Consider the following 121896-nt stretch of genomic DNA (forward strand, 5'->3'; position numbering starts at 1 on the left):
ATAGATATTTTATTATAGGTTAGGTTAGGTTTCATTTAATGAAGTTATAAATAAAAGCATAATCGTAAAATTATATTACATTTAGTGTAGTCTCAGTCGATATATTTTGTTAGGTAAGGTAGTAAATTTTGTAGGCATAGTGACAATGGTTAAAAACGCGTAATTAAGTATACTCTAGGAATTATAATTATTCCTTTTTATATCATTAATGATTATTGTCTAACAATTCGCACATGGCCATTGCTTTTTACTATGGCCTAAATCACTCTCACTCTGAGAGGAGATATTGACGATAGTACTGATATTGTTATTATCTATATTCGGCTGTTGGGTCACTCTTCACTATTTTCTACTAAATTAAACACATTTGATGTGAGAAGATACCTAATTACGTTTTGATTTGTCTATTACCAAATAATTGTATACTTTGAAAAATATATACTTAAATAGCAAAGAAAATGCAATAATTGCCTTTTATTCCATATCTACTGACGTTCATATACTTTACCAAATTCAAATTAAATTAATTAATCAAAAATGACGCGTTTAGGTCTTGCTATCTGCTTAGCATTAGGCTACCTAAATCATAAATTACTTACAGTTATAAGTTTCGTTGTGTGGAAAAAAAAATGATTTTATTCCTTATGTTTATGGCGCACTTGTTTACACTTCAAAAAATGCAGGCGATTATTATTATTAATAATAATTTACATTTTTAAGAGGGTGCAATTTCGTAAAAGCTCAATGGTGCAGCAAATATTTTCATTTCGACTTGATCTTTCCCTACTTGTATTGTAGCTCACGTGTCACTTTATTAAAATCAGGGTTATAGGCAAAAAGGGTACATCGAACACTTACCTACATCATTATTATAAGTAACATAAAATTGCGAATTAATAAACAACTTCTAGTTTAATAAAATTATAATTAAATTACGTACAGTAACGTTGGAATTAGTTTTTTATAAAACAAGTTGTTTACGTTAATTTCGTAAAAAAATGTTTGCCTAAAGACCTTATAGGTAAAAACAGTGTTGAGCGCTACTCTTATAGTTTGAAGAGTGTAAGGTTACACGAGGCGTTCTAGTTTAGTCCTTAGAAGTGCAACGAAACCGTGACAAGCGTTTAAAAGTAGTTTAATGCTATTCAACGTAGAAGTATACTATTCTTTAGTGTTACAAAGATGGAGAGGGAAGGTGATAAAATATATCCATGTATTAGTGGTACATCGGTTGATTTCATTCTCCTTCTTTAATTTACTAAATAATAAAATGAATTACAGATTTAAGATCACTGTTCCCTTTCGTTTGTCCATATTTTTTGTATGGTGTATGGAAGGTGGTAGAACCCTATGAGGTTCGACTCCGGCGGCACCACCGCCACACCTATTTCTACCTAATAACAGCAGTGTTAAGCGCTGCTGTGTTCCGTTTTGAAAGGTGTGGTAAGGGAGACATACTTTTCCGAGGCGTTCCAGCTTAGTCCACAGGGGTAGCGGTGCATCTGTGGCCGACCTCAGGTAGGAATATCTGATCCTATCTGGGGTTGATTACAGATGTCTATGGGCGGCAGTAGCCACTTACCATCAGGTGGACTGCATGCTCGTCTGCTACTCCTATATTATAAAAAAAAAAAATGTTCGAATTGCGACTGAACGAAAATGACTTTTAATTTTTGCATGTAAAGTATTATAATTTTAAAAGTAGAATACGCAGAATAGGGTCAAAGGGAATTCTTACAATCATCTAAGCCCTGGTTTAATATGAGAAACCAGATCAGATCCATAAGTATGTCGGCATAAGTACCAGAGCAGAGGTTAAGCTTGTCCGGCTTCCAATCCTACATAAGTATGTTAATATTTATATGTGTTCGATAATTATTGCTTTTACTTTGTGTCTAACTTGTATAACTGATAGCCTAGAGTCTAGAATTCTGTCTTATACGCTGAAGATCGGAATTTTAGTCCAATTTTCTTGAAGTAGGGACCATGCGTTAGAAGTTGTCACTTGGTTTAAGAAGGAGAATATTGGCTCCGTGGCACATTAAAAATTCCTTGCCCACCTCTGTGATGGAAAGTATTTGACGCATTTATATTTTTTAAGACACTAAAGTAGCAAATAAGAAAGCATTATTTTATTTGGTTGAAGTAAAAATCGATCATGTAGTCCACCCGATGCGAATAGACATCTTTAACAACCCTAGATAAGATAAGATTCCTACATGTGGTCGGCCATAGATTGCTAACCCGAGGACTAAGTTAGAACGCAAGGATAAGTACGAGTAACTATGTCTCCCTTACCACAGCCGTCAAAGTTGAACACAGCAGTGCTTAGCCCTAGCGGTATTAGGCAGAAATAAATGTCGCGGTGGTGAGTCGGGAGTCGAATATAAAGGATTCTACCACTTAACATCAGGTATAGATGTTAAGGTGATAGAATCCTATTAAGTAGGTATTGTAGAAACGGGAACACATGTTATTTTTGATTATACTGTATGGATGTTCGGAGTAATAGTATATACATTTTAACACTATTTGGTTCATAGAATCAAATATTCGTATCTTGTAAGAAAAACTAGTTTTAGACGCTTTCTACACTCACAGCCCCACACTAGGATTCCCTGTATCGTGGGTGCTATGGACACACACAGAGACAAATACACAAACACCCAGACCCAGAAACAGAAATCTAAATTCATCATTAGAAGTCTGGCCGGGGATCGAACCCGGGACCCTCTGCGCGTCAGACCAGCATGGTGACCGCTCCGCCGCGCGGGTCGTCAGTTTTAATTATTATAAGAAAAGAAAAGTGTTGTAGTTTCAGCGATGTAACACACGATAAGTTATAACGAGGGGCAGTGAAAGGCTTCTTTCCCATGTTTTCATTCATTTTTTATCTGTAAGGCTATCGAATGCAGTAATTACGTTACCACCTAATGAGTTGTTATTACGTTAGTTAGACACTTAGGTATGTTAGGCTATACGTTTAAAACCTAGGTTTTTTTTATAATATAAGAGTAGCAGACGAGCATGCAGTCCATCTGATGGTAAGTGGCTACTGCCGCCCATGGACATCTGTAATCAACCCCAGATAGGATTAAATATTCCTACCTGAGGTCGGCCACAGATGCGCCGCTACCCCTGAGGACTAAGCTGGAACGCCTCGGAAAAGTCTGTCTCCCTTACCACACCCTTCAAACCGGAACACAGCAGCGCCTAACACTGCTGTTATTAGGTAGAAATAGGTGTGGCGGTGGTGCCGCCGGAGTCGAACCACAAAGGGTTCTACCACCTTCAAAAATAATAGGTTTTAGTATAACAAGAGTCTAGACACTAAAACCTAGTCAAGAGACTAGTGGAAATTGTTTACGTATTATAATTTTTCGTTTTTTATCCGGGGTAGGATTATGTATTTCGTGCGTATGTTTATACCTGTATGGCATACGGCTTGATGGATTTTAACATGTGAGGTGTCGTTAGATTCGTCTAACTGTGGGAGTGAAAAAGGCTATACTTTTAAGCAGTCGGATATTTTGTTAGTAGGTACCTATAATAATTTTATTGTTTAAGTTTAAGTTACTTCTTCTCCATAACGAAACACCTTGTGAAGTGGTGGTAGTATGACATTCAAAAAGTGCTCTGTAAAGAACCTATTTTGAATAAAAAAAATTGATTTGATTTGATTAAGTGTGGATTTGAAGCATAAATCCACTGATTTTACCAATTTGAAGTAATACCCACTAGGTACGGTTTCAATGATGAAACGCTTGATGTTCTAGTTCTTTGTTGTTGCACTGTTTTGCATGTGTGCAAGCTTAAAAATAGAGCGTTTTATTTTTAAATAATTGCTTAGTTTCATGACTATGGTTCATCGCGGGAACCCTACAGGCTTGTCATAACAGCACTGTTAATCGCTGCTGTGTTCTAGTTTAGGTGTCGTAAGGGAGACATATTTATCCGAGGCTACCTAACCTAGTCCTCAGGGGTAGCAACGCATCTCCAACCTTAGATAGGAACCTAATCTTATCTTTTTTATATTTTTTCTTTTTTGAAAATTAGAGCGTAAAGTTTAATTTTTTTAACATAACACTAAGGGTTACTACGTTAACCCTTGAGTTCAAGGCGGGTCTTAAGGACCGCTGTTCGTAATAAGCCCGAACGATGTTATGTCATCCCAGGCACGCGATGGGTTATTGGGGTACTTTGATATGTAAGATAGTATCTATTTATAAAGTTTTATTTTAGAAACATAGAAAGTAAAGGGGCTTAGGTAGATAAAAGTTAAAAAAAATGTTAGTGTGTTATAGCCGCGTAAAGCTAGTCCGATCTGAATTAGAAATGTATCGCGTCGCCATAGCAAATTGTATGACTATACCTGCTCGGAACAACTTCAGAGCGGACTAGCAGTTTGGCGCGGACAAAACAATTTTTGAAAATAAAAAGTCTGTGCGCCTAAATTTTTATGTGAAGAAAATCTATAAAGAAACTTAGATACTTGTTGTAAAATAGCCATTTCATATTACAAGCTTCTACTGTTAAACAAATAAATATAACTACCTACCCATCTCAATTCGTCATAAATTAGAGAGTTACCCCAAGGTTCTTATTTAAAACTAGATGACCCGGTGAACTTCGTACCACCTAATTATGAGTGACTATCTGTACCTCGTGGTTTCACTCGTGTAATTTATGTATTATGTCCATAAACTACTGGTAAATATTAGGAAATGGCCACAGGAGAACAGGAAAATAAAAAATACAATTAAATAAAATTCACTCTACCTCTCTGCACTCTGTTATTTTTTTACCGACTTCAAAAAGGAGGTGGTTATCAATTCGGCCGGTATCTTTTTTTTATGTATGTACACGAATTACTCCGCCGTTAGTGAACCGATTTTAATAATTATTTTTTTATTGTGTTATTTTTTATTGTAGGTTCTAATGAAATTACAAAGTCAGTTCATCATTGACTATTTAAGGGTCTGATAATGTGGCTCGGAGACAAAATATGTAACTCCTCAACCGATGGGGATATTTGAGTTGTGTTTGAAGATATTTGGTGTAAGTTCTAACGAAATTGCAAAGTCAGTTCATCATTGACTATTTAAGGGTCTGATAATGTGGCTCGGAGACAAAATATGTAACTCCTCAACCGATGGGAATAATTGAGTCGTGTTTGAAGATATTTGGTGTAGGAGGTTCTAATGAAATTGCAAATCATTGACTATTTAGTTAGGTTAGGTTGGAACACATAAGACAATATAAAACTAAGCGGGCAGGGCGCGGTAGCGCCCTGCGAGCGGGCGGTTCCAATCAATGTAAATTCAGACCGTACCTTAATTCATGATCACGATTATACAATTTTATATTGTATTAATATAAATGTTATTATGTCATCACTAAAAAGGGTAAAAATTTTTTTAACAAAAAATACAACCGACTTCTATGTCACTACATAGTAAAAAATAATTCAAATAAATGTTGGTTTTGTACATATTTCTGAAGTCGGCGCTCAATATATTTCGTTCGAATTATTTTTTACTTTGTAGTGACATAGAAGTAGGTTGTATTTTTTGTTATTTTTTTTACAAACACGCGAAAAGAAGTACCTATAACTTCAATAACGGTTTTTTTTGAAGAAAGTTTATTTACTTATAGTACTCTAATCGGGTTGTTGAATAGCTAAAAATGCTGAAACAGGTGTGTAAATAGAAAGGCGATTTATAACAGTCTTAAGGGTTGATCTAAAAAAACAAACAGTGACTCAGATGCTTCATTATGTCTTATGATAATTTTCTTAGTGCTCCAAATTAACGGATATTAAATTAAAGTTCCATACCCGATTAAACGACCCTAAAGGTTGATTTTCCAAAAACGGTGAAAAATGTGTTCTATTATTTTGAATCAAAAAGCTAAATTCCAATTTTCATAGACTTTGCTTCAAAATCTGCCGATTTCTAAACGAAGTGTCTTCTAAAGCCAAATGCAAATTTTTACAGTTTTTGCTTCCAAATTAACGGATTTTAATATAAAATTCCAACCCCTACTTAACCAACTTAAGGGTTGATTTTGCAAATATCGTAAAATAGATATTTAATTACTTTCTATCGAAATCCTATCAAATACCAATTTTCATATAGATTTGCATCAAAACTGGGGGACTTTAATACAAACTTTCAACTCTTATTTATTCACGGAAACGCGGTCGAACAGGATAAAAAGTATCCTATGTCCGTCTCCTGGTTCTAAGCTACCTCTCCACCAATTTTCAGTCAAATTGGTTCAGCCGTTGTTGAGTTATAAAATGCTTCACGAAAACGCGGTCTAACGGGATAAAAAGTATCCTATGTCCTTTTCCTGCTTCTAAGCTACCTCTCGATTAATTTTCAGTCAAATTGGTTCAGCCGTTCTTGAGTTATAAAATGACTTCAAGGAAACGCGGTCGAACGGGATAAAAAGTATCCTATGTCCGTTTCCTGGTTCTAATCTACCTCTTTACCAATTTTCAGCTAAATCGGTTCAACCGTTCTTGAGTTATAAAATGACTTCAAGGAAACGCGGTCGAACGGGATAAAAAGTATCCTATGTCCGTCTCCTGGTTCTAAGCTACCTCTCCACCAATTTTCAGCCAAATCGGTTCAGCCGCTCTTGAGTTATAAGTGGAGTAACTAACACGACTTTCTTTTATATATATAGATTTACACGTGAATATTTAGCTAGTAAGATGTGTTTAATTATTTAGTGGATTGTTTAATTTGTGTAGAAGTTTGATTCTTCTTATTTAATTTATAGGGTTTTCCCCATCTACGAAAAGTGAACGTGACAAATTTATATATAACTTTTATATGTACAGATAAACCTCGGATAGCCCCGGACTATCTCTAGGATAAGTAGGATAATTTCGCTAAAGCCCGGATAGATGGCACCACTAGTCTTAAAGTTCATCACAAATATACATCTAAAGATTAAATTAAAACGCTTTGATCTGCCTACTAGGGAGACAAACTGTTATTCACAATTTAACTAGTAGTAGTTGTATCAACAATTCCGTCGGTCGGAGATTATTTGAAACGAGATTAATTATTGTATGAAAATCTTGACAATATTCGCTCTATACCTCTATAATTGTAAGCTCATTATTAATAATCAAATTATACAATTTTACCCTCCACAGATCGGCATTTGACACTTTCTTCATATTAGACATTGTCAAACTATGATCTTTGGTAGGCAAATCATTGGATAGATAATAATAATAATAAGCAGTCCTTTGTATTCTATTTCTATTATGTTTGCTATTATTACTTTACGGTGTACAAAAACTTATAAAGAAATAAATAGATTGATTCGATACTACAAATTTCCAAATTTTATTCTTTGGTCGTCATAATTTTAGATAGATTTTTTTTTTTATAATATAGGAGTAGCAGACGAGAATGCAGTCCACCTGATGGTAAGTGGCTACTGGACATCTGTAATCAACCTCAGATAGGATTAGATATTCCTACCTGAGGTCGGCCACAGATGCGCCGCTACCCCTGAGGACTAAGCTGGAACGCTTCGGAAAAGTATATCTCCCTTACCACATAGATTAAGTATTACTTTCCACACTTCAAACCAGAACACAGCAGCGTTTCACTGTTATTATCAGACAGAAATATTCACCATTCAGAGTTCTACCACCTTTGTACACTTGAATGTCAAAAACATACCTAGTCTCTTATCGGTCGTTCATTATTAGTTACAAATTAATTCTATAGAATTTATATTACGGTTTAATTAATGCGGCGACATCTTTGAGCCGTTAATCGATGGTCAAAATAATTATTTTAGAGCATTGAGTTTCCGTTATCGTGCTATAGGGATGGACATATAACAAGGTCTATAAAACAATCCTGATATATATTTTGAAATATTTCTTGATAGATAGTAAGGCAAGATACTGTAGCGCTTCGTTATTTATATGTAAATATAGCATTAAAAAAATTAAATAAGATTAATAATTATTATGAAAGGTTTGAAGGGTGTGGTAAGGGAGAAAGACTTCCGAGGCGTTCCAGCTTAGTTCTCAGAGATAGCGGCGCATCTGTGGCCGACCTCAGGTAGGAATATCTAATCCTATCTGGGGTTGATTACAGATGTCCATGGGCAGCAGTAGCCACTTACCATCAGGTGGACTGCATGCTCGTCTGCTACTCCTACATTATAAAAAAAAAATGAAAAAATTACACTGAGTTTCTTACCGGACCTTTTCAGTTGAGGTCGCGTTCCGATCCGCTAGTAGTTTGAAAAATATTGTAACTGATAATTTATAAGCCTACGGAGGAAGCCCCAGATAGGATTAGAGTTCTATTTGGTCTCGGCCACAGATACATACTGCAGCATAGGACTAATTTAGAATGCCTCGTACCTATAAGGACTATTATATTTTGTATCTATTTTTAAACAGATAAATATAATTTTACCTTTTTTTTCGTTTACGCTGAAAGACAAGAAGCCAGCGCCATAAAAGATTCTTATTCTATATATTAAATATATAGTTTGATTAGAAATTATGTTATAGTTATTTGCCTACTTAAATTTAGTCAGTGGCTTAAGAAATATGGTTGCAGATATCGATAAATATCAATATTTTGGTCCGAGTATAATGCGAGGTCGAATCGATACGGTATCGATACGTTTATCGATATTACCGCTTTGCGATACAAGTTAGGTTATCACGGATACCGTTGTGGCGCCAGTGGGGTCACGACCCCAGCGATCTCAGGCCGAATATCTCGGAAATTATTCGATAAACAAACATACATGGCTACTTCTTATTCATCTACATATATTATATAAATAGGCTAAGATTAAACAGTTCAGTACCCTTACCATGAGTTTTTACGTTTTGACAAATATGACTGTTTTGGTATTTGTTTACGTATTTGCCCATACAATTTCCAATCAGCGTCCCTAGCGGATTGTATCAGAACTGTAGTGTCAGTAACGTCACATTAAATGTCTAAATTGACAAAGTGGCTTTTATGTTTTATCTCTCTTTTTTTGCGAATTTGTGAGAAGAACAGAAAAACTTGAGCACTGACTTATTGTTACGTTTACTCAGTCTACTGAAGCAAACGGAACAGAATATTGGATCCTACCTATCTTTTTTTCTCTTACCTAATTTTTCAACATTATGTGTAGATTAGAAAGTATGTGTCACTGGACGGTTACCAGTAAAAGAAAACATCATGACGAAACCTTTACATGTGAGTTCTGTAAAAATCTTTTAAATTTGTGTAAGTCTACTAACTCTCACTTAGTCATTGTGGTACACTGTCGCTACTATATCTGAGAAGTATCTTGTGCCTAGCTTTTGTTATCAAATGAAAAAAATAAATGAGTTAGCCAATGAACAGGAAAATAACGTAAAGATATTGTGGTGATGATATTTCTGCGAATTACTGATAAACTATCAACGTATTGGAATTATATTTTGATAAAATACGTACACGCACTCACACACACACACACACACGCGCACACACACACACAAACACACACACACACACACACACATACACATACATACACATAAACCCAAATACATTCATTCTCTCATATTTAGTTAAGGCTTGAAATTTGTAATTTTTCATATTTAGTTAAGGCTTGAAATTTGTAATTTAAAAAAAAAAAAACAAAAAAAAATAATGTCATGTTTGTTGAATAACACACTGTATGAAGTTCCGGTGGATGAGCGGAGTACCTGTAACACAGGTCTAGAACCAAGTACAGGGCTCTTGCGACTTGTAAATGTGACTGTGTTAAGATCAATAAAATATTTTTATTTTATTTTATTTTTTTATTTATAAAATAGGTAAAAGTCGGTTTGTTATTTGGTTTTGATAAATATTATTAAAACATTAATTAAAGATGAATTAATTTATAGATAGGTACAACTCCGAATTCGAATTTTTAAAATAAAGACAGATATTGCATTTTTATTTGTATAGATACCATATACCTTCAAATATCACGTCGTTACGTTAAATATATTAAATATAATATTAATATATCAAGATTAGGGATATTTATGTACGTTAGACTCATTAGGAAAATCGACCAAATCTAATTCTAATCAAATTTGTAGATGCGACGTTATACCGATACATTTATATGTAAATTTTGTATGACAAACTTAGTGCCTAGTCACATGTACCACAACTACAACATAGCAACAAATGCCAGGAAACAGGTTACATGTGAATATCGTTGCTGCTAACTTCTTGTCGCTGCGACTATAATGGCCCCATTCTCCATTTTTAACTGCAGACATTGAGCGTGTCAGACACGGACCGTAGTAGACAAAATGTTATTTTTCCGTACATTTTGACAGGCACCGCCCGTCTCAGTACGGCTGTTACGGTACATATAAACATGTCATACACATTGTGTAGTAGAATATTTTTTGTCTGCAGTGACACGTATCTGCTACGCTCTATGTCTGTAAATGTAAATGAACCGCAAAATGTTTTTCGCAATATTGGGCTCTTGTAAGCCTCGACGCTTGTAAATGCGCCGTGGTTGCGATGTGGTCATTGGTCATACTGTTGATTTGAACAGCAAAATGTAGTTGTGTAAATAAAACTACGCATTTTCATACAAAATTGCACCCGCCTGCGTAGTTGTCGTTGCAGTGTAGTCGTGTGGTTGTAGTACATGTGAATGGGGTTTTACAGCCCAGATCATATGTTTACATATTATGGTGATATTAAGGGATTAGGGCACATTTGGGCCGTAATGACGCTTATTAGAGAAACCGCGAATTATAGTTTATTTATTCATTTATTAAATCTACAACATAAAATCTGTAATATTAAGATTTAAGATCATTTAATATTAAGATCAGACATTTTAAATTAGTCTTCAGTACCGATAACATGAAGCGTTGTAACTTAGTCCTCGTTAGACTGCACGTAAAAGGCGTATTTAAAAAAATTGGTGGTATGAAACACCTCCAGAAATTAAGCTGAGAAGCGTTCTATCTTAGTCAACTATAGATAGGACTCTGATCCTATCTGTGGTTGATTAAAAATTTCAGATGTAGCAACGCATTTCTATCAATATGACCCTTGTTTTATGAAAATTATTATAGATCTTGATGGTTTAGTGACCATCTTCTATAGTTCTTCTATTTTGTCTTATACAACGTTGTAACTTAGTCCTCTGAGCAAACTTTTCAAAGATACTCTATTATTGCTAAAGGAAATAACTAAATAATAATCTATACTAATATTGTAAAGAGGAAAACTTTGTTTGATTGTAATGAATAGGCTCAAAAACTACTGGACCGATTTTAAAAATTCTTTCACCATTCGAAAGCTACATTATCCACGAGTGACATAGGCTATATTTTATATGAAATAGATTTGATAAATAGATTTTGAGGCGGTACAAAGTTTGCCAGGTCAGCTAGTAATGAATATTTATATGAGTATAGTTTTACAAAGTATTTAAAAATCTGCGCTAACAAGTCTTAGTTGTTGTACTAAAGATAATTTCTTAGGTATGTAGGTACAGTGGGTTTTTATTCTTTACATTTTTACAATAACAAGCATATAATTACCAAATTATTTCCTGTAAGCATATCGCATGAATTGTTTTAGTTTAGTTTTTTAAACATGATCTTCCGTGTGGTACTGTTAAATACCTTTTTTACTATTAGCCGAGGACTCTTACATATTTTCTGATCCATATCGAAAAGGTTCTACTTGAAAGCACTCATGAGGACTAAAGTTGTCACTTTCCTTATTAAAGTCGATTAGATTCCTACCTGAAATCCGCCTCGTTCCTACCCCTGATGACTAAATTGGTACGCTTAGACAAAGTATGAACCCTTACCACACCCTTGCCTTACTACTCCCGCAACCAGAATACAGCAGCGCTTAATACTGCTGTAATTAGGCAGAAATAGGTGTGACGGTGGTGCCTCCGAAATCGAACCATACAAATTTAAATTTCCGTATAATAAAAATTTTATGCAACTCAGTCGGAATCCATACGGAATCGAACCTGGAACTAGACGCACACCGATACAGTCCCACTGCCTCATCACAAAGTGTTCCGATGTCGACAAATCCACTTTATTAACAGTTGGACCTCCCGCTGGGTGGTTGCAACCTTGTCGAAGTTAGCTGTAAAACCACGTTCATGTTAACTGCAGTAAAACTTTACTGCTTTTATAGTGACAAGGTTCTAACGCTTTTGACTTAAATGCGCGCGTCCGCGCCACATCGCTGATCGTATTTGACACCTGTTTAGTGTTGAGAAGATTTATATCGATATTATTGTTGTTATCGATACAGATAATAAACTTGATCCCTTTTAATTGAATTTTAGAAACTAGTCATATAATTATGTTTAAAAATTGCAAAAGGCATAAATAGTTCCATTACTTCTAAGTTTTAAAAGTTAATTAAATTCAAGTAGGAATATACTTTTATTTAAATTGAAAGATAAAAATTCTAATCGACGTTAAACTTACCTAATACTAAATAAATGGCTATATAATAAATTTATACATAACATTTTTTTGTCTTGATTATTTTCATTATATTTTTATCATATTGCACGAGATATCGAGTGTCGCCCGGGCAGGTCTATCGGCGGTATAACCGGTCAGTTTATGGTATGTTTTGTACCGCGATACCGTGGCAGTTAACCCTATCTTTACGAGCGCCTCTAAACATAAGTGTCTCTCCGAACTTATTTATTTTTATCTCATTCCACTTTTTAAATTGAATCCACCTTCGGCGCGTGTGTGGCGCTCTTTCCCGCTACTAAAACTGTCAATAAAACGATCGAATCCCATGAATCATGCGACCTTTTAATGAAAATTCGAGCCTCTTTAATACATAATTTATGTGATTCAAAGTACAACACTACTCAATAAGGCAAACACTAGGGCGCGGCGTTAGCTGTCATTTTTTAAATTTAGAACCGCCATATTGTAAGTCTAATGATTGTCACGTCGTAAACTTATTTACGGTTTTTTATCTGTGCACGAAAGCGTTTCTATTTTATATAACGCTCGTTTTGTTTGAAATTACAAAAGTTTATTGACTGCTGTTTTATTGGAAATTACAAAATGACGACATTTTAAACATTGTATCTTGTCAAAGATATTCTGCCAAGAAGAAACATTCCTTTCGTAATATCTTTATTTTTGCAATTACAAAAAAACTGTTTTCTTTCGTATGTCACCATAACACAAAATAAAAATACAGATAACAAAGGAAGTTACAGTAGACATGACAGTTTACAAATCCGAATAAAAAACAGATAAAAAATTGTACATGTCAAACGTGAGTAGGTATACAGATATATAAATGTTAATTTTACACCGGCTCGCACCTGACACGTGCACATTAATAATAGGCTTAATAAACTTTTACGACAAGTTTTAATCAGTTGATAGTTACTAATTAATAATTATTTGCGCGACGAGCATCTTTAAAGCTCATAATTTATGCATTAGGCTTGGTATATTTTTTACAAATTTAGCTGATAAACATATTACTGTGCTTTAATATTTTATTCATTACAAAAAATAACAAATTTAAATTCGTATACATCCCATTATACTCCTTTTAGCGCTAAATGCTTTTAACATTATTTAATATAACGTTTTAATGCTTAAATGAGGAAATTAAAAAATAAGACTAATTTTGAAAAAAATAAATCAGTTCAAAACCGATAAAATAAGCAGACAGCAGCAAGTTTATTCATTTGTCAGTATATATAAATTATGCGTAATATTAGTATATACAAGACTGGTCCTAGGTCATTAAGCAGGGTTCCGTCGGAGTCATTAGAGCGGGTAATATTTCACTAAAGTCCTTCTTTTGTGAGCGCCCTAATGAAATGATTAAGGAAAGTTATCCTTAAACTATAAATAACCTATTACTGTATTAACATAGATGTAAATTTGCTAAAACGTAGAATTATTACATTAATATTTATAATTATTAATAGTTTCCTCTACCTACATATTAGTCTTTATGAACGAATTAGGAAAAAAAAATATTTTTCTAATAATCTTTTACTAATAATCCAGTTGAAAATTAAATGGAAATAAATTAATATAATTATTATTAGATACTAAAATAGAAATAAATATTTCCTCTAAATGGTGATTTTTTTTTTTAATATTCATGAAATAATATTTAATAATAAACATTAAATAAAAGTGTTTGTAATTCAATTTTAAATGAAGTTTATTTAAACAATCGTTTAAATAAAGAAATTTTTCAGTATTGCGTAATAAATTGCGTTTATTTTTGTAATATGCTCGGTAAGTTCACTTTTATGCTTTAATTGGTACTCTGTTATGTAATTATAGGCTCAAAGCCTTGAATATCGAGCTATCAGATGCTAATGAATTTCAGTCTTTAGCTCCAATGATTGATGACCGCCGGAGTCATTAATACTCGGCCCGATTGATTCGATTCTAATTCAATTTCAAAACTCATTTCTAACGCCTTTTAATTCACGTACATTATCGAATTCATTACGACCGGTTAATTAGTGCGTTGACCTGAGTTTCATTTTTATAGAATGTTTAATATTTTGTAGTTATTGGATGTATGTGTTAAATTACTTTGTGGTTAATGCGGCTTATGATTTTAGAAAAAAAACATTTATGACGTTTGCTCGCGCCTTTTTTCTCTGTTGTGGCATCGCACTTTTTGCGCATAGGCAAAAACAAATTGCCAGGGATGTTTGTTTTTTTAATTTTATTGGAAACAACATTGATTAATTTTGTGTCATAGCAAAACGCGTGCAATAATTTAATTGTAAGCCAAATATACCTCTTATTGAGTACTTAAAATAATTTATAGATATATACTGTCAAAGTAGGTTAGCTTTCTAAGTATTAATATTTCACAATCGCTAAGGGGATGTTGTCCCCACATTCAAAGATCGAACGTTAGTTAGAAAATGGCGGCAAACGAGAATTTATGGCCGGGCCGTACGATATTTATCAATTACGATACATCGGAAGTAAAATATAGAGGCGGTTCAGTACTTTCACGAGATTTTCTTGTAATAACTTATAATCTAGATAGTATTATGTACAATAGCAACGAAACATTTTATGTCACTATTGAGTTTTGTATATGAAAAGCGGAACCTTCGTAGGATCGTGATAAGGATACTTTCCTTATGATTTTTCATTTTAATAAAAGTTAATATTAAGGTAACATAGGGAAACCGAGTAATAAATAGTATTTTTTATTAATAAACCTTAACTTTAAACCATAATACAGAGTTTGCAGAGTAGTCCACACGGTTTGCAGGAAAACTTAAAGGAAAATCTTAATTTTAAATCCTTTGAACGAAATTCCAACTCGCATTTGATCAATTCTTTACTCGCATTAATTAAACTAGTGACACTGTTTTTTTTGGGTATGTAAGTAGCAAAAGATAGAGTTGTGTTCTACCTCAGCTCGGCCCCTACGTATTCTACCCCTGATGACTAAATTGGTACTTTTGTTATAAGCGTGTCCCTTACCATACCCTTCAAAGCGAAATACAGCAGCGCTTAATACTGCTGTCATTAGGCAGAAATAGTTTTTTTTTTTTTTATATGACAGAGGAGTAGCAGACGGGAATGCGTCCACCTGATGGTAAGTGGCTACTGCCGCCCATGGACATCTGTAATCAACCCCAGATAGAATTAGATATTCCTACCTGAGGTCGGCCACAGATGCGCCGCTACCCCTGAGGACTAAGCTGGAACGCCTCGGAAAAGTCTGTCTCTCTTACCACACCCTTCAAAACGGAACACAGCAGCGCCTAACACTGCTGTTATTAGGCAGAAATAGGTGTAGCAGTGGTGCCGCCGGAGTCGAACCACAGAGGTTCTACCTTCAAATATTGAGTTCCAATAAAATTTTATTAAATTATTGTTTAAGTAAGTTATACTCGTTGCAATACGGAATTTTATATACCCATGCGCTTTATTGATTCTGAAGTACACAGTAAATTAGAATTAATTAATAGTGGCGGTCGATCTTACTTTACTCAAACCTTGGTTTAAATACTTTAGTTACATTGTTGCTTAGTTAGATGGCGAAAGATGATAGTGAAATGGGTATAAAGTTTATATCGGGTATATTAAGCAAGTAATTATTAGGAAAGCTTTCCTTTTGATGGGTGCTGGTATTGGAATTGAAATAAAAATACTATATTTTAAATGCCAATGAGTGATAACTTTTAATCATAGACACATAGATTAGTAAAGATCGCTCCTAACAAGAAAAGGATTACCCTTTGTCAATTGTCACTGTCAATTATTTTCGTAGATCATTTATGAATGAAACGATATTTCTTCGCACTTTTTCTTCGATTTTGTGTCTTAACTGCGCATGTCGGCATTATTCCGCGTAAATTACACCATGACAGCCATTAAACGGCTGACAGAATCGTCAGCCGTTTAAGTCATTTAATGGCTTCCTTCAATTACTATCTATACTTATCTATGCATAGACATCATAAAGCACAGACAATATCATATACCTGCCACAGATTATATTTTATTCGTAAACGTCATAGAACACAGACTATACTATAGATTATTAATAAATTATAACAGACATTATTTAGATACAAACCAACAGGAGTTTTAGAGGATTATTAAGTTAAATAAATTAATTTAATTTATTAGATGAGAATTTTATTTATTCGAATACCTGTAAATTGATTAATGATAATAATTTGTAGGTAGGAAATAAAATAGATTTTTGACGTGATTTCCAGCTTATGTCTATATTCCAAATTCCCTATATCAAGTCGTGTTACGAGATGACAAAGGTATAAAATTCAGATTTTTATATTATTTAAATAGCTATGGAGTACTGCTACCCCTGAAGACTAAGGTAGCTTGTGTTAAAGTTTATTTTTTTATAATGTAAGAGTAGCAGACGAGCATGCAGTTTACCTGATGGTAAGTGGCTACGATGGCGATGGAAGCAGTGATAGCCTAGTGGTTAAGAAACGCGGCCTCTCGATCGAGGGGTCCGAGGTTCAAATCCCAGGGCACGCACCTCTGATTTTCAAATTAATGTGCGTATTAGAAATTAATTATCACTTGCTTAAACGGTGAAGGAAAACATCGTGAGGAAACCTGCATACCCGAGAGATTTATAAAAAAAAAAAAAAAAAAACTTTAGGGTATGTGAAGTCTACCAATACGCACTTGGCCAGCGCGGTGGACTATGGCCTAATCCTTCTCATTCTGAGAGGAGACCCGTGCCCAGCAGTGGGACAGTAATGGGTTGATGATGAAGTGGCTACTGCCGCCCATGGACATCTGTAATCAACCCCAGATAAGATATTCCTACCTGAGGTCAGCCGCAGATGCGCCGCTACCCCTGAGGACTAAGCTGAAACGCCTCGGAAAAGTATGTCTCCCTTACCACACCCTTCAAACCGGAACACAGCAGCCTAACACTGCTGTTATTAGGTACAAATAAAGTGTAAAGTGTTAGGTAAATTCTTAATATTTGCGGCTAAGCTAAAACCTCTCAGTGGCCTATTACTAAATAGCTAACTAGCCATATCTAGACCGGAATGAAGCTAGCACCTGTAATCGAGGCATATTGGCGTTGCAATCCAGTAATTGTAGGTTTAAACAACATTCTAGTACAATGTTACTTTGCTCTTTAGTATTGGGCGTTGTCAAATGTTTCAAGGGAGATCTATTTTTCCGAGGCATTCCAGCTTAGTCCTAAGGGGTTGCGGCGCATCTGTGACTGCGTTTATCTTATCTAGGGTTGACTAAAGATGTCCATGAGCGGCACTCCTATGTTATATAAACATTGTTTTATTACTAACTAAAAATACATTGACGTATTATTTACATAACACGCATAAACACTAAATTTATAATGAATTAACCAGTGTTAAAATGCTTAAATATAATTTATAATTACCTACTCAATGTAATGCAATACAATGTGAGTAAATACACTATTTACTTTTATATAACGATTCCATTTTGACCAAATATTAATATTGATACTTTATTATCTGTAGTATTTAAAGTTGCTTAGGTAAATCAATTTTTGAATCTATTGGCCGCTACGATTCTTCACAATATAATTTAATCAAACATGATAATCATTGCTGACGGATGGCAGGAAGTTTTAAGTGTGTGCCTTAAGTTTACGGATAAATTATAACCTCCTACATTCTCAGTTGCCTTTCTGTAAATGTAATCTAATATTAAATTTCGTACTGACATAGTTTATTTAATTATTGTTTTTCTTGTTACTATTTAACTTTCAGCTATTATATAAATGTTTATTCTATTTAATAATGAAGTCTCCTGTATTATGACATTGAATTTGACATGTTAATTAGTGTAAGTGATTAATGTATCGTTCTAATTAACAATAAATAAATAAATTATACTATCATTGTTAAGAAATCTTCCGCATTAAAATATGCACACATCGGTTCTTAAACGACTTACTATGTTCAAACATTTCAATGGATCTTCCGTAAACATTTGAATGAAGTTTCAAAAGACTTAATCTATCCCCTACTATTGTCGCTTTAAAGATGATTCTACTATTTTGTAACCTGCAACAGTATTTATCTCAAATGCTAAATTCGGAATTAAAAATCAATTTCGTATAACGTGAAGTTAGCAGTGCTTGTGACGCTAGCCTTTCTATAAGCGTGGAAATTAATTATTGTGTATGAGGAATTCTGACATTACGTCTACCGACCGAAGATTTATCATAGATTGTTTTACGCAGTCGCTAGCGAGTTTTCTTCTCGAGGGTGAAACCTTCAAAAGGTACCCGACGACGTGGGAGCGACGCCGGGTTATGTGGGATTTTCACCGCACTAAAACCCCCCGGTGGCCGTCCTCAGCGCTTGTTGGAGAACTCCGGGTTCTCCGACGGAACACAACCGGAGCCCGCGTCTTACCTACCTACCCCTCACATTAAATTGGAAAGGTTCGCATGTCTCGTCGCATAAATCAGAACTGCAGCGTTTATTATTAGGCAAAAATAAGACCGACGTTGTGCCTCGGAAGTCTGACCAAGTTCTACCACCTTTAAAGGGTTGAAATGTTTAGAAAGCAGAACTAAGACCTTCCGAACAGTACAACACTAGAGACGCCACAGTAATCACCCCTACCATTGTTCGCGTTTTCACCTCAAATCCGATGTCAATGCACTCGTTATCATCCCGCGGAATACAATTTGCAAGAGTTGATATTCCCAGCGATAGCGGTAATTGGGAGGCTGGCTCGCTGTTTTCGCTGTAAGCCGTTCGTGCGAGGAGAGTGACCGCTGCTTTTAAGCGCCGCTTTTATTTAGGTTTAATGATTTAAGCTTTGTTTTGGTAGCTCTTTAACTGTTAAAGTAGCTAGCACTTAAACTAAACACGTCGTTTACCGATTTTTAAATGTTAGTACTTTCCATAAAATCACAATATTTTTTATAATTAAACTTGTAATACTTAAAACGTGTGACATAGGTAAGACTGACTTATACATTGCCTAGATCGCTATTATATACCTCGTTGCGAACGGTTTTCTGTACCTAATGTACCTTTGAAACCAGATGAGTCGCTAAGCAACACTGCTTTGAAATAAAGCTCTTCTCACGTTTCTAAAGCCCCACGTCACAGCGTTCCATCAATATGGGAGGAAGTTCGTTCCACTTATACACACTCCGTGTGCAAGCTGCCTACTGCAGCTTACCTGCTACGTGCAGCTTCTGCTAACGGTATCGAAATGTGAAAACATGCGCCCTCTATTGTACATTTGCGTATAATGTCTATTGGTTTCTAACCTAACCTATACAATCCCTATACCACTTTTATATACCTTGTCGCCAATACTTACCAATACATTAACAACTAGAGAAATCGATAAGCGCTTTGAAATTGAGTTCTTTTCATGTGTTTAAAGTCCCATGTGACAGTGTTCCATCAATACCGCAGTAAATCCGCTGAGAAAGAGGAAGTTCGTTCCACTTACACACGCTGCGTATGCAAGCCGCCTACTGCAGCTTATCTGCTACGTGCAGCTTCTGCTAACGGTATCGGCGAAATGTGGAAACATGCGCTATTGTACACTCGCGATATTTTCACTTGTTACTGTGTACTGCTGTGGAATTCTAATATTCTGAGCTGAAGTGTTGTGCGCTTCAGGAGGTATGCCGCGATAACGGTTTTTGGTATTCGTTATTTATAACGGTTGTCGTTACGAAATATTGAGTATGTTTTAATATATGACGCATATAATTAGGTATCTATAACAGGTATATACTAAGTTTGAATACTTTTTATCTATAATACGTAGCTAAGGTAGGGACAGAGAGTTAACATAAGTAAAATACTTTACAAATTCTTTATTTATTTAAATACATATTATGTTTAACTATTGACATTGGTTGATAGCACATTCCGTATTAAAAAGCCCATCTGATACATAATTAGAACCATTTATCTAAAGTAGAGAATCATTATAAAAACAAAAAGAAATTAAACTTCTCAAAAATACATATAGTCTATGACACTTCTATGAATTAGAATCCAACGACACCTCATATATTAAAATCTGTCAAGCCCGAAAAACATTACCTTCCACAATCAGTTAATAAAAGCTGACATGTAGATAATTAACTAATTAAACACATTATATGAATAATCAATAAAAAAAATCCCAAAAGTAATTCATAAGTATAATAAACCCAACACACTCCGGTAGTTTTAATAATAATTTCAAAATTAATCATAACTTGCTTAACCTTTGTCTCTCATAATCAAGTTTAAGTTTACAACGGTATCCATTTTGTAAAATAATATTCAAAATAAGCTATTACATAGCATTAGATGCTGGATTAATGTCAAACAAACACGCAAGTGTGAATATGGTCTTCAAATTAACGATAACAGACCACATTTGAATATTTAAATTATCTTATGGTTATCTTATGGAAGATGAGAGGTTCTCAACTTATTTCGTAAATCCACTTTGAGAACCACTTGTTTTAGAGATTTTTCACCGATTTTCAAACAGGTTAGTTTCAGCGCGATCATTTAAGAAACTGTTTTATAAAAGAATGAAATAATATACTTATATCGTTTCAAAATATATTTTAACTTTAGTACTTAAATACCAATACCATACTTAAATACCAACTTAAATATTTTTATGTAATTTACCGTTTTTGGAGAACTTCTAGTTCTTTAGTTTCAAAATAGATATCAATATATTATTTTAGAAAGACATCAACCAATAATATTTTAAAATAATTATTTGCTAGGAATAATACGCTCAAATGTAATAAAATCAATGTTATTTTTCAAAAATATTAAACAGTTATTAAATTTCACTTTTCTTTGCATAAGCTCTGTAAAAAATAGTAGCAGAATTAAAAAAGTAAAACGTCTGCATAACTAACTAGTAACGGATACAAACTGTATCAATGTAATTAATGGCTGCCATGCTTAATTAACGATAATAACAAGAAGATAAATGAAATGTACTTAGTTTTTTTAGTAACGGGACAATATTTACATAACATTTAATATGTCTGATTATGTCTGGGAATCGTCTGAAGTTTCTCTACTGCGAATTGGTGGACTTATATGGGAATGGGTGGCTAATCCGCATCGGATATATTCAAAGTGCCATAAGGTCTCCGACAAGGTTTAGTGTGTGCTCCAATGATAACCGTGACGGAGACCTGGTTCTCGGAGCACGAAAGCGCGTATGCTACTAACGGTCACCCATCCAATTTCCGACCGCGCCTGATGTTGTTTAATTTTGTACAAAATGCGAATCTATAAAGCACATGACACTTCAACTATGAAATGCGCCAAAAACAATACCTATTAAGAAGTAGCTTAATATTATTAATATTATTACGACCTTTTGCCCGCGTTACGAAGTAATATTTTCATCCCTATTTTATCCCCTTGGGGGTAGAATTGATCAAAATCCTTTCGTAGCGGATTCCTACGTCATAACATCTACCTGCATGCCAAATTTCAGCCCGATCCGTCCAGTGGTTTGGGCGGTGCGTTGATAGATCACTACGTCAGTCAGTCACCTTTGAGTTATATATATTTAGAAGATACAGTAGTCATTAGATATGCATGCAATTTATATAATAGCCAATTTAAAACGTCGAAATCTAACACAAATAAAGAGTATTTAAATAAATTCAATTGTTATGAAGTTTCAAACGTCGTTTTATGATAATAAAGCGATTCGACGTCCCATTGTTGTAAATAATTCTGTTTCGACCAATTAAAAACTTGCACGCCATTTTCGCCTTTATAACTGGTAAATAATTTGTTATAAGAATAAAATTTTATGTGAATTGTTTGACTCAAAATTGGGAATAAAATTAAAGGTGTTGTCGTATTAGAGTGATTTAAAAAAGCAATATCTGCTATAGGCGTGTAACATAGCAGACTATAAATATAAAATAATAATAATGTACCAAATTTGGCTTTCATATTAATTGATCTTAAACATTGTCAACGTCAACTTATGACTAATTGCTGAACGACTGTCCCCTCATACAATGGGATGGTTTCATCGATATACTACTAATAAAGACGGATGGTTTACATAATACTCCACCAGGCTAGGCAAGGTCATACGAATTAAGATACTTCATTCTGAAAACCTAGTAACTTTTATAAGTAAGAATTCTTAGGCATCCTAACAATGTTGTTTGCAGTTAAAAAGTGCAGTTACAATGTATTTCAATGACATAACTTCAGGGCTAAGGCAATCCTACTTAGGAAGTCCTCAACGGTAGCAATGCACCTATAACCGCGCTCAGACACGATTTCTGATGTAAGATCCTTTAAAAATTAAACACTATTTCGTCCTACAAACGAAAGACATCACCAAAATCGACGCTTAGCATTCTCAACCATTCGTTACAATCACTCTAGTGTATTGTCACCTCAACGCAAATAATTTCTCATTCCTAACATATTCATGATCGACCGCCCATCCAAGCTTGTTTAGTTATTCGACGTTTTATAGTATACTTTGAGCGTCCATACAAATGGACGTATTAGTAAGCCATTGATGTATGGGATTATGCAAATACAATTAAATTTGGTTAAAGCAATAACAAGTGTTGGTAACGGGCTTACTGAGTGAATCAGTGGTTTTATAGTTTTATGAGCTATATAACTCCGATTTCGTTATTTGATATGGGTATAGATGTATTAATTGTGTAACTCTGCAGAATTCCGTAAACACTGTTAATAAAATTTGTCTGTTAATTTTTTGTTTACTAAATATTGAAATTTGACGTTTTCTAGTAGGCAAACATTGTTAAATGCCGACCTATTCTTAGTATATATAGATAGATAGCCTTTGGTATATCTATAGATAGATGATGGATATCTATAGATAATCTAGAATGGTATATTTATAGATAGTCTTTGGATAGATTGAATAACAATAATAGATATGCTAAATATGTCACACGTATCCGATGCATTCTAATTTAGTACTCAGGGATAGCAACGAATCTGTGGTAACCTCAAGGCTTCAATTTTACATAGCTTCTATTACTGGTGTTCATGAGAAGTATAGTCCGCGTAAAACTGCTAGTCCGCTTTGAATATAGAAATGAATCGCGTCGCCATAGTAAATTGTATTACTACACCTGCTCGCAACAACTTCAGAGCGGACTAGCAGTTTGGCGCAGACGATAACTACTTACCATCAGATAGACTGTATGCATTAAGACTAAGATATTAAACTGAATTTGAATATAAATGTCCTTAATTTTGATTTTTTGTCCATAGGTTGCAAATCCTTCTTCAAGAGGTCAGTGCGGAGGAACTTGACGTACTCGTGCCGCGGGAACAGGAACTGCCCTATCGATCAGCACCACAGAAACCAGTGCCAGTACTGCCGGCTGAGGAAATGTCTCAAAATGGGCATGAGGAGAGAAGGTGAGTTCAACATACTTTGTTACTAACTGGGATAGAAAAATGTGGTAAAAACTCGGGTACAAAAAAGTAAACAGGATAGAACTCATTTTTTACATAACTGTAGGCACTGCTCAGTAGGAAATAAGTAAATAATTAATGAGTTTTTAGAAGATATAATTATTTCATAATACAATAGTTTTATAAATTCTTTGAGAAAAAATACAATGCTAAATGAATATTATCAAATTCTATATAATTCATTTCAATAAAGACTAAAAATAAATAGTGAAAACAATTACACGTGAGTAATAATCAATTAAATTCAATTTATCATTTAAATTTAAATTCAGCTTAATAAAAATTATTTCAGTAGAATTTAAAATTTTAAAACTTTGATTACAATCAATATCTTGATGCATTTAATATTTTAGAAAGAAAATATCTATTTTTTTATTGAAGAGCCGTAGCTATATATTATATTCCCTCTATTTAAAAATATTTTATATTTTTATAGAAATCCTCATAAATTTGAAAGTAGAAAATTTTAAATATATTATCTCTACCACTAACTAACAACTGTATATTTAGATATTTGCAACCCGTGTTATTAAAGTTTTCTTTTTGTTCACCGGTACTTTACGTTACTCTGTAAGTACTATGTAATAATTTTACTGTTTTTGTCTCGTCACACCGCGAGTGGGTAAACGACGTGCGATATACCATTTTCTCTCTTTAAAGCCGTGATTTGTGTCCGTAGATTAAAAAATATTTTTCTAATTTGGTCCAAATTTTGAAATATTGTGTGTAGTAAACTACTATACAGTTTAATTAATGTCATATGACAACAGAAAAAAGAATTTATTTCACCACTTTAACTAAAAAAAAATAGAATAAATAATAATAAATTTGGATGTTCTATAAGTTAATTAGAACTTTACTAACACCCAGTTAGTTAACTATAAATAATGATAAATAGCAGTCTTTTACCTGAAATCTACCACAGATATGTTGCTGCCCTGAGAACTAAGTCAGAGTCTATATATCTACTTTCTCTTTTGACATAGCTACTCTTACATAAACCTGCATCTACGACTATTATAAATCTTCTCTTGTGCATGTTATCTATCATTTAAACAGTAATGCGATTCTACTATGTTAAGTGTGTATTGCAAATAAGCTTGTTTTTTTCCTAAAAAAATAACGTGAGGTAACAGGAATATTCTCAGAAATAATATTTGAAATGAACCAAACTTAACTTGCTAATCGGTGGACAGCTGCCTATAGCCCAATCTTTTTAAAGATAATAAATAACGTTTTGCGACAAAAATGATGGTGATAAATGGTGCAAGAATCAATATACTTCCTTGCAATGGGAAGGTATATGCCAATATATAAATCTTGAATTATAGGTTTTAAGTAAAATATAAAAATCTAAAATTCAAAGCATCCGCTCGCTTAACTCAAAATTCGTTTTTCGACGTTGGTCAAGCAAGTCCTAACAGTCTACAATGCTCGACATTTATTTTTAACGTACGTTATTACTACCTGAAACTAGGTGTAAGTGAAATAACTTTTATGGACAACTAAATCACTTCATGTTTATGGAACTTTTCTAAGTAGCGATTCTAATAAAATACAATTTATACCAAATTTTAGCCGGAGTAGTAAAATTTATTTTACATAATTTTCAAAAAAGTGTTATTCCAAAAATACACGTTGGTTGTACTATTAGGATACAATTTTAATTATGAAGTAAATGAGTAGAAAAATATAGTAATATTATTAATTTTGAAGAATTACGTTACACAGATGAACTTATATGACTCGATTTTAGGTGCCAAAGGTAGCTAATCATTTGCAAATAACTTCAAGTAGGACTCTTACCTTTAAAACAGTAGAAAATAAAGTCTCAAATAAAGAAACTAAAGTATAAATCCTTAAGATACAAAGTACGCACTAATCAGAAATATTATCATAAATATTACATCAACCTAATGGAAAAACCTACAATGACCAACAACCTATTTATAGGGACGATATCATTTTAGATAAGTATGATAGTTCTTATGCTACTAAATAATGTGTTAATTGAACTTAGCGCTGTTATAATGACTAACGTGGATAGTTCTGTCTCGAAAAATAATTTTATCGAAATATAATGTTTTACTTTCAAGATTTTTTTCGGTAATAATACTTTATTTTAAGTAATTGTAAAATGACCGCGTTATAAATAAATTACTATTACTGAAAATTTAGCTACATTTATAGATGAATTTTGAATAATAAAACAAATATTCATATTTTTGTCATATGTTGTAAAATATAATATACTTACTAAGACCTAAGACGCGCATATTATTAAAAAATACATATTATTAAATATTTTATTACATTGTTCAAACTTTCGGATTGGATTTTAGAAATTTCAAAAGCACATACGAGTATTTGACGACACATACCGATATTTTTGTAAGAACACGAGTCATTCTTAGAAGACTATGCATGAACTATTTAATAATATCAAGAACAATTATCTTTAAATATTAATAAAGACAACTTCAAACTATCATATTAGGTTAGGAATTTCCAACCCAACCGCCTAACCAAACCCATTAATTATTGTACACATAAAAACGGCTTTAAGATACATCGATTGTCATACGTGTAATTAGTGAAATCATTAATCTTACACGTCATTAGGACACCCAAGGGCATACTCTAAATAACTGTTGACGCTAATACTGTTATAAGCACTAATAGCTTATTATTATAGAATTATTATAGCTGGTTATTGTTTTAAAGACAGCTGTTTGATTAATGATGTTAATGACTGTACCGAATTAGCCTCGAGCAGGAATTGACGACAAATTGAATTCCTAAGATAATAGAATTAACCATTATGTGAATGGGACGAGTTTCATTGAATATAGATTCGGAATTAGGGTTGGCGGGTTTTTATTGGATGGATATATTTGTAAGTAGTGGCAAAGTTTGTCATTTTAAATAGTCCAAAGTCCGAATAGTTTAATAATCCGAATTAGGGACAACCTTCGAACGATTATTAAATGGATAAAATATGTATCATATCTATTTTAGCGATCAGGTAGCGTACCAATACATAATGTATTGTTTTAATTACCAAATTTTAAAACACTAATGTTATACAAAGCGCTGTACTAAAAAGTTCTTTCTTAAACAATATTATTAAATATTGACGACCCGCGTGGCAGAGCGGTCACCATGCCGGTCTGACTGCGCTTGAGGTTCTGGGTACGATCCCCGGCCAGACAAATATCTGAATGATAAATTTAGCTGTCCTAGGCCGGGGTGTTTGTGTACTCGCTTTGTGTCTATGACACTCACGATGGATGCCTCATGGAGTGTAGAAATCGTCATTTTTAATTGGCAACCCTATTCTAAATGGTCAAATGCCCATCCGTTATCATCATTAGATAAGTCGTGTATAATACCACTTTTCCGGCGCCAGCCACTTATTGGTTGCGCAACTTGCTCACGAAACGTTTCAGAATCATATTTTAGCTTCGATTATTCGATCATGACAAGCTTTTTCACGCGGGTTTTCGACTCTCACAATGAACCCCTAAATACATACTAATAACTCTATGTAAAACGGTCCTGTTAAAATGATTCCCAAAATTTAGACGAATACCACGATATTTATGTTAAAAATCATAAAAAATATAGTGCGTGCCAAAGAATGAGACATGCATATTATATACCTGCATACATACGATATCTACCAAATAAATACATACATCGCCTACCACAGTGGGGAAAAACAATATATAAGTTGGGTAAAAAACAGTCGACTTCACATAGACGTTCCAATTTTATTTTGTTTATATAAATTCTAATATTACCTATTAAAATATGTTATGTGATGTTTGCATTAGACTGAGTGCATTTTAGCAACTTTCATTTCTTTTTAAGTTTTATCTATATTATTGTATTAAATTAATTTATGCACATATTAGGAGGTATAATAATTATGTTGACTTTAACGTCATAAAACTTACGACACTTATTAAACTAATGATATTTTGTTATTATTAGAGATATAATATCATTTTCAAATATACTTAACTAAAAATAAACGACTTACAATTTTATTTATTAATAATAAATCATCTTAAAGTCAATTTTCAATATTAATTTATAGTCTTAATAGATATTTATTTAGTAGTAGATATTTTATATTATTATTTATTGATTAAATTTTAGATATTAATTAAGAGATATTATTGATATTTTTTCTCGTGAATTCTTAACTACGCAAATATTATAAGAAGTAAAAATACAAAATCACAACGAACATATGCCACACAATCGACCTCGACACCCAAACAGCAGGTGTTACAAAGATAAGTCCGTAAAGGAAGCAGTGTTGTCGGAGGGCACGGGGTCACCGCCGGGTCACTCATTATGCCTCACACCTGTACGGGTATGCGCCTTTGTAGTTATGAGTTTTGGCTCATAAGGTTTTAACAAATATTGGTCCAAATATATTTCAAACAATAATTTTGATAAATAAATTCTAAAAAATATATTAAAGTAATTGTTCTTACATTTTCTGTTAATAAATTGTTCTTTGGTACTATTAAGTGCAAAATATTTGTTTTGCGATAACATTTAAACAATGATAATTTTAAATTAATTTGTTATAAAAATTCAACGTCTACACTTTTTTATAAATACTTATAGGTACGATGACTATAATTTTTGCTATATAATTCTATCAATCCACTACATACACGAGGATTTATGAATTAAAATTTAAAGTCTTACAAGAATCAATAGAGTATCACACAATTCTTAATTACGCAAATATTATAAGCACACAAAAATACAAAATCACAACGAACGTATGCCAAATAATCAACCTCGACACCCAAACAGCAGGTGTTACAAAGATAAGTCCGTAAAGGAAGCAGTGTTGTCGGAGGGCACGGGGTCACCGCCGGGTCACTCATTATGCCTCACACCTGTACGGGTATGCGCCTTTGTAGTTATGAGCTTTGGCTCATAAGGTTTTAACAAATATTGGTCCAAATATATTTCAAACAATAATTTTGATAAATAAATTCTAAAAAATATATTAAAGTAATTGTTCTTACATTTTCTGTTAATAAATTGTTCTTTGGTACTATTAAGTGCAAAATATTTGTTTTGCGGTAACATTTAAACAATGATAATTTTACTTTATATTGTTGTTGTTAACTTTAGTTAAATTGTTTAAATTTTTTGTAAGTTACTAAATTATTATTAACTATTGGTTACGTAGTAACTATTTATTAATCTGTGCTATTGGCTTCATTATACTAGAGGAACAAAAAGATCTACTTCGTGAATTAAAATCTAAACGTTGAATGACTCTTACTTGGACCAATATGGGATGGTTAGCGGCACCTACGCATTGTTGATTTAAAATTGGTTAAACGTTGTTAGAATGTTGATAGTTCAACCAATGGTAGCTTTTTACCAATTAATTTTTGGTCTTGATTTAAACTGATCAACTCTTCAATTGTCGTACCATTTAGCTTATATCAATTAACACCTACATGTACAGCCAGCTCCAAAAATAGATAAACTATTAAGATTCCAAAAATACCTACACATCGAAGCGTACATAAGTAACTGAACACAACTAGCACCATAATTAGATGAACATCATAGTTTCAAAAGTAGATGAACACTACAGTGTCCAAAGTAGCTGAACAATGACATATCATATAAGTGACGTTAGCTATTTTGTATATACAGTGTTCAGCTACTTTTGACGAGTTAGTTCATCTAATTTTGACGCTTTACGTTCATCAATTACGTACTTTTGAAGCTGACTGTACGTTTAAAAATGGTTGTGTCTTCGCAATAGCATCATTACAAGTTTCGCAGCTGATAATGTGGATACCGAGTACCGGAAAGGACCGGTAACCCGCTCTCAACCCTTAAGCACCCCATTACACCTCGACCCCCAACCCCAGTCAAACGATTTGTTTGCTGTCAACAAACAAAAGATAGGTGTAAGGCTCCGCTTTGCTTTTTAAGATTAACTGTTAATAGAAAAAAAAGTGTGGCTTCTTTGTACTGTAATCGTCTTAAGCATCAATATCAGATGAGATACAGTCACCTTTTGTGATTCTACATTGTTTAGGTGTAAGATTTGAAAGGGTCCATTGAGGAGTGTGCTCAGCTACCTAATGCTTTTGTACGATTGCAGATAAATCGGACACTCTCAAACAATGTGTGATAATGGCTTCGTGTTATCGGTGTTACATCGGATCGCTAACTTAAATAGCGATTTCTTTGTTAGCAATTTAAGGAACATTAATGTTTCGCAACTTTTGAAGTAATAGATAGTAACGTTTTGTCTGCGATAATGTAATTTTTACGATGCCTTTTTCTATGCACCGTTATTTTTTTGTTGTGTTGTTCTTGGCAATTTTTGTTTTGTTCTAAACTTAATAGAGATGAAACTCTTTATTGCACGTATTTTTAACATATCAAGGATAGTTAGGTGCGCATCTGTGGAAATTATTAATAAACTTTTTTTGAGATTTTTAGTAATATAATTGGTTATAAATAATAATTATGCCCTTTTTAAAAAAAAACAAAATTAAATATTAATTTACAGCTATCATATTGTATACCTACTATCTAGGGACTAAGGTATTACTTATGTGAGAACCATTTTCATTTCCCACTGTTGGGCAAAGATATACTTTCAACATGGCATGCCTAAGATACGTCCATATCGACTTATGACTGTATAATTAATTTATTTATATATCTTATATATAAAATTCTCGTGTCACAATGTTAGTTACCGTACTCCTCCGAAACGGCTTTACCTATTTTCACCAATTTTTATATGCATATTCAGTACCTAGGTCTGAGAATCGGCTACTATCTATTTTCACACCCCTAAGTGATAAGAGTTGTTCACTTAACATTTTGATTTATATGGCAACACAACGTTTGCCGGGTCAGCTAGTATCATGTAAAAATATTTGTAAATAGAGTCGTAAATACTTTAGCTAACGCACCCATTATATAAAACATCTAGTTTCAACTAAACGTCTATTTTCAATTTGCATACGGGAATAGGCTCGCAAAATTGATATTGTTCGTCAAACAAAGCATTGATTAATTAACTACATTAGTGGAACCGGTTTATTAAAAGTGCATACCTCAGAGTTATAATAAGAATAGAGTGCCGCTAACACATTGGTTCGATTCGATAGCAGATATATATTAGGCTGTAGGCAGTTATTTATAAGTAATCTATCCAATGTTTTACCTGCCAACGACTTTTGACTTTTACTTCATACTAGAAATTTTTAAATTTAGATCATTGGTGTGTAAGTTTTGGATAGATTTGAATATTAATAACAAGCATAAAAGTAGTTTAATAGTATAACGTATTTTATAGATTTCACAGCATAATTCATCGGTCTTAAGATATTTATTATTAAAAAAACGGTTAGCTAACTCATTCACTAAACTTTATTAGATACTCATATACCGCGAATACTAATGGCGTTCTCACCTGTGAACTTTTCGTACCCGGATACGCTCGCTCTATACTTTATAATTACTCTAAGGCACACAGTCCCTTCGAACAATAACCACCTTTTGTTTAGCGCCCATCAATCACTTTATTGTTCGGAATATCTTAATAAGTTTTTATACCGGACCGGTCATTTGGAAAGATTTTTCGGTATCGCCCGGTACTTGCCCGCGATGAATATTAATGGAATTTTGACGGAAATTTATTCTCTTTTCGGAAAATTCAGTGTTGTGGTGTTAAGTAGGTATAGCTAAAGCGCAAGTTATTCTGCTTCTTACACTAAAGGTCTGAGTTCGAATACAAATTTTATGTTTCATTTTTAGAAGTTATTTAAGATAAACTTAATGAGAGTACCTCAGTTGACAAAAAACTTATTTGCCCATATGATATCTGTGACGTTGAAGTCCACCAATACGTCAGAGGTTGCCGATCCTTGTCCAGCAGTGGGATAGGACTGAGAGACAAAAATAGATTTTTGAAGGTGGTAGAACCCTTTGTGGTTCGACTCCGGCGGCACCACCGCCACACCTATTTCTACCTAATAACAGCAGTGTTAGGCACTGCTGTGTTCCGTTTGAAGGGTGTGGTAAGGGAGACAGACTTTTCAGAGGCGTTCCAGCTTAGTCCTCAGGGGTAGCGGCGCAGCTGTGGCCGACCTCAGGTAGGAATATCTAATCCTATCTGGGGTTGGGGTCCATGGGCGGCAGTAGCCACTTACCATCAGGACTTTTGTCCTTACCTTGCTGCTGTTGTTGTTGTTTGTTGCTGTGGACTGCATGCTCGTCTGCTACTCCTATATTATAAAAGAAAGATTTATTTTTGTTCAAAATGAAGTAATTAACTCTAAAATGCCGATTGCGCCGGAACATATAGAAGTTATATTTGTGCACATACAATATCTATAGGTAGCCTATTAAAATGTCTAAAATGTTAAATCTTAATATCATTTCAGTTATATCAATTAACGACCAGAACAAATTGGTTACGTAACCGGTTAAAACCTTTAGTAACATACCTTTAGTAATAGTAACCGACCGCAAAATTACAGCATGTCAGTCTGTCTGTCCGTATAACCGTCTTGTCTTTATAATAGCTTAATCCTAGCGCGAAATTCCAATTTTCTATACAAATCTTCAATGCATTCTTTGCACGCCCATAAGGGTTGTCAAAAACGTCATGCACTTCCCAGGGGTTGCAATTATGCCAATGTTTGCTTCGGTTATTATTTTTAATGCCTTCTTACGCCCCTATCTGACAATGGATCGGCTTTAAGGGTGTCGATTTGCGTCTTCTACCAGGTGTGGTCATTGTTGGTCAACTGACCGTAAGGGATTTGTTTGACCAGCGGATGTGCCGTGAGAACGCAAACGTGGTAGGTTTGATCACCACCATTGCACCACCGTTATACCAGCAATGTAGCACTCTGTGTTCCAGATGGAAGGGTTTTGTATAAAAATGTCAAATAAGCATACACTCCCCCAATTCTATATAGAAAAGGTTCTGTCAAAAGCTGATCACAGATGAGATGCTACTCTGAGAACGAGATGTTGAACGTAGATTCTACTATTTTGAATAATTGTATCTTAGTCCTAAAGAGTAACTAATTTGTGAACGGTTTTGAGTAAGATTCCTATTATATATGAAATTTATCACAAATATGGCTAACATCAGGTTGCATACGTTTGCTACTTGTATAAATGTAGAGAAATAAAAAAGATTAACATACAAAAAATAAATTAACGACAGACGTACCTAATGACACGGCTAGGCGAGAGATTAATCCAGCGTAATCGTGTCAAGAATCAGAGCTGGATAAAATTACCAGAATAATAGCGGTACTGTAACATGCAGCGTCACCACCGAGAGATATTATCGTTTCTACTGAGCGTAATAACTGTGACATGTATCTTACCAGGACCGCGTAATGGCCTACATTCTGGGAAAACAACGCACCGACTACATAAAGATACCATCGCGATACGTGCCGACGTTCCCACGGAAACGCGAAAACGAAAAAACCCCGACATTAATCACAAACAACCCTTGGACATCGGTCAAGAGTTGCGAGTGGACGAAAACATTAATTAAAAGAAAGACAACAAATACCGGTTTGGGCCAAGGAACCCTTCGTAGGACTAATTATTTCCGCGCGTTGTGCGAACATTTGCATGAGAATTCCACACAATACACTAATCCCTTAAGGGTGAACAAGAAACATGATCACTAAACATTTAGCGCCACTAAACTGTGAAGAAACGGATCGTATTACATGAAGCGATGATAGGTAATTACAAAGATTTTATGAAAGTTACGCCCCGTAATTAAATGATTCGAATTAAACTTGACGGTATCTTTGAATAATTAATGAAAAGAAACCTCATGTTAAAATCGTAATCTTTATCTGTCTTTTATCTTATCTGTGATTATATTAGAAGTAATAGAATGCCACAATCATAATGCTATTGTAATTTGAATCAGATTTTGCTCTTCAAATTTGTGAAGGTTATGTAACATTTAAAATTATATTTAGAACGAAATTCTTAGAGTATTTGCCTATTCAGTATTTTTTAATTTCATCATAATTTAAATTTTTAGGGTATTAAATAGCTTATTGTATTTTCTGTAATATTCTCTATTTTTGCATCTTATTTAGCCCTAAATGTTCATAGAATTCGTTTTGTTACGCAAATTTCATAAAATGACATATACGAAATACATTTTAAATGGATATTACATTTTTAAATGAACCCAAGTATACCTACAAAAAACATTCATAAACTTTTCGTAACATTCACAATTTGAAAAATCTACCATATCGATCCATTACCACATAGACAGTACACATCTCGAACCTTAAAATCTCAAAAACCGATTATACGATCCCGAAAACATTAACACCGAACCTAACACTTCAGATCCATCATTTAGGTCACAAGCCGAAAACGGACTAAAGCGAAATGGTACAAAACGAAGCAAAGTGTAAAATCATTTGTGGGATTAAAAAAGGAGCTAGCGAGCGTGAGATATACACCACTATCAATCACTCCGTGATTTATATCCTCAGGATGATGTATCGGTCAGGACTCGCCGAGCCGTCGGTAAAAGTATTCGATAATTAACTTTTTAAATTTGACTGACGCCTTCATCTGCTATACTACCGAATGCCGAAGTAAATGACATTCGAGATATTGCAATCGTTAGTGATAGTGGTGACAAGTTCCTTAATTTGGATTTGCCAACTGATCATGAAGAGTTGGATGATTTTGAGTTGATTAAGGACTGGATCATAGATTAGTAAAGATACTTCGCCGCCTTGAAATTGAATAAAGCTAGAAACGGCTTATTAGTAAGTTCTTTTTTTGAATTCTTGACAAATAAAAACATTTTTATAGAAAATTTACGAATAAATAAGTAATAGTGCGTAATTTACATAATAAATAAATAATTATTTCAAATATTTTAGGGACATTTTAGCACGGAGACGTGGCAAAACTTTTTTACGCAACTATTTCAATTCTCAAAACTGGGTACATTTTTTTGTTAGGAGTGAGTAATCTTTACTAATCTGTGGACTGGATAAAAAGCTTAAATTCCAAGTCAATTATACAGAACCTACAGTTATACTGTTCACTAGTTATTAAAACAAGTGTTTAAAATAAACAACTCCTGCTCATAACAGCAATCTACAACTTCTTATGTGTTTTGTTAATTATTGAAATGATTTCTTGTGTTTGTTTTATTGTTAAAGCAACACTTTCCTATGTTCATTAATATGACAGTTTTATTAAGAATCGAACCCTAGTCACTGCATGTCATGTCAGTTTGTCCCATTGTCATTAGCTCGTCAATATCTATCCAAAGTGTCCAAATCACAAAAAATATCAGAATGAGTATCAGTATCTAAATAAAAACTGCAATACAAATGGTTATCGCTGACGAAACCACCATTCATCAACGGCAACGCGACGTGACATTATGTAGTACGTCAAAATATTCACCTACAGGGGGTTACCTCAATTGCCGTTCCACTTGCCAGGCCGGGAATCGAAGGTGGACCCCCGCTGTGAGGCCGGCGTGCGCCTAACGAACTATACAGGTGATTTATCGGAGCGCTCTCCACTTACTCGATTCTAATTCCATTCACGACGTGCGATGTTGCCTCGTATAACATCCTCGATTTGATTATGATTAGCTTTTACATTTAAATTCTGGTCAATTTGTTCACATGGACCTTTGGAATTGACTCGTTTTCGGATTAGTTTAACGACTAGTTTGATAACAGTGGCTACTGTGTAAAAGATCGGATCTTTTGATGTCTGCTTACCTTTCTTTATCTTAACGAGTTCAAAACATCAGGAATCGAGTCCAAAGCATGACATAATCTAAAACGAAGCATAAGTAAACAGTTATGATAGAATTTCCTGCCGGTGAAATTTTCTCAGGCTCGAGCCGCTCTAAGACCGTATAATCTCGAATACTTGAGAGTAATGCACAGTTTGTATGTATATTGGTTACTACGTTAGTAGTTCCAGCAAACCTGTTTCGCTGGTCATGCCCTCTGTACCGTGCCTTACTATAAATTATATTTGTATCCAGCCTTATAGTTTCACTTTACATTTTAAAGTGATCATTTCGATGTTGATAAACTGATGGGAAAGTCGGCGTACACAAATCCGAACGGTATTTGACATAGCCGACAGAATTAGAATAGATATCGAATTTCTTATGTGTTCAAATTTTCTTAATAATAAATACAAGAATCGTCAATAACTTTCGTTTAAGATCGTAAACTAGAAACACAAAAGAAGGTCTCAAAACAGACGTCGCTTTCATAAGCGATGATGATGGCTTAATAAAACCAACATTAACAGTCCATAATGATAGCTGCGTACAAAATTAAAAAAGAACCTCGTTCCGAGCTGTCGCTTGAAATTCATCTAGCGTCCGCATCTCTATATGTCAGTCTGTCTGTCCATCATTACACGTGAATCATCCTCGGTATCGTGCGGGAGAATTTCGTGAGGTCACAGTTTACTATAGCGGTTTAGGCGCCCTGCGGTCGTTTGTCCGAGCGAGACGAAACCATCCGTGTCTTCACAAGTGTGAGCGGGACGAATCCAATCTTCCGTCTAACTCCGACCGTTTCGTGACCCCACAGCTAATCACATATCTGCAAGCGTATTATGATTATCGCAAGGCTTCGTTCCTCGTACGTTGTTGTGGTCAGTGACTTGTTGCATTGCCTTATTTCACACAGCGAAATTATTGCACGATTCCCATAGAAATACGATTGTAGCTTTAAATTTATCTCTATTACACCGAAATTGTTTGTATCAATTTGTCGCGTGTGGAAAAATAGGAATCAATTAATTTAGTAGTAAAATTTATTCTAGCTAGTTTTATGGGTCTCTTGAGTTATGGGCAGTTATTATTGTCCCCGACAGTTTCTTAAGTAATATTTATATCGGCTGGCGAGTTGATTGGTGTAACGAAACGCTTTACCTGTTACTGGCCCTGGCATAAATCTTCGACGACGGTTAATAAGGCGATAATTACAAAAACCCGAGTGGAGCTAATGTGGCTACGGCTGGAATGCATTTGATGGCACGCGCCTTCCAATCGCTTTATTATACAAATCTTTAGCATATTTCCTAAGAATGTTATCTCGTACTATAAATTTAATTACACGATCTGGTACTGTTTTGATGTCTTCCGTGTCCGGTTTCTTAGTTTAGTTATGCAGCACGTTGTGGGCGGTTCTGTCCGTTTATTATTAGCATTTACTTTCTACCACTCCGAATTGTTTGTTGGAATTCCTTGTGGAACTGACAAATCGTTTAAATATCTGCATTCGTTATGAGGCAGCGATGAATTTTTATTAGGTATCTCAATAAAATCTTTATTCTCTTAACGTTACCTTCAGACACACTAGATGTTTTATCAGTCATAATACAGGTTTCTGAGTCTTGAAGCGACAAAGTTCTCACATTTAACGTTTAGATTTATATTAGTAACTTACCATTCCCTTCGGCCCTATCAATATCCCAATCGAGCGCCCTATCCGTCATTGCCTCTCCGAATTTCGAAACCACACTTTCTACATTAGTTGACAAACGAATCTCTAATCTTTGTATTAGAAACTATATTTCTTGTTGTCGTAAAATCCGAGAATTCTCTAATGATATCACAACAAGCCCGTTAGAGCAACAAAAGCTGGATGGTCGTCCATTTGTCGTTGTTGTGGTATTGGGCGTCGCGTGCGGACTCGTGTTTGAAAAATGGCTGACATAAATAACGGATTATCAACTTGTATCGAGACGTAACGAGATAGCGGCTACAACTAAAATAAATAGGCGAACGGTAAATGAAGCTGTGTTGCGCACGGATTTAAAAGTCCGGGATTAAGGCCGGGACATACTGGGACGCTTACAAACTCAAATACTAACGAATCCCCACGAATCTAATAGCATTATAGTTATAGAGTCTTCAATAGTTTTATGTCTCAAAATTCTTTAAAGAAACTATAAAAGAAAATTCCTTCAAAGTATTCTCGCAACTTTATAACATGGAGTTTTGCGAAAAGATACAAATCCTTTCAGTGCCGTACCCTTTCATAGGCAGCTATGCGTTAGCGACTTCTTTGAGTGTTGCAAAAGCCGAACTAACACTTTCCACTAGGTCTTCATTATCACTAATAGAAAAAACAAAAGACAAAAATAAATGTCAACTTATTTTCGCCTTTTAGTCATTCATACTTATAACATGTAATGTACTATGCACTTCATATACAAGAAATTATATACAATCAACTACTCGTGTGTCACCAGCCTTACCGTACCGTATGACCATACATACATACATCTTACAAAACTTGTAATGGCTGTAATGACTTGATAGCTAGAAACTCCGCAGATGTCGTTGTTAATGGCTAAATTTATTACTCACTTGTTTTTTGTCCAACCGTTGTTTAGTTGGTCGTTACAGTGAAATCTCAATTAAGCAGTCAATGGACCATTACGGAAATATTACTGATCGTTATGGTTTTAGTAGTTGTGTTCGGTATGAAGCAAGCTGTTTTAGTTTTTGTAAAGTAATACACCAATTAATGGTGATAGAACTCTTAGTGATTTAAAAGACACCGCCATATTTTTTTTTTTTGACAACAATGTCATGTCAATGTCGGTACTGTGTTATGGTTTGAAGAATGTACATGAGGGATACGGAGCATTCCAATGTAGTTCTCAAAGTTATCTGTGTTAACAACACTTAATCAGACCACAGGAAGGACTTCCATTTACTTTAACTAAATTTAAAAATGTATTTAAATGGAGACAGCTTTGGATGGGCGAACCCAATATAACCATATTTCTCAATTAATGTTAATTACCTATACTTTCAAACCAAATGTAAAATCAAACAATACCATTAAAATAAAACAAATGAAATGAATAAAAACCACTAAAATTAAACAATGGATTACTACGTGAATAGCCATAGTGCTGCATACAGAGTCAATCAAATACCTTAACAATATTATTTATAGTCTATATAAATGTTTAATAACAATTAATCGATTACCTCCAGACCCATTTAACATCTGTCAATACATTCGCTATTTATGTCATAAAACACTATTTATAAATCAGTACGTGATCATACAAATATCTTCATCTTTATACGACTTATAAAGCAATTACATTGTTAAGTACTTGTACTTGTACAACTTGTTGTATGGTATGAACCGCAATTTTTATAGACCTCTTCTACTAACTCAATTACGGTATTCATAGGAAACTCATAGGATAATTGATTGAAAAACACGCGTGTATGATAAATCGAAGTTTTTTATTGCGACATTTGGTTTGCACTAGTACTAGTAGATGTCATGGGTGTTGGTTGCCATCGAAAATAACGATTATCAAATGTTGTGTTGTTAGGTTAGCTAATTACCTTCATAATAACTTAAGACAGAAGGTCCCTTAGGTATGGACTGAATAAATCAGTGAACCAAGTCGGTGCCAATCATCACAACTTACTAGGTAGGTACGGTAAAAGAACTGATTTGCGAGACTTGTTTTTTTTACAAGTTATATTTTTGATGCCATAATATATTTTCTAAATTTATGAGTGAAAAGCTACTCTATAAAACATAGTAATGATATAGGCATTGGTTATTTTGGGGTCAGAATGGAAGCCTATTACACCTACGCTTGTGCCGTTCATCCGTCTATCTATCTATCTATCTGTCTGTCCATCTATCTGTCCATCTGTCCTACCTTTAAACAGATGTATCTTTTAGTTGTATTAATAAACATCCTAATGTAAAGAGATGTATATTTTAGCTGTAGTTAATAAACAGCCTAATTATATTTTCTCAGCTTATGTATTACGAGCTTTTGCCCGCGGCTTCGCTCGCATTACGAAGTAATATTTTATCCCCTTGGGGGTAGAATTGATCAAAATCCTTTCTTAACGGATGCCTACGTCATTACATCTACCTGCATGCCAAATTTCAGCCCGATCCGTCCAGTGGTTTGGTCTGTGCGTTGATAGATCACTATGTCAGTCAGTCACCTTTGAGTTATATATATTTAGAAGGTATAGCAGATGGCCTTTCAAGAAATAATAAAAAAGACGCACTTAGCCGATTTCTGTTTATAAGAAAGATAAAATTTATTACCGTCTAACATTATTCTTCATATAGTTTACAATTTTGTTGCAACCAAACACACGTAACTATCATTACATCCACGGCAATAAATAACAGAATTTAACCTATAAATTTAATCTAATAAAATACAGTTTAGATATTTCATCTGTCGTTCCACGATCATTATTATAGTTAGATCAATCATAGACAACGTGTATTTACTGTGAGAAATTAGCACATGGCTGTAATCGACGGAGCATGTAAATTGGATCGAAGTGTACTCTAGTTCTTATCCTTGTTTTAAAACTAATGATTATGTTGTTGATTTATGTTCTGTATAAGTACGAATGATAGTCAGTCGGTCCGTATATCTTTTTATTTATAATCTGATGTTTGGGGTGGCATATATGTATATTGCTACTTGATGTAAGACTAGCCGCCCCGGCAAACTTTGTACCGCCTCAAAATCTATTTATCAAATATATTTCATTTAAAACATAGCCTATGTTACTCGTGGATAATGTAGCTTTCGAGTGGTGAAAGAATTTTTAAAATCGGTCCTGTAGTTTTTGAGCCTATTCATTACAACCAAACAAACAAACAAAGTTTTCCTCTTTATAATATTAGTATAGATAGAGGACACTTAATTATTTAGTTTTAAGATATTTTAAAGGCAGTACCTTAAGTATAGGGGTAGTATATACCTAACTTTTAGCTACAGTATTTAGTACTTACACCAGCCTACCTATTCCCCCCGATAACAGTGCGTTTGACCGTAGGGTTTAATAGAGATACCAATAAAATAGAGATATCAAATAATAGTTGCATCTTAGAGGTCAAAAGCAATAACGCAACTGTGACTTATCCACTGATACCTTCTGGATTGTTAAGATTCGGTTAGAGCAACACAGTAATTAAAACACCTTTATATATAAAAATGATAAACGAATGAGTTTGATGAATATTATTTAATAATTCCAAATATACTGCATCTGTATACACATCTATATAATTTTAATAATAGTAACGCGACTTCTATATTATGCTTAAAGTATACATAAGAGGTACCTATCTTTTACGTATACCCATTACTTTTATATGGTTATATACTGCACTTTAGGTGATGTAACTCATCGTCCGATAGCTAAGTCCACAGAACATACTAAAAGCCTTTTAAAGCTCTCAGCAAACTTTAAATATACAAAAAACTTAGTCTATTTGCAGTTTAAATTGACATTAGTTAGCTACTTCATAATTATCAATGATATCAACGTCATGTTAGTTTGTTATAAGGTTCTGTGAGGAACTGTGCGGCATCGACAGATCTCAGAAATGACACGAGATCTCCCTCCGGGCTATCTGTGTCAAGAACACCACTGACACCACTCACATCAACATAACACCCTATCTAACCATTATAAAGTCTATATTCACTTGTCTGTGCAAACCAAGTTTACTTATCTGCAGTTATCTTGACTATAAACTCTATTTTCGTGACGTAGAGTCTTGAGTTGCTTGGGTTTCGGAGATAAATAAATCTTTACACTCGAATGTAGACGTGTTTGGAATAAAAACAGTATGACACATAATTATATAGTACATAAACGATAGTTTAGAGCTTTGCACACGTATTTGGGGTACGCGTGTCTCGGCTAAGTAAATTTCATAATTGAATACATAAATATTGTCACTGTCGCTACATTTATCCTTGCAATGCTAGTGTATAAGAATTTGCTATGTTTAATGCTTAATTCGCGTAAAGGTATTTGCGGTAGTGGACTATTTTGTTAGCTTATCTTATACAGTTTGGTACGTGAATTCGTGTTAGGTACGAGTACTAAGAAATAACTGCAGAATAGGCTAAAATATTATACTGTAACTCTTCAAATTAAATTTAAGTTACCAATTTTTAGAAGGTATCTAACTCTGTCGGAAGCTCTTTGTATATTTTTCAAGCGTCAATAAATTAATTGACCTTTCAACTGTATCTCCAAAAACGCACTGGAGCATCGTGGCCGACGATTCATAACGTGTTGAGGAAATGAAAACCAAACACATAATATAAAGAAATATTTATTTTATCGGACCTCAAGTTCAGACTATAACTTAGACCTTAAACGGCTATATGTATTCACCAAATCAAAGGGCATCCGAAACGAAAAAGCAATCAAACCTCCACAATACTGTTTCATATAATGTATACATATAAATAAAATTGGAGTGTCTGTTTTTAATATTTAAATAACCGCTTTTTACTACATGCATATGAATATACATACGGTACGTACACCAAAATAACATTTTTAAAATTTTTGTCTGTCTGTTTGTTTGTTCTGGCTAATCTCTGAAATGGCTCGACCGATTTTGACGGGACTTTTATTGGCAGGTAGCTGATGTAATAAGGAGTAACTTAGACTACTTATATTTTAGAACTAGCTGTGCCCCTGTTTCTTTCTTTCTGTCCCCTTCTTTTTAACGCGGGTGAAACCGCGGGGCATACCTAGTTTTATATATAAACAACGTTAATTTTCACTTAATCCGTTAAAGTATGCGCGGGCGCCGTTGCACGGGATTTACGAGAGAAATCTCAAATGAGACGTAGTCACATGTAAATGACTCTTAATGGTTCAACAGCTAACCGTATAGGAGCCACCCGAAATAATTTACATTAATTAACATCTATAAGCCTATCTACAATAGCCAAAATTGATTAAGCTGGCGACGAATGGCTTTTAAGTTTGAGCATTTCGAGGTTAACAAGTGGTTAACTTGCTTATCGTCTAGTTGGTTTATGGTTAAGCCTGAATTTTATATCAAATATTGTAGGGTTAAGAACTCGCAGATTATATAGTTTTATGTTTGATCTTAAACATAATTTGGTACACAAGGCATTTACTTCTACAACGTTAAGTAAGTAACAAGTCAACAATATTCGTTAACATTATTACGTACCTACTTTGCAATATAATTAGAGATTTGGCTTCAGTTCTCTTATACGGCTTCTAATAATAACTGACATGATTGAGCAAATCCTAATGATAATTACAACAAGGTTACATCCCTATTTGCGTCATAGTATACAATTGTCTATGGTCGGTCAAGTTACGAATGAATTATATGAAATCCATAGAGATTCGATAACTGACCATGATGACCAACGGACTAAAGATTCGATAACTGACCATGATGACCAACTAACCATCCTGTACTTTCGGTTGCGACCAAGCCAACGCTAATCTGTGGCCAAGTCGGTAAAGTTTAGACGCCCATTTTAATTGGTTCTTTATTTAGTGCAAGCCTTATAATTTATTTAACTTATAGGTCATTGCCTTAATAGTTCCTTAATTTTAATTTTAACGTGACCAGAATTTACTTCTAGATTTTTTGTTAGTAAATCAATGCTCTACACTTTTTTTATTGCAACCATGTACCTATATCGGCTCAAATAGATTTATAAAAGCTTCTAGCATATCGTCAAAAGCTTTATAAAAAAGCTTAACAAAAACTATCATAATTAGTTTCTAAACGCCTTCAAACAATCGCTTTGTCCGAGCGCGCCCTTCGATAAAAGATAGTGACGTGCCATGAGATGTATCGACAGATAACATAATGACGCTATTAGTGAGGTGTCGACGTCGAGCCGTGGGAGCCAGCCTGACCCACATACACAAACCGGCTAATCATCCGTGCAATTACTCTAATTCAGACAGAATTATACCGATGTAACATTTAATTGAATTGTTGATGTAACCCACAATTCGTGGCTCTATCGGACACGTTGTTTCGAATTCGAATATCGAATGCACGATCGTACACATTCGTCGGTGAGTCATTCGATGTGTTATTGATTCGGTAAGCGAATCGGTTATTATTTTACGGTTATTTTCTGTTTTAAATACTATTGTTAGCAAAGCAATAATAATTTGTAACATCTGTGTTAAAAGCAGCTCTATTCGATCCCTAAACAAATTCAATCAACGCTTAAAAATATAAATTCAACTCCGATGAAATGTTAAGTCATCGTACGCTGCAACAAGCCCTTACACTTGTCACTCAAAAAGGAAAAAAACGGACCTGCTTACGGCCTTTTTTCTGCATTTTTTCTTTTTTATCCGAGTAAATGTCAAAAGAAAAGAGCTTGGAGCGCGTGCGCAAGCATTCGCGCCGGCGCGCCGCGGTTCAAGCATTCTCGCGCCAAAAAACGTGCACGCTCCGAATGCCTGACGCGCTACACATTTTTGTTACGTACCGAGCCGTTCCCGAACCGATGTTTAACGCGGTGCAGTATTTTCACGACAATTCGTCACGGTAAATCGATGATTTGTTCTGTCACGATCTTTGAATTAACCAAATTTGAAACTTGTTGGTAGTTTGACAGTTTTTGTCGCGGACATCTTGGAAATACTTTGTTTTTTTTTTCTTTAGCGCGAATTTTTTATCTAGCAGCCAGTATGCATGTCATGAATGAATTGAATTAAAATTAAACCGTTAACTGTAGAATCGATTACCTACCTACACATTCCATGACTAAAATTAAAATATCTAATGAAATGATTAATGGTTGACACCACAGTGTCAGAGTTCAAAATAAGGCGCCGCATATAAAAATAAGAAGCTCAAGTTATTTCATTCAAACTTTAGTGCAGGTTGACCTTACTTCGTGCTATGAATACCTAATTATTGTTGTGGTAAAAATACATGCAAATGATTTTCTTCTCAAATATTTTTATTAATATTCAGGCACAAACTAAGACGCAATAGTCCGTTTTGTTTTGTGTGTCTTTGGTATAATCTAAAAAAAATGTAAAATGTATAATTATGGTCAAAATTCGACCACTAGACAGGCCAGTTGCTCACAAATCTCCTCAAAAGTCTACTGGTAGAGATGATACGAAAAATAATTTAGACCTATTAAAAATAAACAATTAACAACACAATTAAATTGTTGAACATTAAGTAAACGCAAACAAATATGGATTGGAGCTAACAAGAAATCAATTACGTATGGACGTAAGATATAATTATCCTAGCTATAAGGGAAATACCTTAGGATTACAATAATGTTAAATATTATTGCATAATGTTGACATATTGTTGTGTAATTTGAATTTAGGTATATTTTGATTGTATTTGATGGTTTTATAAATTACTAGCTGACCCGGTTTGTACCGCCTCAAAATCTATTTATCAAATATATTTCATATAAAATATAGCCTATGTTACTCGTGGATAATGTAGCTTTCGAATAGTGAAAGAATTAAAAAATCGGTCCTGTAGTTCTTGAGCCTAATCATTACAACCATACAAACAAACAAAGTTTTCCTCTTTATAATATTAGTTTATATTATAGGCAAAGTATTTTCGGCCCAAAGCTTTACTTAGATAATGAAATTCTATTGTAATCTGTGGATTTTAATTGCTGTTAGGATAAAAAAGCTATGGCGCAAAAATGGCATTGACAACTGCTGTCTTTTATGTCACAAATGTCCATAGACAAAGATAACCATAGACCATATCACGCTTACTTAATAAAAAATGTGTTACCACAACCAATTTTAAAATATGTTTATAAACTGCACAACATTGAAAGTGCAATACAGACATGCTAATAGTAACAGAGATGAAATAGTTGCTACAGAACAATTTAAAACGCATTAATAGATATTACTGTTCTTTTTGATGTAACCCAGCATCACTAAAGTTTAGAAATAATGTTTATTCTGTTTTGCAAATACTTGTTATTTGTCTTGTTAAAAATACAGAAATATCTATGTTTGAGACTCAAATTAATTATATCGTCACTGGAGAGGCAAAAATACTAACACGCAAAGCGGTTCCTTTGCAAGTTAGTCTTTTTGCCTTTCCAGTGACGATATATTGATTTGAAACGAATGATTGTTTGTCCCACGTCAGTTTAATAATCATCAGTTAGACTTTGTATTTTAATACTCGATCTATGATATAATCCTGTATTGATGTCACACTGACCTTTAATTATATGCCTTTTTCCTTATAACTTCTTAAGACGACATTTCATTTCATTATGGATCCGAGATAGTACATAACAACTTAAAAGAAATGTTAAAACATGAATGATAATACCTTACTCAGTACTTACTCTTGGCTAGAATTTATAACATACATATTGTGTCAATTCTTAACTTCAGTATCAAGCTCTATTTGTTAATTAAATGCTGTGCATTTCCGGAATTTATCGTGCGCCTAAATTAAAATAAATTTTGATCATACCTACAGAGATTTAGATTTTTATAGACAAACAATATTTTCTCGAAACTTCGACAGCGAGCGGAGCCTTGGGCAACGTAATGTACAAATAGGTTCCGATTTCTGTACTACAGCGTCGACACTTAGAACACCCATAAAGCGGGCCATTAAGACCGCAATTTAACGACACCTCGTATACTAATTGCAACCGCCTTCAATGGCGTACAGCTTATAAAACTAGGTTCTAGCACCAGTCGCGTGTACAGAAATAAAACCTGTCATCATTTCTACTAGTTGACGCTGCATCTAATTTGTCACTAATGATAAATTAATGCTATATAAATCGAAATCTTTCGTGAGACTAACTAACTGAACAAATTCTGGTAATTGGCGTTTTCGACAGACTTGTCGAGGGAATACTTTTATACTATATATAATTGTCCAACAAAACATGCCTTAAAAATAAATAGATTTCAAGTGATTTCCAAAATAGTAACCATTTTAAAATGTATGAGTCTAATAATGTTTTTTTCTTTGTTTCAGCTGTGCAAAGAGGTCGTGTGCCTCCAACGCAACCCGCCGGCTTAGCCATCCCTGGCCAGTTCGCCCTTACTAACGGCGATCCGGCGGCCAGCCTCAACAGCCATCCCTACCTCTCCTCGTACATCTCTCTCTTACTGCGAGCAGAACCCTACCCGACCTCAAGATACGGCCAGTGCGTCCAACCTACCAACGTTATGGGAATAGACAATATATGCGAATTAGCCGCGAGGTTGCTCTTCTCCGCCGTGGAATGGGCGAGAAACATCCCCTTTTTCCCTGAACTCCAAGTGACGGACCAGGTCGCGCTACTGCGGCTGGTCTGGTCGGAGTTGTTCGTCCTTAACGCGTCCCAGTGTTCGATGCCCCTCCATGTGGCGCCGCTGCTCGCCGCCGCGGGGCTCCACGCCTCCCCCATGGCGGCGGACCGCGTGGTCGCCTTCATGGACCACATTAGGATCTTCCAAGAACAAGTGGAGAAGCTGAAAGCGCTCCACGTGGACTCGGCGGAGTACTCCTGTCTGAAGGCGATCGTCCTCTTCACGACAGGTAAAATTTTAGACAGTCTTTTCGGGGAGGCGAGGTTGCTGCTTTACAGGGTGGCGGGCGCCGGGGGTTCCGTCACTAATTACGGGGAACTGGTCGTTCTGGTCAGGACCCACTTGGATGCTTACGCGGAAGCCACTAGGGTTCCTCAGCCGCCGGCGCCTCCGCCCCCCTCGGCAGCCTCGTCTGGGTACTACTCCACTTTGGACACGTCGCTCGGCGTCAACTCCTCTCTATCTTACGGGAGCTTCTTGTCACCTTCTCGCTTACCACCTAACTACACGAGTAGCCCGCGAGTTCCTGAAGCTAGCACGTCATTCAAAATTTGGGATGGTGTGAAAAATATTAAGCCAGATACGGGGGGTTGACGTGGAGCGAGGATGTTTTGGGCAAGTTCACGGTGTCGGGTGATGGCGAATGCTTGTTCACTTGGCATTTGGTCGGGTTCGCGTATTTATTCGCTTCGTATTGTCGGTTAGCCGAGCGTTAGATGCTAGACGTTATTGTATACGGGGGTAATAACTCGCGCTCCTTCCGAAGCGTACGGGGAGTCGGCGACTTATTGTTCTCGGCTCGGAATCGATTCGATTGTGATAATTTGTACATTAAATGTAAAGTTTGTTAGACGGACGTCTCGCCGCGTACGTTTTAGGCTAAGTTATTTATTGAAAGTGTAAATACTAATTTATTTTATTTATTAATACACGCGCGTAATTTATTATCATACTCTCTTTGTTTCATTTTGTTTCGAGCAAATTATATCTTCCCTATATCAGTGTGAGTAAAGATAGACTATGTTTATCGTAACTAAATTTTATAACCCAATGAGAACTGAATGTGTAGACGGTATAAGGAAGCACCATTTCTCCCGTAATAACTTTCGAAATGGAAAGAGCGTATTTAAATCCCACGAGGTACGAGGTACTGTGAAACGCTATAAATTTCGCGTGTTGCTAATACGTGCGGAATATTACGCAGATTACATGTAACAAATATGTGTGAACTGCAAGTTGCGAGAACCTTTAGCAACTTTAATATAGGTATTTTATTACATACACTTTGCATACTGGCTGGGAATAAAAATATAGGTATGTTTTAATTACGGAAGCAATAGGTATCACTCAGACGTAACTGTAGGCGCTCTTAGAGTTCATTTATTATGAAATATAATAGGTATACTTTGTAACCTACCTACAAAGTCTGCTGTCAATTTAGCGTCTGCTAAATAGTTATAACTTTTCATAGAGCATTATTTTTCATTACATAATTACCGTAACACTTTGAACTAATACAGAAAGAAGGTTAAAATAACTGTTGAACACACATCTACACTACATTTTAATTAAATACTATCTACTTACATTTAAATTAATTGACTCTTTAGACATAGAGTTTTAGTCACACACAACACATAAAAGTCGTGTTATTCAGCTCAAAGTTACAAAACCTTAATATAACATTTACTTCAATTTTATCTGTGCATTAGATAACTCGTTACACCTAAGAGTTTAGGACACATAAACTATAGTGCTACATATGCATAGAAGTATAAAACAAGGAATTGTTGCGATTATCGCCTAACTTCACGATAGCGTCGCGTCGCCGCTTCCGATGCATGCGACAGCTCGCCACACGTCGTGTGACCACTGTGCGTGTGGAGCTAGGACTTGTTGTATACTCGTGTGCTTATATAAGACACGTCTAGTAAAAGATACTATGGACCGCTCAAAATGATTTCAGATTGAGCTAAGAAAGCCTAGGCAAAAGTGCTACAAAATGATCCATAATGCCAATCAGTTGTTATTTGCCAAGAAACTGGCTACATATCAATAACGCCGTTCTCTATAACAAAACTATGTATAAAACTGGAAAAGTGAAAAAAGAATAAAACATAGTGTAGTATTTTAACATTGCTCTCAATTGAGTCAATAAAATAGTACATTACAATACGAGGACGAAAAATTTTTTTCTGACAAGTGTGAGTATAAAATTTTATATTACGGGGTCGGAAATGGGGGTTTTGCGCACGCGAAGCGTGCGTAAAACGTCAATTTACGCACGCCGTGATATAATAGTACATTACAATACGAGGACGAAAAATTTTTTTCTGACAAGTGTGAGTTTGCAGGCCGAGCCGCAGGCGAGGACTGCAATCACACGAGTCAGAAAAACATTTTTCGTCCGCGTGTTGTATAAAATTTTATATTACGGGGTCGGAAATTGGGGTTTTGCGCACGCGAAGCGTGCGTAAAACGTCAATTTACGCACGCCGTGATATAAATAAATTTTAGGCATTTTTTTTAGTTATTATGACATATCTTTCAAGAAACTTATAAACTGTTGCATCGCTAAACAACCGTATATTTTATCATGTTTACGCGGGAATTTTTTCAAAAATTGATTACTCACTGTTGACTCACGGAAAAGTTACGATTTATATTTGTCACTTAGCAAATATAGTGTTACTTCGTAGTTATGTCGTGTCTAGTGCTTCTTACGACGCGACACTTTCTTAAGTTTCACGACATTTACTACTGTAAGTGTGGATTTACGATTGTTAATATGGGTTCTTACATAAAACATGTTTTAATGGTGTATTTACTGTAACGTACTGTGGATTTGATGCGATGTATCGCTTGCCTTTTCATACGTTTCGTAAATAATGGTAAGATAACGGTATTTTCTTAATTTTAAATAATCAAACTACGTATGTAATTAGAATTACGATTGTGATTATGAAATCTCATGTGTCTAACATAATATTTATTTAGTATTTGTAGTCTTGAAAATAAATAGTTAGTTATAGGTAGACTACCGTTTACCAGATTTCACTGAGGAACAGACGAATTGCTACAATTTGCCCTTTATAGCCCTGTCAACGGCTACCTTTAGGGTTTTTTCACAGGGTCAACTTCTCATAGGCTCATATTAGACACGCTGTTTACATCGTTATCCAACTAAATATATTGAGCGCCGACTTCACAAATATGTACTAAACCAACATTTATTTCAATTATTTTTTACTTTGTAGTGACATAGAAGTCGGTTGTATTTTTTGTTAAATTTTTTTTAAGTGTTTACGTGCTTTGGTGTACACGTTAAGACTTTAGTGCCAGTTTTTAATATTTGACAACATAGTTACACTTTGTCGGAGGACTTATTTGAATAGAGCACACTTGACACTTGGTGGTCACTATAATCCTTCAACATTTCGCATTGAAGCAACGGGGACTACCCACGTCCTGTTGTAGAGAAATCCTTGCCTAACTTTGAGTTAAAAAAGTTAGCAGCTAAAATTTTATAAAATATCTCAGTACACAGTCCACAGTTTTAGTACTCACTTTTTGCATAAAGCCTAGGCTAGGTACTAACTGTTGAATGCGCAAAGTTTGCGCGTGTGATTGAGGGACATTGTCCCTATCCTTAGGGACGCTAGGATCTGTTACTTAAGACTGAAAACAATAAACATACTTGTAGACAAATGTTTGAAGGGTAAACAGACTAGTAGACTACGACATTTATCTAAATAGGTATACATGTATAAATGTTTACTTAAAATGCAAATATAGACTTGATAGACATTTTCGACGTAAGCAAAAGGCGACATGACGGTATTATTTATGTATGTTAACTATTAAACCTATTGAAGATGTAAAAAGCACAAAAGTAACAGTTTACTACGTTAATTAATAAGAAAACTTCATTCTTCGAAAAAGTAACGATTATTTCGTTACTATTACGAGTATATCGTTACTTTTTCGAAAAAGATAGAGTTAGTGAAAAACTGTGTTATATAACAGTTAGGGCAAAAGGTACCTACCAACTTCATATATCTACAATACCTAAAATTTATCATCATCATCATCAACCCATTACTGGCCCACTGCTGGGCACGGGTCTCCTCTCAGAATGAGAAGGATTAAGCCATAGTCCACCGCGCTGGCCAAGTGCGTATTGGTAGGCATCTTTTTATAAACCATTTAAATCACTAGTTTTTTCAAACTAAACATTACTAAAAAGTCTATTTCGATTATTAATGGTCTTTGTTTAGAACTTCTATTTAAATATATCACAGTATCTAAACTACACTAAACGTTAATAATAAATGTCAGAAATGTTTAAATACATTTAAATGACACTATAAAACACTCACTAGATACTCATAAAAGGAGTTAGCAATACATTCACAATCATATTTCATGACCAGTGTAAGTTGGTCTCTCGTGGTACATAGTTTTATGGGAACTAGAATGAAATAACTTACAGCGTTGCGACTTGCGACTAAAAAATAAGCATGAATTGATTAAGGGAATGGGAATTAGGGATAAGGCGTTCGTTTATTATACAGGCAATTGTATTTCCGGTGGAAAAGTAAGTATTGATTAGGTGCAGTATTAGTAGATAATAGTTCGATTTTGGGGTCAAGTCATGATCATAAACTCTTTATTACCGCTTATATCCCTTCAGCATGAAAGGTAAGATCAGTTTAATTAGACAGCAACGCTAGCAAATTATACTGAACCTAAAATAAATGTACATATTAGAACACACAACAAAAATATAATTTAAAAAGTTTTCATAAATTAGTTCCTTATATAGGCCTTATTAAAAAGTTTTTAAGCAAACATATTTGTAAACTGTACTAATTCATTATAATTAAATCTATGCGCTGAGTAAATATCATGACGCATGCTGCAAACGATGCTTTCAATATTTTATTTTACAGGTACCAAGAGAGGTCTTGTTACACTGGCCAGTAGTTATGCCTGAGGGTACTATGAATATGCAATGCCAATAAATGTAGTTTTATCCGCTAGCAACTTTCTCCTCCGTAGCGACTCACGTACGCCTGGCTAGAGATGTGCCGGGAGTTGACTCGAGTTTACTCGATTAAAGTAACTCGGTTTCAAATTGTGGTGACTATTCGAGTTAAGTAGAAAAAGTAAATTGTTGAAAAAGCAACTAATACCAAAGGTTTCTATATATTTATGTTACCATCTAACTTTGGACAATTATCATAACTAAGTACATTTCATTTCAAGTACGTACTTAGTACTCGTAGATATTAATAATAAGATTAAAATAAAAAAAATACTGCCAATAATATTATGTAACACAATAATAATCATAGTGTAATATTAATAGTTTTAATCTTATTTAAATAAATTATAAGTATGTATACGAAGATAGTTTTGTACATAGATATAAAAGCAAATATCGACTGCGTGTTTTTAAATAAAAACGAAAACGACCACAGTGAGAAATATCATAATAATATCGAGTTAAACCCACTCGAGTTATATCGAGTAAAAATCGTATAGACTCAACTCTACTAGCAACAAAAATTACGCAACACTGTACACAAACCGTTCTAATACCAACCTTATTACTATAGACGAAGTGTATGAAGCTTAGTCCTCTTGTTTCTAACTTTATGCAGGATGGGTTATCATTGATTGCTACTTAATGGAACTATCAAGTTGGTAACAATGTTACAAGTGTGTTATATTGTGATATAAAAGTTAAAATTGCTACTTACGTATAACTTTGGACTTAACTATAACTTTAAAACGGTAGTTGGAATGTAGTTTTGGTTTTACTTCAAAATCCTACTACTTGTTATTATTACATTAACTAAAATACCATTGAAGTGTCATTCAACAGAATCAATATGTACTTCAATATTCAAAATAAGAACAATAATGCAAGTAATATTCCGTTCTCCATCAAACAGCTGAAAAATGACAACTTATTTTCATTTCCCGCCAGAACATCATTTTTGACAACAGATTAAAAACAACACTCGGATACTCGTACGAAATCTCAACTATAAATTCGCTAATTATTATCCGTCCCCGTGTGGTCCGCGTTGTGGCGAGGCAGAGACAAATGTATCCGCTTTCACGGCGAATATATCGCCATTAATGTTTCAGAGACAAGAGGTGTCGGACCATTTGTTTTACATTGCAGATTAAATAATTACGTTGATTGTGATGTATCTTAACAGTTTTTAATTTATTAAGTAAGTTGTTGTGATATCGTAAATGTCAAATGTTTTTTAGATACTTGTATGGATGTATATTGCAATTTTTTGCACATTATTGTTTTGTGATTGTACTTATGCAAGTTAATGAGTTATTAATCGTAAAACAAAATGAAATATTTTTTTATTTTTGTACCATTTGGTAAGCACCCCAAAGAGTATGTGGAAACAAATAACAGTATTTATGAAATTTACGCAGAAAAGTCTAGGGCTACACAATGAAAAAACACTTTTTCGGATATTCCACGAAGAGTATTTCAAGTTGGTTACTTTTTACACATCATTCGCACGTCTTTCGTTACATTGAACAATATTACGCGTATCCGAACGCAACAGGCGTGACTCTGCGTAATTTAAAAACACAATAACGCACTATTGCACGTCATAACGCCGTGTGAATTTATTCTCAACCTTAATAATTTGGTAATATGACTTAGGTGTACCTTAATGGCTGTGCATGGTATTTCCTATGTTCACAATACAAGACGTCCATCTGATGGGTATTATTGAGCTTATTCCATTGCAATTCTCTTACGGGCAGGGTTGCCAGATGTGTTTCTTTTACCCATAGATTAGTAAAGATTACTCACTCCTAACAAGAAAATGTAAGTACCCAGTTTTGAGAATTGAAATAGTTGCGTAAAAAAGTTTTGCCACGTCTCCGTGCTAAAAAGTCCCTAAAATATTTGAAATTATTATTATAAATTATTTATTAATTATGTAAATTACGCAGTATTAGTAATTTATTCGTAATTTTTCTCTAAAAATGTTTTTATTTCACAAGAATTCAAAAAAAGAACTTACCATAATAAGCCATTTGTGGCTTCATTCAATTTCAAGGCGGCGAAGTATCTTCACTAATCTATGCTTTTTACCGTAAATTTTCGTGATTTTAAAACTGTAAGAAAATTCGCGAAAAAGCGCGTCCAGGTCTTCTAAAGCTTTAGTCAAGTAGAGAGTGAATTAATTAAAAACAATTTATATATACTAACAATTTTAACTAACTATCCGCTTAACAAAGGTGATGTAACCATATCTACTATACTGAAATACCTAAATGCTAAATTCAAAATTTTGAGGGTCTGGGTGCTTATACAAATCGAGACGTGGTTGTTTGATCATGACATCCGACACTACGACACAATCCTAGTATGAAGCCTTGGGTCAAGATAGAATCATCATCAACCCATTACTGTCCCACTGCTGGGCACGAAATGACGAAATGACGAAATCTCATAATGAAAAGGATTAGGCCATAGTCCACCGCTGGCCAAGTGCGTATTGGTAGACTTCACATACCTTTGAGATTTATTTTATAAATCTCTCAGGTACGCAGGTTTCCTCACGATGTTTTCCTTCACCGTTTAGCAAGTGACAATTAATTTCTAACACGCACATTACTTTAAAAAATCAGAGGTGCGTGCCTGGGATTTGAACCTCGGACCCCTCGATAGAGAGGCCGAGTTTCTTAACCACTAGGCACTAGCTACTCACTCACTGCAAGATAGAATGATGAAAAAAAAATATCCGACCAAAGTTATTGACGAGTTCGATCTTTATGTTTTGGTTTTGGTAAATCATGAAAACATGACCTATGGGAACTATTCTGTGAGGTCCTCATACACTAAACTCGATAATGTTCACAAGTCAAGTACGAAATAAAAGTACAATCAACATCACCTCCATAAAACGGTTGAGGTTTCGTTTATTGTAATACGACGGACTCGGTATGGTAATTTTTATCTCTAGAGTAGAATGGGCTAATAAACTTTATACTGTTAGTAAAATCAGATATAAGCAGTGAAGATTTGGTTTTATTGCCTAACAATGGCTTAAGTATTGTCCGTAAAGGCTTTAGCTTGTCTTTTGTCATAAAACACGCTATCACAATGATAAAACTTTCAAAAAATATCTATTAATTTACAACGGATGATTTATTTCGTCAATTGAAAATTAATCTTTAATGCCTTTCTAGACAAAGAATTCGTACAAGAAACTCGAGCCGCGGGCTGCGATCCTTCAGGGCCTATTAGGGTGGGAGTTGCCAAATATTCGCTATCTCTATCACTCATACGGTATTGTGCGGTAGTGTGAGCGGGTGGTGTAGGTATGTGTTCCCGTAACGGTACAGAGTTCGTGACGGCGAACCGCGGGGCGAGTCACGATTTTGAAAAAGTGTCGGACGCCGGGAACCGCGTCCTGCGTTCCGAACTTGAGATGCGGTGTGAGTTATGGGCGATTCATATTCTAGTAACTACTAGAATATTACTAGACTTACTAATGTGTATTACTTTTACGTAAAAGTTACCAGTTTTGTAAAACGCACAATAACTACATGCTTACATACATAACTTACATATCGATACCTTAATTCGCAAATCAGCCAAATCCACTTTTTGTCAAAAATTTTTTTTATTTATTTTGATAGTAAATGGCGTTGAACCAAATCAAAATAAATAAAAAAAAAATTTTCGAACAAAAGTGGAGTTGGCTGATTGAAACTAAAAACATGTAATAATATTCGAGATATATTTTAAACTTTCTGCACAAAAACTGCAGCTCTTATGTAGATAGGTGTTTGAAAACCCAAAAAATATAATGTGATCTTTTAAAAGTCACTATTTCCGTGAAACTATTTTAACTCTTCTTTTATAATGCTCTACCTAGCAGATATTATTAACATTATAACTATAGCGACAATTCAGGTCTTGTAACAATAATAAATCCTATATTGTCCGATTAGGTTGAAGAAAAACGGTGGTTATCAGTATATTTATCAATGAAGGGACCATCTCCCTTATTTTTATGTCATTTAGTAAAAAGATTATTAATTTTTAAATTGCTTAATTCTCTCCTTTATTTTCTCACCTTTGATATTTGAAAACCGCTATCAGCTTATAACTTGTCCGCTTGTACTGCATAATGTGGATATTGTACCTCACTGCAGTACAATACATAGTCCTTTATTTTATATGCTCTTCCTAAGCATAGAATGGACATAAATAACATAAAGACATATTGAAATAATCCCTATTATTAGCTAATCAATACTTATATGTGTCTTCCTTATATCAAGTTCTAATTTAGTTTTCAGATGTGGCAACTTTTAATTTTTTTCTATTTGTGTACAGATTAAAATATTTTATACAGGTACTAGCTGACCCGGCAAACGTTTGTTGCCATATAAATAAGAAAATGTTAAGAGTGAACAACCCTTATCACTTAGGGGTATGAAAAATAGATAGCAGCCGATTCTCAGACCTACTAAATATGCATATAAAATTTGGTGAAAATCGGTAAAGCCGTTTCGGAGGACGGAAACTACGCACTTTTGTATTTCTTTTTCAAAATATCTAATCGAAATTACGAAAAGCTTTACGATTCCATGTCACTCATTTTCATTCACCTTCTGAGATTATAAAATCCTCCTTATAAGATTATCCTTCTATAGTAGATTATGACAGAGGTTCATAAGTTGTAATGTCCATACAATAATAGCAAAACCGTTGCTTCTACAAAAAAAATGCAGATGTCTATGGTTCTATACTTCAACGTTGTCCATGACAAGTCATTTCGGTACAAAAACTACAATAAACTGAGATTAAATTCATATTGTGCGCCGAAAACGCATTCTTAACTTTTACTTGTTTCCAATCATCGGCCATTGTGAGCGATTACTTGCAAATTTAAGTCTTCGAAGACATTCTACATTGTTCCAATGTTGCTGACTGGACAACACCTTTTTGTAAAGAATTGGGTTAGTTAAACCTAATGTCAACTGGTTTCTGTTTTTGGTTACTATTGGACCTTTCTTTAATATATACGACACGACACCGGCACGGCAACTACGACTTTGGACAGATTAGTGTAAAGCGTAATAAAAATTAGATGGCCAATGTTTATAACATTCTATTCGACAGATGAAAATGGCTCGATAAACAAAAACCCAAGAATAAATATTAAGTCTATGCAAAAATCAGTAAATAGCAATAGTGAACGATAGTCTTAAATCTTTGCTTGCTAAAACATGTGTTTAGCAGTAGGAGGATGCATTAACAATGAAATTGTCTATGGCAGTGACCTCTCAAGATCAGGTAGACCGCTAGTCTGCTGCGTATTAAAATAAATAATGGACACGGTATGACTATAAGTTTTTACAATCAAAATTGAAAGGAGCAAAATGTCGAATACACATATTGCGGACAAATTGAATTTTCTTGGCGAATCATCCTGGTCGTTTTTGGGTCGAGCGGCTCGGATATGCCGAGTGATTTGTTATTTCTTGTAGTTTTTGTTTTAACAACAAGAAGCTCAGTCGGCATTCACTTCTATACAAGTTGTCAGTTGTTTTTATTATAGGTGTAGGTCATAGATTAGTAAAGATTACTCACTCCTAACAAGGAAATGTACCCAGTTTTGAGAATAGAAATAGTTGCGTAAAAAAGTTTTCCCACGTCTCTGTGCTAAAATGTCCCTAAAATATTTGAAATAATGATTTATTTATTACGTAAATTACACAGTATTAGTTACTTATTCGTAAATTTTCTCTAAAAATGTTTTTATTTGTCAAGAATTGAAAAAAAGAACTTACTAAAATAAGCCGTTTGTGGCTTCTTTCAATTTCAAGGCGGCGAAGTATCTTTACTAATCTATGGTGTAGGTACAGAGCTAGATATACGATATATCAAAGTCAGACAAAGATTTCATTTTATATTTTTTGCATTTTCTTCTGTTGCAAACCATTTGATAAAAGTGGAAGTACATTAAAATTTCATTTATTTTTGTACGTTTACAAAAATAAATGAAATTTTAATGTACTTTGTACGTTTACAAAAATAAATGAAATTTTAATGTACTTCCACGTTGTCTTTACAACAATAAAATATACACATATTTTTAAGTAATATCAAAAATACAAATCTTTCCAATTTAGAAAAATAACATTTTTTCCTTTCAATATACCCTTTTTATTTTGGGTTCATTGACCTCAATAAAAAGAGAGGCTCTAAAGTAACTTTTTAAATTATTTCCGTCCATAGACAAACACAATATAAAAGAAAAACATTTCGCGCGCTTTTATTACTCTGCCGCGTTGACACTTGCCGCCAAATAAAGCAATAAACAAAACTATTGACACCGAAGACAACACGAGGTGTCAAAATTGCACACATGCCGAGGTCACATGTTGCTGTATTAATAAAAAAGAAACAAATATGGCGAAAATTGAAATTCCGATTGGAAACGCCGCCCTCGTCACCGCAGCGCGTGTCAAATGAACAAATATCGAATCATCAAGCGCCATATTGTAAAATGTGTTTTATTTACTTAACGAAACACACAATTTCCAATGTTGCGTAGTATAAAAGAATTTTATTTATTCGATGTCGAAAGATCGTAAATCCATTTTCGAATTTGTATAACCCTAATGCATAGAATTAAAGTAGGTTTTTGAATTTTTAGCTTACGTAGGTACCTAAAGGTAAGAATAGACTAAAACACTGTCTCGAAAATTTCCATATAGGTAATGTGAGCTTCTTGCAAATGTTTTTCATTTCTTTGTAATGTAACGTGTTTGAAATGTCATTTTACACAAATTTGCTCATCAAATCAAAATCTTATGTGATAAGACATACTTTTCCGAGACGTTCCAGCTTAGTCCTCAGTTGTAACGGCGCATCTGTGGCCGACCTCAGGTAGATATATCTAATCCTATCCGGGATTGGTCACAGATGTCCATGGCAGGCAGTAGCCACTTACCATCAGGTGTGCAGGACTGCATGTTCAACTACTTCTATTTTATAAAAACCAAATCTTAAAACGTCATTGAAATCTCGATGATTTGTTATTGTTACAAATAATTGTAGTAGTCTACACTCACCCTAAGCGGTGTGGTAATATTAATCAGTGATAAGTGTCGTGTAGGGGTTAGTCGTTCGGGATTACGTTTGTCCGTTTATCTGGTGACGTCACGGGCGACACGTGCTCGATGCTTGTCGTGACAGACTGCGGAGATAATTTGCATTTGTGGTCTTTTGGGGTTTAGAGTGTGTGCGTGAAGTTTTCTTTTGTTATTAATTATGTAAATTTTCTGATATTTTATTTTATATTTAGATTTTTTAAATTATGTGCATTAATATGTACATAAGTAGTGATAGTAAATCATTATGAGGTCCTTCACCTTAAAATCTTACGGGATTTTCATCAATAAAATCTAAAGATCAGTGAAGCCCGTGCCCAGCAGTGGGCTAAAATTAGGTTTATGAAAACATAAGACTCTACTATATGTAGAGTTTAAACTGAATTTTCATTCATCTTCACCAATTTCCGTTCAGAAAATTTCAAACTAAACATGGAAAACCTTTAAGGCACAAGGTTGCCAATACTAATTATAATTAGATATTTATCTGTGTATTTAAGACCTGCCAATTCACCGCTATCCCCCTAGGTCGATTCGTGATCTACCGTTACTACGTCCTATACACCATTTTGGACCCTAGTTGCAGAGTAAAAGGGCTATTTTAGGGTTATTTCGAATCTTGTAAGCTCTCGTAAGCTCTCGGCCGGGTTCATGTCTATAAAATAAGCTTTTCATGTATCAGCTCACGATATCGAGTGTTGTAATTTTTACCTTTAATCACGAAAACATTGGCTTGAAATTAGGGTAATGTCCCAATATATCGACCATTTAAATAACGAAAAAAAGATTACAAATTATCGCCTTTTCACAAATTGAAATAAATTCTAGATTTTAATAAATATTACAGGTACGTTACTTAAGCAATGATGGGCCTGTAGCATTATTCCAGTTTCCTACGCGAGATATTCAGGATCATAACAAATTCACATAACGAAAAATTTCACTGAATACTTTGCACATAAAAAATTCATCATTTTTTAGTAATATATGATTTCGGAAATTTTTAAGTAAGTTCTGATAAATTACCAGAAATTTAAATTTAAAGCTCTTTAAAGCCGTTAGCTTAACAGTCTTTCCATCATTTGGTCAGGAGATTTACACTACTTAGTTAAAAAATGAAAAATCAATTAACAATTAAGAAACAAGTTTAAAAATGTGACATCCATCAAATAAGAGACAAGCAAACTATGACCTAATAAATTATTATCCTAACAGACCATAGTCCACCGCGATACATAAGTCCAATCATGAAGATTTCACCCCACTCAGTAAAATACAAAAACCTAAAATCTCCTTAACCATCTCAAACGCATACTGACACGTAATTCAATTAATGCGATCCCGCAAGTGATTCGAACAAACATTGAGGCGACCGGGTATTTGCATATCCACATGTGTGGGTGGAGTCGGTAACTGCCAGTTAACATTAAGGTTAAAAAGTTATAATATTATGGTTAAAAAGTTATTTTATAGACAATAAAACTGTTGCTCCGATAAATTTACGTCCAAAAGTTATTTATGTTCTAATTACTGCTTGAACGGTTTATACTATTTCAACTGTTTTTTATTTGACAGATTGGAGTGATACAAAAATTATTGCTATTTGTTATTAAAAAATTGAATGTTGATTGATTATTGAATCGATTATGCAATTGAAGTGTAACTTGCCTTATTTGGTTACCTAAATTAAAAATACAATGTATAAAACGTACTCGTAAACATAATAAGAATTAATTAACATTTGGCACATCATTTATTGTAGCAATTTCATTTTGTAGACCAATATAGAACATTATTGTGTATGTAGTTTTACTTGCAAGTAACTATTGTTAAAGTGATATAATGTGTTTCTTTTTTGAATTTATTTCTTTTACATTTATTTTAAAACGAATTTCACATGACACATCTCGATCATTACCGTCTCTATGACCAAACTACAAATGAAACATTTTAAATTCATTCTAAATATTACACTTTTTATTTTTTATAGTGCTTGATATTTTTAATGTTACAATCATTCTATTGGCAATTATCTATGAGAGAATAGTTATGAACGCAGTAAAAGGCACCCACGCTTTTTACTCTGAATCGAATTTTTATTATTATTATTTTCTAGTTTTTAGTCCGATTAGCAATAAAAGCATCTTTTTTAGTAATTCTAAACTATATTATTTTTACAATTCATACTCATTCCGTTCGTGTCAGTTACCCACTCTTTCCATTGAGCAGTGAGATAGCGAGGGTTAAAGATTACGAGGCGAGCCGCCTATAAACAACATCTGTGGCCACCATTGTCCACCGCCACCCTCGGGATCAGATGGGTTGGGACTTTTCATTTGGATATGCGTTTTCATTTGATATTTGAGACTAATCAATTGTAGAGTCTGTAGATTTTAATGTATGTATTAATACGTAATGTAATATAAAACGTATAAACAAATACTTCGAAGTTGGCTGTACTTATAAGCTAGGTTTTACTGTGACAGTCTCTTATTTCTCTTAGGAACTTCGATAAAAAATATATAAAAACACTCTTATATAAAAATAAAAATTTGCGTAAAAATTAAATCAATCCATCGACTATATTTTGTCTTTTGCCGCCAAAACATGTAAGAAAGCTGATTTTTTTACATATAAAGTTTATTATTTCATGGTTATTGAACTAAACATTCGAGTCCAAAAGCGTAAACACATCATAGTCATCAGCCACGCTATAAAATTTGTAACCGCTATAACATAAAAACGCCGTGTGTTTTTGATCTTAAAGACAATATTACAATTGATGTCTTTTACATTTTGGTAGTTTTGGTGACATGAATGGTTAATGTAATACTTATTATGACTTAATATTTAAGAAAACTACCACTACTACCATAATAGGCAAAATTCTGGTGTAAAATATGTAGACATGTGCTAGTGTTTCCGATTTGTGACACATCAACGTAAATATTTTCAATAACTACACCTAGGTAATATTATAAAACTGTTATTTAAGAACTCATCAGTCTTCCAATAAAAACCAAACAAAAATAATCCAATTATAACACGGTTATAATATCTACAGATTGCTTTAAGCCAAATATAATATTGAATATTGAATGAGCAACCATTTAGATGAACACGTCACAAAAGTTTCAACAATGGCCGATAAAATATTCAATACAATATATTAACTTCACGCTCATGTGCTGGATCGGATTGTTTTAAATTTATTCGCCGTACTTATAAAAATATATTATTTTATTATATTAAAATTCGATAAGGTGTGAGAATGGGAACAAATTTCTTAAACGGTTATAAAAATTTGCAATATTGGTTGATGTGTAACTTATGTAAGATTACGTTTATGCTCTTGCACTTATAATAAGAATCGATATGTTATACAATAAAGCTTTATAACTTAATATCATACTTAATATATACATACTTATGAAAAACGTTGATTTTTATTCACATTTCTTATATCACTCAGCTTCAAACTGGTCCAGTTTAAGTTACTTAAAATACTTCTTTGAAGTTTTAATAAGTAAAACATCTCAACATTTTTTCGTTTTCTATTATAAGTTATCGCTGACTGGCTATAAATTAAAACCATTTTCTTTCATTTATACAAGATTAATACAACAACAAACAATTACTTATATACTTACAAAGTAATAATTACTCCTTAGAAAACCGTTAATAAGCGAAACATCTCATTACACTCCGCTTTCTATAAGCAACAGCTAAGTAAATTTAGTTAGACACATCAACTATCAAACCTTTGGTGTCTTGCAGCCAAAGTTCGCCGCAGATAAGGCCCATGAATAGGCCCCAAGTTTGTGGGGATTTGAAAGCCCTGCCGGTACTCATTGTCATCCCAGTCAGGGTTTCGTATGCTTATCTCGTCTCGTAGGTAACCACTGTTTATGAAAGTTTTGATGATCGGTTCTTATATACCTTATGCAATTTGGTATAGGTCCTCCTGCTTAGTGGTATTAGCATTTTTTTGTTTCAAATCTAAATATTTTTTGGATTTAATTTGTTCCATTTTTGGCCAGATGGAAATATAAATGATGAATTAAGATTTTATAATTTAGCAATAAAACACACAAACATTTTGACCTAGAACAAACTTTGAACTCATCTTTAAGATATATGTTTCACCAGAAACCGAATCCAAAACACTGCCTGACTACTAAAACTATCTACTATCGTGCCACACAGCTCGCACTGGTATAAGTTACCACAATCCAATAAAATACCTTAATCCTCACGTGACGATACTTTAACATTGGAATTAAGTGGGAACGCAAGCGATGACAGCGCCCCGCAACGTTATGTCTTATTAAACCACCGTTATGGGAACTGTAATAGGTAACTTTGGATTTTGACAATAAGGGCCTTTTTACTGTTCACGTTACGCGTGCTGCTTACACTCCTATCGTTGCCAAATACTTTTTCCTGTCATGCTTGCCCCACGCATGCGAAGCGCGAGAAGTCTGTAGCGAATTGATTTTCACGCGCAAATAGAACATGCATACATAGATCCTAAGGGGATTTTCCTGTCACGCGTGTACACATCCGCTTTCGAGCTATCTACATCCAATTGTTTCATACGCACCCGCACACAGGTTGCGAAGAGACTGCGGCGAAGAAGTTCTCGCGTGTAGAACACATGCGGATGAAACCATGCGCGACAGGAAAAGCACCCTAAGGAGATGCGCACGTGTCTAGACCCCAAGCGTGTGCTATCCGCGCACGTGAATTAAATCGCTACAGACTTCTTGCGATCCGCGTGTGAATGGCACGCATGACAAGAATAAGAATCTATAAAACGATAGGATACAAATGACACGCGTCTAGGTTAATTTGAAAGATCTAAAAACGGTATTAAAGTCTTTTTATGTTTGCGATGCCATAATCGCTAGTGCGAAAAGGTCTTTAAGCGATCTAGAGGTCAGTTGATTGTTATAGATATAGTAATCAGTAGTGCGAAAAGGCCCTTAAGCGATCTAAAGGTCAGTTTATTGTTAAAGATACAGTAATCGCTAGTGCGAAGCGGTCTTTAGGTCTAGAGGTCAGGTTATACTGGCAGGTGGATAGCTGACACGACACTATTGTTATTATGTACACAGGCCGGGTTTAGCTGACCCTTTGATTTCTGAACACCTCAAACTATTATTTTATGCTAATGAATAAGCTATGAATAGCAAATTGGCTGTAAACGCTCGTCTTTTGTGCGAACGATTTGCTTAATCGCAGCTTTGTTTGTTTGTTTGATCGGTTTAGACGTGAAGGGTTAAACTGGTTGTTGTAATAAGTTGTTACTTGGTTATCGTACTTACTGTATGCACAAAAACTATGTTACATTTAGTTAAGAAAATATTATCCCTAAAACAAACAAAATCGTTTATAACTCAGGTTCAAAATTTCGTTATATCCCGTGTAACTTTGAGCCGTTAATTTAAGATATACGAGTACATATTACGTATTCGTCTAGTTAGATTTGTGTATTTTTAAGACAGGAAAAAAGAACAATACTGATTAAAATATAAATGAATTTTGTGTATGTAAGTTGTAGTAATAATTTTACTTGAAATACTCCTAACTATATCCATATTTATTATTTTAAATGACGTTACCTACGCCCATTAATGTTAGGCAATCTATGCAATGATTTGTCCACCAAACATCGTAATTTGTCAATTTCTGCCTACTAGGAACTGGTAGGCAAAAATTGGATGAATAAATGTATTAATCAGTAACTGAACAATAAACAATGCTTCTTCCATTCAAATTATACCTAACATAAACAGTACACAGATAACCGTGCCGACAACAAGAAGTGTTCGAATCAAGATTCAATCTTGCATTAGAACCTCCGATACGGCTTAGCGACATTACACCCTTGTCTTGTGGATCACGAAGATTGTTTAGCACTAGATGTGACCTGTAATGCAGAGAATATTATACTATTGCATTAGGCCTTTGCGCTCATACATTTCTATGATAGGGCACACCGCCTTTGTACCAATAAATTTCAATAAGTTCATAAAGAATAAATAAATCATTCAATAAATAATGTACAATAAAATGCAGACTTAATTATTACAGGGATGAAAGACCCCTAAAAGAAGAATTTTTACAGATTTCGAGAAAGGAGGAGGTTAAATGTTAGGTTTTTTTTGACGTTATGCATATAACGGTGACAACTTAGTGGTATCTGTTTTGAACTATCATTAGATTCCAATGGTTCCAGCGGAGAATGGCATGTTCGATTATTTACATTAAAATCTTGCCTTGCATAAAAATCTGATCAAATGTACGAGTAGATTGGGAAACTTCACATTGTCAATGTCGTAATCATAGGTATTCGCAATGTTGATTTTCAACCTTAACTGACAATTAAAAGGTCTAGCATTTTAACTTCGAACTTCAATATATCTAGGACCTCAATTGAATTTCTAACCTTCAAACAGCTGATATTAAAGAGAATACGAAAATGCTTGAAATCAAAATTGTTTCCAACACCAAGAACATGATAAGAACATTGCAGCCCTTAATGTCCCATCCAGCACCACTAATTCCCGCTTAACGATTTGTAAAGGGATACGGAAGGGATAGGTAAGGGCCTGGGGAACAAATTAAGGGATCCTAATGGTTATCGGGACCACGGTTTAAACTGGCCTTACGAGCCACGGGATGAATTTTAATGTCGCACTTGTGTTATCATGAATATGTGGTCTAATTGTACTTAGGGTAGTTGCAAATGGGGTATGAGTTTCAGTTTTATCAAGATTATTGGGTGAGTTATATGACTAAAAGTTAGGTTTCGGACTGTCCGTGGGATGATTATTTTATGTAAGGCAAGGAGTAATTATACCGTGCCGTTAAATAGAAGTGATTTTAAAAAGAAAGAAAGAAGGAAAAATGATGAATAAATGTTTTTTTTTGCTTTTATTTCAAAACTATCGACAGCCAATTAATACGTTCAAGTAACTTAAAGCTTAAATTTGTATTTTTTATTTATGTATTAAAGGAACATCCAGAACATAGGTGTATTTGATGAATCTGTTATTAAATGCGTAATCCCGTCTTAAATAATATAAACTATTAAAATCTAAATTCTTCTTATTTTATTTTTAAATAGCAAAGAAGCATGCTGTCCACCTGAAGGTAAATACTCATTATTGCTTTGTCATTCCTAAGGGCTAAGATGTGAGTCTCCCGACATCCACACTTTACCTATTTTTACCATTTTACCACTTTACCATTTACCATTTTACCATACAAATGCAAGAACTTCTTTGGCTTGAAATAGGTGTGGAGATGGTACTTCACCATTTACAATCAAATACATCACTGAAGTCAGTTTCGAGCTATTTTTCTGCTATATACCTTTAAAGTTAACATTCTCTTAATGAAATTTGTAAAAAAAATATATAGCTAAGGTTACTTCTCCAAAAATAGATAACAGTACATATACCTATTGTTGTAAATCCCTGTCATCCTGATTTAGGTATTCATATTATGAGCGAGCAAGCAAACGTTAAATCATTATAAATTAGCTGTTTCCTAAGCAAATTTCTATTTTGCGACATTCATCTTCGGGAGTCTTACTGCATGCGGTAATTATTCAAATTGCCTTCTTATCGACCACAAGCAGTTTTCTTCCCCTGGAAATGACGATATTTTCCGAAAACCACCCTTATTTTATAGTGCGAAGGTTCAGAATTGCAAAAGCTGATTGAATTAAGATGGTGAGGTTTTCACGGCAATTTCGTTCAGCAATAATTAAGTAGTTTTCTTAAGGAATTTTATGACACTTTGTTGTGATTTTTAATTGATGTATTCAGTTGTTTCATTGTTATATACTATAAATTAACTAACGAATAATTTTCTAATTAATTCTTAGGTAATTAAAATGGAACGTGCATATTGCATAACCTTGTGTAATGAAGATCATCGTTGTACAAGCAACCTCACGCGCAGTCGGAAGGTGGATGGGTGACCGCTGGTGGACCATGTGCGTTTTTTCGTTCAGAGGATACGTTTAAATGTCGTATGTTTTCAACAGCAGTGTCTAAACGTTGTAAAGGCCATATAAATGATTTGAAATCATCCAAAAGGGGCCAAAAAGCCCAAACCGTCCACCAATCGGCCCTGGAGCAGCATGGCGGAGTAAGCCTTAGATCTAACTCCGCAGGACATGCCCAGCAGTAGAACGTAAAAAAGTTGCTGACTTTTATTCTACAATTATGTTTATTTTACACTAACGCAGTTAAAAACACTAAAAGAAACACCTAAATAGTAATATTTTAATCAATTCAACTCCCTCCTCTAATTAGTTAAGTTTAAATAAACGTTTCCAATGTTCGGGAAACATTACACTCCTACAAATCAATGGCCAAAAGCCCTCAGGCCCGATGTGATCTGTAGCTACACAATCTCGTTGAAAATCCTAGAATCGAACAAAGTAGTTTGTACGAGGTTTTTAACAAATATGGCTTAAATATGGCTTATGGGTTCATTACAATAATGGGAACCTTAATTATTTTTATAAAGATATCCCCTTTTATTCAAATAGCTTTTGTGACATATAGTAACGATAGTATATAACATTTTATTACGTTTATCTGAATGCCAATTATTAATATTACTGGCAAACTTATAATATTAAAAAAAGGAATAAAATTTCTCCTTGTGCCACATGTTAAAGGTAGATACATTATTGAAATGAAAATAATAAAATTATAAGATAATTTAACAAAACTTTACTTATATGAAAGTTTTAAAATGTTCGCGATCATTTCTTTAATGTCGGTATTATTACAAACAGTAGTGTAGTGCCCCCAGTAAAGCAGAGATATCGATCTAATCCATCGATGCACGTTTATCGAGCGCGTCGTGTATCGATATCTTATCGATACGCCATTTGTCACGACTCGGTGTTGCCAGTTGATGTAATAAATTAGTTTACAAACAATGTTTCCATTATTTTTTGTCTGTGACAGTGATGTATCTGGTTGTCTATGGAGCATTTGTTTTATTAGTATTTTATTTTAATGGAATAATATTGATTATTGAGATCTCAAGTCGGAAGACATTTGTGTGTGTCATTGTGATTTTTAAAATTAAGCTTTTTTTTTTTGCAAATATAAATGGTGACAGCTCTGTTGATTACGTCATAATACAAATATTCTGTCTAGCTTATTAACATATTATGTTAGTGTCAAAAACATAAGTGACATTTGTTTTTCTGCTAGTGATTTTGAAACTTAGTCAAAAACAAATGAATTTATTTAATGTAAATTAAGATGTATAAGATCTTTCTCATAAATGTTTCTCAAAATTGGAAGGTGGTAGAGCTCGTATAGTTCTACTGTGCAGTGGTCCCGCTGTCATAACAATTTCTAGCGTAAAGCAGTTCTGCGTTTCAGTAAGAGGGCTTAGATGTCAGCTGACTTGCATATGAGTGGACCCTATTTCCCTAAGTAACCCTTTATAGGCTAGGCTTCATGTAGTTGCTTTATATGAAGCTTATCACAAATATCAATGGGTTGCGATGTCCGTTTACCATTAGATAGACTAAAAGAAGGCTGGCGACGCGAATTTTCTAAAATAAACGAAAGTTATGAGTTCTGTCTCATTTTCCATTGCCTTCCATGACGCATTCTTACTACGTCCTCTTCGTCTTATTACTGTTCCACTGCTGGGTTCTCAAACGTCTCCTTTAAGAGTGAGAATTTCTTAGGCCATAGTCCACAGCTCTAGCCAAGTGCGAATTGGTACAATTCACATACATTAGAGATTTCTTAAAAAACTTAGTGAAATTAGTTAAATGATTACTTTCTTTGAAACTTTCAAAAGCCGTAAGAGCGGGCTCAGGTTTCGAACCTCGGACCCTTGATTGAGAGGCCACATCAACCACTAAGCTATCACTTAAATTTACTTTCAGTATAACTATTTCGATTTGTTTAACATAACCTACTGGAAGCAGAACAATGTAACAGATTTCAAACGGATAGCGAGCTATTGTTCCTTCAATTTATTATATGCGGAGACATTATATTAATATTATTGTACATTGAGTTTCAGTTACTGTGCCTACCTATTGTTTACGGTAATTGCAAGTATACATTATATACGAGCGATTGTATCTTACGGTTTTGTAACAAAATTGGGGTTTGGTATATAAACAAGTTTACAAAGAGATCAATATCAGAATAAAGAAAAAAGAGGTGCCTATAAAGTAATTCCAAAATTCAAAATAGTGTTTTATAGGGCACTGAATATCGACGTCTTACATCATTTCGTTATTATAACTAACAATAATAATGCTAGATAACTTAATTTCATTTTTCCTAACAATCCCAAATGTTTCATAACCAGATAGCAACATTTGTTACAAACTTCATAAGCTTAATGAGTTATAATCCACGCCAAACTGCTAGTCCGCTCTGAAGTTGTTGCGAACAGGTGTAGTCATACAATTTGCTATGGCGACGCGACTCATTTCTATATTCAGAGCGGACTAGCAGTTTGTCGCGGACTATAAGTAAACTGCGGTGTTATGCTGCTTTAAAGAAGAAGCGATAGCTTCTTTGAACGACTATTGCTACTGTCGCTGCCTGCCATAGGCGACTATCGTCTTATGGTAGTTAGTCGTCAGTCAGCCAGTCGTAATCGGAGCGAATGACGACATGTCACACGCATCACCGTATCGCTTGCGTTTTTCAACGCTGTGTTTACGTAGTAACTATTTATTAATTTGTGGCTGTGTCGAGTCGTGACGTCACCAGCGGACGCCATGACACCTGCGTGCACTTTCAAGTTTAATTCAAAGAAAAAAAATGATATTATTTGCGTTACAGTTTAATTTCTTGCCGAAATAATTATTTTTCGAAACAGTAGACTTGTATAGCTCGCGCCAAACTGCTAGTCCGCTCTGAGGTTGTTCCGAGCAGGTGTAGTCATACAATTTACTTTGGCGACGCGATTCATTTCTATATTCAGAGCGGACTAGCAGTTTGGCGCGGACTATACCTATGTCTAGGTACATTATTGAAAGAAAAAATATATTTCTACCACATAAAACGTAATTTAATAAATATAGTGTGGTTACCATACTTGCCACTCGTAAATCGCCTCACACTGTAAAGTATTCATTCGTTCCGTGAGTGACGGACTATAAATAATATCGTAACCGAATCTCAGATAGCTCGGCACTAATTACTCAAAAAACAAAACGTTATCTCCATCCGATCGGCGTGTAACGCTTATGTTTATCGTTTCATCGCGCGTGGTGTTAGTTACACGCGGTAGCGATTAATTTATTATAAAATTAAAAAAATGTGTTGAAATTTGTAACGGGAAAATATTTGGTTTCTGTGTGCGATTCCGCATTCGTACTACTCTTTTTAATTGTTATAGATGAATATAAAATTTGTAGATTCAGTTGGTTGTTTATAAAAGATACACATAACTTCTGTAAGTCCTTTCAAAACAACAAAAAAAAATATATTTTGATAATTTCTCATAGTTTTACTTAAATCGAATATTTTTTTCTTTAATTACTCAGTGCGATTTGAGAAGTTGTCTTTTAGACCTATCCTCCGGGACAGTCTACTGTAGAAAGACGTCAAAAATTTCAGCGATTGCCTTATATTTGGCTACTGGTTTTAATATATTATACTATCTTTCTTTTTAAAACTAGTCAACTCATATAAAAACAGACCTCCCTCTAACATCAGTAACTAGTGGGCAACAGTTGCGGTTGTTTCATTATTACCATGCTCAGTCAGCATTATAATGGTTGCGTATGGTTCGATTTGTTCCATACAAATTAAAAATACAGACTAATATATAAACGTTGTTCATGCCTATAATTGGCACTCATACGAACCTTATATTATTAATACTACTATAGTGTACTTCTAAGTACTATATAATGTATTGTGTGTGTTGCTGTTGGCATGTAAATAAATAAATAAATAAACATCTCATAACCTACACCACAGCTGTCGGTACAAGCGATGTTGACAGGTGTTAAAGCGGCGATCAGCGCGTGGTGCTATTAAGTAATGTATTTTCTTAAAATGAGCCAGTTTCTTTACATTTTCATGAAACAATACTTCGTAAAGAAGGCCTTATAAGCTACATTATCAGATAGTGTAATAGGTAACAACGGCGATTTTTTTAAACGATAGATTTTTTAACATATCTACCAACTTTGATATAAATAAGCAGTGATAACCACTAGTTAAGAAACGCGGCCTCTCGATCGAGGGATCCGAGGTTTAAATCCCAGACATGCACGTGCACCTCTGATTTCCAAATTTATGCGGTGAAGGAAAACATCGTGAGGAAACCTCCATACCTGAGAGATTTATAAAAAAAAAATCTCAAAGGTATGTGAAGTCTACTAATACGCACTTGGCCAGCGCGGTGGACTATGGCCTAATCTTCTCATTCTGAGGGGAGACCCGCGCCCAGCAGTGGGACAGTAATGGGTTGATGATGCTACGTCCGTCAATCGTTCATCATTTTGACGTCGTCCCTAATTCGAATATTATCATACTTTAAGAAGCTACAACATAACATAAAGAAATTAAACCGTGTATCGTGAGTACCCGTGACTTATTAAATTGTCTGAATTACGCAATATTTTTAGTCTAAAATCATAATATTGACACTGTATTTTAGTTATGGTACGTGTGGCGTCCAATCTATACAAATATTATAAAGAGGAAAACTTTGTTTGTTTGTTTGATTATAATGAATAGGCTCAAAAACTACTGGACCAATTTTAAAAATTCTTTACCATTCGAAAGCTATACTAAATATTTTTTGGTGAACAGTTATTATGACATTGTCTAAAATAAACATTAATGTTCATGGTCTCCAAAAAGCCTTTGATATTAGTTCATTTGTTTATTTGTTTGTTATAAACAGCAGAACAGAAAAAAGTAAACAGATAGACATATAAGCAAATAAAAAATGGACTCATATATTTTTAAACGTTAAATAATACATTTGACTTTGTTACTCCCAAGTACACATAAATTGAACTCATGTGCAGTGAAATTACAGTAAGGCACTGTAATTTCACTACACATGATTTCCATGAAAATAGTTCTAATCAGAATCACTTTCAATAATACCCCGCAAAGAGGGATTTCAAATGAAATTAAAACTACTTTCACTATTTCGTCTTGTCTTAAAATAAACACAATAATCTTAGAAAATGGTAGCTTATATTTTTAAAAATTATTAACAGCATTTCAATTGTATTTACTAGTACAAACAGATAAAACCATGGCCCTTATAATTGCAGAACGTTGCTAGAATTTTACAATTAAGCAATAACTCATCCAAGCCAATAGCCAAAGATGGAATGATACATTCCTTTTCATTTTGTTTAATCAACCTACTTAATAACAGGGCAGTGTAGAACAAAAGGCGTGACTCGTATCAGTCATAAATCCACATTAAAGAATTAGACATTACGCCCAGAACTCGATCTCAATTATAACACCGCCAATTATAAAAGCTATCAACACAGCGCGGTTGTGTACACCTGATCGACCAGCTAACATAGCAGGTTAATGTGGGTTCACACGCGAACTCAGAGGTGAGAGCGATTCACCGAAGGCAAGGCCGAGATTCCGACTTGAAGGAAAAACGAAGCTACTTCACGAGTATACGGTTTAATTCACAATGGAAAGGTTAAGAGTACAATTAAGAAAGTATCCGATAAGGCTTGGTGTAGGATTGAGGAAACAGGATCTTAAATTGTCTGGGTTATGGTTGGGTTTGGTTGTGTGTGGTGTGCGCGAACTGGTTGGTTCGGTCGCGAACTTTTACCTATAAATTTGTGTCGGGCAGGCACCGCTCATCTAGGAACCTGTGTGGTATCGCAGTGATAGGTGCCGGCGATCCTTTATACGATTTGTAGGTATGTGGTTGCTGTTTGAAATATACTTGTAATTTGGTTTTGTATATTTTTGAGTGGTTTCGTTTCTTTAGTCTGTTGTCTAGGTGGTACGATGGTCACGTCTGTTTCTAGCGTGAATCAGATCTTGCGTTTCGGTGGAAAGGTGTAGATACCGGCGACTATCTTTGTCTTCAGTAGTAGTTGCTTCTTCACATTTGTGATAGGTTTCTGATAGAACCTCTGTTGTAGATGAAGTGGGTTACAGTCGTTCATGGATGGATGACCACTTACCATAAAGTAGAATAAAGTACATCTGCTTGTTTGATATTTCAATCTTGTTAAATACATTTTAAACGTTAAACATTAACTTTCTTTAAAAATAGTCCATGTTTTTCCTTACAACAATAGTATCTAGATGTTTATGACGTTTCAGGCATTCACTAATAGATTTCGCTAACACAAACAAACTAAAAGGCTTTTTAAAGTAGTCAAAGAGGACATTAGTTGGGATACCTTGTTATTGTATTCACTCTATAAATTTTCTAAGTCTGCAATATCTTATATATAAAATTCTCGTGTCACAAAGTTAGTTACCGTACTCCTCCGAAACGGCTTTTCCGATTTTCACCAAATTTTATATGCATATTCAGTAGGTCTGAGAATCGGCTACTATCTATTTTTCATATCCCTTAGTGATAAGGGTTGTTCACCCTTAACATTTTTTTATTTATATGGCAACACAACGTTTGCCATGTCAGCTAGTTTAAATATAATTTAGACCACGATGAAGATCTAGAAATCATCTTAGTGTTTTTTTGCGTACACATTAAAATTTCTTTAGCTCTATTTTTTGCTGCAGCTTAATTTAATATCTTGCTTGTACATTTCACGAGCCAATTAAAACGGACACCATTATATACGTAGACAACTTGTACACATTGATAATGGGTACTAATTTCATACCACTTGTTATCTTGTCTGATAGAGGGCGATTAACGGGAGAATAAAAAATGTGTTAAAACGCTTTCTACACTCACAGCCCCACACTAGGATTCCCTGTTTCGTGGGTGCTATGGACACACACAGAGACAAATACACAAACACCCAGACCCAGAAACAGAAATCTAAATTCATCATTTAGAAATCTGTCTGCCCGGGGATCGAACCCGGGACCCTCTGCGCGTCAGACCGGCATGGTGACCGCTCCGCCATGCGGGAGAATGATGCTTAAAACAGTGTTATGACTCGCTCAATGTATGGGTTATTTTTTAGCTTCTTAGTAATATTAATAAAAATGATTTATGCCTTTTATAAAAAAATATAAGGCACAAAATGCACAAATTATATACATTTTAACGAGTTATTTTTCGAAACTGACTTAGTCACAATAATTTACTGAAGTTAGTTATTTTCCTGTTTTTGATTATATTTTTACAAGTAGATAATTTTGCCGTTTGATTACACATCTTCAATGAAAAATTGTTCGATTTACTTTACACTTACACTTTATATGACTGACCTACAAACGGTCCAAGTTCGACTTCCGGCCAGGCCTCTAAATAACGCATTTAGATTTTCTGTTCTGAGTCTGGGTGGGTGAGTACGTACTTTAGATTATGAGTTCAGTTTAGGTCAAAAACTACACAAACAACCAGAGTAGGCTTAAAAGCGTAAAAACCATTTAAACCTTTTTCGTTTATTGCTTACACTCAAACAAATACCTACAACAGCTTATCCCAACCTTTAATCCATTTATGGTTCGTGAAATTTTAGTTACGGTTAGTTTCACGAGATGTCTCTGCTGTTGTCCAATTAAGAGAATGTTTGAGATGCCAAGCACCGTCTTACTACAAATTTCTAGTAGGTTTCACTTTTCCGAGCCGTAATACTTTGGAAAAGGTCTGAACAAATGAATGTTTTGTTCGAGTTTCCGCTAGGTAACATGTTCTTGTTAGAAAAAATAAAAATACCTACGATATAAAATAATATAATGTGTACCTAAGCCCATATATATCTTTGGGATAGTGTATGTATCATCCAAACAATATTTTTATGGACTTACATACAAAGATAGCTATTTATTTGCATGATATAAGAACTAAACAAAATAACCCGAATTGAAAGTCTCTCTTTTTTGTAATAAGTTTATTAACATTTACATACTTGATTTGTATTAACTACATTTTTTATCAGTTTCACTGCTTGCCAAGGTTTTCAAATTGATTTTGATAGAGCTTAAGTAAAGAATACTACCCACTCTTTATACTGAAAGTCCTTTTCTTTCTAACTAAACTTTGTTATTAAAAGTTAATAGTTATTCTAGTCAACGCCATATTACATTATTCACAAATTTATTGATTTTATAAAAACACAATACAACGTATTCATATTGTATTGGATCACCAAAAACAAATACAGGTCTGTGACATCACCTATGCTTCCTTGAATAAATGATGAAAAAAAATTTATTATAAAAAAAATAATCCAAAAAAAGACAAACAGTTTTCCTCTCCCACATCCGAATCACACCTAAACACTCAAGTAAGTGACCTGATTTATATCTTTTTATGCCTTATAGATGTGTGAAACGCACTCGGAACTAAAAGCCTATTTCGTATGCACCCTAAAACGTGGCTCACGACGCGTTATTTTGCCAAAGTGTTCCGTATATTTATTGTTTTGGGGTCAGCTAAAAAATTGTGTTACGTAATGAAACCAATGATGAATAGTGGTTGAGAATGGACTACACTTTTTTGCACTTTGAGAATATCGGCATTCGGTTTATTATGTCAACCGCAGTAACGGTTTTATTTAGATTTATTTATTTAACAAAAATAGGTTGACTTTGTATTTACTTTCGTATATATATGCAGTAATAGCGTACTGGTATGAACCTCGCCTTCTCAATAGAGTCCGAGATTCGAATACCTGGTCGGCAACATTAATTTTTCAAAATTATGTGTTATTACGAATAAATTATCATGTGTTTTATTTCATAAGTTTTATTATTAATTTTAAAATTCATTCTAACTCAATGGAATCCAGACTATATTGTCTAGTCTTACCACTAAGCTCGCTAGCGTCCGTTATTAATAATCAATCTATCCAATTCTTGCCTACCAAATATCGTACTTTGAAAATGTGCAATAGGCTGAAATTAACAAAATATAGAAGTTGTTTCCGGTAAACAAAACATTCGATAGATTGATTATATAACGGATGTATAATTGTACAGACCTCTAGATACAATAGTAACAAAGTTCAAAATATACTTTTATATACTTTATAAATAGTATTTCAGACTACATAAATAAATAATTTATAAACAATACTTTCAACACTGAGTTCCAAATGATACAACTGTAATTAAATTAAAATAATTGTTAACCAAGCTTTAGCATGTACAAAAATTTGTCCATAATTACACTCAGCTCCATAATTTACCAATAAATTATGACACGTAAGACGCAATAAATATTAAAATTTGATTACATTTCAACACAAAAGCAACAGCGAAATATATTAACAACATTTACATTTACTTAAATTAACTAGCCAATAAAACGTTATGAGGTATCTCCGACTCAGATTTCCACTACCGATGGTCCGAATCTGTCGTTGGGTGTAATCAAAATAAATCATTACGAATGTTTTAACATAAAAACGGTGAATAATTAATTCGTATACCGCTAAATTAATCAATAACCAACCGGAAATTATTATAAAGTTATTTCTCATAAACAATTAAGATTCTGATTAAAATGTCATTAGCAATTTTAACACCTCTGTCTTGGTAAGTCAATTATAACTTGAGCTCTATTCCCGTTGAGTTCTTGATAAAATCGGTTTTATTTAAATTGGTTATTTTCTAGTTGATATTATGTGAAAGGTAATGGGCTAATCGATGAGTTCTGACTTATAAAATATCGCGGCATCAGGTTTCATAGCTTGTTTATACAAATGTAGAGATTTATGGATGTAGAGACACGTAAAAGATCGGAGAGATAGGTGGCACTTCCACTGATGTGTTTATTAATATGCCAATACATAGTTGAATATTTTTAACTGGTAACTTTACCACACAGATAGAGTAAATACCGTTAGTGATTGAATTGTAAATTTTAATGGAAAAATTAAACAGTTACACTATTATAATACGTTATAGACATATTTCTTTTAGAGCAATGAAGAAATATTGTGGATTCGTTTAAAGCGACCTCTACCTTTTTTGCATTCTTATTACATTTATTGCTTATTATTATGTTCTTATTATTATTATGTGTTACAAACAAATAATTTATCACTTACTTTAATAATCGAATATGCCTAAAATATTCACAGTATATATATGAATATAACTCTTTTTTATTTAAAGGAAAGGAATAACAAGATTTTATTATCACTGTATTTATAATATTCTCGCCAATTATAATATCCCAATCTGGTAATAATTTAAGAAAAATATTGTAACTAACAATTACTCAGTACCTCCGTAGCCCTGCACAAAATTAATATATTTCATTTCATTAATGTATTTACGACTTTCATATAAAAAGAAATATAGAAATTATAGAGAAAATTAATGTAACTTAGGGACATAAGTATAACTTCGTCATCAACCCATTATTGTCCCACTGTTGGGCAGGGATCCCCTCTCAGAATGAGAAGGATTAGGCTATAGTCCACCGCGCTGGCCAAGTGCGAATTAGTAGACTTCACGTGCCTTCGAGATTTTTTTATATAAATCTCTCATGTATGCAGGTTTCCTCACGATGTTTTCCAAATTTTAACAAATGATACTTAATTTCTAATACGAACATAACTTTGAAAAATCAGAGGTGCGTGCCTAAGATTTGAACCTCGGACCCCTCGTTCGATAGGCAGAGTTTCTAAATCATGAGGCTACCATTGCTAACTTATTAGTAATAAATACTATAGGTAAAATAACGCTTTCTATACTCACAGCCCCACACTAGGATTCCCTGTATCGTGGGTGCCATGGACACACTCAGAGACAATACACAAACACCCAGACCCAGAACAGGTATCTAAATTCATCATTCAAATATCTGTCTGGCCGGGGATCGAACCCGAAACCCTTTGCGCGTCAGACCGGTATGGTGACCGCTCCGTCACGCGGGTCGTCAAAGTAGGTATAACTTACAAAAGAGTTTTCGACGGATAACTTCTTATGGAAATGTTTACATATATTTATTACCTTAGGTTTTTTTTTTGGTACGATATGAATGGTAAGATAAGTTAATAGAATAAAGTCCTAATTAACATAACGAGACGAGCACAGTGATAAACTAGATAACATTTTGTTTTTACCATTATTCATTACCTACCTACGAATAGACAAGATAATTAAACAAGATTTTTATAAAAAAAAATGGTTGCTATTACCAACGAATTGTTAAATATTTGAGGATATTATTTTTAAGGAGCAGTGATAGCCTAATATATAAGATAAGCCTAGTGGCTTGTAATTCGGCTTCTTAATCAACAGGTCCGGGGTTCAGAGCTCAGCTTTTAAAATATCTCAAAGGTGTGTGAAGTCGGACTATTGCCTAATGCTTCTCTTTCAGAAAAGAGACCTGTGCCCAGCAATGGGACAGGGAGAAAATAGTACGATGCTGATTGTAATAAACATTAACCATCAAATAGTCTTATTTACTAAAATATATACCATAAATGGTATTTTCAGGATTTAACTTAAACGAGCATTATACGATTACGATAATCACTTAATAACTTAAGAAAATTACCTTTTCAACTAATATTGGTAGCAGTATATTTATCTAGTCGGGATGAATAAGGAAATGCCGCGAGGCGCCATTTGTCTACATCGTACCCAAATGTGCGATTTAAGAGCTTTTTTATACACCCTCTAAATTATAAGCACAATGTTTAAAGATAGATTTTATGAAAGCTTGAAAGGGCCTCTATTATTTCGAGTTTTTATAATAATATATAAATATCTTGATCCAAGCTTTCATAATAATTCGAGTGTAGGTCATTAGTTGTTCGAGTCTAGTGACATGAACCTATTGGTTACAACCGCTACTTAGGAATAGGTTCCTAGTCAGAATTGGGAAACATCAATAAATTAAAATACGTACAATGTTACCAGAAATGGAATAAAAGTGTGTTAACCAGTAATGGAATTAAATAGTTAGAAAAAATCAAAAATAGGACAAACAAATACTAATGTCAAAAAAATAAGTCAGATGTGGTAATATTTAAAACTCTTGTACATTTTACAAATTAACATAATAGCAACACTATTATGAATGGAATTCACAGAAAAGTTAGATAATTTTCTTGCGTAATGTCGCCAAATTCCGTTACAACACAGCCAAATACCTTTTCTAATTATAATTTAACGCAAAAATGACTCAATCCTCATCGTGGACATGTTTTAGTGGATGCTTATCACATTAATTGCTGTAACGACGAGAAAGCTTAATTAATTATTTATATGTTATGTCCTTTTTACACGAACATCGGCAGAAGCATCAGGAAGTGGTTTTTGAATAAAACGTTACATTTATCATTGTGACGCAATATTTTATGAAAATTAATACAAATATTGTGTCAGAATCTATTATTTAATATATTGAATAGACATTTTGTTGTCTTTTATCTGCGACTTTAGTGTATTTTTTGTGTATCTACTATTTTTTGTGATTCAGGGACATATCTGAAACTATAAGGAATAGCAAAAAATGCGTTACGAAAAAGGAGTTACGAGGTCGATTTTGACAAAAACTAAAACTGAATATTAGATTTTTTTAAATCTTTTTCCGTAGCCGAGAATCGAATGAGTTCATTTCGGAAACAAAAAACACACCCTGTATTATTGGTTGGATAGTGTCGCTTATAAGGGTCAAATTCTGGAAAGTAATGATGAATCACAACCAATATCAATACAAAGTACTCGTACCTTCACTACAATTTAAAGTCTCCCTTATAAAGTGCAAATCGTCCAAGTGTGAGTCGAAGTTAAATATTATCGAAGTTGAATAAATAAAAAAAGGCGGCGAAGTATGTTTTCCCTTTTTTATTTTTAGGTATTTTGTTATAGTAAGCATAGTAATACATACTCTGTATGCCCTATGACAAAGGGATATTTAGAGAGATAATAACAGACGGCTTAATACCGCGATGATGGTTAGGAACTTTCAAACATCAGCTCATTTAATTACCTTAAAATATTAATCACCTTAATATTGTTTCAAGCTCGTTTCCCAAGTAATGCTCCATAGATTGTTAAAATAAGAATATCGTGCCAGAAAAACAACATTTTAAACTAGCAACCGAAACAAAAATTTTCAAATGTTAGAAAAAAGATTAATATAAGCTCTCCCCTAACAGAAAATGCCATCACAGCCACAAACCGTACCCTAAACAAGGAAACTATTTTCATCGTACAAAAAATGTTTCCGCCAAGATTTATCGGGTCCACCCTACGGCTGGATAAAACGCGTGAAATGACGTGTTGCACCCTTAGCTAAGACAGATTCCTTTTATTGCTCAATTAGTTCAATGAATTCGAGGATTTTGACTGAAAACGTAATTGACTATTTTGTGGGTGTTTAGGCTTAAATTGTGATAGGGAAGTTCAAATTTAAAGAATCTTACCAAAGTTATCTTTTTATTTGACGACCCTCGTGGCGGAGCGGTCACCATACCGGCCTGACGCGCAAAGGGTCCCGGGTTCGATCCCCAGCCAGACAGATTTTTTTTTTTTTTTTAATAATATAAGAGTAGCAGACGAGCATGCAGTCCACCTGATGGTAAGTGGCTACTGCCGCCCATGGACGTCTTTAATCAACCCCAGATAGGATTAGATATTCCTACCTGAGGTCGGCCACAGATGCGCCGCTACCCCTGAGGACTAAGCTGGAACGCCTCGGAAAAGTCTGTCTCCCTTACCACACCCTTCAAACCGGAACACAGCAGCGCTTAACACTGCTGTTATTAGGTAGAAATAGGTGTGGCGGTGGTGCCGCCGGAGTCGAACCACAAAGGGTTCTACCACCTTTACATCCGTACACATACCTTTACATACCTTTACATACTTTATATCTGAATGATGGATATAGATTTCTGTTTCTGGGTCTGGGCGTTTGTGTATTTGTCTATGTGTGTGTCCATGGCACCCACGACACAGGGAATCCTAGTGTGGGGCTGTGAGTGTAGAAAGCGAAAGCGTTTTTTATGAATCTTATAGGAGTAGTTAATAAATATCAATGCATAAGCTTTAGAACATATCACGGTGTTAAAATAGGTGATACTGTTTAATTTGTAATTGATGTCAGAAAATTTTGGTAAGATGAAAGTATGACATTTTCCGCTTTGCTTAAATCAGTAAATCAATCATAAATCAGTAAATTAGGACAAAATTTGTTATTTATACTTTTTTCTTGCCACACATTGACAGTCATTTTTGTGAGAGGGAACAGAACATAGGTACGAACACAGACCTGTACATTTGTTTTTGCGTACAAAACAAATACAGTACCCTTACCAGGAGTTTTTACGTTGTCGAGACGTTATTGAATAAATTAATTTTTAAAAATATATAATTGAAAAGCGTAAAGTTTTTCAAGCAAGCTTACTTTTCATTAACCTTAATGCCATTTTATTTGCACTGAAAGTAAAATGATATAATGTAACAAGGCAGTACATTGCAAACTTTCCCTCACGAAAACATTTTTCGAACATCGTTAATCAAATTTGCTACACTTAGGTATCTCCGCAAAAAAACATCATGCCTTCTAGGTATTTTCTTTCTTTTTTATTTCCACTATAATTTCCAGCCAATCCAATCTATTAACGACGCGGCCAGCACCCACATCTGTATACGCTCAATTCATCGTAGCGGTCACTCAAATAAAAAAGGCCCACCAATAGACATTCGCGTCACGTTCCCGCTTGTCGCCGCACCTATTGCTGAAATTGATATACATTAGCCATTTACAACATCTTGTACAGTCGACCCAACCTTTAACACAAGGCAATAAAGCTGGTCTTTAGCACGCACGGAGTTCAAACATCTTTGCTAGCATATTGACTGACCAGTTACGATTGAACTCCTGATTCATTCCCTCGTCCCTATATCACGGGTCTTGTTATACTGGTAATGGGCTAGCTTTTTGCTTCTTGGCCGTGGTGTTTTATTTCTTAGCGTCTCTGGACGCCTGGTACCAATTGCTGTGGAAATATTATTAAGTACGAAAGCGGGGGACGTCCGAGATGATAAAATAAAAAGAGATATGTGCTCTTAAGTGGTGGGATGCTGGGACGGACGGGGGCCTGTATGGACTTTTTTGTCGATGAGTTGTGTCATCTTAAATAAAGGTTATCTTAAATAACATCATTAATAATTATTTGATAAGGCACATTAGAACGTTATTATATTTATTTATTGTTTAAAGATAGGTAAATGCGTTAATAAATGCCATCTGCGAGTGCCATGGAGTTCTAGGTGAATTAGACATGTTCAAAATACTCAAAAAAAAATATTATAATTCGGGATGTCAGTTTAAGGCCGATATAGTAACCACTGCACCATGCAAACTGCTGTCGACTTTAGAAAAAAAAATCCTCTTTGCAAATTGGGCAAGGCGTAAACAAACCTATTATAATTATGAAAACCATGATTCTGTAATTATAGTGTTGGGTATTCATATGAAATGAAACTTTCCATTAAAACATTGTATAATTTCTTCAGTTACAAGCTTAGATTGGCTAAGATAGCCGAGAACACGGTGAGGGCGGCGCTAGGGCGGCGACATGTGATATACGGCGTATTATAGGTATATCTATAGTTAGGATCGGATACTTAGATATTATGTCTTAATACTACGTTATGGAATCGATACTCTAAAGATAGTAAGACTTTAAAATTAACTTGTGCGTTATGTAACTGAAACTCTTTTTGTATATCATTAATACTAGATATTTCATATCATATTGTGCTCGGATTGTAGAGCTATTATGGCATTATTTATTGTGGTATGGTACCAGAATATTGTTTTATACGGATTGACATTTACATTATCTTCACAGATTAATCACAGTTTTTGAGTTTCTATATTATTATTTTACACCTGGATAATAATCAGGATTACAAAAGAAAAAAAAATCTGTAATATTCATGTTAAGCTATACTAAATATGTATCATCAATCAATCCACTCATAGGAAGATTAAGCTTTACGACAATATAACATTTTGAATTTAAATAGAGATTAGGTAATATTTTTACTCTATTTCATTTAATAACAACATATTTACAATAACTCAAATCACCCCTAATTATTCAAAACTTTATAATTACCAATAAATTCACAAATAGACAGCACTATAATCATCTATTTGATCACAAATTCTTTATAACACTTTAAATAACACTATCATTATTAATTTTAGACAGACACACACATAGATTATATCTTAACTATTCCGAGACAGCAAACATACAAAAGTTAATTAATAATAAATATTATACTAATTAGTCGTGATTTAATAAATCAGAAGCCTTATCACACACGACAGTGTTTATATCCCGTAATAAATACATATGGCGTCCGGTTTTAAACCATACACGTTTTAAACTAGATAAATTTATGATTTAAATTAACTAGATAAACACAGGCTCATTCTGTTTCGATTATACCTTTAATTTATCATCACACTTAGTATTATTGACATTTGATAACATACAAATTTATACAGTTTTTATTATTAATAGAGTTAAACAAACAAAATCTTGTAGGTATTTACAGTTAGATATTGGATATGGCGAATTCCTAAATTCTTCCCGCTATGTGAGGAAACCCGTGCCCAGCAGTGGGATAGTAATGAGTTGATGATGATGACAAAGTCGTTTTTTATCAACTTAATACATTGTTTACCATTGCATACTAATTCTAAACGACCAAAAATAACACTACATACAATGAGGTATCTATATTTAAAGCTGACATAATAAATGTAATATTATGCTTACATAATTATAATGCCGTGTCCGAACGTTTGCCAAACCATCGCAAATTTAAGAATATGGATAGACCGTTTGACTTGGTATGCAAGCGCTTGCTCAAGTCAAGTTTGTAGTAGTTTGATGTTTGCAATAAAGGCCAAGTGTATGGACGTGACGTCCAACGAATTTTATGGTTTGTAATGAAAATCCTCATCTAAAAAAATGAAAGTATTTCTCGGACATTCGTCGAACATTCGTATCGCCGGCACGTCGTATCGCGATCCAGTCAATTACGGAGCTCGGTCGAACGTAATTCATTGTCACGAAATGTTCACCAATGAGCGTTTAACACGACAGTTATTTACGGATGTAAAAAGAAAATATGAAAGAAAGAAATAAAAAGTCACTCATTATAGAGGTTGTGTTTTGTGGGTAGTGGATAGTGATAGGATATGAAATAAATCATACATTACAATATCAATTTACACCATATATTAGTAAAGATTACTCACTCCTAACAAGAAAATGAAACCAGTTTTGACAATTGAAACTGTCACTGTCATCTATTTTCGTGTGTGAAAAATATTTTAAAAATTTAGTTTTTAGATCATTTACAAATGACACGATATTTCTTCGATTTCGTGTTTTGCACCACTTAACTGCGCATGTCACTATTGTTCCGCGTAAATTACACCATGACAGCCATTAAATGGCTGACAGAATTGTCAGCCGTTTAAGCCATTTAATGGCTTCCTTCAATAACAAGGCGGTGAGATATCTATACTTATGTATGACTTACACATGAAACCTATATATTATATATAATAGGCATAAAAAAGTAAGTAGGTGTTTAATTGTTTAAATCGTTTTTTTTTTAACTTTTTTGCTTCCAATGTTTTGTAGTATATTTTACGGCCTATCGGATATAAAATTTGTATACATTTAAATTTCATATTTTTACTGTTTTCAATTTTATTTCGTGTGTTTTGGATCATGATGAGTGTTTTTTTTAAATATCAATATGCATGCGTGCATGATGAGATAATTTTACTTGAAATGTATGTTTTATTGTTTATGTTGTTATGCATGACACATACAAACATACTCAATCTTTCCAGAAAGTAAAAAAATAATCATCAATCATCTATCTGGTAAAGTGTATGATATCTATTTTTAATAACTTAAATATAGGTCGAAATATTACATACTTACAATGTTTTTTACAAAAATGTAAAATAATTAAAAATTTACCTGGTAGGTAACATAAATAAGCAATGATTAATAATGTAAATCCATATTTTCCCAAAATGCATGCTTGAACAAAATTTATTTACTTCATACTTTACGCTTACACCTATGCATGTCCGTTTTATGTTTTCTTTTATTATTTCCTTTTTTTTAACTTTATCACACTTTTTAGGATGTCATTTTTCATGCTTGCTTGAGTTTGTAATTTTTCACGCATGTTGCTTCTTGTTCTGATTTGGTTCTGGTGGTGGTTACTTTCGGTGGTGGTTCACCATTAATGTCACCACACTAACCATCTTTCTGTCGAGTCACCTGTCACCCAAAGTAACCAGTAACAGCACCGCACCTGCACTAACCGACGGTCGGCGACCACCATCCTGCTAACAAAACGTAAGTATAACTTTTTACTAACAATTTCCTATTCATTTAATGCTATTTTCTTCATTTTATCTACATTTTCATATAATTTACACCAAGATAATATTATATAGTCGAACATTATTTTATTTTTCTTTTTAAGTAAGTGTCACCCGCTTAATTTCTTTCTGTTACTAATTTAATTTAAATTATCTACAATTATTATGTTCAAAAGTATAAACTATTTCACATATTATTCATAATTACTTTTATAAGCGTGTTAATAAAAAAACCTAAAAAAGCAAACATTTTTCTTCCCAAAATATCAATTTACATTATTTTAACGAATATCATCGTTTTGAATGTGGCAACAGACACGATAACAGTTGATTTATTCTATTAATTAAATACATGTCTATGACGATAGAGATAATCAGAAACATTTTCAAACACTGCAAAGCCGTACGATATTTAATTGTAAAGTTACCGCAATTAACATTTCGTGGTTCTACTATCAGCCACTAATTAAACAAAACAAGATATCTGTCATCACGAACCTAGGCCCCTAGCTAAACAATCCAGGTTTAAGAGTAATTATTATTATAGAGCGAGGCTATTTAGATATGAACAATACCACAGATGAAAACCATCACTTAATAAAAAGCGATAAAGCGAAATAAAGAGCAATTAATAAAAAAACAGTGTTAGCGTAATGGTTAAAACTCGGCCCGTCCATCGGGGAGTCTAAGATTCGTTATATCAGACACTGACCGTTTCAAAGTTATGTGCATGTTACAAATTAATTATCACGTGCTATAAGGGTCAAGGAAAACTTCGTTAGGAAACCTCGTGTAGGTTTCCTGAGAGATATGAATTAAAGGGCTAAAGGTGCGTGAAGTCTACCAATAACGACTTATGGCATATACTCTCTCACTTTGAGAGGAGACCCCTACCAAATACGACGAGACAGTAATTAGCAATTTCATTGTGTTAATAATAAATACCATGATTCTGGGGCTGTGAGAACTAGAATATTCCACAACTACTAAGTCTTAAACCACTATAGGTTTGCCTACAATTTAAACCAAGAAATTGGCGACGTACTCTATGCTAATTATTACTCTGATACCCAAAACCAAACTAACCCTGTATCACCGACGGCGGGTCCCGCCGACCCCAACAGGGTAAGGCTAATAACTGAAACAGAGATTTATGAGTGCACAGATATGCAAATAGAAATTTGCGGTCCCCCGACGATAAAAAGACTGAGGTCCCGGCGGGGGCCTGTTTGTCCAACTGTCGGGGATGACGACTTATAATTATTTCGTCGGAATATTTATAAGTCGCCTGTCTATACTTGTGTGATTTTGTATGTCGTATTTACAGAGTGACCGTTTCTTGTATTGAAAATTTACGTACTTTTTTCAGTAATTAATAATTTGATCTTGTATGTAGATATTTAAAGCCTTGATATATTGTGTTAAAATATATAGAATATTCAATTTCAAAATTATAAATATGCTATTTAAAAATTCACTTACCATCAGGTAGAAAGCATTCTTTATGATGATAGCAGTGATAGCCTAGTGGTTAAGAAACTCGGCCTCTCGTACGAGGGGTCCGAGGTTCAAATCCCAGGCACGCACCTCTGATTTTTCAAAGTTATGTGCGTATTTAAAATTAATTATGCCTTGCTAAACGGTGAAGGAAAACATCGTGAGGAAAACCTGCATACCTGAGAGATTTATAAAAAAAAACAACGGTATGTGAAGTCTACCAATACGCACTTGGCCAGCGTGGTGGACTATGGCCTAATCCTTCTCATTATGAGAGGAGACCCGTGCCCAGCAGTGGGTTGATGATGATGATAAGTGGACTTCATTATTTGCTACTTAAATCTTGTAACAAAAAAATTAATCTTATACAATAACAGAAATCACGACTTGCTATATAACCCTTCAATGATCACGTACAATAATTCCCGGCAGAAATTTCCTAACAGCGATACAAATGTACCTGATTGTTGTAATGAAATAAGTTTCGCCATAACGGATTTACAAGCAAGCGAGGGTTAGGTTCTAATAAAACTTGTTAAGCAGATTCAGTTATCTCGTTAGATACGAGAACCGCTAATTATTCGCACCGGGGGTGACGCGAGTAAAAGATTACGTATTTCTTTGTTTGTATGCTAATTTAGAATTTAAAGGTGAATTTTGGGATATATCTGCAATGGCACCACCATCACTACTTGTTTCTGTATCTTAATTAGTATTAAGACTATACTAGTCTAGTATTAAGTCTATACTAGTTGATTTGATTGACTCGATTTTTTAATTTTTAATTTAAAGTGGGATTATTTCGCTGGGCGATCACACCCTCCCGTACAAACAGACTGTTAAGCAATTCATCTCATAACATAGTATAATACGAGTATTTACTTTAAAAAAAATTAAATTGCACACATACGTAGTTTCTTTCGCCACTTCCTATCCATAACGAACCACTTTCCAAGGCGGTAGTAGTTTGTTGATGTTCGATAAAAATCTTTATAAATCAATTTTGAATAAGCGAAATTTGAATTTGATTTTGGATGAAATAATAAAAAAAGACTTGATGTATGATTTGATGCACGCGGTAAGGCAAGAGATCTTCCAACTTAGTCCTCAAGGGAACCAATTTGCGTCCGACTTAGAATAAAACCCTAATCATTTCAAATTAACTATGTTCATAGGCGTCAATGAAAACTTGCCATAACGTGAAGCGTATGTGGTACATACATCAATGGTATAACAATACATAGAAATTGTAACTTGTCTCAGTTTAATATGAGGAATATTTTGTGAAAATCTTTTGTAAATTATGAATTGAAATATTTTTCCTTTACAATAACTACAATACATTTTACCTTTCAAAATAACTGCAACAAAATTATATAGGGCCACACCAACGAATAAGTACCACTTAAAGATAACAAAAATCTAAAGTTACCTTATGGAAATAATAAAACATGTCTTTAACCTTAAAAACTTATAACAACTTAAATATAAATATTTAACTTTATTATCGATAATATTTTAGAAATGAAAAAACAAGTGAAACACAACGATATCAAAGTGAGCTAGCCGAGCGCGAGGGCGGAGTGTTTGCTCATTAAGGGAGCAACGTCAAACGGTGATGTTTACTAGGTCTGTTGATTGTGTTAGAGCAATATTTGGCGGTTTAGCTCTATATGTCTGGGTTCACGATACTATGATGCAGTATAGTACTAATGCATCATCGTGTATAACTATAATACATACAATTAAAAAAACATTCATCTAAAAGTGAAGGAGGGATTACTGTAGGTCTAAAATCTATACTCAGTTATATTAATATATGTAGGTGCTACGAGTGGATACCAATTTTTCAAAAAGTTATCTATCCCGGTATTTGCAAGAATACTACTGCCGCTAATGGTGCTTTAGTGTATTTAACTATGCTAGGTCGCATGATTTAAAATCCCGTTTTAGTTAGTGACAGTTATCTTTGAATTGGATCTTGATATATTATCATGGTCTATTTCAAATACTATGAAATTAAACTTCATACTGACTCATGTTATATTTTCATTTCTTACTATCCCATAAAATAATATTCCATAAGTTTTAAACATATCTTTATATTAAATCTTATGTTTAAAATTCTTACTCATCTCTCTAACTAAGTAACATCCTATTTAGTATTTCTTCTGTACCTTCTCGTCTCATTCTGTATACAACTAAGCTGGTATGTATTTTTCTTAATTACAGGCAATTACCGTAATCAATCAGCTGCTCATAAAAATGTCTTACAATAACCAAAGATACGTTATCTTAGATGTCATGCAAGGTTACCATTATCGGTATTGTAAAGGTACCTTGGCCCCGATGAGCTAGGTCAGCGTTTCTCAAACTATTAGCCTTACGTACCCCTATTACATTTAAATAATTATCGATGAATCACTATAAAATTTAACACCATAGATAGAAAAGTTTAATAAAGTTTATTAACGGGGAATACAGTCACAAAGAACAATTGTTGAAATTAGGGACCTTATATCTTGTTCCTTGTTATTTTATTCCAGCAGCATTTTTTTAAATTTCAATTTTAATTCAGATTTAGAGTTAGCTGAGTAGTTTGTTGCGTACCCCAACGATTGACTAGCGTATCCAAAGTGTAGGTAACTTACTAACTTAGATATAAGGCGACCATCCTTTTCCTTAACAGTAGTATATAGTAGGCTTCAGGTAGAACCGTTATTCTTCTCTTTTTTCTCTATGCATATTCTTCATAATTGCTCACAGATATCTAGGCGGCAGTGACCCCCAACAATCAGGTGGACTTCAATCTTACAAAGAAAATCTTTGAGAACCCCTGAGCTAGATCTCGCCGAACAAGCCTAACCACGAATCTGATTCATTAATTGGCAAGCTACACGGCAACGCGAGGGAACAACAACATTTCTACCTGTTTAAGCTATTCTTTACGATTGCGAATGGTAGAGTCGATATTTCGAATTTCTGTCTCAATCTTTGACTCTTTCATTTGTAAAGTCACTTTGTGTAGAACTATCTTTGTTTTTGTGGAACTTTAGTAACAAATATTAATCTATATTAATATTATAAAGAGGAAAACTTTGTTTGTTTTTTTGTTTGATTGTAATGAATAGGCTCAAAAACTACTGGACCGATTTTAAAAATTCTGTCACCATTTGAAAGCTACATTATCCACGAGTAACATAGGCTATATTTTATATGAAATATATTTGATAAATAGATTTTGAGGCGGTACAAAATTTGCCGGGTCAGCTAGTATTTAAATATAATGTTTAGGTAAATTAAAGTATTTAAGTACTGTCTAGTTTAGTGCAAAAAATACAATTAATGTTAACTTACTTCAGGACTAATATTTACCATCACTATATATTAATATTTGAAATATTAACGTACAATATTATTTATTACAATACCGACAATATTTTATTACATGGCGTCACGGCCTTGGATTATTTCATTTCGGCGTAACTTTTTTTCATTATTTATTTATGCTTCTAATATTTTTTATTGTCGTAACACTATTATTGACAACCAAGGTTGTCTATTATTGAACTATAGACAATTCAAACTCTATTATACCATCTACGGATCGCGTGTATTTATGAAATCCCTTCGTGGCAGATTATAAATATTGACCAGTAATGAGAGTATGGTATTTACCATGCGTTTGTATGGTGATGTCATAAATGCTGTTTTTCGAAACGTTTTCTTTCGCCTTAATATAACAAATTGACATTTTAAAAATCGTATCATTTTCGTATTTAAAAAAATTCGTTTTTATCGTTAAAAAATACTGATACGTCATGAAATCAATAAAAATACCCAATACTTAAGTAAAATAAAATCCGAACACATACAACACAATAATACGCATAGACACCAAAGAATCTCAATTATTCAACCATAGATTCATCGTTAACCATAGAGCTATATCGTACAGTTCACACATCGGCTCTGATTTCACCCTTCGCGACAGATTGTTAATACTGACCGCCGAGACCTAACGAGCGACATGAATATGCAGTGCTCGATACAAGGAATTAATTAATTTTGTTGACACCCGTCCCTGGCTGTAGGAAGGATTGAACGGTTACGGTTTTATTTTTAATCTGTTTCGTGCGTCATGACACTTGTCACCTTTATTTTTAATTATAAATCCTTCAATTGTCAAATAATAAACGAATGAAACTATTTAATAATATAAAACATTTTGATTTTATAATATTTTAAAATTGATTCTTAAACGGTCATTAACAATAATATTAGTCAATTTAGGTCAGTAATTAAGTAAATTTAGGTATAATAAGTTTTTTTATTTATATTCCACAAGATATAACTGGCTTCTAAAAACAAAAAATAAAACAGAACTGACATAAACACTAGTGACATCTGTCAGTCCGTCAATTTCATTTACAAGTTAATCGCTTGCGGAAACGCGCGGTGCCGCAGCAAGAAAAAACTTAATCGCCATTTTACATCGCGCTCGAAATTACAGGGTTTATTGTTGTTTAATGTGTAATCTGATGAAAGAAAGTAGCAATTTATTTTCATTTTATTTGTACGCTCGTGCGAGGTGTTGAGTTACTGATCACTAGTGTGTGGCTATGAATGTAGTTTTATAAAACCTTTGTTTTGGGTATATATTACGGCCCCAATCCCTGATTTTCTGATCTAATAGTAGTGTTCGAGTTAAATTTAATAAAGCGTGAGCACAATGCCGCGATCATTGATTACTGGTCAGAGTGTAGGGGTGTCACTTCGACTTTTGACTCAAGTGACGTGTGTGCAGATGCGATTATCCTCACCCCTAGGGTTACGAATAAAAAACAGTGCGCGAGAGCTTTTATGTGGGATATGTCTGACAATATCCGTCACCATAGATAATGTGTTTGCTAATAATTTCATCGATAATATTATTTTTTAGTATTGAGCAAATGTAATTTGATTTTTATTGAAATTTAAATTATAAATTCCGTTTTATTATTAATTAATTTCTACGCGCTAAACAAATACCTGTTAGTCTAAATATGCAAATCCAGGCAATTATTTTTAGTTTCTAAATTACAAAATATTTTCATTAATTTCATAAATATAAAAATATCTTGAGATATGTCTGTAGATTCAACATCATAATACTCTCAGCTATGATCAGATTGCGGTCAGGAGCCACAGAGGGGTTGCACCCTGCGTCGAGGGTGCGATTGTGGTAGACCTCTTGTTTTATGAAAATAACTGTATTTGTTAGTGTTTTTTACTTAAAACAAAAATAAAGCTCTTAACGAATTGAAAATAATCTTAAAAATAAAAAAGGATTTTTCGTATTAGCAAATGTAATATAATTAGATTCACATAAAGATATATATTTCCTGTTTTTAATAGGTATTTGTTTATTTTTAAATCATCAATTAATTATGCGAAGATATATTTAAGAATTTTAATAATTATGACACAAATTATGTCATTTGTGACCAGATGCGGTCAGAGACTGCAGGGGGTCGCTGCGATCTCAAAGCGATTAAGGGTTACGTTTTTGACATATTTTATGAGGACGGGTTAATAAATTACACATAATTGAGGTCTTTACTTGAATTGAATGCTTATTTATAGTGCCAAGTTTTGTCCTACCTAATTAGTGTCTGAGTAAAGTAAAAAATTAAGTTTCGTGTTTTTTCAATAACATCACTGCTAGTTTAGAATTAAAAGCAAGTTTTTACCTTCAGAATAATATGCGCTTTTATAAGTAATACTTAATAGTTCATAACATTACGTATAATAATGTAAATAATGGATGTAAAATGTATGTTATTATAACGTAAACTATACAATCAATTAAAATATTAATTAAACTTTTACCTACTAACTGTAATGTCTTAAATCATACCATTGAGATCTATGAGTAAGAAACAATAAACTTAGTCCACTATATAATAATCCAAAAACATTACATTAATAATATTAAAAATGACATGTTTAACAAAATACTTTTTTATAACGATGTGAAGTGGTGTTAGAATGTAGTGTTTCCCAATCTTTCCGATTTCTTTCAGTTATGTTCAGATTGCGGTCAGGGGTTCTGAGGGGTTGCGTACCACCCCGTGTGGTTAAGGGTTACGATTGCGGCAGACCTCTTGTTTTATAAGTTTAATAATTTTATTACTAATATGGTATTTAATTTGTTATAATAATGCTATTTTAACCAACTTTAAAGATTGAGGAGGTTATAAGAATAGGTATATGATATTTAACGCATTAGTATGCCAATTATGTTTTTCCTACGTTACGCTTTTTTTATTTAATTATAGTTAGTTAATTACGTATAATAGTAGCACACGTATAGACAATAATACCTATAATTAGTACTTTATTTATAATAGGTAACTCTTAATGTAAAAAAATATAAATTTCCTTTGGGTACAAACCTGCACTGATAAACTTTTATGTTGTGGTAAATAATTTTAGCAATATTAAACACATTTTAGTCTATATTATTTTTATTTTTTTCTTTATATAAAATACAAATCAACACTTCAAGATACGTAAATCCCACCAAAAACACGCAACTGAAAAATAAAACAAAATTTAAACAACCAAAAGTGTATTCAGTTAAAAAGCTCATTAAAAAGTTGTTCGTCCGTTAATTTGCGGCGGTCGTGATTTCCCGTCGCCGTACCTTTTGTACCTGTTTAATTGTGGCTCTGAATTAACCAAATGAGGGCGACACTGCGCTGACTCACCTATACGTTGTACAGTCGAACCCGGATTGCATTTGCGAGAAGAAATAATATTTATGTATAAAAAAAACATTATTATGTATCTACACTAATATTATAAAGAGGAAAACTTTGTTTGGTTGTAATGAATAGGCTCAAAAACTACTGGACCGATTTTAAAAATTCTTTCACCATTCGAAAGCTACGTTATACACGAGTAACATAGGCTATATTTTAAATGAAATATATTTGATAAATAGATTTTGGTCAGCTAGTGTATTATATAATGAGAAGCGAGTGTGTATACGTATGTACGTAAGAATCTCTTAAGGGTAAATAATGAAAGAAGAATGCGTGTATTACAATACCAAAATATTACATAACGTTCGGTACATATCTTACGTATCATAATTGTCATTTCAGATCATTTATTTAGCGCATCTATAAAAAATAACCGTAACCAGCTTAACCGTTACAAAGATGGTTTAATTTTTTTTATTTCCTTTTCATGGCCTAAAGAAGAATAACATCAAAAATAATAAAAAATATCCTACTTCTTTGAAAGGCGATTCGTTGGCGCTCGTTGACGTATGTAAATGGTTTTTATTAAAAACAAATTAAAATTAGATTTCAGAATTTAATGACACAAGGCCTTTATTATAATTTGAATAATCATATAGTTTGTATTTAACTTTCATAGCGCTTCTCTTTATTTTTCACGGCCATATTTCCTAAAGAAACGTTCATTCATTATTGCTAGTAATGTAACCTCCAAGAAACTTCCATATCCATACATTACAAACATCGGTCGAAATAGATCATATATCACCATCTCGCAATCCTCGAGTGTACGTAACAAAAGACGATGCGCGCGCGCACGATGGCGGGTGTAATTAAGAGTTACAATGCGCTAAATTAAAAACAATTAACTTGCGCCGAATTGAGCACAATGGCTGTCCAGCGCACGATTCACCAGCTCAGTGTTTACTCGTGAGCTCAGGGGTGACAATGTTTGAGAATTTAATGAAATTGTCGTGTAAAAGAAACGTATGAAATCACATAAAATCTTCCAATGCAATTTTCTTCGGAATCGGAGCTTATTTAACGTTTAAACGATAAACAAAGAAGATGTAATACGTAATTCGTATGTATAATAAGTGAAAAGTCAAGATTCAACTTTATATCGAAAAAAGACATATGTCCTTCGACTTTTAATATAAAGCCTAACAAAATTAGTTCAACTGTTTCTGCCTTAAGTTAAAAAGACAGAGAAACCCCTAGATCAGATAGAGATGTTTAATTATTTTGACTAGGCACAGCATCTAAAAATATTTGTAATACACAAACCTTTTCAAAACTCTACGTGCTAGATAACCCCTACAGATTTTTAGGTAAGAAACTTCTTTTTTACACGCGACCTACATATAAATTTCCTACTCATAGGTACATAAGAAATTTCTTTTTTCGTTAAGCATAATTTACACCTACATCAAAGAAGATAAACGTGCACTTCAATACGCGTGGTTTAGTTTATATAGCTTTTGAGAAAATAAAAACTAAACATGTAGAAACTATCCTATATCAGTTGGCATATCCTGAAAACAATATTCTCCCGCTGTCAGCCCTGAGAGTCATGTGGAGGCGAATGTGACCGTTGCGTGCGACTGTACGCGGTGGGTGATCGCGGAAGACATTCTTTGTGCACGTCCACTTTATTTGATTTCAGTCCGGACTTTACACTTGTATTGCGGATTTGTAAGCTGTATGAACGTTTCATTGAAAGATTTTTAATTGTAACTTTTTATTCGTAGAACAACTGTGTTGTGCTGTTGTGTTGGTTTGAAGGGAGTTAGTAGATACCGGCTTTACTAAACGCCGTGAGCGAATCTTTATAAAGAAGTCATACTTAATACAAAATTATTAGTTTTAATGGCAAATATTCGGCACATTTTTTTTAATACAAGTGAAATAGTTTAGTTTTTAAAGCTTAAATTACTTACGTAAAGCTAAACATGCATTTTCCGTCGTGACGAACGTTTTGTAGAAAATTCGTTTATGTATTAAATTGTAAAATAGTCATTTTCATAACAAAAAATAACATTACGTACGTAATATTACGTTTAAAATAATTTCATTGAACATTTTAATTCAACACGCCGCAAAAATATAAAAAAGAAACATTTAAAAGATTGATTTCAATGTTCGAATTACAAATGGAAGCGTAACTAACCGTTACATCGGAGGATGTAAAGAGCGGTGATAGAATTGCGTTGAAAAAAGAAAATGGCGTCACACCCTCGAGGCGTTGGCGCGAGTCAGCGCTTTCCCGCCGAAACCTAATTTGACGGGCCGATTAGCACGCGACATTATTCGTGGATTCCTTTTGTTTTTAACGATTTATCGACTTTGAATAAACATTGGTTCGTCTATTAGACTTTTCGAGTATTTGATAAACGTTTACTCGAACGTAAAACGTAGTCTTAACGAATTGTGACAAGTCATTCGTTTAAGATGTAGGTAAACTAAAATTTAAAATTGAAATAGGACAGATTAAAAAGAAATGCTAAAAAAAGATGACGTAATAAAATACAAATACCTAAACTTAGACACCAATCATTAAAATAAAAAATAACCGTCTCGATAATAGCTATAGATATATTTAAAAAAAAACAATAGAATGGCGTTGCCGCGTAAAAAGAAAATGGCGTCACACCCTTCGTGACTGACGTTAGACTCAGCACTTTCTGAACGTTAAAACCTAATTTGACGGGCCGATTAGCACGGTTCATTATTTACGATCCAATCCGATTGATTTTACGGATTTTCGAGACCTTTGCGAATTTTCGGTGACGATTTAACGGTTTTTACGGTTCTCTGACTTACTTCGTACCTATCTAACGTCGACAGCTTAATGTTTTCCGTTCTCTTATTGTGTTGATAAGTAAATTACGTTGATTGAATATATTTAAAATAATTATCATAAAATCCCTTATCTTGTGTTAAGATGTCTCTAGGAACCCGTTACAATTAGAAATGCGTATAAAACAATATTAACTCATCGAGCCTACATAAGTTTTAAATTTACTGATATGTTATTTTGTAGTGTTGTTCTTAAAATACCGGTAAAAAACATCGATTAAACACAAACATATAAGTGAATGTGTAAATAAAATGGAAACATTACTAAAAATATGTGAAATATAACAGTCAAATATCGAAACCTATCAAATTGGTTAGTGATTTTTGTTAAATACATAATAATATATATCAATATAAATTCAAAATGTAAACCTTACAATAATAATTAAAATAATAGTATTCTGATATCGAAATCAATCGATATCGATCTATTAACGATTTATAAAAGTTTTTATTACATTAAAATCATTCAATATCCCCCTATTATTATACTTTCCACCGTCACCCGACCACAGAATCTAATAAAAAGGTTCCTTTTTTATTGAACCCTAATGAGGGTGCAACAATTAAGTGGGTGTCGGGTTACAGCACGCGTCGCAGAGGTTCGGGTTCGATCCCACCCATTGTCCTGTCCCTCATGTATTGATTATGATCAATGTTTCATCAGACAGATTATTACGGATTCTTATTGAAGGGTTTATGGGTATGGTAACTTATGATAAAAATATGAGACCCTTTTAACATTACTCTAGTGTCTAACCTATTCCTCAAAAAGTTTAAAGCCTTAAATACTTTATATTATATAAAGTATGTATTTTTATTATTACCGAAAAAAATTAAATGATACACACATACACAATATATTATGAGAGATGAAGTATTTCTTCCATTTATATCTGAAACTACTGATCCATCCCTAAATTTTATCCCCCTGGGAAACGGAATAGTAGAGACTCGTGTACGAACACTCGTACTTGACCAATTTATATTTTAATTAAAGAATGTCACCAGGGCCGGATTTAAGGGAGGGCAACCGGGGCAGCAGCTCCGGGGCCTCCACAAAAGAGGAGCCCCCACAATAGAGACGTCGGATTTTTTTTTAATTCCGACTAGTAAACACTACCTAGTAAAAAAAATATATTTTCCTTTGATATTTTTTTTCGCTGTTTTACCTTTATCTAGGTACAGTACTTTGTACAAACATGAATACTAGAAGAATCTACCTGCGTTTCACAATAAAATATTAATTGAAAAACTCAATTGAAAAAAAATTTCATTAAATTCGGAAAATAATCTTAAAATTTTGGGCCAGGGGGCCTCCACTCCTTTGTTGCCCCAAGGCCTCTGGACCTCTAAATCCGGCCCTGAATGTCACTATAAAATAGTTTTTTTTTAGTGTTTGTTTAATTTATTTTTATTAAATATTTTCCTGCGCTTGCCTAATAGTATTAAACTTATATCATTTTGCTTTTTATCTATGGTAATTAAAACATCACATAATAATATCGTAATACTAGTAGATAAGTAATGCTTATTGACCCGAATAACCATTTAATATATTTTTATTGAAAATCTTACTAAATTAATATATTAAAGAGTTGTGTTCATTCATAAATTCATGAATTTTAACGTGTCGAAGTCAAAGTTCAGAAATATTGAAATGCGCATTATTGTAAAACGCGGTCTGCATTTTAAAAACCATAGACAAGTTAGGTCATAACGTACAGCGGTTTAAAAATTACGTAAATCTTTTTTGAATTATAAATATTCGTTGTAGTTGAGGCTTTCGGAAATGCCACAATTTTTGGGACTTACTTAAATTACTGAACGATTGAAATTATTAAAAACTATTGTTTTAAACCTGAGAGATATATAAAAACCTTAACCTGAGAGATATATAAAAAATAAAAAAATCTCAAAGGTATGTGAAGTCTACCAATACGCACTTGGCCAGCGCGGTGGACTATGGCCTAATCCTTCTCATTATGAGAGGAGACCCGTGCCCAGCAGTGGGACAGTAATGGGTTGATGATGATGATGATTGATTTAAACTTTTAAAATTGAAAACTACGTAAATAATTTATTTTAAAACATATCTGTGATGTGTTTACCATACAGGTATGTGACGTAGTTACTGTTACAATAAATCCATATAGGCTTATACCTAATACATTAAAAAAATGATTCTAGTACTATATTTACTATACGCGGATACTACGTTTTAAAAGTATAATCATTTAGTCCTAGAACCATAGTTTGTACTTATTTAACAGTAGCTACCATAGAGATAGTACGGTTTAAGGAACACAAAAGCCCTTTATAGTCTGCAAACCGTACATTCTATACACAAGCTCGCTCGAAAATGCATCGGGTCGCCGGCGGTCGCGTAGCGTGCCATTTAAACTAGCATTTTTTGACTTTGTTCGAAACAGATAGCATTAAATTTTATTTATTTTTACCCTTTAAATCATGAGTTAATTATTAAAGTCAACTGTTTAATGTTACGTTGATAAAGTGCAATAAAGAAAAACAACTTGGATTCAAAAGAACAGTGTGAATTTATAATACATAACAATAGATAGCAAATATAGACAACGTTGGTCACAAAAGCAAATTACAATATTTATAATTTTAAAGTTTTTTTTTGTGTTTCATGGATCTATTTCAAATTAATTTCTTAAAAATAGTTTAAATTTATTTCAATTCACGAACATTTAAAAATAATACCAATTTATGTACAAACACACAGTCTGAATCTGCTCTAACAGTAGCGACCATAGACAACCTAGGTCACAAGCTTTAAAAGAAAACAAAAGGCCTTTATGGTCCGCACAAAAAACCCGAGCATATATCACGAGCTCACATGACAATGCATTGGGTTGCTACCGATCTCGCGTGGCTTTTTGAACTGGAATTTTCACTCCATTCAGTAGGCTTTATTTTTCTGAATTAGGGTTGAAAAACGGCTTTTGTGGCTATGAAGCTGGTTCACCATTGTTTTTATTTACTGTCGGCATGTAAACATTGTGCGTAATTTGCGGGAACATCAAAGGTTGGGGAGGTTTTGTGTTGGGTGTCAAACAGAAAAATGTTTAGCGTTTCTAATGGAATTGGATGATTCATCAAACAATATAAACAGTTCTCTATACAGATACTTTTTATAGTTAGACAAGAAAAACTTGAATACATAATGTCACAAGGTAACACAACCGTAAGATGCAAGTCCCACTGTCTGTAAAAATATACATATAGAAATGTAGGTATCAAATACTCACACTTATATACTCACACTTAACAACACACACACACACCAACATGCAAAGTACACACGTGCGCACACACACACACACACACACACCCACAAACACACATACATACAAACAGGCACACGCGCGTATCAGCCCTACGCTTAACTTTAGTTCGAAACACGACCAGCCTACTGTCCCCTACAGCTCCCTACTGCACTAAAACTAACTTTACGATATGTTTGTCTTACCAGCTTGATTGACAAGTGTGACCGAATGTGGCTTATGGTCAGTTAGTGTCTTCCTACTGCATTAATCTTTATTCTGATACCTAATATTTATTTCGCACTAAATCTTCGCACTATTATTATATTAGTAGTACTAGTATTATTAAGTAAGTCTCGCTAACACTAAGTATTGAAAATTGAAATTGGTGATTTTTACGGAAGGATCTCACATATTTTGGGTTAGGTTGGAACTAAAGTTTTTATGCATTCAAAAACTAATTCACACACACATACAAATATTTTTTAAACGGATAAGCTTTTTAATCTCGGTTAATGTAAGCAAGCTTAATGGATTTAAAAAATAGCACTTAATTTAAAATGACACAAATATTTAAATTTTATTTATTCTACTACAATAACTGGAATTGAAAAAACTACGCATAACAACACCCAGTGAACTAAAAAGCATGACATTTTGCACAGAAATTTCTTAAGTAACACATAACATAACATTTTTGATAATTTCACTCCTAAAGTGCTCAACAGAGGATGAAAGGAGGCACCGTAAAACAATATTCCACAAAAGTATAGATACTAATTTATCCATCTGCTAACCACATTTGAATAACAAAACTGACCGGAACATCGGTTGCAACACACGCACCCCTGAACCGGGGTTGATTCCGAAAGGGTAGATGGCAGATATCAATAAAGATGAGGCAGTTTTAATTTTGAAAATCGCCTGAACGTGGCTTTAGACGTTAACTTTTTAACTTTTCGTCGATGCGGGAAATGAATTGATTTTATTCATTCGTCGATTTTCGATTCACTTTTGTGGTTTCATCGAAATATTTTTATTATAGTTTGTTTCTTTCTTTCAACTGGTCATGCTCGGATTACGTTTAGTAGTTCTTCTATTATTATTGAATTTTAGTAGGAATTTCTGTTTTATAATAGTACTTAGTACTCGTATTGTATAAGGGAAGAACGGGACCCTCATACAGCTACTAACGTACTCAAAAGAGGGTATCCAACAATATTGTAAAACAATGTACTACTTTTGATGCAATAAATCATTTTTATTTATTTATTTTATATTAGGGTGTTCAAGTACAACTGTGTTCTGTTTTGGCGAATGTAATTAACCACACTTACAGAAATCGGATGGAACTAACTTACTTAATACTAACTTACGCAAAACTGTTCGAAATTACGTCTTAGAAGTGGTCAATTTCAGATAGAACACCAATTCTTTTTAGGATTAATTATAAATGTTATTAGATGACATACGTTTATCTGATCTGCTCGTTAGGTACTCCACTCTCATAAAACGCCTTAAATCTCCCATTTCTGCCTTATAACAACTGTGTTAAACGCTACCATGTTGTGGTTTGGCGAGATATATATTTGTATAGTCCGCGTAAAACTACTAGTCCGCTCTGAATATAGAAATGAATCGCGTCGCCATAATAAATTGTATTGGTATTTTATATGACAATGTTTATATTAGTCATATTTAAGTTATCTGTATTGCAGAGAAAGTGAATTTTTAAATATAGATTGATAGTATTGATTTGTAAATTTTCTGTCATTCGTTCGTTCACTCGCTCTTCACTCGTTCTTACTCTCCAGTTGCTGATGAGTGTAGAAGTAACTCAGATTGAAAAAGTTAAAATTAATTCCAAGTTAGTTAAAATATTTGTTTCTTTTATTTATTTATATTGAAACAACATCATGTATGACGACACCTGTTCGCATCAACTTCAAAACAAACTAGCAGTTTGGCGCGAACTATAGACGGCATTCCAACTTATATATATAGGTGACAATCGACAACTCCAATCCTATCTTTAATTGATTATAGAAGGCCAAGCAATCTCAGGTGCTCGCTCGCTACTTCTAAAGCAAAAAGAACAAAAGCCATAATCTCTGGTATTCGTGTCAAAGTGTCACAGGCTAACACATAACCTATTTGCGGAGTCAGCGACTTATCAGCGATTAGCGAGACAATAGATGGCGGCGCGTGTCAAGTGCGCGATCAACGTCAAGTGCAGTGGAGGGTCGTTATTGCTGTCCCAGTGCTGGGCATGGTTCTGAATGATGCTAGGTCGTGTAGGTACGTGCAAACTGCTGGGTACGGGTATGGTTTTGGTCATATGCGTTTGACAAATGTGGATTCGCGGATGTCGGATTTGTAATTTGTATTTGTAATTTGTAATAGAGAATTGCGTGTCGGTTTTTTTATAATGTGTTCATCGTTTACTATTCAAAACTATTGTTAATCCGGTAGTAGTATAAACATATTGTAACAGACAATTTGTGCCTCCGCAGGCCTCTAAAAAAATATATTTAATTCCATTTCGTCTTTTGTTTCAAATTTGATAGTGACCATTATTGAAGTATTGATTTCTTAATTAACTACTAACTCAACTTAATTTTGTCAATATTTGCCAACCTCAAAACACCTGAAAAAATAATCTGATGACAGACAATTATAATAAGCAATTCATAAACCAAATCAAATTTTGAATCAGATTTGTTTTATTGCCACAGTAACAATGAAACATTTCTGTGTACTATCAATATAAATAAACTAGCTGACCCGGCATACTTTGTACCGCCTCAAAATCTATTTATCAAATATATTTCATATCATATAAAATATAGCCTATGTTACTCGTGGATAATGTAGTTTTCGAATGATAAAAGAATTTTTAAAATCGGTCCAGTAGTTTTTGAGCCTATTCATTACAACCAAACAAACAAAGTTTTCCTCTTTATAATATTAGTATAGATATATGTTTGATATGTGATAATAATTAATTAATAGTTGACTTTATTAGAACTTAGCTGTATCGTTACAGTGTTCACATTTTTTACGTAAAAAGGGCAAATCCTCCACCGAGACGAGTGGGATCGGCAGGTGCGTATCGAGTGCCCTTCGAGAGATTACGCCGTGTCAAAAGGGCATTCGATCTTCAACGACCTTATTTAACCTATATAAAGATCAATGACAATCTGTCTGTCTTTGAGTGCATATCGAGATAAAGCTCGTGAAAATATAAAATGAAATAGAGAATTAAAAATGTGTTTGAAATTTCAAAAGATACATTTTTACTCTTCATGAATTACGAGTAACTGAAAAGGTAACCACACTTTTTTCTGCCATATAGCAAATATTTAGATGTCTTGTGTATAATCATACTACATCTCGTAGAATACACTTAACCCAGCGTATCAACTTAGTCCTCTGGGATAGCATTGCATTGCGAACCTTAGTTAGAACACTAATCCTATAGAGTTTATTACAAATTACCTCTATTATTAGGTGGATTGCGTACTCATTTCGTCGTCGTCAACCCATTACTGTCCACTGCTAGACACGGGTCTCTTCTCGAGAGGAGTTTGGTGCATTGTCCTAAGTGCTGGAAAATTACGAATTGGAAAACTTTAGTGATGTGTAAAATATTCCAATTTATTATTGGTCAACTTTCAGGCATGTTTTCATCGTGATATTTCCCCTTACCGTTAAAGCCGGTTATTTTATTTCTAATACGCGTATAAGTTTAAAAAGAGTTACGTGCCAGAGATTCGAACCCCGGATTATTCGCTCGAAAGACAATTACAACCACTAAACTATCACTGCTCCTACAACTTGCTCGATTAAAACAGTTTAATTTTATCTAAATTTAATACAGATACAAAACTAGAGTTCTATTCACTTCAGCAATATGCACCCTTATCTCAGTAACGGGAGTCGTGCTTACACATGAGCCCGCGGCACTATCTTGACGGATGAACACATCAGAGCTGCGAGCATTGACTGATGAATGCAGTTCAGCTGCTTTGATGGGTTTCGGTTCAATTTTAATTGTAATGTAATGTTATGTCAGGATTTTGTGTTAAAAATATAGAAGCGTATTTTGGGTGTGGTAAGGAAGATACTGATAGCCTAGTGGTTAAGAAACTCGGCATCTCGATCGAGGGGTCCGAGGTTCAAATCCCTCTGATTTTTCGAAATTATGTGACTATTAGAAATTAATTATCACTTGCTAAAACGGTGAAGGACATCGTGAGGAAACCTGCATACCTGAGAATTATTCAAAAATCTCAAAGGTATGTGAAGTCTACCAATACGCACTTGGCCAGCGCGGTAGACTATGGCCAAATCCTTCTCATTCTGAGAGGAGACCCGTGCTCAGCAGTGGGACAGTAATGGGTTGATGACGACGACGAAGGAAGATATAATTATCCGAAGCTTCTCAAATTAATCCTCTGGAGTAGTCATCTGTGACCTACTGATGGCCGTAGCGCCTCCAAAGTCGGTACACAAAAGGTTCAGAACCACCTTCACTTCAACAATATGCTGAAACGGTCTGGTTTGACTCCGGCTGCACCACCGATACGTCTGTTTCTGCTTAATAACAGCAATGATAAGCTGCTGTGTTCTATTTTGAAGGGTGTATTGAAATCTGTAGGTATTCTATACTCGAATCTACTTATGATTAGTATTTTGAGCCTCTTATGCCTGGCTACCCCTGAGGTCTATGTTGAAACGAATAAGTACGAGTAAACCCACGAATAATTATGTATTCCTTGCCACACATATCAAACCAGAATACAGAAGCGCTTAGCAAGAAATTACAAAAGATTCACGACCTTCATTTCATTCACGCTAGCATGATTTCGATAACATTTTCAAAGATACTTTACAGAATAATTTACAGGGAGCCTTTAAGTACACTTTTTCGCGATATGAAAATAGCAAATTCCACTTCATTCTGTCTATCTTTTCATTGTCTTTATAACAAACTATAATTCTGTCTATACCCCACAGTTAATATACCCATAGAACATTATGACGTCATAAACATAAAATGAATTTCGCTATAAATCATTTATCACTAACGAATGGCGTTCCCATACGTCGGAGATTTAAGCTTACTTTAAACTTTATCTGAGGCTGTGCCTAGGAGATTTACTCCGCTGTTAGTGTTGCTAATTCTTCCGCGTTCCCTCACTAGGGTTGTCACAAATCTGAAATTATAATATTTGTATTTTTAATATGTTTATTAATCTTACAACGTTGTTGAAATTTTACATTGGAATATTATCTAGCGTTTAAAGGAAAATATTGAAGACTCCTTTTAATTTACGTTAAATCATTATTAATGGCTTAATTAATAATTATTTTATCAACTTATAATGCTTATGTAATAAATACAATTTTGATATTGGATAAGTATGTCAAATATAACTGACGCAAACGTCTATCCTTAGACGTTTGCGTCAGTTATATTCGCCTCATAGAATCTATATCTACTTTTACATAATTATTTTTATACTTCAATATAGTACTTTATAGTAATTAGTATTAAACCTATTTAAATGGCAATAACCATTTTAAAAAACCTATAAAAACATATCAAATTTTGACTTCCAAACTGATATCAACTTTACTTAAAACTTAAAATAAACAATGCAATTTGTATCAAAGTTTCAAAAATTAAAAATATTTCTCGCATGTGGCAACCCTATTAATACTTCCGTCTCGCTCTCGCAATCTGAGGAACTTTACGATGTCATTACGGCTATCACGACGATGGCGGAGACTTCTCTACGATTTTCAATGTAAAACGAGCTTTTTATCAATATGCTATGTTAAAATACAATGTAATTGCGAATTTGAAGGTTTTTGTATTTAATCGCTTGGAAATATCCTAAAAGAGACTTATTACGGTCTTACCTCTTCTCAAAAAATCTTTTTTATGCAGATTTTTATGTAAACAGAAGGTAGCTTTCTTAATTAGGTCTTAAAGCACTGCACTGGCCAAGCGCGTAATGAGAAAGTTACCAGAACAGTATGGATAACCGATTTTTTTCAAAAAATATTACGAGGAACTTTACTTTCAAGTTTCTTTATCTACTATTTTCCTTGCGTTAAAATAAATGTTAGGTATAATTAATTTTTAAATTAGAGATCTATAATTCAAATTTTATGTTAATTAGCGGCAGTCACCTACATAATGAGGAAGATGTGGTCCACAGCTGTTTCCATGCAGAGGGACAGAACCGACGCCCTTACCCAAGTCACTTATCTTGTAGTGACGTCGTACGATATCTTAAAGAGGCGTGTATTTCACGATACCGATACGGTATCGTATCAATACGCTATGTACGTACTTTAATGTAATGAAGGCTCATTTAGATCTGAATTTATTCGCAATGACCCTCGCACAAGGCTCTAGCTCGGATTTAGATTCGCGCACTTCTTAAAAAAATTAAAAGAAGTTCTTAGGAAAGTTTTCCGATAGTGTATTTTAGTGAAGGACTCATTAAAATCGGTTTAATCATATCCGTGAATAAATACATAGACAAAAAAAAACAATTTTTGGCGCTAATGGAATGCTTATAAATAGGTATTTTTTTTTGGAATAACTAACATACGAGATTCGCCAGAATTCTTTTAAATACACTTATTTGTCTTTCCTTCCTTTACGGAAAAAAAAAACAAAAGGACATAAAACATTATTTTAAAAAATATAATATTCTGTAAGGCATTAAAATTAACCGATAGGTACATATAATGAAACTTAAGGATTTGCCATTTATTAGTAGTAAAATATGTATTAGAATGTAATAAGTTACATCCATTCATAGACAATCAACATACAACCATAATAAATAAACAGATAACTAAAACTATGTGAGTACCATAATCTATGATTTTGATTAAAATGTACCTAATAAAATTAAGAGAAAGGGTGTTAAATATGTTCAATAATCTTAACAGCTTCGATAGAGCACGATCTTGTGTCTAAACATTACTTAGTCTAGACACTTGGTCTAGCGAGACTCGACATAACTCTTGGCATAATATTAAGATTATAGAATTAAGTGTTATGAGAATACCTTAATAATTATGTGTCTTAAGGATAATAATAAGAAATATGTTGATAAAAATCAAGTGAACAGAACATTGACGATAATAGCCTGCCTAAGTTCTACTTAATCAATGAATCTTACACTAAAACTAAGATTTTTATTCTAGTAGTTCCTACTCGGATACACTTATTTTAATTGTTTTTAAAAGGTTATTTTCCCGGCTATGATTGAAAAGGTTGTTCCGCTCTGCAGAGATTATTTTGAGCACCTGATTTCTCGTTTGGGCTTTTGTAATAATGAAACACTTTATTATATATTTAAAACATGAAATTAAATACTAATTAAAATAAATTAAACTATATAAAATAAATTTAACTATATACAAATTTAATTAAATTTAACTAATTAAAATAAATTTAACTATATACAAATAATTAAATTACCTAAACTAACCATTTTAAATTAAAATGTAAATAATAACAAAATTAAACTTATAAAATAAAAATGTCGTCCATAACCCTTTCTTGTGGCATAGTGCCCAGAACACTGGCAGCGTTACCTCGCTGTATAACGAACGTTTGGCTTTTGTTACATTTTTAATTCAATAGTTTTCAATTTATTAACAAACTATCATAATCTATAAAACGTAAGAGCTTCATTTTATTATCTTACTACATATCGTCACATCATATTCAAAAACATATCAATACCACAAAAGAATAATTGTAAACGTTTGACCCCGCTACTAAAGCGGGGCATATACTGACAGATCAGATAAGTGTATTGTGGACGCGACACCGCGACACCGGTGTCCGACACTGTCCGACACCATGCTGACCCAGTTGCGCTTTGTCCTCTGATGTCACTGGAGTTTGTAAGCTCTTCTCTTGTAACTGTACTTTGAGGTAAATGTGCGGGAGTTATAGATATACTTTTCCCTTTTTTAAATGGTGGAGAAAAATGGAGGTGGTTAAAAATATGATTGTATATCAAATATTTACTACCAATGATATTATGTCGATAAGTTTTAAGTTATAAATATCTGATTTATTTTTAATATTTAGGAAAATTCAAGTGTCGCGAAATGAAATACATAAAAAATGTAGTTTTTGCACAGTTTTAAACAAAAATTAAAAATTTAATCGTAAGCATGCCAAAATACTATTAAAATAGTTTTAAATAAATGTATTTATAAAGGTTGTAATAATATGTGACTAAAACTTTGAAATAAAAATATTACCCATTCACAAACCTACGCTATAACACACTTGTACTTCAAAATAGGTAATAAAACTACATGTAAGCATAAAAAAATCGCACCATACTTTAATTAAACAAATTCTTAAAAATAATGAAAATAAAGACAGTGGTCACATAAGCAGCTACCGTTGCAGTAGTGTGTACAACGATCGCCACTCGCAGAGTATTATATTATTGCTGAACAAGATCTCTTGATACTGTGGTGTGGTGGCTAATGATTCGAGCCTTTGTATTGCCGCGAGGAAATATTGGATGTGAGGCTGCAAACATTTGAGTAGTGAGACCTTCTCTTCATAACTGAGAGGCGTAGAATGTACTCCACGTTTTTTTGTTATAATATAGGACTAGCAGACGAGCATGCGGTCAACTTGATGGTAAGTGGCTACTGCTGCCCATGGACATCCGTAATCAACCCCAGATAGGATTAGATATTCCTACCTGAGGTCGACCACAGATGCGCTGCTACCCCTGAGGACTAAATTGGAATGCCTTGGAAAATTATGTGTCCCTTACCACATCTTTTAATCCAGAGCACAGCAGCGCTTACCACTGCTGTTATGAAGTAGAAGTAGGTGTGGCGGTGATGCCGCCGGAGTCGAAGCACAAGGGTTTCCACCACCTTTAAATTAATTATGAACATAAAAGGATTTCTTTTGTAAATCCAAAGTAAAGTGAGTCACAGATACGTAGAGACAAAACGATGAATGAAAAATCCAATATATTTAGTTACAAGTAGCGACTACTGTACGTTATGGAGTGTCGTCGTAAAGTGTCGCGACACCCGTCGTGTAGTTTATCGTCGGCGACTCGATCTGATACCGTATACGGTAGTGTCGATATGCCTTAACACTTTCATCGCGGATTATTTGGTCGCATACGAGTAATTGCAATTTTGGACGTTTTTCAATATGAACTTGCCATTCTTTTGTATTTTGAAACTTTGATTTTTGGACGTTGTGCGTATGAGACATTTCAATATTAGAAAATTTATTGCACAATTTACAACTGTTTGACATTATGCGACTAACCCTTAGACTTAGAATTTTTCGCTACGTTTAAGTATGTATGAACTGACCCATATTTTAGAACAATTCTACAGGGTTAATTCAAATTAACAAGATTTTTATAGAAATATATCACTACTTTTAGAATTCATAGTTAACTCACATACATATACACATACATATTACATATTGAAGAAAATATCTCCGTTAAAATTCTTTAAATATTTTTAACTTCGCGTGCGACTAAATAGTTAAATTTGACCTTTCTAAACTTACGGAATACACTCATTTTAACAATAGGTGGATACCGGAAAAGACTATTATTTTGTAAAGGTCGAATAATTACAAAATATGCTAAGTAATGTCGTAAATAAAAAAACTGTAGATAAACCCTTAGATTAGACGACTTAGAAAATGAAAGATTTACAAAAGGTAGTCATGGAAAAGAACTATAAAGAACGCATAAAATAATTCTTATATTACAACATTCGGTTAAATTTGAATTGAATAAATTCCTTAATTGTTTATTGTAACGTCAAAAATCTTTGAAATCATTACAAAGCGTGTCAGATACGTCCGAAAATTTAAAAAAATAGACACGTGACATTTTTGATGTCACGGCATTAAAGCCACGGACAGACGAAAAATAAAAAAATCCATTCTTCTGATAACAAAACCTATTTACAAATACTCTCGCCCGCCCACTCAAAAGGTGTTTATTTTAGAAATTCGCGACACAATGCAATCGCCATCTTTTTTCTTTTCGCGCCATTTAATGCTATTTCGAACCATTAGAATATGATGCCTTTTCAAACTGTCAAATAGCTTGTCAAATAAATATCATCCTTATTTCGCGCGCAATAAGGAAAGCTTATGGAATTCGTAAAACCATAGACAATAATGTTTTTCTTCTAGTCCGTTGCTTTTTTGGACACGTGTTTATGGGTCCAATTTGTGTCCATTCATTCTTTGTTGAGAATCTTCAGAATTTATTACTTTTCAATATTATTACTGTTATCCAATAACAATGCCTTCGGATTGCATTATTTAGGTATGTTTAGGGGCATGGGTGTTAATTTTGTAAGTGTTCAATTTGATAGCGTGGATTTATAAACTTAATTTTATGTCATCATCTTATAATTGTTAAATATTGGCTTTAACGTTTTACTTTGTATATTCCTTTTATAATCACTGTAAAATCCAATTATTTTCGTGTATACGTAAGTAACTAAAGGCAATCTTAGCGTCAAAACTGAACGCTACCAAAATTCCCCCAATCAGATACCACAGACTATTAATAACAGCATAAAGCCTGCTCCACACTAACGCAAATAAACATCTCAAATCTCGATAGCGAGGGTGTAGATCGCAATCGGCGACAAACAGACAAACTCGGGGTCCATTGTGGGTGCCAAATTTGTTTCACCGTTCCCGATCTGCTTACGAGATTACTTTACGATTGTACCCGCCATTGTTAGAAAGCACTGAATAGCATAGAAAGCAGAAAATAGGTTGGTATAACTTGTGATGATAAAGGTTGTATCGAAAAATGGGTTTTCTATTTGCCTCTCACTCGTTCTTTGTAATGTGTGTGCGAGAGACACATACAAAAACAGCCATTTTAGATTATATTCTCAATAGAAACAGATATAATACATAACGTACTTATAAAAATTGACGAAAGTTTGTGGCTTTTGAATCTTTATCATCTCAATGGTAGAGTATGCATCTAACATTCAGATGCATCATGTCTACCAAGTTACTCGAGTAGATACCCTACCAATTTTTAGGCGTACAGTAATAATTTGTATATATAAGCAATTATTAATAATATCTTTTAGAACATACAGTTAATATTACCAATAACTTGGATCTAAAATATTACGCGGAACACAAACCGCACTTAAACATTTAAAACTATCAAAACTAAATCCTTATATCCTTATATTCCTTATATAATATAATAAATCCGAAAGTAACTCTATCAGTCTGTCTGTCTGTCTGTCTGGTTGTCTCTTCTTCACGCCTAAAGCACTGAACCGATTTTAATGAAATTTTGTACAAAGATAGTCTGACACCCGAGAAAGGACATAGGATAGTTTTTATCCCGGAAATCCCACGGGAACTAGGGATGGCGATCTAAGATCGATTAATCGGAGAATCGATCTTTTGGACCCAAAACATCGATTATTTTAATCGATATTAGTAAGGATTGAATCGTAAACTATGCATTTGATCAAGTGATGATCTTTAGCAAAGTTGAAGGTACGAATTTAAAGTTTTATGTATGTTAGTATGTTATATTATTTTCTTTTAACGCGGGCGAAGCCGCGGGCAAAAACTAGTCTAAAATAAAAACTAAATGCAACATTATCCAATGTTCTAAAACATCTATACTCGACTTATGCGTCAGTTATAATAAGATTCGGTGGAATAAAGAGCTATTATGTCCGCATCCATTGTTGGAGTAATGCGGCCATTCTAGTCCGTCCAATGTAAACATCTGCCGCACGCCCACTACAGCAGCCTCTTTGTGCGCAGTTTGCGTTTGCCCTGCTATTTTTTATCTGTGGAACCTAATATGTTTACAGATTTGTTATCTGTAAATGTCTTGTGACGCAAAATTCTAGTTCTCCTGTATGTCGGCAAAAAATATACTGCGTTTTTCTGTTTTTCTTAATATGTGTGTGCCTATTTTCCTTTTATTTTAATGAAAAGAAACAAATAAAAAATGAAGTAAAATTACATAGAAAAATATAAAAAAACGAACACATATTCTCGTATTATGTACCCATAGATTAGTAAAGATTACTCACTCATAACAAGAAAACGTTACCAGTTTTGACAATTGATATAGTTGCGTAAAAAAGTTGTGCCACGTCTCCGTGTTCAAAAGTTCCCTAAAATATTTGAAATAATTATTTATTTATTATATAAATTACGCGGTATTCATGCGGTATTAGTTATTTATTCGTAAATTTTCTCTAAAAATGTTTTTATGTCTCAAGAATTCAAAAAAAAAAGTTACAAATAAGCCGTTTGTGGCTTCATTCAATTGCAAGGCGGCGAAGTATCTTTCCTAATCTATGTATGTACCTATATATTTCTTTACAAATACACTTAATTAAATCTTACATCTTATATCTTCATTTTATGAAATAGTCCTTCCAGTTCACATATTCTACGCAGTAAAGTCCTTAAAAATTCACCAAACCAAAAAAAAAAAAAAAAACATCAAGCATGTATCAAGTGCTCTCGATTAAAAAGTCAGTCACGCCGTACAATAAACACCCGCATGTGACGTTTAATAAGCGGCAATTATTTTATTTTTATAAAAGATAAATATGGCTGATGCGGGCCATCGATTTAACTCGCTCGATTATCACCCTTTGCTCGATGACGTTTATTAACCGTAATGCACGTCACTAAATCTGAAGAATTAAATCAATTGACAGTTTGTATATTTGTTATTTGTCTATGGTGGGTTTTTGGCGCGAAAGGAATAGTTGTATACGTTATCGCGTATGAGAATGATAAATTATATGCCAAAATTCTTTGAGGTTTGCGAGGTTAAATCTATAAATTAAATAATATTTTTTTTAATTAAGATTCTCTTTTGGTAGAATCTAAAGGCATTAATTTAATACAAAGATACGAACGAAAAAGTCGTGTTCGTAATGCGTAAATTACGAGATGTCAAAGCTAGACAAAATAAAGAAAGATATTCCATAACACGAAGACACTGCTATTACGTATCTGTGGTAGACTATAAAAATAAATGAAAAATCTAAATTTACATAGCATTAGGTTTTTCTTATTCTTAATTTGAATTTCAATAAAATCAATTTAAAACTTATGTTTTTTAACCATAGATTAGTAAAGATTACTCACTTCTAATAAGAAAATGTAAACAGTTTTGACAATTGAAATAGTTGCGTAAAAAAGTTTTGCCACGTCTCCGTGCTAAAATGTCCCTAAAATATTTGAAATAATTATTTATTTATTATGTAAATTACGCAGTACATATTAGTTATTTATTCGTAAATTTTCTCTAAAAATGATTTTATTTGTCAAAAATTCAAAAAAAGAACTTACTAATAAGCCGTTTGTGGCTTCATTCAATTTCAAGGCGGCGAAGTATCTTTACTACTCTATGTTTTTAACCGACTTTTTTAATTTAACTAAATGATAATTATTGCATTTATTATCATCAAAAATATAAATCTATGAGGCTCGCGACAACATGGCGCCGGCGCGTACAGCAATGAGTCGTAACATCACGTTCATTACTCTGATGGAACATTGATTCAGCGGGTCAAATCTGTTGACATCACCATCAATACTGTTTAAACCAATATAACGCTACTGATTCCGAGTGGACTTTGCTTAATGTTGCCATTTGAAAAGGCATTCAGTCGCCGAACTAAATATATCATACTATATCATGTATCGGAAAAATTACGTTTTAAAAGTGGTAATTTTAATTCGAGGATGGCAACTTGTTCTTTCATTTCTGCCTTATAGCATAGGTAAATATGATAACTAGATATTAACTAACATTACCGTCAAACACATAGTTATTGACAATATACACATAGTTGTTTAAGCACCTGTAAATAATCCTTTAAATGATTTTAGTGACCGGTTTATATATGACAATACGTAATATCTATATGACTCTATTATTATCAGACATTCATTCATTTCTTATTCTTTTTCCTTTAAAATGAAAAGTTAAGAGAAATAAAGGCTTAAATGTTTTTTTTTTACATATCAATCACAATAACATTTCCTGACTTATTAAATATCCAGGGAATTATTATCTTCGGATGACAATATAAAAAGGTTATTTATAATCTCCATATATTACGCATAGATTAGTAAAGATTACTAACTCCTAACAAGAAAATGAAACCAGTCTTGAGAATTGAAATAGTTGCGTAAAAAGTTTTGCCACGTCTCCGCGCTAAAATGTCCCTAAAATATTTGAAATAATTATTTATTTATTACGTAAATTACGCAGTATTCGTTATTTATTCGTAAATTTTCTCTAAAAATGTTTTTATTTGTCAAGAATTCAAAAAAAGAACTTACTAAAATAAGCTGTTTGATTCAATTTCAAGGCGGCGAAGTATCTTTACTAATTTATGATATTACATAATAACTCATTATCTCACATCATTTTATGGCACATGGCATACAGACGCCTATAGGTATGTCTAAGCGAGGAGTGAACGAATTAACTAGTCATTCATTCATCTTGTCAAGAGTGAATGGGTGTCTCATCGTTGGTTACGTCTTCAATTAGACTACATCACATTGTTACGGAGTACCGAAGCGGGGTTAATTACTATTGGGCGTCCCAGATGATCTTTGGTCCTAAGGACCGATGTAGTACACGTTTTAATTATTAATATATCGAGATTATACGGTAGTAGTGAGTTCAGGTGGGACTTTGCTAATAACCACCGCCACACCTATTTCTTGATGGTGGTAGAACCCTTTGTGGTTCGGCTCCGGCGGCACCACCGCCACACCTATTTCTACCTAATAACAGCAGTGATAGGCGCTGCTGTGTTCCGGTTTGAAGGGTGTGGTAAGGGAGCCAGACTTTTCCGAGGCGTTCCAGCTTAGTCCTCAGGGGTAGCGGCGCATCTGTGGCCGACCTCAGGTAGGAATATCTAATCCTATCTGGGGTTGATTACAGATGTCCATGGGCGGCAGTAGCCACATACCATCAGGTGGACTGCATGCTCGTCTGCTACTCTTATATTATAAAAAAAAATAAAAAAAAAATAACTCTGCGGAGTAAACATAATTAAAAAAGATCTCTTAAAGTTCGTTTCAGTCCACGGAATAAGAACTTCCTGTGTAAGAAATCATTTTTCTTTTAAAAATGATTACGGATCTGATTTATTACGAAGAATGGGTCTTTGACCCTTAATTATTAATAATTATGCTTACTTAACATACATAACATAACATATATTAGTTTTCTAGTTTTATTAGCGAAAGAATTTTCAATGAATATTTGTTAATTCTCATCTTCATTACATAAGGAATTCCTGTGCCAAATTTTATTATTTCTAGGCACATCGGCTTTCGCTTTCCATTTTCGGTTAAAAAAATTATTAAGAAGAAGATACTCGTATCTACGCTTCATATTTAGTATCGAAACATTCGCTAACTCGATCTTAATTGGAAGATGCCATATTTCCTGTGCCCCATCCTGATTATGAGCACTAATTGTTGATAAATAAACCAAAGTTCACATGCGATTATATTCCCAATGACATAAACAATAAGACTCACAATCATAAAATCGATTGTCTACAACGCAAAAATCGATTTTCGCTTCAAATATTGTCTATACCATACGGTTGTCTATGGCATGTCATTGAATTATCAATTGCGTTTTAAATTGGATTTGTCCATGCGAAATTCGATCTGGATTTAAAGTGTTTTCCAAGACATAAGGTCCTCGATAAGAACTGCGTAATACGTATCAATTATCGCGGCAGCTGGTCACAATTAGCGCAAGTGACCACAATGGGTTACGTCACCAGGCGACGGGAATTAGAATTGATAGTCTGCATTAGTTTCATAAAAATTTAGGTCACAGGCCTACGAGTCACGATATGGACATCAATGAGAGATTGCTTACTTGAGATTGACGATTATTTATTAAAATACTATTTGGTACATTTAATAAGGCCATTGATATCTCGATGATCTGGAGTTACGAAGTTTGAATCACCACCGCACAAATTTTTATACGTGCGTTTATTTTTTTATATACTTTAACGGTATAGTAGGGAATCTTTAGGACATAATTTGTACCTTTTTTCAGCCATAGAGAATTAGGCATCATTCTGATGTAGGATTAGACCCGTGCCCAGTACTGTAGTGGGACATAAAATGTGTAACAGCCCTTAATTATAGGTATGTTTAAGCCAAAGCACTGATAGCCTTGTGTTTAAGAAACTCGGCTTCACAAACCTCTGATTTTTCAAAGTTATGTGCGTATCAGATATTAAATATCACTTGCTTAAACGTGGAAGGAAAAAATTGTGAAGAAACTTGCATACATGAGAAATCTTTAAAAAAAAGTTTTCAAAGGTATGTAAAGTCTACCAATTCGCACTTGGCCAGCGCGCTGGACAATGGCCTAATCCTTCCCATTCTGAGAGGAAACCCATGCCCAGCAGTGGGACGTTAATGGGTTGATGATGAATAATGATGATGTTAAGCCAGCCAGCCAGGCAAGACTTATATAAGAAAGATTCACGAATAAACATAATTATTATTTTTCAAAATAGTTCGTCATAGACCCATAAGTACCCCAATTAAATGATGCAATAAAACCACTTAAAAACATTGTGAATGACAGTTTACCCACTTACGTGCAATTAAAAATTAACCCACTTGTAGATTTCGACACGAATATTAATTACCTTCTAGCTGTAGTACGTTTGATTGTGTTTGTGTCTGTTCCTTTATAGTGGGACCAACTTTTAGGGTTCCTTACCTAAAGGGTAAAAACGGAACCCTATTATTAAGCCTCCACTGTCTGTCCGTCTATCACAGGGCTCTATCGGCTACCGTAATAGATAGACACTTATTTTTTTACAGAGTATGTGCATTGGTAGCCACTGGACGCTATAACAACAAATACTAAAAATAAAAGAGTGTCCCATACAAGAAAGCGCTATTTTTGGGCATTTTTTCTTTATCTATTGAACCGTAAATGAGTCCGTTCAAAGTTAGTTACTGCCACCAGTGGACATCTGAAACTAAGTAAATATAAAACAGATTCTGCTTATAGTTGATGACAGATGCGTCACTTCCGAGGACTGAGATTGTCACCTTATATGTAAGTCAGCGAACACCCACACTTCCACCGATACAAAAACTTCATGCTAGAAGTATGTGTGGTGGTTGTACCTGATTTCAAAATACTTATGATATTTGGCCATGAGCAATCACCAAGCGCTTCCATTTCAATTATTTTAGCAAACAACAGTTCCTGTAATATCGTCTTAGCTTCATCTTAACATAACACTGCCACATCTGCTCGGTATCATAATGACCCTTTTGTTTACCGCGTCATTTCGCCTACAATAAAAAATATTAATGTACCACTGGGGCCAAATGTACCGGGGGCCTAATCGCATTAAGACGGTCTGCGAGCGTTCACGGGTTATTATGTTTATACGTTTTTATCCTGGGGTTGGGGGTAGAAGGTACCGGAAAGGATTAATGCTGACGATTTCGCGTCGCCATTTCTTGATTTTCTTGTTTTGGTTGTCTATTATGATGGTACATCTTGAGTTATAATCCTTTAATGCTGATTTACTGTTAAATCTTTTAAATCAACAATATTCAAGTTTAGCAAAAATGTACTCAGTACTGAAATCTTTTCGAAATTTGGGTTTAAATAGCAGGTGAGATATTTCCAAAAATACTCCCAACAAAGACACAAAGAATCAAAAATGTATAAACGTCTAAAAACTCTTTTAAATGTTAAACATTAAACATTATTGTATAATTTTAGCGTGTACTTTATTTAAATGATAATTTTGACAAAAAGCGAACTTTATGCCCTAGGCGGTTTATACCAATAAACCAGTTATAAGTTAAACAAGTAACAATAGAACTGATATTTCTTAATATTATAATTGTCCACTTCATTTTTAACTAATTAACAAGACACAAACTTAACAAACCGCCAATTATTAACATTTAACTAAACTACGTCTACGTATTTTAGCATAATTATCATACATTTAGAAATCCTTACTTAACGCAAATGTGTTATTGGGCCAATTATTTGACACACACGTGTTAATTGGTCATCAAGTGCCAATACAATGCCTCAGAATCACGTACTAACAAATTACATATATTTACCGGCCAAGGAGAAACCGATTTATTTTACTGAATTGAAATGTTACGACATTTTAGTGTTAACAGGTTATTACGAGGTGTTTTAGTGTATGCCACAATCCAAAAAAGCCACAATCCACATATCTATCAATAGAAAAAGTAACCATTCGGAAATATGGGGTTACTACAAAATTTATTTCTGCCTTACAATTGAAAGTTTCTGCGCTGTTGTATGTAGCTTAGGTTAGGTTAGGTTCCAATTTAATCCGTAGTCGCAGTAACGCATCTATCCGGCCGACCTACCTAGGTAGAGCTTTAGCCCTATCTAAGATTGATTAACGATTTCCAGGGACATCAATTGTTGCTACTTACCATGCTCGATTATTACTTTAATCTCATTATAATAATGCGATTAAAATTTGAAAAAAAACAACTACTTAGGTCCTCATTATTATTCTTTACATGTCCTTACAAATTGGTTTTTATACATCGTAAATTTCACCTAAATATACAAAACTCTTTAAGAGAAATGATCATTGTACATTTACCCTGAAGTGCCCTAAACGTAGGAAAAATAAACGAAATTTAATGTAGCGAAACAACTCCATTATCTACCTGCAGTTAAATTTTGATGGCAACATTTGTATTTATGCTGTCTTTCTAAACGAATACGAATTTCGTAAAACAAAGCGCGGGGATAAGGTTGCTATTGTTTGAAGACCTTATAAATATTCATTTATATTTTATCTTAAAACTACTAAGTGATAAATATATAAAAATAACAAATGAAACACGGCTAAATTAGATGTCAGTTAAAAACTATCTTTCATAAAAAAACTGTTTTAAGCCTTAGTATTGTATCGTATTAAATTTGTCTCAAAATCGCGAACATTAATTATAAATAGTTCTTACCACTTCTACTACTACTACTACTGGGAAACGACTAGTACAATCTTTATAATTATTTAAAAGACAATCACTTATGATCTTTTCTTTTGTTTACAGATGCGTGCGGTCTCTCAGACGTATCACATATAGAGAGCCTGCAAGAGAAATCGCAGTGCGCGCTCGAGGAGTACTGCAGGAGTCAGTACCCAAACCAGCCCACGAGGTTCGGGAAACTCCTCCTAAGATTACCATCATTACGGACAGTCAGTTCCCAAGTCATAGAGCAGTTGTTCTTCGTGAGACTAGTTGGGAAAACACCAATTGAAACGCTGATACGGGACATGCTGTTATCCGGGAGTTCGTTCTCGTGGCCGTACATGGCGACCATGTGACATACGATGTGGCGTCAGCTCGCAGCGGCCTGATCCACGCCTTACGGCTTCCCGCCGTATCTGCCGAGCCAGCGCTTCGACTTCCAGAGGTACCGTGAGGCGCCGGAGGACGCGGTCACGTCCTCCAGCGAGTTCCACGACGCTGAGCCGACGACGTCCGAAGACTACTTCGGGAGGAGCAGAGACGGCGAGCGGGCCGATCCTTGCCCCGCCTTCGATCCGATATCGGCGTTCTACGCGCCGAAGACGGACGGCTTCGAGGCAACCTCCAGTGACACTCAGAAGACCGGTCAGAAGACCTTGACGATCGACAGTCTACTGAGCAGGAGTGACACGTGTTCGCTGCCGGACGTGAAATGACTCAAGGGTGTTAGTGGGGTCCGTAGTGTATTAGTTCAAGTTTTGTTCCTCTGTAAAAATACTTAGGCTAGAGTATTTAATATTGTATATAAAATGTTTTTATTGTAAATGTACGTATGTATATTGATGTGATAGGTACAAGAGGCATGTTTTCTATACGAACGCTCGTACAAGATGTTTCCTACTCAGGAATTGATTCATCTGCGTTTATATTGTAACTCTACTTAATTTGTAAAGTTGGTCTGAATTTTACAAAGATATTATAAGAAACAATCTTAGATTGGCAATGCAATAAATGTTAACTTTGGTCGTGCAATGGTGTATAGATGTATAGAGATTTTTTTCTTTACTTTTCGGCATTTTTATAGGAATTTACGAGTATAGAATTTAAAAGGATATTATGATTTTCGGCCACGGCTACAGTGTATATTGCAAATCCAAAATGAATAAGGTGTCCTACTTATATTTTATTTATGAGTGTAAATAGATTTGACGCTATATTAAATAAAATTGATTTTATCTTCGCAATGCCTTGTTCATTTGGAATAAAATATGCTATGTTAGCGGTATATTGTGTTTCAATATTGATTAAAAGCTTAAACAAAGAATTTAATTTAGACTGGTGCTCTTTTATTTTTAGATAATCAAGTCTAAGGGCTAATCTTTCGAAAATTTCATGAAAAATTACCTCCAGCGAAAATTTTATAATGTTTTACCAAAATTTTAAACAATATTGCACAGGTTCAATCATTTCATTACATATTTTAAAGATAATATTTCAAAAAGTTTTCTTAAAATCGGCGTAAACATTTGAAGAATTAGCACACAAAAATGTATTATTTACTCGGGGTACAACATTATTCTAACGTACACGCATTAAAATCATTAATTCGATGTCACTGATTCGATGTTTTTATGCAATAAAGATTTGAACCTAAAATAATTTCTACTCAGTCTTACTCACTATGTGTAAGCAAGAAATATACAAAAAAACACTATTTCCAATTTCATTGTAAACAATGAATTCGAAAGATATGTCCCTCAACTTAGTTAATTAAAAAAATGATTATTATTAAAAGTCATCAAAAATCAAAATATCCGCTATAATTAGCCATCTTGTAGAATTATGTACAAAATATATTATAATTCCGAAAAAGCATTTATTTCGAAATCTTTACATATTATTATAAAATTGAGAAAGATAACTCGTAATTATTGATAAAATGTAGATGTTTTACGAATTATTTAAAAAATATTTACAAATTTTGTTTGCGTTTTTAAAGAATGGGGAATATGTTTAAAATTATTTTTTTTTATTTAATTTACATTTATGTAAAAATAATAACATAAATATTGTTTTAAAACAAAGACTTTTACTTAAAGCCATCAAAAAATTACAAGAACATTTAAAATATTTACGTAATTTTGCATACCACCATTTGTGGTAAAAATAAAGGAATAACGTATTTATTATTTTACAATGACGCAAGTTACAGATATTATTATGCATATTAATTTAAATTTTATGCATATTCCCCATTGT

At 33.8% G+C, this 121896-nt stretch overlaps 2 protein-coding genes across 2 annotated transcripts; both read left to right on the top strand.

The window, feature by feature from the left end:
- Positions 1–23855: 23855 nt before the first annotated feature.
- svp (COUP transcription factor 2) lies at positions 23856–120070 on the top strand. Its single transcript, XM_073082128.1, has 3 exons — positions 23856–24000; positions 46986–47531; positions 119719–120070. Exons 1-3 carry the CDS (start codon positions 23982–23984, stop codon positions 119991–119993), a joined length of 840 nt encoding a protein of 279 aa, XP_072938229.1. The 5' UTR covers positions 23856–23981; the 3' UTR covers positions 119994–120070.
- LOC140749194 (uncharacterized) lies at positions 120027–120907 on the top strand (the record flags this gene model as incomplete). Its single annotated transcript, XM_073082242.1, has 1 exon — positions 120027–120907. A coding segment is annotated over one exon (327 nt), but the record flags the coding sequence as incomplete, so codon positions are not given.
- Between the last annotated feature and the right edge of the window lie 989 nt (positions 120908–121896).

This window comes from Epargyreus clarus, unplaced genomic scaffold (assembly GCF_041222505.1).
Source record: "Epargyreus clarus isolate Ecla_fem2 unplaced genomic scaffold, WU_Ecla_fem_2.2 ptg000017l, whole genome shotgun sequence".
Taxonomy (NCBI): domain Eukaryota; kingdom Metazoa; phylum Arthropoda; class Insecta; order Lepidoptera; family Hesperiidae; genus Epargyreus; species Epargyreus clarus.

Coding starts and splice junctions, on each gene's coding strand:
- svp (XM_073082128.1), top strand. Junction 47,532..119,718: donor GATCGTCCTCTTCACGACAG/GTAAAATTTTAG, acceptor TTTTGTTTACAG/ATGCGTGCGGTCTCTCAGAC.